We start from the raw sequence: 144,179 nt of genomic DNA on the forward strand, positions 1-144,179 counted from the left end.
TCTGAAGAGCCAAGTGCCATTACTACTTTTCACAAGGAATAACGGCCTAAACTATTTCACATTCTGCAGTGCATCAACAGTGTACTTCCTCCATTCAGTTAGCAATTCAGAAGAGTGATTGAACAGTAATGCATGACTATCATATTGCTCCACAATGGAGATCTAGTGCAGCATTTTATGCCTCTTTAAATCTTAGGGAATTCTTTTTGGGAGCTTTTTCATTTAGATATGCAATTTATCAGTTCTAAGGCCCTGGTTGTATTTGGGGTTTCAACAAGGTATTTCCATTAAAAATGCTACTTTTACTCATAAAACATATCAGATGTCTCTCTCAACACTACTGTTCATATGACATATAATCCTAACTGCACAGTTAATTGCATAGTCAGCCATAGACCAGAAGGACTAGTGATGGCCAAGTGCTGATAGGATTTTATTTCAGAAATATTTTCACATTGTTCACAAGCACTCCTTCTTCCTCTGTGTGCTTTATTTTCTAGAAGGTAGGTGGAGTGTCAAAGAAATACAACAAGGATGCAGACAGCGAAATGGTGAAGAATATAACTAAAACTATGAACTTAGAACCACAAACCAGGAAACCAAAAATCAGGAACAAGAAGAAATTTTGGCTAAGAGGCATAGTCAGGAGGAGAGGGGCTGAGAGTCAGAAGCAAGTGCAACCAACAATCTTGTAAGTTGAAGAGCAAAGTCAGAGCCCAGTCAAACTCCATATCCTACATTTAGAACTAGGAAGCAGCTAGTGCTTGAGCTAGAAAAGCTGCAGGCACTCAGTGTCCAGGGATGAGGGTTAAATAAACTGGAAAAAAACAAAGGAACAATGTTATAGCCAGGGATCACATTTTGCAACCACACATTGGGATAGCTACTTCAGCTTGATTGCTACAGCTGTCTCTACCCAGAATTATATGTGGGTCATTAGTCCCCTGGGAGACTGCCTGTGGTAGCCTGGTGGCTCCTTGCACTTTGATTGCTCAGGAGTTCTTGTCAAGAGGCTGTCAGAAAAATCACCAAAGTGCTTGAGCTCAGATGTCAGCGACTTTTGCTAAGACTGACCTTTGTGCCTTTGAAAATCTGCTCCTTGTTCACTGCAAAGTGGTGATTTCCCTGTGGTCTGTTTACAATTACATGTGTTTGGTGTTCCTATGACTTGTTTTCGCTCGTTACCACTACGCTTAATATCATGGCAGAAGAAAAGGTAATGATTCTTTGTTGGTTTTGTTTGGTTGGTTGGTTTTGTCTGTTTTGGTTTTGTTTGCTTGTTTGGTTGGTTGTTTGTTTGGTTTTTTTTCTTGCAATTGTAACTACAGTGCTACCATAGCAGAGAATATGTGTTGGCCAAGGTCTTTATTATGCAACTGTATGCAGATCTCTGTGAATTGCATCATTCATCTAGTTCAGTGATGCAGCACCAAGGTCACTGGGCTTTTTTAAGCTAATGATGGGACCATAAATCTAATAAATGTGCTTAGTAATCACAGCAAACATATTGTCATTGTCGCAGATATTATTCTTTCAAAATCACTTGGCAAACACAATTAAAACATGGCCCTTGTGTGTGCTCTGACCTCTCCTAAAAATGCACCATCAGGAACACTGAGGTGAGGCTCTTTAAGCAGACAAGTCATGGCCTCCAGCTACAAAATAGGTACTTCTAACAGTGCTGTTGCATTTTGCTTAGAATAAACATGCAAGAGGCTAAATGAACAGGGAATCAGCGAAGGGCAAATTTTGACAGAGAGCAGATTTTGAAAAGGAAAATATCCATTAGTAATGCCAACACAGGTAGAGATCAATGCCATATTACAATGACCTATGCAAGTTGACACTAATTATTCAGTTCATTTTTGTAGCCATTATGCTGCAGTAACCCACTACTTGGTGATCCAGTAGCCTTTTGTTGTCTGTCAGAAAACACATAAACTACCAAATGCATCATGTAACTGTGAGCTTTACCATTATGTGCACTGACTCTTCATAAGATTCATCAGATGTCACAATTGCTGATTTCTTTGAAACTATATATAGTATCTCCCAGCCTGGGTCACCAGATTGCTAATGTTTTGTCTTCAAAAAGTGGTGGTGTACTGCCCGGAACTTGTTGCAGCCCCAGTGTCTTGCAATCGATCATATGTATGTATATTTTTACTTTTACATATGTATATGTATATCATATATATGTATATCATATATACATATATTTTTGGCTACCAGGCATAAACAAATCCACAACAGCCTGACCACTAAATATGCTCTTGACAATAAGGGAGGAAAAAAGAAATTTTAAACAGACACAATTCATTGAATTTTTGCTTCACTTATGCCCATTATTGATACAAATAAAGGTCAGTAATTCAACATTACTGCAAAATTCACTAAAGATTGTTCATTGGACAGAAAATGACAACACCTGAAGTTGGCTGTTTAGCAAAGGGCTGAAATAAACATGGTGGCAAGAGAGGTCTAAGACAAGACAGAGCTGTCATGTCTTATTGTCAAATGGCATGAACAATGCAGTCTTGAAATCAGTTTCACTCCTTTTGTATATAAGCTTTCTGTGGATTCCGTGCTAAAACCCAGGAAAATATTACCCTTTGCTAACTGAGCTACAAGCACAACCTGTGTCCAATTCAATGTGTCAGCAGCTTTTAATCCTCAGCTCAGTTTATCAACAGTTAAACTATCCAAGGCCTGTATTATAACCTTTTCAATATGACATGTGACACGATGATTTTCGATGAATAGTAGAACCTGGGTAGTACAAATGTGGCCCCTGGCTTGCCAAGGAGAGCAGGTCTCTGGACGCAACCTGATGTTTTGCCAGCAGCTGCTGTTCAGATAACCATTTTATTGTCATTGCATACTCCAACTCATGCCACAGTTTCCTCTTGCTCAGAATATGTTCGCTTTCATAGTCTCCTGCATTTTATTGCAATAGAACAGCAAAATATTTAGACTAGAGCAGAATGCAGCAAGCTGGTTTCTGGGGGTGACCTTGAGTACATCTGGCACACAAGAAGTGCAGTGGAGGACAGGCAAGCACTTCATCTCCTTTATGTCTCCTATACTGCCTGTGTCCAACACTGGTATCACCATTCAAAATAATAGAAAGGAATTAAATAATTGCCCATTTTTGTATGTGAACGCACATTCAGAATTGAGCTTCCATGGGTGTGCTATAAAAATCAAGAAAACAAAGACTGATTAGAAATTGCACCCTCCAAGACCGTGGTCTTTTTCTCCCTTTTGCTTTGAAGCTTATGTTTAAGTCTCATGATTTTTTATTTTTTTTTAATAATCTTCAGGGTGAAAAGCATGAATTAAAAAGAGGTCTGCGACCCATTGCTATTTTATAATCCTCTCTTTGGCAAGTAGAATGTAACAGCTTGCCAAACTTGTATTTAAACTTTCATGGAATGATGCGACAGAGTGAAATACAATGGACCAGACAAGAGACTATACAGAAAAGCTAGATGGTGTTCAGAAGGCCTGTCCAGAGAGGCAGAACAAGAGCATATTACTGAATACACAAGTTTCAAACTGATCTTAGACCAAAATAGCATTTATTTTTGAGGAAGTAATTCCTTATAATAGTGACCATAGTATTTTTAGATTCAGGAAATACACAGAATAACAGGTCCAAAAGCATCACTACAGCTGTGCTGACCTTCAGAAAGGAGAGTTATGTAAAAATGAGGACTCTCTCTTAGAAGAAGATATAGAAGGATGGCTAAGAGATTTAAATCCTCACAGGTAGCATAGAGACCCCTGAAGGACACCATACTGGGAGCACAGCACCAGTGCATATCATATGTTGGAAATCCCTTGGGAACAGGTAAAAGGAAATCAAGCATGGCTAAACAGTAAAGCAAGGGAAATTATTGAAATTAAGTAGTTAGCATTCAAAACAATGACGATGTATCTCAGTGAAGAAAAGAAAGAAATTCTAAATTCTGAGAGAATAAATATAAAACTATAAGTAGACTAGCATTTGCTTTGTAAGTGTTGTGGCAAAAATTCAAGTTGTTCATTTTTCTCATAAGTAATTTCACTTGTCTATGACATCAAAAGACAAATTGATGGCTTGATTCACTGGTTCCCCTGCCATTTGTATTATGCAGATCAGGATGAAAATGAATACACAGTGCTGAAGAATAAAGCTATTTTATACTTGTGTTAGGTAGTATGAATGATAATAGAAAGTGTAGAACAAAAATGGATCTAAATGCTTCTAAACCATCTTTTCTGAACTTCGGAAGAAGTGCAACCATATGAAGCTTTCCCTATTCAGACACAAGAATGCTATTGTTACATGGTAAATTAAAATGCCTGATTTTCTAACTGGACCCCAGAGTCACTTGACATGTTTATCTGTGCCTCATTAGTGCAAAATTTACTCCCTGATACAGCAGGGCCAAACCTCTCACGCTTGCAAATGCTGATCTTCCAAATTCACACACTTCCCACTTAAATGCAACTGGATCCTGCCTAGTTACAGCCACAGTTTACTCTGGGGTCATGACTCCAACTTTGCCTCTCTGTGACTGTGTTCCCAGCCTTGCAACAAAGAAATGGATACATGCACCAAGTATTTTTCCATAAATGAGTTTGACTTTTTAAGGAATTGGCTAAGTACACACTACCTTTTTTTTACTTCTCATGACCCCTAGTCTGAAGGAGAGTTCAGTAAAATGAATTCCAGAACAGTTTGCACAGGAGTTCTTCAAAAACCAAATATGTCAGTAATGGGAAATATTTTTACCAAAGGCTCTTTCAATTCAGAAACAGAATCACTAGCTTGAGAACAACCCAATCATCTGATTTACCTCTGACTTGAAAAGGATTAGGAAGACAATTCATTTTATTTTTTCTTCAGCACATACACTATGCTAAGCTTCTACATAAGTGTTTGCAGTATCAGGACCCTCTCTCACAGAATCATTGGTCCTGTGTCTAGAGAGAGAAGTATTTTCTAGGCATTTCACTTAACGGTTCAAAGTAATGAATAAATTGGAAGATCATCAAGATCATTAAAACACTCATCAAGAAGGAAGACATCCTAAAACACCACTGAAATAATCTGCTGCCATTTATTTCCTTCACATTTCCCTGTATTTCATCTGTTTCTTTTCCCTAGCCCTTTCTATAGCTGCATTCATTTTTTCTACCGCTGCTTACTGGATTTTGCTCTTGTTATGACTGCACACACATCTCCATTTCCTCTTGATGGCTTGATGCTTCTAATATTATATTTTGAAACATCATCTTGTGCATTTTGTGCTTCATTGCTATTATAAAAATGTTAGGTTCCTGTAAAACTAAAAGCAGAGAATAGATTTTTTGGAGGACAGATAAAATTGTGGAGATTTGTATTTTGCTTGCTCAAACGCCGTTCTGCCTTTCAGGAAACATTTTTAGGAGTTGCCTTTGCTTTGTGTGGTGCTTTTCTGCAGTGACAGCAGGCAGTGGTTTAGTGGCTATTTTAAAATCTAATAGTACTGTACATTACAAAGAGTACAATAGTGTTTTGCACAGCAACACGTCTTAGAAAAAAATATGAAAAAAACACAAGCAAATAAATAAAACAACAACAAACAAACCCAAGATGACATTTCTAGTTTCTGCCCTTTGTTGCAGCAACCTCTTCTTGGACAATTCTTCAACATCACAACTCCGGGCCACTCACTCTTCTGTTAAAAAACCCACAAATACACACACATAAATTTTGGATATTAATTAGTAATCATATGAGATGGCAAAGTACTTTTTTTGAAACAAAATCATATTTATTTTCACTTGATTTACTAGATTTGTTATTTACAATATTGCTTTCCAGTTACTCTCTAGTACATGTATCATATATTAAACAATCAAAAAATATATTTCTATGATCATTTCTTTTTTTTTTCACTTTTGCTACCTTCTCAATACAAATGTTTTTCTTTAAGCTGTAAGACTTTCAAAACACCATTATTGCAGTCATCTACCTGTTAGCTTGATTTTTTATTGCATTATCAGCCATTAGGCAAATAAAAGGTAAGCCATATAATCTAATTTTGCTAATGGAACTTAATGTAATTCTAGGCAATCTAAAAATAAGTAAATAACCCCATGCCTGTCCAACAACCATAAACATGCTGTAATAGGTCTACCTGAAAATACATCTCAGAATACAGTTAGAAGTGCAAAAAGTCCATAAAGTAAAGCACATGGGTATGCGATAAGAAGCTGCTGTCCTTCCATAGCCAATGCAGAGGTAAAAATTTTGGAGGCTGACAAACTGCACCATCCAATAATAAACAGAGCTAACGAAGTTCCCAGGATCCCCCTAGGAGGAAGAAAAAAAAAAAAAAACACAACAGAGTCCACTTGTTAGTAAATGTAGCATCAAATCTTATCAAACTCAAGTTTATGTCTAGCAACTTGTTACTGATAAGGTAACCGTCACTGGAAGAACCAGGGACTGACTAACATAATGAAAGTCAAGCCTGCAAAACAAATTAAAATAGTAACAGGAAACAAAATGGTAATTTCTTCAGCATGGATAAAAGCAGCAGCTTCATTAGGAGTACTGTTAAAAGGACAAGTGCATTTCCAATTAAATCTGGGGTTCCAGCAGACGCAGCAGCTGAAGTTTAATTTTGAAGTCAGCAAAGGTCCTATTGCAGCCCAAATCATCTTGTAAAAATTGTTAGAATCTAAAATGATACTACAGATCTACTCTTCCATCAGGCAGCCTGATGGCCTGGAGGAAATGTGTTTTTGTAACACATGGTATGAGTTTTAAGTATGCCTTGGACTCTGAGGAGAGGCAATGAGACTCAAAGAATCCTATCTCAACTGACTATACAGGAAGATGTTGACTGCCTCCCAGGAGAAAGCTCAACAGGTCTTTTTTAAAAGAGTACACATTGAGTAGAAAGTAAGGGATGAGAGAAGAACTACTGAAGAAAAATATTTTGCTCATCCTTGCATCCTTCTCTGCACACCCAAAGGATGGTGGCTTTCCTCACTGCCCCTCATTGACAGCTGAGCCCTTCTGAAGTTCCATTCTGCCACCTCTCAGGCTCAGGGTGGCCTGGAGAGCTGATGATTATGGGACTATGGCCAAAAGCCCACTGAAATATTCCTGCAGATTACAGAGAGTCCACTATTAAACCCTGTAGCAGCAAAATCTTGCCAATAAATAACATTTCACGTATGTTTTATTTGCACTCTGTGTTTGCAGCCTGCTTCTGTAAAATGTATGAGATAAAGTGCATAATACACTGGTGATGTACATAATGAGATCGGCTGCACTATATAGTTTCACTGTGTCAGTCTCAAGGACTTTGAGAATGAATGAACCTCTGTCATTTGCTAAAGGACTTCCCGGTGTCCTGCTCTTCCAAACTACCAGCAAAACAGAACTGTGAGAAACAGACAACAAATACTTACTTAGGTCCAGTTATCAGAAATAAACTCTACTAATATTATTATTGCAATTAAATCAGGATCTCTCCTTATTTAATTGACTTAGTCTATCTAATGCAATCACAACACATAAAACAGTTCATTCCTCGGCAATCCAGTCTCCAGGCCAATTAAGGTACTTGGTGTTCTCAGGTCTTGGGACTTTGGGGAAGAAAGGAGAGAATTAATTTTAAGGTGCCTCAACACTGCATTGCAACTTCAACTGATTGGAAATTAAACATTAAGGACTGTGTGATTTAATGTCCTCAGTTTAAATGTTCCTTTAAACCTATACAGTAGCATTCAAGGAAATTACACAGGGCTCTGTGAATCAAGTTCTTGCTCCACGTGGAGATGCTAAGACACTCACTTCAACAGCTAGCCAAAAGTTCACAGCTGGTATAGGTGGCTCTTTGAGTAGGTACCCTTGCTGGCAGAGGGGTGGGACATAACAGGAACATACTGTGTGACGACAATTTTCAGCCTGTATAACGACTCTTTAAGGGGGCTCTTACAAGGTAGTACAATTTAGAGATGTGGCTGCTCTGCCTGGCATTGAAGTTCAATGGTCTCTCATGGTTTGTTTCAGGACTGGCAGTGAGCAGGATGGAAAGGTGACATTAAACATATCAGAGCCAAGAGAAATTTCTGTGCTTTTATAAATTCGGTCCTTGATCTAACAACATGTTACTGCCGAAAGGAATGGTCTGGCTTTAGCAGAGAGCTTGTGTCTGGCATGTCCATCAGGGCCAAATCCTCAAGTATGTGAGAAGGGCAAATGTCACATCATCTGCATCAGCTGGGTAAAGGAACTCCTTTATCCATTCTCACACTCTTTCCTTCATTGTTTGGTCAAGGATATGGCTTGACCACTCTGTTCTTTATAATTCGAAACGGACAGAAATAACATTTTTACAAATACTAGGAAAAAAAATGTTAATGTATTGCTGTCTTTGCCATTTTAAATAAGTCTTAAAATTAAATATATTGAAATGTATGCTGGATTTAAAAGTTGCCACTTAATTTTAATAGCATGTTTGTAATAGTTAACCAATGGTTTAAATTTGTAAAGGCTATCACAGTATAATATTTATAGATTTTCAAAAGATGTGTTTTCTGTAAATTCATAGCATTTTACAAATGTGCAGTGTGTGGTTGAGTATTCCTTGTAAAGCTAACAGTATTCTGCATCATTGTAACAGCTGGTTTGGAGTTTGCCCCATCTGTCCTACAATTACATATCTTCACCTTTTATTAGGGTGGATTATTAAACAGGTTAATCAAGAAAATATGGGAAGTGCAGGAGAACAGATGATAAACAGCTTCTTCAGCGTCTCTACTGTTCATCTCATCAAGGACAGCTCAGAAACACTTTAATACATGGAATATGATCAGACTAAACCATCATCACTCCACTGAAATGCGCAATAAGGGTTGTGCCAAAATCTTGATCCCACTATATAATTTCCTTAAAAAATAATAAACACATTCATAAAATTGCTGCTTTTCCAAAGGAAAAAAGCAGGGGCATTTTCTTATTCATCAGCTGCCAAGTCCTATACTTTACCGATTGGAGAGTTAAAAATGTGAACAAACAACAAAGATTGAGGAGGGGGATCATGATTAATAACGTGTTAATGGTGGATAAAAGTACTGCTCGAGGCCTTCAGGCAAGACCTGGAGCTTCCTTGTACTTTGCTGTATGTGAACAGGGAGGTAAACACAGTCTGTATCTCAAAAGGCTTATAGACTGAGGAGAAAGGAGAGGCTTACAAATTCCCTTTTCATAAGTGTATTACTGAACACCCACCCACCAACACACACACACAGATACATTCGCCACCACACATTTGGTTTTTCAAGATTTTCAAAGCTAATTTCAGGTTTGCAATTACATCATAACTATACCTCAGACTATACAAGTCTACTACATCTTAAACCCTTGTTCTAGTGCTCCAGGTCAAATAAGGGTTGACTGATTATTTCATTCTGTCACACAGAAGCTGGTCTACAGAAGGAAAGGAAATACAAGGATGGGAACCTGATACTGTGAACAAAAAGGGAACAGCAGAACCAGCTATATAAAACCAAAATCTGGGTGTTGCTTTTAAAATTGATATCTTAGTTTGACCACTGTTTGATCTGCAAAACAAAAGTCCCATTTGAGGCTGCTGTAAAAATCAAAGCCACTCTCAGTCCAAGTGGGAAACAAGGGAATTAAGAATTCATATTAAAATGAATATATATGACCCTTCTCACACACAGTTCAGTTTTGTCAGTTTCCACCCAAACACAACAAACAAAATGGTGTTTTTCTTCACAGTTTCCAATGCCACAATTCACTGCATAAGAATGTACTAAGTGTTTAGCATAACACCAGACTCCTGACTTAGTGTCCTCCATATGATACCTGTTGCCATACACTGGTACTTACTGTAGTGAGAAGATCACAGCAGAAGAGGACAGGATCACCATGGGCAGCAGGCAATAGCCCAAGACACTTGCAACACACCCATGTGAGACTCCTGGGACGCTCATCAGGTTCAGCAGGGCATGCATGGCAAGGCACCCAATGGCGCTCATGCCATACACATAGCCGAAATGAACTTTTCCTGCCTGGAATAAATAAAAGTAGCATGAAGTGTCAGAAGTGAGCAAGCGATCACAAAGCAGTGGGAGAAGAGAGAAGGTTTTGTTACTTTTTCTTGTTGACACTCTCCATTCCACCTACATCAGTTAGATTGTAAACCATGATTTTGGGGAGATTTTTGCATCAAAAATCTCCAGGGTACAATTATGAGAATGTGCTTGTTGCTAATTTAAATTTATAAGACTGATTCTCACTCTTAATGAAATTGGGTGCTGAACAGGATGGGAATTGGTTGGAGAGACTTGGGAAGGTCTAAGCTGTAACAACCTGAGAAGTTATGGAAAGCGCATTTGAGTGCCAGGAAACATCTTTCTAATAGGTTTATATGGGGCTGTGGAAAAGTGCCCTAAGTAAAATGATGTTTCACATTTTATTACAAACCTTCAGCTTTAAGCAGGCTTGCAAAAAACTAGTAAAACTTCACAGAAAGTATGTTGTTTTTCAGGGTGAATGTGCCCATTCTTTCTCTTGACTACCATGAGAAAGGCACATCTCTGTGCTTAGATCAATACAACATGTTCATTTCAAAATAAACCTGAGCAGTAACTGTCAGCTTGTGTTCTTTTTTCATTCCAATGAATGAAAAAACAAAAACCACTTTTTTTTTTTTTTTTCTTCCAAGTTTTATTCCTTTGTGTAAATTTAGTGCCTGTGAAAGGTACCAGCCTGACAGCCTGGAGCGTGATGTTTTCTAATTTACACACAAAGCTAGTACAACAGGCAACAGTAGCCACAGCACCACTGATTTCTTCACCTCCTGCCATCATTTTGAAGGATCACCTCCAGGCATGAGGGCATTGTTCACTCCCAAAAATGAACATTCACAAAAACCTGTTAAATATTTTTTTCTCTCTTCAAGCTTTAAACAAATGAAAAACTGAGTGTTTGCTACACAATACTGTCATTTTCACATTTGTACACCCAAAATAAACATTTGTACATCAGAAATAAACAGTGATTGGGATGAAGATGGTTTTATTTTTCCTTTTTCTTGGAACTCTGTATCTTAATGATAACATGCATTTATGAAGGAGAAAGCTCAAACCTGGGACTCAACCCTTAACTTAGGACCATAGAATAAACTTCTCAAATGAAGTGCCACAACACATCACCTTCCTAACACATAACGATACTTAAAACACAAGTGTGTTTGTGCATGAACACACATCTATATATTGCACACATTACATATTGCATATGATAAACCACATGAGAATTGAAACTAATAAAGGATCTCAGTTTCCTGAAAATTTTGTAGCTTGTGGTTGGATTCTCTTGAAATGGATAAAGTGAAAAAATTGTTGAAACTTTTTTTTATGGTTTGCAATATTCACAAGTATCTCTTTCATAATGGCTAAGGAAGATTGAGAAAACCTCCCACTTTACTTATCCATACATTTCACTAAAATGTCCAGTAAAAAAACTTTGAGAACTCTCCTCTGCCCCTTCTTCCTGCATCCATTTGGGTGGAAGCTGATGACTGAATGCCAGCGGTGTTTGAGCTGGACAGATATAAAGCAACACAGCAGAGAGAGCTTAATCCAGGGATGACAGAATGTTAAAGTCCTAATGTTGTGGGCTGGTGACAGCTCATCAGCTGGAGAGCAGTGCATGCTTGTGTTTGAAAGGCAGCCCCAGTTAATAAGCCCATAATCTACATCAGCACTGTCATCCTGTTTTCAGCTTGACCTGGCTCACTGCTGAGATCTTCTCTGGTTCCAGGCCTAAAAGTTAGATCAGGTACAGGCAGGTTACCTATGTCCTTGAAACATATCAAGTGTTGGCCTTTTCCCTGCCACCATGTTCCACCATAAAGGAATAATCTATTTCTGAACTAACAGCATCAGAAATCTTCCTGTTCCAGTACAGAGTCCTTTGCTGGCCTTTGCATACTACTGGTATAAAATAAACAGGAAAAATTGCTTCACCAAATACAATTAATGATAGCTAGAGATAGTGTGAAAGAGCAATACTAGCTCAGATTATTATCAATTACAATTTCACTTATTAAAGATTTGTAGTAAGTTTAACATCCACAATGGTTTGGGGCAAATGTTTAATCTCTTTGTTTCAGTGTACTTGATCATTCCACACAGCACTATTTAGCAGCTTAATTTAAGATTAGGAATTACTGAGACAGAGATGAAGGGAGCACCAGCCCTAGCAGCTAACTGAAATCTCTGCTTGGCGAAATGTTTGATTTGTGGTGCAGGGGAATGAGAGAAAAAAAGCAGCTGAACATGCTGGTTCCAATTCTGGTCTTTCTTAACATATGTAAGTATATTGACTCACACATGCAGAAATACACTCAATTCATAGTGATGCAAGCAAAATCAGAATCAGGCTTGATTAGTCTGGCAGGCTTGGGTGAATTGAAAAAGCTAAATTTGTCCTGCGGAAGGAACAAGGTTAGAAGAAAGTCAGACTTTGTGTGCTTGTTTGCATCTGCCTAGAGTGGGTTCTACTATCCTTAGCTTAAGTGGATGAGGAAGTCTGATTTTGTACGTATAACTGTAAAATGCAAAGCAGCTGAGGCTCAGGCTTCTGCTAACTTTCACACTGCTGTTGTTTTTCTGTCTGCAGCAAAGCTGCCCTCTTTATGCCAGTATGAGGAAGATCAAGTCCTGCTGCCAGGCTAACAACCCTTTCCTCTTTTTCTCTCTACTCTGAAAGAACTGCTATCATTTGAAGAATATCTTTGCATATTTTTCCACAGTTAAAAAGCTGCAACTTAATAAAATTTATAAATTATTTTTGGAAACAAGCTCTCAAGCAAATTATGTTCCTGGTGCTATTAGAAGATAATTACTCAAGTACAGAAGGATATCATAGCTTACACAGCTGAAGAGACACTTTAGTATTCAAATGTATCAGAGATAGAATGAGCAGCCTGAATTTATAAGGTGGCCCATGGAAATCCCATAAACATATTGCCATGAAGCTGTGACACAAAAAACGTTAGATTGTACCAGAGGAGTTCTGCTGGCCTGCAACTGGAGCATTGAAAAGAGTTGTTTTTCTAAGGACGTGTAACATGATTAATATCCCAGAACAAATATAATAATTAAAGTACTTTGTTTCAATATTAGTAGTTTAATATTCAGTGTAATTGTTGGCTATCCAGGGAGCAAAATCAACAGTAACTTTTTTTTTTTTTTTTTTAATTCTTTCTTTCTTTTACTCTGTCTTCCATTTTCTCAGTTACAGTCAGTTTTCCTTTTATTCTCCTCATACCTTTTTTTCTTTAGGTGGAAAATAGCCTGTCTTCTCTAGTTTCCCATGTGTTTTTCCTTTTATTCCCCTTCCTCCTGCCTTTTCCACCCTTTTAAAAGACTTTTATATTTATAGGGACATAAATAATAATCATATTTGCCGTTTCTATTGCAGTTTGCACATTCAAGGTATTGCACTGACAGTAAATTGCATAAGAACTTGCGAGAATCTTCTGATTCAGCACTATTTATCACAGAGGAAATGGAGAATTAGAGTCCCATTTCTCTCACCTCACTGCTAGAGGTGAAGCCCTTCCCAGAATGGTCCCACCTTATCCCTGCCTGATAAATTGCTGCCAACAATCAGAGCTGTACTTCAACAGCACTGTAGAGCCCCTGTTGTCAGTGATAAATAGACAAATTTGGAGTACTGCACAACCCCTGTTCACCTTTTCTCCTGTAGGAAAGCTATATTCATAAAGAGGAAAAAGGTTAAACACAGATGATGTAGAAAAATAATATAGATTAAGAAAGCACTAGTAAAATTTATAGGAAGGTACTGCAAATTTGAGCAGGAGGGATGAGGCTGTTTCCATTTTCTTTTTTGAATTATTATAGTTTTTTTGTTTTGTTTTGTTTTGTTTGTTTTTTAATAACTTTACAGTTTCCAGAGAAGATAATTTCAGAACAGCAACAAGAACTTTAGAAAAGCTTGGCTGGCCTGCTATGTGGTTTTCTTCCCTCCTTTAGAGCCTCCTTGTTAGGTCCTTACCTACTGCGCACTCCTGTGCTTTGGGTGTTCAGAGCCTACTCAGGATATACACTGCACAGATCTGTTCTTTGTTCATATCAAATCTCGCCCCCAAAAATTGTATGGTCTTTTATTTCCACTGGAAGTAATATATCAGCTGTATTACATCTACATTACATTTAAATTTTATGCAGGTACTTTCAAAGCAAGGAGACTTTTTAATGTATTACTTCAGAATGAATGGTAGCAATTGACTCATTCTATGCCCACACTACATTTTCTGCAGCTTCACATGCATTATCGCCCCGGTATTAACTTGTTTGAAAAGAAATCCCTTAAGATTTCTACCACAACCAACCAGCAGCAATGTTGCTCCAAGGGCCAAACAGAAGACCATAGGTCCGGTGAGGTCTGTCTCATTCATAATGCTGCCATCTGCAGGCTTCATTGGATTTAGAACTGTTAATGTTTTTTGCCATATATGCTCAAAATTGATCCCAAGTTCTGCAACGAGAAATTCCAGGGTAGTTAATTGCTCACAAGAAAACAACACTTTCACAGAAACCCATTTGATGCCACAAACCCCAAACCAGCAACCAAATTAATTGCTTTAATGAAGACGACATTGTAGGATGATACATTCTGTAGTAGGAATATGCTGTCCCCGCTATATATCCAATATATTTGAAAGTCAGCTCTGATTCTAAATTGAAATATTAATTTATTAAATCCAATTTTAGGCAGCTAACTAAAAAATGCCCTCAGCATTTTTGAGTTAATATTTGGTTTTCCTATATTTAAAACACATCTATCTAATGCCACACTAACTTAGATGTTGAAAAATATGCTAATTAACAGTAACTGCAGAATTCAAGATACTCTAGAACACCAGGGACAGAGATATATGCTTTAATTCTGGTAAATCTGACAAGAGATGTGTCTTAAGCCTGAACTGCCACAGGCACTTAAAAATGACATTCTTCCCTTCAAGGCAAGTTAATAATACTTTGTGCACTGCTTTATAAGTTTGGTGGGTTTTTTTTTGTTTTGTTTTGGTTCAGTTTGTTTTTTTTTTTTTTTTGCATTTAAAAAGCAGTTACTGAGGTCCCCTAGAAACAGAACAAAATTCTTCCTCGTTAAAGTCAATGGGAAATCTGCCATTAACTTTACTGGGACAAAGATTTCTCTTGCAACTTCTGCAGAAACACTTCATCTTGCAAGAGTAATCATCTTCCTGAGATGTTCCCATAAGGGAAAAGTTAGGTTCAGAACTGGCTGCCAGAACTACCAAGATGGACAATGTGTTAGATCTGTTTGTAAAGCCAAGTAGGTCTTTACCCTATTCCACAAATCCATTAGCTTGAGCTGAGTCAAAACATTGTATAAATAAAGTTATTCTGTATTAAATTGTGTGCCTTTGGTCAGATTTATGTGATACAGAGATAGGAACATCTCTGAAGCCCTGCAGATCAGAAGCAGTTTTATTTCAACATCCTTTTCACAGGCTGGACTGCCTGTGGAGTTAAATGCTTGGAAGATTGAGAGATAGAAATCTAGCAGTTATCTATCTCAAACAGAGTGTACTTGCTGGTTTTAAGGCAGTAGTAGTATCTTTTAAGTAATAAAAACCTCACTTACCTTCTAATATGCAAAAGCAGGCTGAATATGCTCTTTTTATATGTTGAAATAATAAAAAAATAAATTATCTGTTTTTTTTTTTAATGTAGCACAAGTATTTTGTAAACTATAAAATCAGCCACTAGCATATGAGATGGTTCAATCATCATAATGAATTCTATTGTTTGTGCAGTTGAATGATCAACTAATTGAAGCTGAAAGGAAATTTCTCAATTTCTTTCCCACTGAAACAAGCTATTTAGCATGTTCAAACTATCAAATTTATTACTAGTTATGCAAAATTATTATTGTAGTATTTATTAAGTATAGATTTTCCAATATGTATGCAGGATAAACACAGAGTGGTAAAAATATTTGGAAACTTTAACACAAAACTTATTGTTATGCTGTCATCTAGTGGTAGTGAAGTGTATGCTATGTATGCCGTAAGCCTAAATGAATCCACGGCAAATTCAAATAAGAAAATGCAGGTTTGGGGGCCAGGGACTGTCAGGTGAAGTTGTCACAGTCTACTGAAGTTTCTCTAGCAATTGCCACCAGCTAGCAAAGCAAAGCATAGGCACCCCCAGGAATCACGCACATCGTCCATGGGTTTATTTTACCTTCTAGCAAGGGAGGTTCCTCCTCAAATCCGTCAGCATAACTGAGGTAAGAGAGAGTGTCAGGACTGCATGTTGGCTGCAAAATCTGACCCGTGTAACTCTGAGAGGGCAGAAGCACTTCTGACGGGGCAAAAGCAGTGGTTGGAGGTTGCTCTCCTGTCTGGCTCCTAGAACAAGAAGAAAATCACAGCAAAACAAGTAACTACAATGAGCAACTTCACAACTGCTTAAAGCTGCTAGCCTGTGTGCCTTGGTATACATCTTCAACTATTTTCATTTTACGGAATTTGGAAAATTTTCTGGGCACAGTGATCACTGTGTGTAGTGAGCTGCTGAGAACAGCTTTCCTTCCCTTCACTGCAATCAACAGCAAAAGCAGACGGTGTTCCTGCTGGCCTTCCAGCACACTGCAGCCCATCACACCCACTTCTGTGTTTGTCCAGCAATGACAGAGGACAAGCCCCCAGGTTGGGGCTGAGGGGAAAGGGAATTCTGAGGACACCCACAAATTTAGGCATTCCTGACTTTGCCACCAAGCATCCTGGTGACATTCCTTGGGTATGTCTACACTGCTATTAAAAGAGTCGTATCTTCAGATAATTTATTTTTCTTGAATCTGATAAAGAGCTTAAGTAATTACTAGCACTATGTTCCCCAAATTCAACAGTTCTAACAGGAAGCTCTGCCGCTCCAATTAGGTAAACAACCTGTAATATCTGTGAATATAAAAGTGGCATGGAACCCAATCCTTTACAAAGAAAGGTATAATTATAAGTAATCCTGCCTTGGGGAAAGTGTAGATGATCTCTGGAAGATCTTTCCTACTGTGTTTTTTGTGATTCCCTAATTATTATTATATATTATTTTATTTCTTTATGACCAGAAGGCATAAACCAAGTCTGAACTCTCATTTGACTGAAATCAATATATGTATAACAGCCAGTGACATCCACAGATTTTTTGCCAGGAGGTGTAAATGCATGGCTGGGAGGAACACTGTTGGCCTGGGTTGGTCTCCCGCCCTTCATCCCCCAGTCCCCCACTGAAAGACCCAGGGCCAGCCAGATCTGCCAGCTGCTGAACAGGGAAGTTGCAGCAACACCCAGCCTCCCACCTTGTGTAGAAATCTCTTTAAGGGGAAACTCTTAGAACTTCTTTTCCTCTTTCAGGGGCAGAAGTCATCAATATGTTTAAAAAATATTTAAAAAAACAAAACAAAACTAAACAAAACTAAAAAGAAATAATAAGATTGTTTCTGTCTCACTACTGCTATGACTTGTATTCATCCACTAAAACTTCCACTGAATTCATTATGCAATCCTTTTTTGGCAATTGCATGATGGTTTCTGTCATTAATTTCTCTCTCTCCCTCTTTTTTTTTTCTTTTTTTTTTTTTTTTTTTTTTGCATACTTACTTTCTGCTTCCACAGAGGTTTTCATTAGATCCGTAACTGTTGTAAGATTCTTCCTGGTCATCTATGGTATAATTGGACTGGTAAAAGTCGATGTGAAACTGCTCAAAATTTGTCATTCTGGTTGGAAAAAAATGTTGTAAGTATTGATAAAATAGCCTTTGGAACAAGCCAGTATCTATGTTTTGAACTGTCCTACACTGAAATGAAAACAATAAACCTTAAAGCCACAAGCTCAAAAGAATCATTCCATAGAAACTCATGATAATTTGGATGTGACAAAAAAGGACTCTTTATTTTTATAACGAGAGAAATGAATCTTCTTTTATCATTAATTACTGTATATTAATTTATAAGTTGTATACAAGACTTCCTGTCTTGTTAGTTTTAGCAAAAATAACTTACATAATTTCGGAAGATATATATCAAGTAACTATTGTTTCAAACAGTTCATTTTCCTTCTTTAAGGAATAATTGTGGCCATGTCTGAATGCTTAGAATTTAATGTTTTTAAAAATATTTTGGATTTCAAAATAAATCACTATCTTCAGCTATTTGTGCTTTGCACCACTATATATGACCACCATAAAAAACTGGAAAAATACAAATATAGTCACAGAATTTGTGATTTGTGTTTAAGAACACAATAGCTGGTATATCAGGAGTACCAGATAAGCGTTCTCATTGGTTAGCTACACGATTTTGAAGAGGACAGCGTACTGTATGATCAATTGGATAGTAAAAAAAATACAGCAAGAATGAAGACACGTCTTTCAGTCTTGTTGACCTATGGTTCTGCTCCATAGGTACAGACTGATTAGATTGAAAAAGGAACAACTTTTCTGTCTTTCTTTCTACATTGCAACTAACCTAGTATGGGGTCACGCCTGCTTTTGTAATTATTTGAATTTTGCACGCCTGGGGCCCATTTCACATACTTTGCATGTAGACAGGACTGATTGTCTCAGTCAAAAATAAACAACATAAGAAATGAAGCACATTGTTTCTGTAAAGCATCAAATACCTTTTGGCATTATAGTGTAATTCAAATTGCAAAGATAATTTTATTGATTCTTAGATTTGGTCTAGGTGCTTCTTATATTATTAGCATGGCTGACTACAAATCCAGAAAACTGCTTCAAATTTGCCAGGTCTACCAAGACAAGCAATTCCATGGCTTGAGTAAGAGCAGCCACAAGATTAAGGGCTGACTCTGTTTCACTTCAGTGTTACCTTTATGCTGAGCCACCGGCATCAAAGACATTACACCTGCTCAGAGCAGCACGCGGGTTCAGGGAGTCCCCAGCCACCAATGGGTTGAGGCTGGAGGGGTCTCTGGGATCACCCGGTCCAACCCCCTGCCCAGAGCAGGGCCATTAAGCAGGATGCTCAGGGCTGTGTCCAACTGGGTTTTGAAAAACCTGGTTTTGTCATCTTTGCTCCCTCCCATCAGGTAGTTATATTTACTGAGGAGATACCCCTGAGCCCTCTCTCTTCACATCTAAAATTTCTCAGTGATTTAGGGAAAGGCCTGAGCAGGATTTGTCTGTAAATGCACAGACATATCCATGTGTTTCACCACTTGGCTGACATTTCTGTAGTTAAGCTCCTAAAACACACAGAGAAGTTATGTAACTTCTGACTGATAACCACAACCATATCCAATTTACTTAGATTATCATGTGAGATATTAATCTCTTCTAACACTTCCTGTTTTCTCCACTTTTGCCGTCTTTTCCAACTTTCCAAATGTCATTGGCAAAATACACTTTTCACCTCACAGTTACACTCAATTATCTCTGCGTTTATCAAGGACACACTGCTTATGGAAAATAACATTGTATGTCTCTTCACAAGCTAAAAATTATCAAGATTAGTACTTCATCAGGGACCTTGAAATGCTGCAATTTCTACAATGTATCCCATAAACAGACTAATCTGAGGGGACACAACTTCTTAATTTAGCTACAGCGTTCAAAGTAGAAGTTATATAATATTATTTTCTTAACTGCTGGCCAATCATGCAGGATTTCCAAATTTGGAAGAGAAATTGTTTTTACTCTATAAATATTAATTAATGCAAATTAGTTGTATTAAGCTATGTCCTGTGGTTTTATTTGGAATTGCATACCAGTTATGCACTTGTTCAATAAAGACTTTACATGGAATATTAAAAAAAAAAAAAAAGTGGGTACTTCTACCCCAATAGTTCATTTCCAGTAAGGCTTTAAGATTCTTTGCTGCCACTATCAGAAATGAAATAATTACTTAACCAGGTATGCTACAATCTGTGTAGTAGAAAGATACACTTATTTTCCAAAAGAATTTGGAGATAAGTTTACTTACTTTTTAAGATATTTTATGAAAACTCCAGTCTGTTGAGTTTACATGTTGGAGAACACCTAAAATATCCTCTTGCTTCAGCAGAGATGAGCTTAGTGCTATTTATAAGATTCTAAATTTGATCTTCGAACAGATGCATATGAAGGAAAAAAAACCCACAACCTGTCAATATCATGGCCAGCATTTAGCAAGAACTAACAACAATAAGCAGAAGAGGACAGGAATCTTCGAGGAAAGCAGGACAAAATGAACAAATACTGTTCTATAAATTTCAACTCAATAATCTAGATTATAGTTTAGAGCTTTTTTCTTAAGTAGGCATTTATAACAGTCCTGGTGGAGCCCTCATGAGCAGGGCTCATGTTAGGTATTTTCAAGTTTTTACCATAAGTAATACCTGTTAAATGAGCTGGGTAAATACATTTACTCGGGTATACTTTGCTAGCCAGATGTTTCCGTGGTGCAGACTATGGGACACATGGAGCTCTAGAGCTGCTCCTTGTGGCTGGCTCATTTCAACCTAATTTATTTTCTAACAAGATCCGTAGTTGGGAAAGGTAACCACTGATGACCTACATTTTTACAAAACATTTTATTTGATTTTGTTTCAATAAATATAGAACCATCACTGCTTAATGGGACAACCATTATACTGATATTAAGTAAGTGCCATCTAATGTCTTTCAAATGAAATTGTAAAGGAGATGAGGATTTCTACTGGTGTCTTGCAGGACAGAAGCTTTATAAACTTTGTCTAGAAGATACTTTGAAGCAAAATCTACCAACCAGGAACAATCACAGGGTGATTTTACCCAAATCTGTAGGGCAAAATAGATGACAAACAATAAAAAGATCCTTGAAGCTCTTAGTCAACAGTAAAATAAAACTCAGAACAAAAAAGGTTGAAAATTTCCACAGTGACAACAGTAGTTGACCAAAAGAGAAGTTTCCCAGCACTGCTAGCAAGTTTCCTGTGTTGGACATCTGATGATCAGATGAGATATTATATTTTAGTTCAGGTGGGCAATTAATTCAGTAGTGTTCCATGACACTTGTTTATCAAAGGCTACAAACTAGATAGCACAGGTTCTTTCTAGTCTTAAAGACTACAAATAGAAAATTAATTTTCTCAGGGGCAGGCTTGAAGACTAACCAAACCATCTGGAGGTGAAAAAAATTATATGGCTGAAAACAATCAGAGAGGGGCTAAGAAAAACATATGCCCATGGTCACAATAGATATGGCAAATATTAAATGCTGAAGTTTGGTGTGGAAAGAGCACGCAGTAGATATTTACTGGTACAAGTCAGGAGACTGAGCAAAGGTGTGCCTGAGCCTCAGGTATCTGTCCATCACTGACACACCACATTAGAGAAGGCTGTCAGGTATGAGAAAAAAAGGAAAAAAATTAATTGTTACACCTAATGGCTTTAGAACAGAATGTAACCTCACTTTACTTGACTGGCAGGTAGACAGGATGTTAATAACATGGAAAAATTGATTTCAATGAGGTCTAATAATCAAAAATGAAAATGAGACTTGAAGCCAATGAGTGTAAAAAAGATGAGCAGGGTTTATGAAAAATATGAAAATTTCTACAAAAAATAAAACCTTTTCTCTAAACTAAACTGCTAGGCTTGTTTTACTCACTTTTTCCATCTTTCCTGAAAAGGAAAGTAAACAAAGCAGGAAAAAATGAAATATCATCAGTTTTCATAAGCTTACATTTTCATTTTCAGTTTTTTTTACAAAATGTCATTAAAACACTTTTTTTTTTTTAAGAAAAAAAAAAAAAAAGAAAAAACAGGATACCACAAGATTAAATGGGATAAGACAGAAAAGACTATAGAATTCTGGCTACAGAATCAGTTATATAAGCCTGTATTTGTTACTCAACATTAACTGAAGACTATGATGAACCCATTAGAGAAAATCATAAATTATTCTATGGTTTTTTTCAAATGTAAAAATTAATCACATTTAGGATTGATTCAGTAAGCCTTAAGCTTAATCACTTACATTTAAAGGCCTCATTAATTATTTTATAAGTGGGACATTATTAAAATATGTTACTAAAGAAGATAATAAAATTCAATTGTAAAGAAATTTACCATTTACTACTTCTATGAAATATTTTTTCCAAATTGATTATTTACACTATATAAAGTGTCTGCTAAATTAATTTTATGCATATAAGCTTCAGACACATCTAGTGTAACACCCTAATCCTTTCCTATTACAAGTCTTCAGAGACTGTGTAAGAGGCCAAAAAAAAAAAAGTGAAATCCAAAGCTCTTACTGTTTTCCTTTTTTCTGCTGAACAATTTTGCTAGACTTGAACAAACAAGGGAGAAGTTATGGGTTCCTGTATGAATAGTTTTACTTCTTAATGCCCACTAGCAGTCCACAACACCATTCCACTGTTAGGAATTACTAGGAAAGGAAACAACAATAAAACAGAGATCATCATTATACCCCTGCATAAATCTGTGATTCACTGACAACTTGAATGTTGTGAGCAGTTCTAGCTCCCCTATCTCAGAAAGTGTTTAGCAGAATAGTGACACGCTGAGTGAAGGGTAGGGGAGTTGTGAAGAATGTCCAGGTCAGCAAGGAGTCCTCGGGCTGAGAGAACAACAGTTAGTAGTGGCTTACAAAATTATGAGTAGCATGGACTGGTGGGTAGGGATAAACTGTTGACTCTTTCTTCTGAAAGAAGAAGAAAACCCACAAAGCGTTGGTATTAGGTTCAAAGCAAAGTAACAAAAGGTTGATGGGTGACAGACCTGTGTAACTCCTCACCAAAGGCAGTTATACATGTTGAATATTTATATAGATCTGGAATAAGTCCATGAAAGATAAATCCACCAAGATTTATTAAATGCATAGGAACAGTATGCAGGTAAAGAAGTCCATGAAGTAGTAATAGTAGAAGATTAGGAAAATATTTGTCTGAAACATTAACATTCTTCCCTATGCATTCAATGCCTGTCATTGCTGAAGAGAAGTCTTTCTGTTTTGACTTATATGGCCATTCATGTTCTTTATGTTTGTGAAGGAGCAAAACAACCCAAAAGAACTTGTATGTATAGGAAACAAAGGTTTTTCTGTAATAAAAAGGACATTAATATCTTAATTTTAATTTATTTTTTTTTTTTTTCTCCCCATATCCTTTCTGTTGGGTCAGTCTAGTGGAGTTTCTTTCAAATCTTCTTGTGGAGAGATCAAAATATAAAGGCATATAAAGTCCAACACACACACTCCAGGAGACCTCAATTTGAAATAAAAATACATCATGATTAAGAAGGAAGAAAAGAAAAATAAAACTTTTTTTCTTGAAGTACACTCATCTGCAGTGTAGGTATCTAATTATATTGGCTTATCCTTGTATTAAATTAATAGAACATAATTTCCAGGAACAGTGAAACAAAAGTTAACATACATAAAATACAACATTTTTTTACTGTTTTGTAGAGCTTTTACTCAAAAGTTTGTGAAGTGTTTTATGCAGGAAGTTGGGATTGTTGTGGTTTTACAATTGAAAAGAGACTTCAGGCAACCTTTTTAAACTCACTGAGCCAGCAATATAGATCGGAATGAAATTTTAAAGTCCTCAGATCTAGGACAAATTTTTTTCTCCTTTCTTAGAAATGTTCTGTGGCAAGCCTTATATGACTATGGACAAGACTAAAAATAAAATGTAATCTTATTTGAATGAACACAATAAAGATATTAAATAGTTGAGAAGTGTGCTGCATAATACGTACTTTTCACAGGGCTCCTAGTGGAGTAAAAAAGACTACAACACCTCATCCTGTGTAATCATATCGTTCTTCCAAAACGGGGTGGGACAGGAGAGTTGGTAACATTTCAGCAATAAAACTTTTTCTGTGTGGAGGTCATAAAGCTCTTAAGGACAAACTGTAATTACTTCTTTAGAATAAGCACACACAGGCTCTGTGAACTATAAAGGTTTCAGAAGAGCAGCTTCAGCATTTTATGTGAATAACCTATGGATCACAAGCTGCCTAAAGGGAATGTTAACTACAGAAAGTAAGTTTTACTTTTTGTAAAAGCACATAGATGAATTTGGCATCCTTAGAGAGCTTCTCAGGAAAAATTTCAGCTCCCTTCCTATACCTAGAGCAATCATGTACAGAGAAGTGTAGCCAGGCTTGGAGCCAGATAAAGAGCAGAAAAAAGTTGCTGGTGATTTGTAAAACATACAGTATATCTCTGGAGATATTGTAGCTTTGCTCATGTAATTTTACATATATATGAGTTGCATAGGATAGAAATGTTAAACTAGGATAAAAGTATAAGGTAAAAGCCTTTACTGGTTGTCATTATTCTGCTTCCACAGGAGAGAAGGAAAGGGAAGAGAAAATAAATCTAAATCTTGGAAATAAACCTAAATCACCAGAGAAAGGCCTTACTAATAATTAATCTGGGCCTTCTAATGAATTTCTATTTAGCTGAGTACATCCTGACCTTGACAAAAGTCAGACAGATGCCACATGGATCCTGCAAATCACTACTAGGAAGAAAAGGGACAGCAGCACAGGTTCTAGTCCCTTGAGCAGCAAAATCTACCACTGCAAACAAGCCCTTTCTGGTCCCTGCCCAATTTGAATAGGAAAAAGATATATGAACCACATTCGTCTGAAAGCAAATTCCACAGACTGACACAATGTTGGATGGCAAAATGGAGTGACAGGGATCTGCAAATTCAGGATTCATCCCAGCTGAGGTCATCCAGGGTACAAGCTTGTCATGACACAGGGTGTACACTCAGTCGTAATCCAAGCAACAGATTAGTGCTGTAGCCTACACTGTAATTAAAGGCCTTAGATAAAGATCTTGTTGCTTACAAATTTGTAAAATCTTAAGTATTTGGGCTTAGACTCTCCATGCCTTTTATTTCCAAGTGAAGAAAATTCTGTGAAAAAAATGCTAGCTGTTTTCTGAGGATCATTTTAGGGGAAGAAAAAAAAAATATATATATATATTTATATATGGTTTACAAAATAAAGTATTTGATCAAGTAAGAAAATGAATTAACAGAATTAACTTGATAGTTGTAAAGAGAATCTCACTCCCAATGCTTTCAAACTTTTCAGACTTCACAGTTAACATTTGCTTAGCCCAGGTTTTATGTGTTGTTACGCTATATCACAGTAGGCATTATAAGAGATGGAGGTAGAAACAAGATAAAATTCATTGGCTAAAAGCCAACAGCTGAAGTTCAACAAACATGGGGTCGAGGAATTTTCTCCTCTTAACATAGAAAAGATCCATGGTAGAATAACTAAATAGCAAATAAATACTACAACTATAGGTGTACAAATATCAGAGCCCAAAATTCTAATGGGTGAATTGCTTTTGGAAGTTCTTACTAAAATGGTACTATTCCTTATTAACTTTACTTTAGCATTAAGTTAAGGAGAAAAATAAAAAAAAAAAAAATTAAAACAGTTTTGCTAGAATAACTAAGAAAAGAAAAAATGTAGAAGTTTTATGGCAAGGTTTACCAGAACACTTGCTGTGTATCAGTCAATTTCTTTAAAAAAAAAAATTCTTTCTGAAAGACAAAAAAGCCTGTCATGAATTGTATTGTTAAACAGTTCTTACTTAATGCTATAGATTGAAGGAGTACCCAGAAATATATAAAGTACTTTTCAAACAGAGACATTCATTTATCTGGCTGGAAAAGTCATGCAACATAGATATTGCTAGCTCATGAGAAACTTATATAGACTCAAAAGTTAAGCACAATGCTACAGAAGCCACGTATCCTTCAATTGCCATAGAAACTAAAAAGTAGGGATAAAACTGTAATTCACAAGATACCATGTTTTAAAACCCAAATCCTCAAAGTTGTCCTTCTGGAATACTTAAATACTTATGTATAATATAAGCAATCCTTTCTGCTCTGCTCAGAAACATTTTCTTTACTTGCAACTCTTCTTAGGTAATAACCATCAAAAAGATTTAATTGTCCTTTCTCCACAGCTGGATGGATCTAGCTTTATAATACAGACTTATTAATGAGAGAGAAAAGCAATTAAAATTTCGATTAATGACCTGATCTATGTCTGGAGGGAATTTAATCGAAATAGCAAGGAACATGGATTTTGTTTCTCCAGCTATAGTTCATATGCCCTGCTGAATTACTGTTTTCATCCTCAGAACTGTCCCATAGATTTGGACCTCATGTTTAAACACCTACAAAGTGCTAAATTACCTTTCTTGCTTCCAGCACATAAGAAGTCAAGAAGAGATCGTGAGACACTACAGTTAAAGAGGATGTAACAAATGGCAACAAAAACTATGAAAAGGACCGAGGCTGGGATTGTCCAAGCTGGAGAGAAGGCAAAGTGGGGCAGGACCAAGGGCAAGGGGAATACACTGCCAGTCCTGCATGCTCCCAGAAACGGCACCTTCTGCTACCGCTGCTGAAGGAAAAGTACTGGGCTGGGCAAACCATTCATCTCACCCAATGAAGTGTCATTTATATTCCTAATGCTTTCAGCTATTCTGGTAAGTTATCTTACAGCATACATCTAATCAATCAAAAGATAGAAGTGAGATATGTCTATTGAGTTACATAAGGTTTTATTCTATTAGATGTATGCAGAAATTAAAATAAGGTCACGTTTTGTGGATAATGCAATTAGCTATATTAACCAATACATACGTCCTCTTTGATTTTCTCAACTTCAAGAAATAATAGAGTCCCCATAAATCTCCAGCTTCCTGATACCGTTATATGCTATATTTACGAAATATGCACCACACTGCAAGGTTTCACAGATGCTTTTTTGAGAAAAAACCTAGCAGCCCCCTGTTCATTATAGTGTTGACGTATATCATATGGTTGCGAAAGTGTCTGAGATAGCAGCAAAGAAATATGAAACTTAAGATTTGTACTACAGAAGTCCATCAGATATGTTCTGCATGGGCAACCGCATTGCCAAGCACACAGGCCATGTAAACACAGGTTGGCTAGCCTTCCCTTTTCTAGAAGAACCTAAACTCATGCATCTTACACTTTGGTAAAGTCACTTTCTAAACCTCTTAGTATTACTGTTCCTGTCCTCTGGAGCTTCCACATTTGGTCAGAAACCTTTTGAAGCTGTGCTGCTCCAAGCAGAACATGAGTTCTGAGAAAATGTTATTTCTTTGCGAGGCCTGTCGTAGGAAAGTACTGAGTCCTTGAGACATCCACATTGAGGGAAGCAGAACGACTGCAGTATTGCATTTCTACAATACTCCTGGTTAATGCAATTGTGACTCTGACTGTTTTCGTGACTACCAAATATGAAGGAAGAGTTAACTTCAGAGAGCAGTTGGGCAGCAGAGTGGAATGGACCCAACTATATAAGACAAAAGACCTTGGAGTGGGGAGAAAAGGGGCGAAGAAAAAAATGGGCCTAGGATAGACCTCTGTAATCCAGAACACCAACAAACATCATGCTTGCTGTCCAAAGAGTCACCGGGCAGTCAATGAAGACAGAAGCCATGCTGGTTAAACAAACCATGAGTCATAGAAGGGAAGGTATAAGTAAAAAATAATCCAGAAATGAAAAAAAAAAAAAAATGCAAATACAGACACTTGCTAAGAGAGTTGTATAGCAGAGTTAAAGATGGTACATGCTGAATTTTTAATGTTTCTGGGGAATGAAATCCAGTCCTTAGGAGAAAAAGGCTACAATCATATCGATCCATTAGGTGATTACATTAAAAATAATATTTATTATACAGAACAGTTAATTTCTGTCAAAATATAAACCACAAATATTTATGTATGTATGTTACATGATAACAAGGTTGAGCTTTTTACATTCTAATAGCAATACCAGAAAATGCTGCAGAGTTTGATACTAAAAATAATTGTCCCCAGATAATTTGCATATAAAACTTTCAAGAGTGCTGCCCAAAAAGCTCTGTGCACCACTAGCACTGCTTTTCAGTAACTCTGGAAATACTCTGACAGTTCCAGAACAGTGATAGAGAGCAAATGTGTTTTAGTTTTTAAAGGGGGCAATTATAGACCTGTCAGCTGGATGTCAATCATTTGCAAAATAATAGAATGGATGCTACAGGATTATAATTAAGAATTAAGGAGGATAACATAATTAATGCAAATCAATCTGGATGTGTGAAAAAATATATCCCATCAAAGTAACTTCATTTCTTATTTAAAATGAGGTTACAAGTTAGGTTGACATGTGGTAGATAACACTCTCAATCTAAAATATTTAGATTTCTATATGGTATGTGACTTTGATATCAGACATACAATATTTGATGAAGAAGTTGCAAAAAAAACTTTTACACTGCACATCAAATGGATTAGTCTACTTGTTAAGTCTCAACCACATGGTGAAAGGAAATGACCATCAAGTACTTGTGTTTCTAGTAGAAGTCTGACAGAATTTTTCCTTGGCTGTATAAATTTTAAGAATTCTGCCTAGTACCTCTGGGAAACAAACTTATTTCTAATAGACTTAAAAATAAGGTAAAGACTGAGGATTTTTTCAGATAATGAAAAGGACAAGTCACTGATGCAAAGCCATCTGACTTGTATAATTTCATAAGGTGGGCATAACAAAACCAAGTATTTATGATGTAGCCAAAGTCAAGTCACATATTTTGGAACAAAGAAAGCAATCTCTTCTTACATGGCGGCAGCATCAGTTTCAGAAACCTTGCAGAAAAACAATTATTTTTGAGCACATAAATAGGTAAATAATGAGAAAGTGAAGGCTATGCTACTAGCATTTTCTCATTAAAAATCATTTATAGAGAATGACGAAAGCATCATAGGAAAATAAATTAATTGGGAAATAAAGAAAGAAAAACAATAAAAGAAATGTAATTCCATCTACCCAACCTCAGGGAATTTAGCTTGGCTTACAAAGAGATTAAGGGAGGTCTATGGATCAGGTAAGAACTTATGCAGGACAGAAACCTTCATGATGGTCTTTTCAGTCTCGGCAATAGGCAGCTGATAATAGAGTAATTCATATTAAATAGAGAAATAAATCCACTTTTTAAAAGATTTAAAACCAGGCAGCTCTTAAGAGTCATCGTCCCATGTGGAAAAAGATTCTGTATCACTGACAGCCTTCTAAATCAAGACTCTTTGCTTTTTATTAATAATAACATTCTAGTGCAAAGAAGAATTCAATCCAGAAACTCTTAGAAACTTTATTACATACACATGAATCATAAAGGGTATCTTCCATTTTTTGGTCTTTCTATCCAGATATATATGACACTTTTTCAGTGTTTTGAAATGTCTAGACTGAACTTTAGTTCAGGGTCATACCTCCTATAAGACAATTTATGTAATTAAATCTATGCTTTATAATAGATCACTTACAAAATATCCTTGAAAATTTGGAACATTCCTGTAAAACTAATTGGATAATACAAGTGTAAAATCATACTTTAAAATGCCATGTTTCTATTCAGAAGATATCTCATTAGAAATAAAACTCATCATTAATCTCTACTGTTCAAGCATTTTTCTTAATACGCAGTTTGTTAAAATGATGCAACCTGTTAAATATGTTTGAACTATTTTGTAAACACAAATCAACCTACATCCCTTTTCTGCTCTATTTTTAAGGCGAGAAATACATATGTGTCTTCTATTATGTCAGCTTGGCTACAACTGAAATGTCAGGCCATCATCACAACAAAGTGCCAAGAAATCAAAGTTTAAGCAGCATTTTCAAGCCCAATTGGAGAAGAGCTTGACATATTACAATAACGTGACCTGTGAAAGTTAAGGAAAGGCTCCAAAACAGAAACTCACCATCAGCCTGAAGCAAAATACTGACTGCAGCCACTGCTGTCCCTTTGTATCGTTCTGCCTTTATCGTAACTTTGGTTAAGAAAGGTCTAGAGCAGACACAATGACAATGTGGACATTGCATTTGGCATTTTTTTTGATTGTAGAAGAAAAAAAAAGGGGTGGGGAGAGGAAAAGAGGAGAAGGAAAAAATAAAATAAGGGGGGAAAAGGGGATAAAAAGGAAAAAGGATTTGCTAGTTTTTGTCCTCCCAAGAACAATAAGGGCTTATCAAACTCAGATAATCTGAGGAAAACCGGATGACTCATATCCTGGCTAAGAAACTGGCAGACTAGGTTAGTTAATAGGGCTGTGTGTGCAGGTACCTCACTCTGCCATTCAGACACATATTTAGAAGATGACTGTTGGAGACTTGTCCTATAATATGTTTAGTTTAGGAGATCCAAGGCTGAAATTAATTAACCTTGGGTTTGGTTTGTGGTGGTTTTTTTTTGGTTGTTTTTTTTTTTTTTTCAGGGTAAATATTGTCCTTTTAATTCAGTTCATTACTGTGCCATGTAAAATCTGTGAATTTTGCTTGGGACAATACATTTTACAGAAAAGGGAAAGTTCTGCTAATGTTATTTTAATGAAGTCGCTCCTTTTTAGCATCTGCTGGCAGCAGCATTTCCCTGTGACAGGAAGGGGTTTTGTCATGGATAAACCATTTCCACAGTAACTGCTTGCAGAGAATACAAATCTGTGATTTCATGTACCCATGCTTGTGTTACAGATATCCTCACAAATGAGATAAAGTAGACCACCCACTTTTTTTTTTTTTTTTTTTTTTTAATACCACCATGGAATCTTGTTCTATTTCTACATTTCCACAGTTTCACAGTGCTACCAAAGATTGCTTCCAAACGAGGTGCGTTGCTGATGGAACAGCAAATAGTACACTCTCTGTTGTGTTTTGCAGACAACATGATCACCGATCTGCTCAGCGTTGTGGGTGCATCTATCTATAGATTACACCAACAAACTTTAGCTGCATTTTATCAGTTCACATTTTACTATTGGGGAAATGCTTCTTTACCTTTTATATTATTCACAGCCTTATGGCATGCCATTCCATCCTGTGCAACTGTCACACTCAGCGAAGTTCAGCAGATGACTGCAGAATGCTCACTTGGACAGTTTTGTCAGTTTATGGGAACACTTACAGCATGTCAAGTAGGGAACACGTTCATTTTTATTGAACACAACTGCCAGGTAATAACACAGAACACTGACTGATTTGCAATTATGATAGAATTACATCGTCTGCAACTCAAATGATTATTGATAGGACATTAAATGCTGCGTCCAGGTGTAGCCATAAGAAGATACTTGGCAATCAGAAAAAAAATTCACACTCACATTTTGTTTTCACATTTTCAGTCATGAATCTGTAAGTATTTGAGTTTACCATTTTATGTGTTTTGCTTCCATGTTGCTAATGACAGGTACGTTTAATTTATCCTCATTGTAACTAATGGCTTTTGAAGTACATGAAACGTTAGTTGTGCACATACATCCATCACATTTTGACACGTAAATGGATCGTTTGAAAACCCATGTTTATGCTACTGATCTGCTGTCCCGTAAATACTTCAACACCCATCATCCTGCTCGAGGGCACAATCTCCCCCCAACCCCCCTCCTACACCCTCGCGGAGCTCTGACCACTTCCGGCCTTGCCTGGGAGCGCTTCCGGCGCATGAGGTGTTGCGTTTCGCGGGGAGGCTGCTTGCAGGCGCCTCGTGCCGTGGGAGTCCGCCGCCTCCCGCGCGTGCGGCGGGTTGCTAGGCGACCCTGTGGCGGGATCGCGGCAAGGGAAGGGCTGAGGGGAGGGGGCCGTAAGGGCCGCCCCGCGGTGAGAGCAGCGGCAGCCGGAGGCCATGGGGGTCGAGTCTGCCGAAGGCCCGTCCGCACAGTGAGCGTGTGACCCCAGCCCCGAGCACCATGGCTCTCGTGGGCAGGACGGCGATGTGGTGGGCCCGGCTGCGGGGCCGTTACCCCGCTGCTGCCCCGCTCTGCTTTCCCCCATGGCGGCCCGCGGGGCTGGCGGCGGACTGGCGGCTGTACAGCTCCCGCGGCAAGGTGAGTCCGCGGGGTGCGGGGAGTCGTTTCGCCTGCTCGCAGCTGGGCTGCCGGGAGTCCCCGGAGGCGGCGGTCAGGTGTGGAAGCTGGCCTTGCCGGACCGCCGGTGTCACCCTGGAGTGGCAGTGTCTCGCCACAGGGCTGTTTGTGTGCCGATGGCAGAACGAGGACGTGCAGTTCCAAACTGAGGCATTCTGCCAGGGACACTGCAGATAGTGCTGCCTAATGCTGTGTATTGATGCCAGCAAAGAACTCCGAGGTTGCTTTTCTGCCTGGCCCGGAGCTTGTGAAAGAGAGATGAGCTTTGTGTATCTCAGTATCGGTGACCAGAGTTTTTCAGTGTTGCTGATTGCTGTTAGAGGTCTCTGATGAGGTTCCTGATGCTGAAAGCTTTGAAGAGCAAAGAAGCTACTTCTTCAAAGTGTCATACTACGTGGAATGAGTAGTAACAACACAAAAAGTTTTTTACTGTTGGGCCTTGCGGTGTGTGAACCAAGGAAGCTGGGCTGCTCTTCTGCTTTTTTTTTTTTTTTTTAATTTAGCCAAGACACATGTTCCCTCTAGCTTCCTTTCTGAGAAAGTCTACTTGATCCTTATGATAAGGTCACTGTTACCTGAGCTCCCAGGTAATGTTGCTGTATTCTTGTCAAGCTTGTGAAGAATAATGTCCTTAACTGTCCCCTGAATCCAGTTTTCTTAATCCTTAAGTTCAGTAGTTTAACAAACTTGAAACTGTTTTAAGTTTTCCAACTCCCTATATTCATAAGAACACACTACCTTTCACAACACTTTCCAGCATACTTACTGATTATTCTGGGTAATAAATAAATACATGCATGTGTATGACTAAAATGAAATGCTAGCATTTTAAACACTGATAACAATTTAATTTTTTGTATCTCTAGTCACTATGTCTCCACTAGAGAAAAGGGTTAATTATTTTTTAAATTATTTTTAATCTATTATACATAGAGACTGTAACCATGGTTTATGAAGATAAATCTATGTTTTTCAGGAAAAAATAGATATGTCAATGTATCCTGTTGAAAGCATCAGAAATTTCAGTATTATAGCTCATGTAGATCATGGCAAAAGTACACTGGCAGACAGATTGTTGGAAATTACAGGTAAGTGTTCTAATTTTATACTACCTTCTCTTGACACATAAGATGAAGTGTAAGTTTCTGTAGCTTTGATTATTACTAAAATGTCTAATGCCTTTGCTCTTCTAGTAGCAGGTTGCTTATGCTTTTAGGCTGCCAGTTGTGTGGTGTTACATATGTGAATATGATGGACTTTTTGATTGAGATCTGCCTACAAGTAGGGATAAGGAAGTGTGAAATTCACTCAAGGAAGTATATATTTTAGAGAGTGTAGTGTAGGAGTGTACTTCCTTGGTCAAGATGGTACTCCTTTCATTCCTGACCAATCATCCATTAGATCGGTGCACAGCAAGTTCATGATGTTTACTGTTGATGTTTGGGATGGACAGAAGGGGACTGTCATGACCTAGGAGTTCGGGACAGGGTAGTTTTCAAAACTGTTATATAAACAGAGAGGAACTTCAGCTGCTTTTGCTTAGATGAAAGCAATGATAGGTCTGCTGTGAGCAAGCCATAACCAACTACCTTTCATGGTGGTGAGGCTCGCTGGTACAAAACTTGATATGATGCTGCATAGTAAGTTTTAGAAATGTACAGCCCTCTGGTGGTTTAGATTTAGTGTGTAGAATAATTTCTAGTAATTAAGTGTAAATTCCATGGATTATACTATATGGACTTGTTTTTTCCTTCACTCTAATATTGGTGAAGTTGGCTACTTTCATCTTCAGCAGTATTTATTTTGTCTTCACCGGAGTGCTTCTTGGACTTCAGTGTTTTTATTTCTGTGTTATTGTTGAGGCTCAGGAAAACTTTTCACCTTTAAAGTTAAAGCGAGAAACTGAAGTGCTAAAGGGTATTTGTAGTTATAAGTGACTCTGAAACTAGGGTTTCCTTGGAAGAGAGAGAGACAGGCGCTGCCTTAGAAGGTTCTCTAAGATGAGCTGTAAAGCGATTGTTCTATCTCCCAAGAGGAAACTAATTTCAGGGCAAATCTTAAATGGCTATTCAGAAATACTATTTTCTTACTTAAGGGGAGATGTGGTGAATGCACTCAACAGGTGAGCAAAACAGAACCTGGGAGAGAAGCTTTTGATCAAAGTTATTCTTTAGGGTTACCTCTTATGTGTCACTAGGAGCAATTTTACCTGATGCCTGTGCTAGAATGGAATTTTGAATTGGGGCCTGTCAAGCTCTGTGGTAATGCTCTTTTTGTACTTGAGTTTGGCACTGATTGGAGCCATGGGCTATAGAGCTCCTCTCCAGTGATAAGAGGTGAAGTTTCTTTAAAGATCAAAATTATTTAGCAGTGAATGGAGTCCTTACTACTTCTTTATTTCTGACTTACACTTACAAGATGTTTTGTATCCTGCTTATTCAGTAAAATATTTTATATAACTTCATATGTAAAAATTTCTTTAACATTGAGTTAAAGCTGCAAGTCCCATGTTCTCCTGGTTAATGGCATTTTCAAGAATTATTTATTTTGAGAGCTAATGTACTAAGTGAGGTAATAAAACTTTTTTTTGTCTTAGGAACAATTGCTAAGACTGACTGTAATAAACAAGTGCTGGATAAACTGCAAGTGGAACGTGAAAGAGGAATTACAGTTAAAGCACAATCTGCATCTCTCTTTTACAATCATGAAGGAGTTAACTTCCTCTTAAATCTTATTGACACGCCAGTAAGTTAAGTATAAACAGTGTTTAAATTACACAAAGCTAAATGTATTTATATTTGAAAGTAGGACATTTGTGGCTTCTTGTCTTTATTCAGTTTCTTTTTTTTTAAGGGTTATAAACATATACACAAATTAAAACATGATAGTATAGAAATCTTTGCAAAAGACACTAGAAGTAGCTGAAATAGTAAACATTTATTTTCTCCACAGGGCCATGTAGATTTCAGCTATGAAGTATCACGATCACTGTCTGCCTGTCAAGGTGTCGTACTTGTAGTGGATGCAAATGAGGTGGAGTTCTCAATTCTTGTTTTTGATTTAGAATTTCAGCAATTTCTTTAAGCAAGCTAGAGAGATGATTAAGTTTGGTTTGGTTTTTTTATTTTTTCCATCAGTGTTTTTGCCTCTCATCTATCCACACAAAAGTACTATATTATGTTGCAAAAGAAGAGTAATGGGAGTTTTTAAAAAATTCTAGAAACAAATACTTGTGTGTTCATAGATAGATAAACACTGCAGTTCCATGATACAGTAATAAAAGCATAGCATTAATAAGAATCAGATTCTACTTTTTTACAGTGTGTGAACTTTGCAAATAGTAGTCTGGAGAACTTTTGGCTATAGTGCAAATACCCAGTTGAGTACCTTCAGTTTCTTCTTGGAAAGCTTAATGATCAGTTCAGCCAACCACTTTGTTAGTTAGAACTAATTGCTTTTTTGTTTCTGATTGTCTGTAATACAAACAGATACTGGCCACATTAAAGCTGAAGGACACTATAAGCCAAACATGAATAAATTTATTCTGGAAACTTGAGAAGTTTCTATCTGCTAGATATAGCTACATCTACTAGATCAGGGGTGTCAAACTCATTTTTCACTGGGGCCCCATCAGCCTTGTGGTTGCCTTCAAAGGGCCGAATGTAATTTTAGGACTGCATAAACATAACTATTCCTACATTTCAAGGAAGTGCATGTAGAAACCTTAAACTTTGTTTTCTTTTCTGAATATAACTGTAAGGTGAGTTGAAGGTATGTTCCTGCCCTCTTGAGTAACTACAGTTTTATTACCATGATGAATATCCCTCTGTCTTACTCTGTTTGGGAATAGTTTGTTGTGGGCAAAGAATCTATGTTTAAAGGTACCTATTATGATCTTGGCTATTCAGAAATAAATAGCATATGCAAAAATACATACATGATACGTAGCATATGTGTAATACTGTGTTATATATAAATAATTCCATGTAAGTGATCACACATAGAACATTATTAGTTTACTTATATTCAGATTATGAGAAATGGTAATTAGGAATGCTGAGAAAGAAAACAACAATGTTTATAATTAATAACTTTGACTTCTTTTCCATCCCCCAAGTGAAGGAGTGGTTAGAATAGCAAAGTAATCTTATATTGTATACTATGCCTAGGAAAAAACCAAACCAAACCAAAAAGCAACAACACACCAAAACTCAAGAAGGTTCCATGTTAAATTTTTTTAATGCTTATTTTCCAGGGTATTCAGGCTCAGACAGTGGCAAACTTCTACCTTGCTTTTGAAGCACAGCTTACAATAATTCCCGTCATAAATAAGGTATTAAAGGCTTTAGAGTTTCATATTAAATAGTTGGGTTGCTTAAATGTATAGAAGATTTATAAGAGATGTATCCTAAAATACAAATATATAATGAAGAAATAGCTATAATATAATAAGAACTTTGTGTTCTACTTGTAAATACAGTAAGGATCCTTCACTTGTATATTTGGAAACAACAGTGCTGGATCGTACAGAAGATGTGATTACCTGTATATTTAGCAGTTTGTTGTTCTTCAGATTGACTTGAAGAATGCAGACCCTGAAAGAGTTGAAAAACAAATTGAGAAGCTGTTTGATATCTCTGCAGATGAATGCGTAAGGGTAAGATCACTTAAAGTTTTATAGCATGGCTGATGATATATCTATATCTACTTTGTAGCTAATGAAAGACTTGTCCACATAGTTCATCAACAGGGTGTCATCTGTCTGTCTCTCTTTGTCTGACATACATGAATTTCTTTAAAGATTGTCCTCTGGAAAACAGCAGTGAAGAACACCCTTATCAGTTAAAAATTCTAGTATGTCTTGATGAATGACAGATAGATTTTTAAATTATTTCTCATTGTGGGTCCATAAATTGTTTTTGTTTTTACCGTAACAGTAATTGCCATTCAGTAGAGGAAAAACTGTTACAGAATAATTTATAATCAAATCAGCATCGCAGAGTAATAGCATTCTAAAGTGTGCTTCAGAGTGCTTTTATGAGTAGTATTATTTGTGGCCACCAAAACTGCCTAAGTAAATGTGACACTTTATTAGATACTTTGTGAGTGTAAGACACATGTCTTATAAAATTGTCGTTGGATTTGTTTTAGATTTCTGCTAAACAAGGAACAAATGTTGAAAAAGTTCTTCAAAAGGTCGTTGAGAAGATTCCGCCGTAAGTCTGTATTTAACTATGAAACCTTGCAAGTTTAATTAGGAAACCATGAGTTGCATGTGTGCAGTATTGGCAGTAGTTTTGCATCATGTGATTTAAAGTCAATACTTTCTAAAGAGAGGTGAGATAAATCTAATGTCGAAGCTGGTTAAATCAATTTGAAATTGCAAATCAGAAAAAAATGACACCAGATTAGAGAGACCTTTTATAAAATGACTGTGTGAATATTAGCAGAGGAAACTTCTTTATTCTCAAGAAGTGGGAGAGGAAAATGAATTCAGTCTGAAATGAAAGAGGTGAACCACTGAAGGTGATATTTTTATGACAGTTAATATAGCTTCCATGAGACTCAGTGTTTGAGGATGTATGCTGTTACTCCCTTTGAACATTGCATTGTTAAAATGATAAAGGTAATTGATATCCACTGTGTTTAGAGTTTCATATCCTGAACCCAACCTTTAAAATAGACCTTTATGTAAGAACTTGTTGACAAAGCTGCTAAATTACAGTTGTTTCAATGAGCATATTGGTTTTCATTCTTTTTTCCTATTATTAGCTAATAATTGTAGTCCTCATATTAGTTAATAATTATAGTTTAAAAAACTGCAATGGAAATCTGAGATCAGGTTTCTATGAAAGATGGCAAAACCAGAATAACAGGGGATTTATATTTTTTAAATCAGCTGTTGGAATGTAACTTTTGAATTTTTCTTGTCCCACTTAATACAAAATTTTAAGCATCAGTGTTACCTTTTGTGAAATGGGTATGATGGATGTGCGTACTACCATTGCACATGGAGGAAATAAAATGTCAAGATTTTTTGTATAATACATAGTGAAACACTAAGTATGTCTGGTGTGTGTTTACTGAAAACTACTTGATTGTTTTATCTATATTTATATATATCCGCATTAATATTTTGCGATGGGAGTGCTTGCTCATTCAGTGTTCAATGAAATCACGCTGCTTAATTTATTGTTTTAAATTTTTTTGACAGACCTCAGTGTAATACAGCTGATCCATTGAAAGCCTTAGTATTTGACTCTACCTTTGACCACTACCGAGGTGTCATAGCTAACATTGCACTCTTTGGTGGGGAGATTCAGAAAGGGCATAAAATTGTGTCTGCATACACAAAGAAAAGATATGAAGTTAATGAAGTTGGAATTCTGACTCCAAGTGAACAGCCAACGCATAAGCTGTAAGTAAACATTTCTTATAGTGGAAAAAATCATAAATTGGTGTAAGATACAAAATCCTGAATTACTTTGCTTTTTGTTTTGGTTGGTAATGGCTGGGAGATGTTTTGGGTTTTTGTTCTTTTTCTTTGTTGGTGGGTTTTTTATGATTATTATTTGTAATTTAATGCTCAGTGTCAGTCTTTTTCATTTTGGGCATGCTGAGGCAGGAGCTTTTGGGGACTGCTTTTTGGGCACTGCTGGGGGAGGAGGCCATTCTATAGTACACGGAACATCTGGACAGCTAGTATTTTAACACTAGCATTTGATATTCTTATTCAGCTGTCCAATTTATTTCTAGAAACTACCTTATTTGAGAGTGGAAGGGAATGGGGCTTCATCTTAGTTACTGCTGCAGCATATTTTGAGGGTGGAAAACTTAAAATCCATGAATGCAACAACTTCCAGAAACTGGCTTCTCATGGCCGCAGTGGGAAGAAAATCAGGTACTTAGAATTAGGGGAAAAGCTTTATCAGTTTGCATCCAGGTATGTGTTAATAACTTTCTTGAGAGATTCTCAGTGAGACTACATTACTGTGTGTGGTGGGTTGGACCCAACCAGCAACTAAGCACCCAACCAGCCACTTGCTCACTCCCTCAACCCCAGTGGGACTGTGGAGACAGCTGGGAGAGAAAAAGTGAGGAAAGACTTGTGGGTTGAGATAAAAACAGTTTAATAAGTGAAGGAAAAAGAAAAGAAATAAAAACAAGTGATGCAAAGGCAATCAGTTGCTACCTCCCACAGGCAGGCTGATACCCTGCTAGTCTGAAAGTAACGGCCACCTTGAGAAGACTACACTCCTTGTTTTTTTACTGCCAAGCGTGATGTTATATGGCATGGAATATCCCTTTGGTCAGTTCAGGTCCTCTCTCTTGGCTTTGTCACCTCCCAGCCTCTTGCCTATCTCTAGCCTATTTGCTGGGGGAGCAGAGTGAGAAGCAGAGAAAGCATTCATGCTATGCAAGCACTATTCAGCAATAGCTGAAACATTGATATGTTATCAACATGATTTTAGGCACGAATCTGAAGTGCAGCACCATACAGGTCTGTTCTGGAGAAAGTTAACTCCATTCCAGCCAAAACCAATGCACTCCCATTTTTATCTGCTCTGGATTCCTCTTCTAACAGCATTATGTGATGATGGAATGCATTTGTCTTTTGTTGTTTCTGCCACAGTTAGCATATGAAATTTGCTGGCAGCTGGGAACTGTTTTGGTTCTGTCTTAGATGCCCGATAACTTCCCTCTAGCTCCAGCTTTCAAACTGAGAGTAGCACAGAATTCAAAATCAAGAACTATAAATTTACTGTTTAACAGAAATAGAGGTACTTGAGTCAACATATAGTTTGTCCTTGAGACAAAGCTCACAACTCAGAGGAGAAACAACTTAAATCTGGCTTACGGCTTTTAGGGAGGGTGCTCTATTTGAATTTCTGATTGAGCTAAGTGGGAAAAGTAGTGGAAATACTGATAATGCCAAGAAGCATGTCTATATAATGCCAATTTTATTTAGATATGCTGGACAGGTGGGCTACTTGATTGCTGGAATGAAAGAAGTAACAGAAGCCCAAATAGGAGACACACTGTTTTTTTATAAACAGCCAGTGGAGCCTTTGCCTGGTTTTAAGTCAGCGAAGCCAATGGTTTTTGCAGGTGAGGAGTAAACTCATATAAAGTGGAATTACTTCTTTCAGGTAATAAGAATGAGGGAGCTATTAAACTTTTAAAATAATGTTTGTATATGTTAAACAGTTGTGAGGATTAGAATTTTAGCAAAGTTAAGCTGAAGAAGAATGTAATTTATATAACTGTGTAATTTTCCCTGTGACTGGACAGGATTCATAATAGGTGCAGACTGGTTTTGTAGGAATACAAGACTAGCTTGTATTTTTAGCCATGTTTATGGCTCCTAATGACAGTAAACTCTTGCTGGCTGGAAAAGAAGGGTTGAGGCTTTAAAAAAGTGAGTTGATTTTTGACTATTCTTAATTTAGATAATCACATTTCCATAATTATTGTGATTCTTTTTTTCTTTTACAAATTAGTAGCTGTTTCTTTTTCGTTAAACACGGAAAAATGCTAAAGCTAATATTCAGAATGATTCTGTAAAATATTTGACTTTTTCACAGAATCACAGAATGTTAGGGATTGGAAGGGACCTCAAAAGATCATCTAGTCCAGTCCCCCTGCCGGAGCAGGAACACTTAGATGAGGTTACACAGGAAGGTGTCCAGGCGGGTTTTGAATGTCTCCAGAGTAGGAGACTCCACAACCTCCCTGGGCAGCCTGTTCCAGTGCTCTGTTACCCTCACTGAGAAGAAGTTTCTTCTCAAATTTAAGTGGAACCTCTTGGGTTCCAGTTTGAACCCATTACCCCTTGTCTTACCATTGGTTGTCACCAAGAAGAGCCTGGCTCCATCCTCATGACACTCACCCTTTATATATTTGTAAACATTAATGAGGTCACCCCTCAGTCTTCTCCAGGCTAAAGAGACCCAGCTCCCTCAGCCTTTCCTCATAAGGGAGATGCTCCACTCCCTTCATCATCTTTCTTGCCCTGCGCTGGACTCTCTCCAGCAGTTCCCTGTCCTTCTGGAACCGAGAGGCCCAGAACTGGACACAGTATTCCAGATGGGGTCTCACCAGGGCAGAGTAGAGGGGAAGGAGAACCTCTCTCAACCTACTAACCACCCCCCTTCTAATACACCCCAGGATGTCATTGGCCTTCCTGGCCACAAGGGCCCAGTGCTGGCTCATGGTCATCCTGCTGTCCACCAGGACCCCCAGGTCCCTTTCCCCTACACTGCTCTCTAATAGGTTGTTCCTCAACCTTTACTGGAACCTGGGGTTGTTCCTGCCCAGGTGTAAGACTCGACACTTGCCCTTGTTATATTTCATTAAATTTTTCCCCACCCAACTCTCCAGCCTGTCCAGGTCTCGCTGGATGGCAGCACAGCCTTCTGGCGTGTCAGCCACTCCTCCCAGCTTGGTGTCATCAGCAAACTATATAAGCAAACTTTAAGCTTGTATAGTTCTGTTGAGCTGTTTCCACCAGCTTCAGTTAACTACTACAAATACTATGGAAGATACTTTTAAAAGAAGGAAATTCTCGAAATCACTTTCTGCACTTGTGAGGGGATGTGTAAAACCTCACTCAAACTGTTTCATAGAGATTAGGTGGTCTGTCAGTGAACACAGGGAAGTGTAATCCTGTCAGTAATGCTTTTTTGGATGCACATGTGTTACTTCTTGCTGTAGAACAATTAACATTTTCTGAACACGTGACGACGTGAAAAATGATACAGTAGAAACTCTTTCAGGTAGTAATTATACAGGCTGCTGCTTGAATTAATTTCAAAAAATATAGAAACATTTGCAACTTTGTTAGATGTGGCACTTTTTTTTGCCAGTCACTCTTACCTTTGAAGGAACATCTCAGTGAAATTAGTCTGCTTGTCCAGTGATGCATAAGCTAAATGTTTACACTTCAGCCCTGCAAAAGAGTGGTTATAGTCAATTGTGCATCTTCCACAACTGTGAAGGATTGATGGGTAGTGTCCCTGCCATTAAGGGTTGAATGTTAATTCCTGGTTTTTATGAGGTAATCTAAAACTTTATTACATTCTAAATAAATTTTGGGGAGGAAAAAGAAAAAGAAAAAATCCTCATATTGTTTTTCCACATTTTAAAATTGGACCAGAAGGTAACCTGTTTCTGATTTTATTACTGTGTTCACAGTAGAAGTCATATTTGAGAGCTAAGTACACACTAGATAAAGCTCTCTTACCATGTCAATTTTATCTAATATGTTTTGACAGGAATGTATCCTGTAGATCAAACAGAATATAATAATCTCAAAAGTGCTTTGGAAAGGCTGACATTGAATGATTCCAGTGTAACTGTTCATCGTGACAGTAGCCTTGCCTTAGGAGCTGGATGGAGGTGAGGCTTTTATACTGCTTTTGTTTTTAGAATGGTTTGTAAATTGAGAATGCAAGTTTAAATAAGTCAGCTGAAGATTGAATTAAAAGGTATTAAATGTTTAGAGTTTTACTTCAAGTTAATGCCACTTAAAGGTCAAAAGCATGCGTTTTTCTTGCCTTCGGCATTTGTGCAGAGTATGCAATTTGTCATGATTGATAGTATTTGTTCACAAATACTCGCACTATTCACGTGCAGGATCCTTTGGAGATTATTTGCTGTGCCTGATGTTGTCAGACTAGCAGTGTAAGCATGCTGAAGGGGGAAAAAAAGAATTCCACTGTGAAATTCCAGGGGATATAAAAATACTTTTACCAACAGGATATTTTTTTACCAGGTTGGGTTTCCTTGGTCTTTTACACATGGAAGTTTTTAATCAACGTTTGGAGCAGGAGTATAACATGTCTGTTATTTTGACTGCACCTACAGTTCCATATAAAGCTGTTCTTTCCTCAGCGAAGTTGATAAAGGTACGTTATATTTATTACAGCTTTATGTAAATAGCAGCTTAAAAGCCTCCCATTAGAAACATACACACATGTTTATGTAGACTAGTACTTAGTTTTATGGTAAACATTAGAAGCACCAATATTTAACTTCAAACATTTTTAATGGATTTTTAAGATTGTTAACTTTCCTTACCCCTTCCACTTCAAGCACTCTCTTTTTATGTCTTAAACCTGTCAATGAAAATGAGAATAAAAGACATGTTTCTTGTTGTATTCTTTTCAGTGCATACTGACTGGGATGAGGTTAAAGCAAGTGAAATAACCTTCTATAAGGTTTTATCAGTCAAAAACCATTGTTTTTAGGAATAGCTTGTAATGCTACTGTAGACGGCAGGGGCTGCTGAAGATAAGTGAGTTTTTGATGACAGTGAAGTAGGCATGTGCAAACATTATTGAATTGGGTGCAAAAAAATTACTGTGTGTGAGAAAGAGAGAGAGAGGTGGATTTAGGAGCACCTGCTGAAAGGAGGCTGCAAATAGGCTGGTTTATTATTATCCAGCATGTACCTCTAAACACTACAGAAAATCTGTGAATTCCAAACAGCTTGTTTTAAGAAAGGTTGCTGTGCTTGCAAAGTCTAAGGCATAGACTCTTTTTCTCTCTTGTTGTTTTGGTTTCTTCCTTAGGTAGTGTAGCAGCTATGAATGAAGTAGTTGACAACTTTGTGGTGTAAGTGATTCTGGATTGCTGTGGGATACTTTTCAAGCAGTGCTGGAAGTTGGGTCATTGTTCGAGAACACTGCCTTGTCAGTGGAAGTGATAGCATCACTTGCTTTAGACCGTGGGGGAAGTTGTATCTACATGATAAGAAGCTTAACCTTCCTTTTGTTCTTACTTTGGAAGGACAATTCCAGCCTTTATCGAGGTGTTGGACTACAACAAATAGATTATTAAAGCACTTGTACAGGAATCAAAAGCTCTATTTCAAAGCCCACTTCAGCCTATAAGGGAGCCTGAACCCAAGATTCTACTCAGAGAAGAATGTCCCTGTCACCCAACTGCAGAGTACTTGAAGCAGGTCTTTTGGTGAAGCTGTGCTTTCCACCTGAAAGGGTTAGGATGGAGTAAGAAGGAAGATCCTTACTCTACAGTCAAAAGAGTGACGGAAGATGGACAGAAAAGCTTTTTTATTTCTATTGATAATCCTAGATTATAGTCCTAGTTCTAAGAAATTCTGTTTAAAATTCAGTGGATAAAATGCTTAAAAAAACCATTTTCCCAGTGAAAATAATTGCTATAATCTTTCTATATAATAATATTTAAAGATATGCTGATCAGGGACTTCTGTATTTGATGTAGAAGTCTCTCTTAAAATGATGTTTGGTATAAATTGGGCTTGCACAATTCACAAGTGTTTCCAAGCATTTAAAATGGTTTTCAGCATTTTTTTCAATGCTGTTTTTGCCTCCTTTGCTATTTAGTCTGCTTATTTGTAAAATCACAGTATCTGTTTTATTTGTTTGTTTTCAGGAGTATGGTAAAGAAGAGATTACTATTATCAACCCCGCTCAGTTTCCTGATAAACTTTCAGTATCTGAATATTTAGAGCCAACTGTTCTTGGTACTATTGTAACACCTCATGAATATATTGGGAAAATAATTGCTTTGTGTCAGGTTGGTATATAGTTTTAGTTCTGTCATTTGTATTTTTAAGCTTTTCATATCATACTTAAAGTGAAGATAGTAGATAGTAAGATATTAGTACTTAAATAGTATCTTTGACAATAGTTATTAAAATGTTTTTTTCTTTCAAGGCTATTTAAACTTTTATATGTAAAATTACTACTAAACTACAAAGTCCTTATAGTGAGAGTTTGTGATGAAGCAGTGACAAGGAACTACCTAGTCAAGCATCGTGCAGTAGACAAATTCATAGCTAGTTCTGTTTCCCTGAAAGAGTGAAACCAGCAGCAGGGAAATAAGACCTATTGTTTTTAGACATATAGTCATGGAAATACAATTTATGTCAGCACTTTACTTTTTATATGTGTTTTCAATACTTCACTGGAGTACATTTATTATAATGATGGCCAGTCATGTTTCCGCAGGTGAATTTGGAATACTCTTAACTAAAAATATTTCAACTGCCATGCATATTGTCTTTATCTAATTTCCTCACAAGATTTTTCTTAGCTTTTAACATTTCAAAATACATAATACAAACAAGTACAGTGCCTGTGTGTCAGTGCAGTGGAGTTTAAGATCTATTTAGAATAGCTCCTAAAATAACTTCAAGAACACCCTCCTGGCAGGGAAGAAGATGAGCCTGTGAGTCCTGCTGTGTAATACCCCAGTGTATGCAAAAAATCTAATTTCAGTGAGACTTTATGGACAAATAATTATACACTTAAAAGGCAGCAGTAAGCAGAAGCTCTTAAGGATTTCAGAAATTCAGCTTTTAGAGAGGATAGGTTTGAATAATTTTTCTAGTGAAGTTATAACCACTTCATTTATGATGGTGCTGCAATTTATTCTGGGATTTTAGCAAACTACCAATAGGATAGTTACTCTGGGGCTTGAAGTACAGGAGTTCTCTTGTGTAATTGGATAGTAGTTTATATTAGTTTGTTTTGTATTTATTTGTAGAAAATTTCTGTCAAGGGGAACTGAAACTATTTTTATCTGTCTAGGATCGCAGGGCAGTCCAGAAGGATATGTTGTACTTGGATGAACACAGGGTTATGCTAAAATACCTCTTTCCACTGAATGAAATAGTGGTGGATTTTTATGATGCTCTTAAGTCTCTGTCGTCAGGTTATGCAAGGTAAGTACCTCCTTTGTACCCCCTTGCCCTCCCCACCACCCTGAGGTAGCAAACAAAAAAAGATCAGAGGAGAAGGCACAAGTGAAGAATATTCTTTTATGGTGGTGCTGTGTATCAAGTCTTACTTCATCTTTAATGAATCAGATTCACTGTGAAAATTGATGGAAATACATCTGAAAAACATGAAAAGTGCATCAATACCTAATAATAATTTTCTTTGATGCATGTGTTTTTCAGCTGTGACATATAGAGCGGCACTCGCTTGTCTGAAGTGACAATGAACATTTCCTATCAAAGGAATAACTGAAAATTTACTTCTTACTCCATTATAGTGTCTTTGTGGAAAAGGCAAAACAACCAGATACTGATTCTTTAAAGCTAGTAAAAGCAATCAACAAACTATATATAAAACAAACAACACTTACTTGACTTACATGCTTTATTATGGGAATAAGGTAAATCATCTCTATTTTGAGACAAAATGTTCTGCTATGGGTGGATTCTTTAAATTCAGAGGCTAGAACAGTGCTCAGCTGCTTCTGAAGAGCCTTTGTGAGTTGAATGAAAGGGAAAATTTTGTGTGGCGGATGGGCTTATGCCACAGGAGACTTGATAGCTCTTACAAATCTGGTATGTAGACATGTTAGTTAGATACACTGCATTTTTAACAGAAACTATTATACCTATCAGGCTGGTGCAAAAGTAATTGCAGTTTTGGACTCTTAATTTTAAATCATAACTAGACTCAAACACATCTTTATTAATCCAAACAGGAACCATTACAATCAACACATTTTTGCCAACAAGAAATAAGTTTGTTTATTCCTGTAGCATAAAAATCCATACTTCAGGATTCAACGAACTCTTGGAAAGCATTTTCTGCATCCTGCTGGTTGTAGAAGTGTTTTCCCTGACAAACGTTCTCAAGACACTTGAAGAAGTGTTGGTTGGTTGGCAAGAGGTCAGGTGAATATGGCGAATGAGGCAAAACTTCATAGCCCAATTCGTTCAACATTTTTAGTGTTGGCTGCACGATGTGTGGTTGGGTGTTATCGTGGAGAAGAATTGGGCCCTTTCTATTGACCAGTGCTGGCTACAGGTGTTGCAGTTTTCAGTGCATCTCATTAGTTTGTTGAGGACCCTCCTCAGATGTCACGGATTCACTGGGATTCTGAAAGCTGTAGCGCATCAGACCAGCAGCAGACCACGAGACAGTGACTGTGACCATTTTTGGTGCAAGTTTGACTTTGGAAAGTGCTTCAGAGGTTCTTCTCAGTCCAACCACTCATCTGGTCATTGCTGATTGTTGTATAAAATCCACTCTTCATCATCTGTCAAATCTGATTGAGAAATGGACAACACTTCAAGGATTTTTTGAATTGTTGGTCAGCTCACGAGGCACCCACTGATCGAGCTTTTTCACCTTTCCAATTTCCTTCAAATGCTGAATGACTGTAGAATGGTCATTTGGCAGCTTCTCGTGTAGTTGTCAGAGGATCAGCTTCGATGGTTGCTCTCAGTTGGTCCTTGTCAACTTCCGATGGCCAGCCACTATGCTCCTCATCTTCAAGGCTCTCATCTCCTTTGTGAAACTTCTAGAACCATCACTGCACTGTACATTTGTTAGCAGTTCCTGAGCCAAATGTGGTGGTGTTGTGAGTTGTCTCCGCTGCTTTATGACCCATTTTGAACTCAAATAAGAAAATTGCTCGAATTTGCTTTTCATCTAACATAATTTCCATAGCCTAAAATAAATATAAAATAAACAGCAAGTAATAAGTCAGTAGCAAAAAAACATAAAGGAAGAAAAGTGTGTTAAAATGATGTATAACATAACCATATTTATTTAAGAACAAATTCCAATATCAAGTGGCACATTTCAACAATGAGAAAACAGCAGTTCTTTTTGCACCAACCTAATAATTACATTATTAATTTAATGAGCATAAAAATGAATTTCATTGAAGGAGTGAATTTGGTTTGAGTTTGTGTTTTCTTAAATATGCCTTATAAAGGTAAGATGAGATGTGTTTTGCCCAAGTTTTTCTATTTGAAGTAGAAGCATAACCAAAAGTGGGCAAGGACAGGTAACAGAAACAGAGGAATGGAGACTTTGAGATTATTTCTTGATTTTCGTTTCCTAATTGACTCCCTAATGTTGCTTGTGTATTTAATGCTCTCAATAATCATACTTCTGTTACGTTAATCTATTCATGTAACTATGATTTAAGCCAATTAAGATAGAAGTACTTTCAAATACTCTCAGAGGATTTTTCCCCGCTCTGTTTTGATATTTCAGATCTGACCAGTTTAGTGGTATTTGTATTCTCCATGCATATCTATCTTGTATGAATGTATAAATTACATACATATATCTCTGCATCTCCTCCATTTTAAGATTTGTTTTGAAAACTGACACACAGACAGCAAGGCCCATACTGACCAAAGGAGAAATATGCTTTGGAAATGAAGAGGAAAACTTTGTTGTCAGAGGGAATAATAGAGGTCATATAAAAAGTCCGTCAAATGAGAGGATGAAAAGAAAACAATCCAGTGTTAGTGTTTGATTTGTGTGACATCAAGGACGTTTGCTGTTCAAAAGCTGTGTTGAAGGGTTCTGTTTCTGGAGTTTTAAGGATCTTTCAGCTGATAGAAGTGTTTGAATAAACTCTTCAAGAGATTGCAGTAAGAATGTAGATGGTTTTTTTCTTTATTTATTCACCTGACTCAATAGCTGGAAGACAGGATGATGCCTTCTGCTGCCTTGGAGATGAGATTTATTTGCAGTAAATTTCTAGTCCATCCAAGGCTGGACTTGCATAACGGAAATGAACTGAGAGACCATTAAAAACTCTGCTCCTATTTTAATAAAAAGTCAGAGTGTTTTATTAAGAAATGTGTCTAAAACTTAAAATTTATGGAACAAAGAATGCAGAATGTAATTTTTACAAGATCATCACTAACTTTTAAACTGCTTTCATTTAGTTTTGATTATGAAGATGCAGGATACCAGACAGCAGACCTTATCAAAATGGATATTCTTCTAAATGGAAATCCAGTTGAAGAGCTGGCAACAATCGTACACAAGTAAGTTGACTGGATTCTCTGTTCCAAAGAAATAAGACTTGCTATTAATATACAATGCAAATATATTTGTCATATAATGCACATATATATATATGAAAACAATATTGAGGATTTCACTACATCGCCACTTTTGGAGATGATCTGAAAAAGAGGCACTTAAGTGCGAGGTAATCATCTTTGTTTTTTTTGTAATGTTGGACAAGGTAGGAGAAGGAAGTACAAAATGACAGTCTTTTAAGGGGCTGAAAAAAATTAAATTTTGACCAGTATAGGAGATGCCAGATGAATAATTTATGGCACTTATTATTTATTACTGAAAAACATGAAAAAAATGATTTGATGTTCCAAATAATTAATATTCTACAGAAGTTTGTTGTTATCTTGTCTCCAGCCAAAATACCAGGAGAAAGTAAATATTTATTGGATGTAATTACCTCATTTTTTTTCTAAGATGATTCAGTTTCTAGAAGTTTCTCAGGAATAACTGTTTTTCAGGTGAGAATAGTGCCTTCTGGTTTCCAGCCTCTGCCTGTGCTTTCTTCTCAGAAAGTCTTTATAAGGCTCCCTTCTGTAACTTCAGCATCCCTTTCTCGTAATTCTGAGATCAGCTTTTTCAGGTGTGGGAGATTTGAGGGATTTTCTTGAAGCAAATGGACATTATATGGAGCTGAACTGAATAGGCGTCTGAGGCCTATGTATCGAGCAAGAGTCAAGTAGCCTATGTGCCTTACGTGACTGTGAGCAGCCTTGAGCAAGAACAAAAGAAAGTGTGTCCAGTGAAGAAATTAAGCATCAGCAAGTCAGCAATTTTGTAGTGAGGTAATGCTGAATGCTAGAGCTTGAGCTAGGTGTAAAAGATCCAATCCCTTGTTAGTTTGCGGTGCATGGATGGTAATTGTTATCCAATCACATGCAGCCTGTAGATGCTTGGACAAAGCAAAAATATACTTAAGGAGAATTGTAACAAGCAATAAATGGCTTCAGCTGGATTCACACTGGATTGTGTGGAGTCCGTGTTGTTCACCCTCGCAAGTGGTGACCCCGACGTGATACTTGAGAATTTATGGCGAGGGGATGACTGCTGAAGGAGGGTTAAGCCTCGGCTGACCGGCACGGCTGGACTGTGACTGGGACAGTCTGTGGAAAATAGTCGGAGAGAATCCAACACTGTTGCACAATGGACACTCGAAGGTGAGGTGAACAGCTGGGGGAGAGATGGGGCAGAATGTATCTAATAAAGAAAAAGCAATTTTGCAGCTATTCTCGCATATCCTATCTAGGAGAGGAGTGAAATATGAGGAAAGTAACTTCAGAAGATTATTAATTTGGTGCCAGGACAATGGGTTTCCTACCGATCCGTCAGGAGCCTTTCAAACAGAGACTTGGGAAAAAGTGGGAAATGTGCTGTGGGAGATGATTAGCCATGGTGAAAAATAGGCTAATGGCCTTGCAACCGCCTGGTGCTTGATAATCATGACATTGCAACAGTTAAAAGCCTAAAAGACTACAAGGCCTGTTCCTGGCATTGAGTCCGCCATTGCAACAGTTAAAAGCTGAAAAGACTGTTTACGAAGCTCAGTGATTCGAAACAGGCATTTCCAGTTCAATTGCCAGTTAAATTGCAAGTGTTTTCCCCTGATCCAACAAAATATTCACTCCCAGAAGAAGAGCCATCAGAGGAACTGTCTGCACCTCTCCTGGAAGAAAAATCACCAGGAAGACAGAACCAGTTTAATGACAATATGGACACAGATCAAAATGTGCTGTCTGATCCTACGAAGAAGAAACCATTTTATCCTCCTTTGCCACCATCTACACCACCTACTCCTGATTTGCCTCTGATACATCCTGGGTTTCCGGATAAGCCCAGATGGGCCCAAGAGCTTATTCGGAAGCCGGAGGATTTAGAGAGACAACAAAAGATTCAACAAGCAGACCAAGAATGTAGAGAGGACACGATAATGCGTAGACTAGAACAGAACATCTCTGATAAACATTCCAGGGGGACAACGGGGAGTGCTGCAGGTAGCAATCCTATCATGAGGTGGCAGGGTGTCATAAAAAATGCATTACTTGAGGGAGAAGTATTACCCTCTGCATATCCAGTAATGCTGGGAGGTACTGGGAATGATGGGAGACAAAAGCCTCATTACTGGGCTCCTTTTCCATGGGAATTAGTCAAAGAGGCAAGGAAATGGGTAAAAGAACATGTGTTACCGTCACCTTTTACTCAGGCATTTTTTGACAATATTTTTACTACTAACCTTATGACTCCATCAGATTCGTGTGCATAGATGCAAATTATATTAACACCAATGCAGCAGTTACTTTGGCGGACATGCTGGTATGATCTGGTGGGACAACAGTAGTGCAAAATTTAGAAAGGGGGGATGGTGATACACTAAGGACAGCAACCGTTAATATGCTCACAGGACAGGGAGAGTTTGCTGATATGCAAAAGCAAGCCAGGTTAGTTGTGCCAATACTGCATCAATCAATGACCTTAGCCAAGGAAGCGATGAAAACACTGCCTGAGGATGGGAAAATTATACCACCTTGTATTACTGTTAAGCAAGGTCAAAATTAGTCTTACATGGCTGTTTTAGATCGCTTGCGCAATGTGTTGGAATGGTCACAGTTGACCGATCCAGTTTGCAAAGCACTGCTTATGTGTCTAGCAGTGGAGAATGCTAATCCTGCTTGTAAGTGCATTTTACAGGAGCTGCCAAAGAACGCATCCCTGGTTGGTATGCTGGTGGCGTGTTCGAGGGTTGGCATGTCAGAAGAACAAACCAGTTTTATGGCTAGCGTTTTTGCAGCAGCCATAAAGCCTTTGATTCAAAAAGGAAAATCAGGTCATAAAAAGACACAGTGCAGAGCTAGTAAGCCGGGACAACAGACAAATAGAAGACTTGCAGGAAATGTTGAAGAAATTCACCATTGTAGAAGATGGATTGAGTGGGTGGTTAGCAAGTCTGAGAATTACAGGATGGCTGAGGGATGTGCTTTTACGTGGATTAATAATGTTTGTGATTGTTGCTATATTGTTAGTTGTACCTTGTTTGATAAAATTGCTCGAACACATGGTATCCAAAGCCTTTGTGAATGTTTGGTTTGCGCAGAAACAAAAAGGGGGAATTGTGGGAGATTTGAGGGATTTTCTTGAAGCAAATGGACATTATATGGAACTGAAGTGAACAGGCCTCTGAGGCCTATGTGTTCAGCAAGAGAGCAAGAGTTGAGTAGCCTATGTGCCTTACGTGACTTCAAGCAGCCTTGAGCAAGAACAAAAGAAAGTGTGTCCAGTGAAGAAATTAAGAGTCAGCAATTTTGTAGTGAGGTAATGCTGAATGCTAGAGCTCGTGCTAACTGTAAAAGATCCAATCCCTTGTAGTTTGCGGCACGTGGACAGTAGTTGTTATCCAATTACATGCAGCCTCTAAGCATGTGGACAGTAGTTGTTATCCAATCACATGCAGCCTGTAGACGTGTGGACAAAGCAAAAAGATACTTAAGGAGAATTGTAACAAGCAATAAATGGCTTCAGCTGGATTGACTCTGGATTGTGTGGAGTCTGCATCGTTTACCCTCGCATTCAGGTTTTTCTTTTTGTGGTTTGTTTGTTTTTCCTTCTTAAAATACAAACTTGTAGTTGCTAAAAATGTGTATATTTTCGTATTTTTTACATAACTGTGATCCCAAAATCTTTGGAATTTCTTAACTTCAGAAGATTGATGTAGGAAAATGAAACCTTTAGTTTATCCAGAAAGATCCTGGGCCTGGAGTGAAATAACTCTTTCGTATACATTTGCAACTTAATGTGTTTTTCATAAATAAGCCGTGTTTAGCAATCTACCTGCATCTCTTTACTTTGAAACCATGGCAAATGGAGTGGGCCAACCTTGCAAAAATTACTTACTGCTTTAACATGTGTTCCTTGATCAATTTAGCTTGCACCCCAGAACTGCTTCACTCACTAAAACTAATGATAGCTTTTCTTTTACCTTTAAATTGCAAATAAATTTTTGAACTTGTAGACAGCATTCATTCTACTCCTGCTTCGGTTATCCTGAGTCCTCTCACTGTAAATAGAGTATGTATCTCTATAACAATAATTATGCTGAATTACATTCATAGCGAAAGAATTACTGAAATTACTGTAATATCAGTGGTAAGCTAACCATTATTATTTGTCCTAATTATACAAATATCTCTATCTTCTAAAACTAATGCTTAATGAACATTACTTAAGTACTTCAACCTTAAGCTGTTTGCTTTATACAGGTAACAGGGAGTCATGTTGTTGCTACATGAATACATGTAAAACTATTTTCAGCTGTTTTCAGCTGTTGCTAAAATATATTTGCTAAATGTGGATTTTTTCAATGGCTTATGAGAGTATCTGTTTAGTAGCTTCTTCAGCCCTTTTGTCATTTTTCTCTTTCAAAAATATGAAGCATATGCAGATGCTAAAATATAGCTGGATAATTTTTATTAGTAGATGGCAAGTACATTAAAATGTTTTTTGTTTTTTTTCCTGCTTTATAAAAACCAATGTTTTAAAAATATTTCTCTAATATGTAGATCTTCTGACCTTTTGAGCCTACAATCAATGAAAATCCTCCTTGACCACCTAGTTTAAAAATTCCATTTGAAGCTGTGACAGTTTTCAGAATGGCTTCAGTGTGATAGATAATCTGGGTACTTAGCATAAATATTTTACATTTATTTGAAGACCTTTTGTTAGTATGAAACGGGTGACATAGATCACTTAGATGCAAAATTATTTTCTGATCAGCTTATGTTTTGAGTTAAAAACTTTTACTAAAATCTTTCTATCAAACAGTTTGTTCTATGGATATATTTTTGGGGTTATATTAGTCTTCCTGAAAACGCTGTTAACTTTCTTTTTCAGTGACAAGGCGTATGCTACTGGTAAATTTATTTGTGAACGTTTAAAAGATGCTATTCCTAGACAATTGTTTGAAATAGCCATCCAGGCTGCTATTGGCAAGAAAATCATTGCAAGAGAAACGTAAGTGAAGCCCTTCTGTTTCCCTTTTATTTTTTTTTCCTTCCTTACTTTAAGGTACTTAAAATACATACTTGTAATGTCTTCCCCAGTAGTTTTATACATTACAATACCTGCAGTTTACTTTAAAGTCATATTTTTCTTGTGTATGCTACCGGACCTCTTGGGGAAACAAAACCAAAATATTTGAGCTGTGACTATGACTAAGGACTTTATATAAATTTAATTGAAAAAAATGTGTTTTTATTTTAAATAGCTTGTGGTCAGCATTGTGCTTAGTGTGTAGAATATAACTTGCAAAACCCATGTGTCCACTTCCTGTTTGGCACTGAAAAACTTCCTTACTGCTGAAAAAAAATAGCTAGTTATGGAATAGGTTAACCGCTGGGAGAATCAGCAAAAAAAAAAAAAAAGGAAAAAAAAAAAAAAATTGAACTGTGCTTTTCCAAAGGAAGTAGGTTGCAGGCTGTTCTTAGCAGCACATGCTTCTTTTAGAGCAAACTGTTTCCTTGATCTGTTTCTTGTTGCACTTTCGCTGCTTAAATAAAATTCAGATTGTGATAAAAGAATTAAAGGTAGGGATCCAAGCAGAGGTGCTGTAAGAATTTGTGTGTACATACCTATATAAACACTTAGGTAACACTGTGAATCATAGAAGAAATCCTAGATAAGAATGCAAGATTGGAATTTTTATGTACATATTGTACACCCTAAGGGATATTTCTAGAATTGAGAAATGTGAATTAAGTCTTCTGTTTAGAAGTTTGTTTTCTGTATACAAAATATAATGCGTAATTCCAATGAGTCTTACAAAACCAGAAGAAAAACAATGCCTAGTATTTTGACAACTTAGTATTTAGCATCATGTATAGGAGATGTTCTGATGTGTTGAAGTACATATTTTATTTTACAGGCTGAAAGCTTACAGAAAAAACGTTGTGGCAAAATGTGTAGGTATTTTTTTTCATTGTTTTGATGTTTCTGATGTGTGTAGTCTTGCTAATGTGACAGGCGTATCTTTTCCTAGAAACCCAGCAAAGACACGTTCTGCTTGTGCTCCAACATTTCACTGGGATATTAACAGATACTTTTATTTTTTTATTTTAAAATTCAACTCATATAATCTCTAGTTGCAGCAAGAGTGGATCAGAAAGAGTAATGGCTTTTTCAAAATTACACATCTAGAGTGAACTCAAGAGAGCTGTGGCTGTGCTCACTCCCATCTCACCATTCTCTCATAGTTTTAGACATATAGTAAGTGTATGTGTGTGTGTACACACACATCTGTGTAACTTCATGTTTCCTGATTTTTTTTTTTTTCCAGGTGTGATTTAAGAAACTATAAAAGTGCTTCTTTAGAGACTGACTGTGATTAGACTTTTACCTGAGTTTTCAGTAATACATCATGACAAGGCCTTAAATACGCAGTAGTTGACTATGAACAACACTGGACAAAACTGTAGGAAAAACGTGATGGCTCTTACTTGTCTTTAGCTCTCTGAAGCGAACACGTTGGAAAAAATTAAGCAAGTGTCCCTTTTTCACAACTATTATGGAATTTTTCTGCTAGGCACATATATCAGATGGTGTTTGCTCAACATAGAGAAGGGTTCAGTTATCTTACCTAGACGTAAACACCTAGTGCTAGTAAAGGTGCCCCAGTGTATCTGAGCTGGCATTCTGCTGCTGTTCCAAGATCTGGATAGCCTATAGGCTGTGTCTAATGTCAGCCATGCTTATGTAAATTTATATGTTTAGGTAACTCGGTTCAACTCTCAATGAATGTGTTCTTTTTAACTATTGGCCTTTTGGGATACGTGGAGTGGAGTAAATACGTGGAATAGAAAATAATCTTTTGTCACAATATAACTAGCATTTCTGACTATTTTTAAGCGTTTGAGTTTAGTGTTGCTGAAATTTACTGTAGTTGCATTTAAGCTTACTAAAACACTTTTTCATTTTCATAGTATGGTGGAGACATTACAAGAAGAATGAAGCTTTTAAAGAGGCAGGCAGAAGGGAAGAAGTTGATGAGAAAAATTGGCAATGTGGAAGTACCAAGAGATGCCTTTATACGTGTTTTAAAGAGACAAACTGACAAATAGAGATCAGTGACATGCAGGTGATTATTCTCTCAACTTTTTGTAGACACTAGCATGATGAGCTAATGTATAATTTATCACTGTGAGAGGGAACATATTTGACTTTAAATGGTGTAAATTAACAGCATGTGGGAACATAAATTGAAAGGACTGTGTACTTAAAATGTACAGATACTTGTAGATTATTATGAAATTAAAGTTATTTGACTTAACTGAATGTAAGTGTTCATTGTTTTCCATTGGGTTTCATTATTTTCATACTTCTAACGCTTAAAATTTAACATAAGTATGTTTTATTTTTGCCTTGCAAGTCTTTGCATAAGAGAACAGCAGCAACATGGCAAAGAGTTTCTAAAAATAATTGTTTGTCTATACATACCTTTCAATGAGAAAAAAAAAAAAATAGTTTGAACTGTTGCCACAAAAATATCAAACTACTTCCTGTTTTACTTTCTAAAGTTGCTGTTGTCAGGAAATCATGATGATGCCAGGAAAAACTAATCCTGTCTTTTTTCAATGTACCACATTATTTATTTTAAACTTGTTGAAGTGTGTCAGTTTACCATGAGGACAGCCTAGCTGTGCTAATCTCCGAAGAAATCATACGGTTTTTATATATGAAAATACAAGATACTTAACTTCTCCACCAATAAGACCAATTCTGGCCTTAAAGAATTCCTTTGGCATGAAGATTTGGTTAGAACTTGTCTTAGTGTACTTGCTGATATTTTACTTATATTGTTCACATACTAAAGTTTGTCAGTGAGTTCTCACTTGAAAGCTGTGGTTAAGTGTGCTTGATATAAGTTGTTGCTTTTGGAAGCGTAAACAAAACAATCATTAACCGAAGTCAATGACCATTCTAAATACTGTGGTCACAACTGCATGCCGACCTCCAAAAGCTTTGTAGTGGTTTAACCTGAGCTAGCAATACAACCATGATGGCCGTTCACTCACCCCCTCTCCCAGTAGGGGAGAGAATCAAAAGGGAAGGGAGAAACTTGGATTGAGATAAACACAGTTTAATAAAATAACAAAATACTAATACACTACTAGTAAATATATATATAATAGAAATAAAGATACACAAGGCAATTCCCCACGAACTCCATCCACACTAAGCAGCCAGTCCCACTAAGTGATACTCCAGTCCTGAACAGCTGATCAAACAGAAATTAAAAAAAAAAAAAAAAAAAAAAGAAAAAGGCAGAAAGGCTCAGCGGCCTGTGCAAACAGCAAAAGGCTGAACTGAAACTCCTGATCCAAACTCCCCTGGCTGCACCCCAGAGCGAGAAAGAGCAGAAGAACTACCTGAAAGGTCCTGACTCTCAAATACGAAGCATGATGCTAATGGGATGGAATACTCTTATTGATCAGTCTGGATGTCAGTCAAGCTCTGCCCTATCCACGCCCCCCATTGTTGAAGCCTCACACCTGTGGGCAGAGTGCTCAGAGTGTCCTTGGCTTTCAGACCAGAGCAATTAAAAACATTAGCTTCGTGCTGGGGTGTTACCTCTTGTTCTTAAACCAAGTCCAAATGAGTGTGCTAGCTATGGAAAAGAAAGGTTTCTAACTGCATGAAGAAAATTAACCCATTTTTAGTCAAACCAGCACAAATTTTTAAGCTAACTTTTTTAGATCTTCAGGGACTAATTTGTGTCTTCTCAGATCTTTACTTCTTGTTACTAAATATGTTTTAGAAAACAATTTCCTAGCAATACCTGCTGAAGTACTCAATCACCAGGAAAGCCTGCTCTTAAGTTTAGACTTGTAACTATAATTTGAGATTTATTAATCAGAAGCTAGTTCTTTTATTTCAACCTGAGTACAAGGATTAATTGGGAAAATTCTTGGAGGGGTTGAATTGAACTGGACACCCTCAGAGGTCTCTTTCAACCTACATTACTCTGAGGGTCTATAGAGAAAGGAGGGAGGGAATTTTGATACTTCAGTGGTTTGTTGTTGTTGCTGTGTTGTTTTTTTATTGTTTGAAGCTGCTCCGGCTGTACTGAAAAAACAGATCTGGATGTGAATAAGATATCCTGTAACTAATAAAGGTACAGAAGCTGCTGCTGCTACTACTGATCCTGAAGACAGGAAAGATGCTGTAGACAAAGACTCACTTTCATTAACATAATTAAGTTTGCAGTAATGCCATCTTAAAATATAGCACTTGAGAACATACAAAGATATCTTTAGAAAGTACAGATATATTAATATCTGCTAAAAGCAAAGGAACTAAAGCATTTTTTTTATATTTATTTCCCCCCCTTTAAATAGACATAAAAGAGAGAAAGTACTGGCTCTGTACTGAGGAATAAGGCAGAGGCTAAAGGTAAGCTAGAGATTATCCAAGTAGGAAATCTTTCATAAAGTAGCTGAGTATGACACATCAAATATATTTTACCTAATTAAAGGGAAGCTACATGCATGGATAAAGCTGCCTTGGGAATGAGACTAGAACTCAGTCTTTTTGCCTTATTAGATCCATCTGAAAAAGAAAAAATACAAATTTGTAATCCAATTCCAAGAGGACTTGTATATGCTGCCAGTTTTGAGAAGAAAGACTTCAAATTAACTCATTAGTACTGTTACTGTTAGAACAGTAAATGAAATATTAGTTTTTGATACAAAATGACCTATCTAGTCACATTTTCCCCTCCCCCCTCAACTTTGAGACATACTTGAAAATCCTACTGAGAAAAAGAAGAATAAAATACTAAAGTAGATGTGCTAGGCTAAGTTTGAATTTACTCATTTACCCAAGAGCCCATAACTTAAGACTTGCTGAACTTGGAAATGCTTGTGTTGCTGTTTACATATTAACAAGGAACTGCACAGTAACAGGTAAAGCTTAATATAACTTACAGGGTTGACTTATTTTTAGTAGTTGACAAGTTTGGAAGGTACTGCTATGGAAGAACTGGCATTTCTTAAGAAAGCAACTGGAAGTATCTCAGAGACTGAAATTATAGAAACACCGTAGCAGTATAAAAAAACTCAAGTCATTAATTTATAGCGTATGGAGTAGAACGCTACATCCATTAGAATTCATAAGTTAGAAAAAAGTTTAACAATAACAGAAAGTAATTGGAGAACAACTGAAGACTCTTCATTAAAAGAGCCCCACTCAGACAAGTATTGGTACTACTGTAACAATATTTAAATTGGCCTGTGTTTAGAGAAATTTCAATGGTTATGAGTGAGAAAAGACACTAATTCTTTGGTCTCACATGTCTTGAGAGGAAACACCTCAGTTAATGACCTTGGGAAGAGGCAGAAAACTGAAAGGTGATATGGAATAAAGAAAATAAGCTGCAAGAAGAAAAGCTTTTAGAAGTAGAGGTTATATAAAAGCTATGGATTTCCATTCATGCTTGAGCCTAAATTCTATTGTTTAACAGGATTCCCAATTTTCCCACAAGATAGGTCATGATCATTAATATAAAAGCATGCTTGAATTCCTTTAATAGTAACTGAAATTCAAGATTATTTTGGTCTGATGCTTTTTATAATACACGTTTATTTTATAAAGTGAAGTCTTCACTGAGCTGTAAAGACTAAGAATGGTAAGTGTAACAATGCACTTTGTGTGTCATATGCTACATATAAGTAAAAAAGTTGAGTCTAAAGCCTGAAAGCCTGTTTTATATCTGTGCTCCTTCAATCTGCTGTTAAGAACTGAAAAACTACACCTACCTACCCTGCTTGAGACAGCCTCTACCATTCTTTTGTAATTTCATAGAATCAGAGTCTAGGCTTGAAGGGACCCTTAAAAGACCATCTGGTCCAACCCTTTAGGTGACCCTAGATGAAACTACCTAGCACTGTGTCCAATGATGTCTTGAAAACCTCCAGCAGTGGGGACTCTACCACATTCCCAGGGAGATTGTTCTAGTGCTTCTTGCTTCTTCCATGAGAAAAGGAGTTCCCTATGAAGAAGAGCCTCCCTCCTCTTTGTAGTCACCCTTTAAATACCAGAATACTGTGATGAGGTGCTCCTAAGCCTTTTTTTCCTCTAGTGAGAACACTCCAGGTAGAGGAGACCTAACTGACTCCTTATGCAGCACATTCTCCAGCTCTTTGATCATCTTTGTGGCTTTCCCCTGGACCCTCTCCAGTCTGTCCCTGTCTTTCTTGAATTGTGGGGAATCACAACTGGACATGATAGTCCAGGTGCAGCCTGACTAACACCAAGTGGGATGATCACATCTCTCTCTTTGCCAGAAATGCCCCTGTGGATCAAATGCCCCTGTTGATCCCCCAGGGTCAAATTTGCCTTTGCTGCTGCAGCAACGCACCTGCTGCCTCACGTTCAGCTTGCTGTGCACCAGGTCCCAGCAAGGCTGCTCCCCAGGTGCACAGCTTGGGCTCTTTGCTTATTCCACTCAAGGGATTTAGACCAAATTCATGTTAGTGCAGCCCCTGGGCTTACTGGGCCAGTATTCTCAACTATAAAATAGGATTAGTGTGTAATGAAGACTATCCAGCTATCATCTACCTCTGTTAAAGGTTAAATTATTGGGGATTATGCTTTGTTGCACTTCTATTATTGGGTGTTACAGGTTGTTGCACTTTCTCCCAGTAAGTATGTTACACAAGGGCATGCTCCTCACCACACCCCCCAACAACAAAAAAACAACACAGCAAAAAAACCCATGACTACCACAGTCTATATCAAACTCTTAACTTCCTCCCTTAGGCGGAAGGAGGCACAAAATTCCTAACATCTGCATGAAACCCTTAAGTATTTGTTCATGTTAATTTATATTCAAAACAAAACAATTTTTAAGTGATAGATTTAAGTTTTACTTATATTCAAAGTAGGAAATAACATTCCTTGTAACAACCCAATGTTTATAATGATACAATGAGAGGTAACTATTACAAAGTGATTAACAGTTGACTTTACATGATCATGTATTAAACTTGCAGACATATTCCTGTAAATTAACATAATTTCAGGCATTTAATAGTAATATCAATGGTACAACTAAACAGGTACCTCCAGAACAGAACATTTAGATTTTTCCTTATGTATAAAGCTCAATTGCCAAAAATATAAAAATCCTAAAGTAATTTGAAATACATGAAAGGAAAAAGTGCTATGGCAGAAGTTTACTATTTTTATCTGTGGAATAATTTATAACTTTCAAGAATTTGGTGCATTTTTAGGCACTGTTTTTGTATTTTTATTTGCCTGAATTGTACAGCAGGACTTGAGATGCCCAAAAACTATTTAAGATAAATTTAAGGCAACCAAGTGCAAAAGCTCAGTGTACATTAGATATATGTAAACAGAACATTTCATAGTAAAAATTCTACAACTATTACAAGTCCATAGTATTGACAAAGGCCAAACCATTCTGCCTAGCAACACAAATGCAAAATGCAGTTACACTAATCAAGCCAAGAACTACACATTCCTGGAAATAAAATACCATTTTCTCTAACACAAAGCAGGTGCATTACATTGCTGTGCTACAAGTGCTCTGCTTTTCCCCCTTACATAACATGCAGCCTCTCACAGGTTTGTTTGTTTCATTTAGCTATGTACCAGCCAACAAGAGAGCTCCCAAAGTTAAAGCAAAATGCACAACACAGCAAAGATGGAATGTGAATGTACAGATATTGGACCTTTTTTAAAAAATACAGTACCTAGGATTCCTCATTTTAAACATTTTTCACCATATTGCATAGCAGTGAATTCATCTGCTACCTAAAACTGTTGTTGTTGACCCACATGGAGTTCCTCTTCGATTCTTCTTTCAGTTTTCTTTCATACTGTACAATGGGTCCACAAGCTTATTGTGCACATGCATTAAACCTTGGGGGGAAAGCAACAATGCCAGCTTTACATTAGTTATACTTCGGCAACATCTCTTTCTAGCCACATTTTTATTTGGAGTTTGCCTCAAAGTATACTTTCTAAATTGTTCACTGAAGAGACTAACAATAGCTATTTAAAGTAGTTTAAATATACTTGAATACTATCGACATGTTCAGTGCTAAGGCAGCAGGGAGGAGTTAACAGACCCATCAAAAAGCAGATCTGGAATACTTCAAAATAATTGAATACATGAGATCCACCGATCTTCCTTTGTATTAAAAACCGCATAACAGCAACATAAAGTTCCCTCATACCACAGTTTCTCATAAAAATCAGATGTACACAGCTTGAATTGCAATGTTCTAGTATTGTGGTATTACTGTCTTTGTAATTAATACTGTATGTGTGGTCCCAGGCAGGCAAAACCAGACTCAAAGTATCCAGACTGTTAATGCAGATTCAGAATTCCAGTAGCTGACCTGTTTTCTATTCAAGCTGGGCTTTTTTTGGTCATGTATAAAGTCATCTATAGCTGTGATTAGGGAAGTTGTTGGGTTTTTTTTCCTATTCAGATACATTAATTTTGGAAAGTGCTGAAGAGAAGAGCAGTTAAAAAAAAAAAAACACCACAGGCAGTACTTTCTGTACTTTGTTACAATTTAGTAATAACGTTATGTATATCTAGGCATGTATGACATTCAGTCACTGGTATGTTTTTAACCTCATTTCAGCTTAAGGACTAATAACAGTAACTGATTGGTGTTCACAGTCTGCAAAGTCCATTTTAGCACCAAACTAAAGATTAATTTCTAAAATTACACATTTAAGTAATACGCAACCTTAATAGTTCTTAAACCACAAAAGAAGTCTGACAGTAGTGCACATTTTAGTGATTATCTAAGGCAAAGAATATTAAAATACCTTTGCTATATGATGGATCTGGTGGCAAACCTAGTGTCACTGTAGTTATTCAAATTTCATGTTACTGCAATCTCAGGCCATTACTGTAGGTGACCATAACATAAGACATTTTATGCAGCATCTATTTCTAATCAGTGATTATTTAAATGCAGTTGTTACTATTTTCTTCTCCACTTGGTGTCACAGCCATACCACACTGCCAACACACCTATAACTGATTCAAGAATCCACCTCATTTCTGTCTCTAGAGGTAATGATGTCACTTCATATATTTTTGCAAAAAAACCCTCAAACCTTCAAAGGCAAAATAACTGAAGAAAAGAGTTTCTTCAGTTTCATGAAGGGTAACTATTGGGATGATGTACATAGAAAGGATCAAGTTAATACTTTTCAGGCATTTAACAGTAAGCATGAAAATATTAAGTGTACAGCTGCATACACTACTCAAACTAGAACCATGTTTTGAACTTTAAAGCATCCTATTTCCTACTAGTGTTCTTCTCTTCTAAATTAGGGAAATATAATCACCCCCTTCCTAGAGGCACAAAAAAATGCTTACAAAGTATTGCCTCTGCCATACATAATGAAGGATATTAAAGTACTGTTAGTGAAATTGTTTCAGGAAATAGAAACAAAAGCTTTTCTAAAGGTATGCAAAGTCCTTACTTGATAGATGCCAACAATTATTTCAAAAGGAAAGTCACTGTATGTGCTAGTATGCTTTGAATAAACAGATTTCTGCATACAGTTTTAAGAGCATGCATCAGTATGGAAAAACTATACTGAATTAACCAATTTGTAAGTTAAAAAGTATTTTTCCATTTCATTCTGCAAGAAAGTTACCTTTCCCTTTTCCAATAAGAATATTTACATACACTTGATAATTTTAGCTTCTGATAGTTTTTTCAGGAAGTTGGAAAAAAGTGAAGGTAAGTTATTCTAGTTACCAGACAGTGTGGTATTTGATCATCAAAAGTAGTTAAAGTTTCTTATAGTACCTTGAGATTTTTAAATGGTGAAAAAATATCACAGTAAATAGCTGCCATAATTAGCAGTCATTAAGAACTTCCTAGCTTACTAAGAAGTCTAACCTGAAGATCAAGAATCAGAAATAATTCCAAATCTGACCCACACTGATTTCTCCACCATCTTAAAAGCGGAAAATCTGACTGATTGAAGAATAGGTAAAATTAAGAAAGTTTAAGGTAAACAAACTTTTTAAGAATTCTATTGCTCTGTATTATAGGATAAATAAATACAGTGTGACACAACAGCACACATTCATATACTGTAGCCCTTGGTTTTTTAAAGCAACATTCAGTGTCATTCATACCTAGTAATTGTACATTAGGTTTATATATTTCCCAAGCAAAGCTTTTGTTTATATGAAATACAGGACTGAAGTTAAAAATTTATCCAAACCGTTAAAGAAGTTTGTCTTTGAAAACAACAATAAGTACTATCTAGCCGTGTGATACAAGTGAAGACTAAAACACCCTGCCCCCCCCAGTACATAGCAGAGAACAGCATGCTGAAAGAATCCAAATTTAACAAGTTGGCCACAAATTATATCAGGATAAAAATCACATTAATGCTAGAATTGCAATCTAATACATATATGGACACTGGTGATATAAAGGCCTAAATAACAACTTATGAAATTACAATCTTGATCTCAGATGCCTCAACTATCATAAGTATCCATGCTAGTGAGAAAGGAGATGGATTTACACTATTACATTTGCTGTGCCAATATAGTTAGGAGAAAACTACTTTTCTCAGCTTCTACAGTCTTAGTGAAACAGAAGTCACTACTGGGAACCCCCAAATAACTACCAAAAATCCCAGCTTACTTTAAGCTTGCCTCAATATACCTACTACAAATATGAAAAGCACAGTAAAAGGCTGCAATGTATTAAGTCAGTATAGATTGTTATGCCAATCACACTGTATGACAAATGTCCTCAGGTGGCTTCAAAGTCAGTATCACACATTTCAAGCTTACTAGACAGCACATTACAGCACATGGCAAAAGCAGCATGAAATTATATCAGGATTGATAAATGCATCAAGTTTTCTTTAAATGAAACTTTCCAGTGTTTTTAAGACAAGTATTCTGGAGCACCAGACTGCTTCTCTTTTATATATATAGATGAAGATTACTAAACTATCATTTCAAATTGGAAGTAAATGGAATATTTTTCTAAAGCGGATTTTTCAGGAATGTAAGAAACACAAGTTATGCCTCCTAGCACTTTTCCATTCACAAGAAATAAGTTAACAGTAAGTATTTTGAATATATAACATTATACATTATCTACTGTAAAGTGTTGGAAGGCTCCGACTTAAATGAATATAATTTAATTTTTTTATTTTTTAAATATGTTTAACCTCCGATTCAGTGCTCACCTTTAAAGTACTTCACAGTTTTAACTCTTAGTTCTAAAGTAGCATCTTCATCACACACGAAGATAGTACGAGGGTGTTGCTGGAAAGCAGAAACTGTCCACATGTGATTGACTCCTTCTTCGATTGCCTTGTACAGTGCAAAAGCCTTATGTGCACCTGTTATAAGAATCATCACCTGCAAAAAAAAAAAAAAAAAAAGAGACACTTTACTTTCAGTCCCAGTATCAGTACTAACTAGTATTGAAAACAGACACATGCAACTAGAACTAAATGAGTTCTTACTTCTCTAGCATCCATCACTGTACCCACACCAACTGTTAGCGCCATAGTTGGTACTTTAGATAAGTCTCCATCAAAGTATTTAGCATTTGCCAAAATTGTGTCCATTGCTAAAGTCTTTAATCTTGTTCTTGAAGACAAACTTGATCCGGGTTCATTGAATGCAATGTGGCCATCTGGACCAATGCCTTTTCAAAGTTAAAAACAGTAAATCATTCCAGACCTGTGAGTCAACAAATATCTTTAAACACTGTAAATGAATAAAGTAGTTTTAGGACTCATTCTTTTCTTTTGGTTCCCAGTTTTCAATAAAAAGCATTCAAAACTTACTTGAAATTAAGTTATTAGAAACTTGGACACCAACCATTCTCTTTTGGTATTCATACAGATTCTTTGTTAATCACAGAACTTTCTTAAACCGTAAGTGAAAAAAACAGTGAGTTAAACCAAGATATGAACACAGTGATTAAACAGTCAGTGTATTTGTTGTAATCACGACCAACCATAGAGCATTTCCTCATACCTCCAACAAACAGATCAATCCCCCCTGCTTCTTCAATTTTCTTTTCAAATGCATCACATTCTGCCTGTAAGTCTGGAGCATTCCCATCAAGGATATGAGCATTATTTGGATCTATGTCAATGTGCTTAAAGAAGTTATTCCACATATAGGAATGATAGCTCTCTGGATGATTTCTGGGAAGCCCTGAAATCATTTAGAGTGAAGTTAACATATTACAAGATTTAACCAAACAGGCTTAATTCTAGTCTATGCGTAACCAATGTAGGGCATACAAGACAAACTTAAGAAGTCAGATAAAGCAATACTTGAAATCACAGTGAGAAGAAAAAAATCCTCTTGGCATGCACAAGGTGAATGGTTTAACATTTACAAGTGTAAAGTCTTTAAAAGAAATGCAGTCACAACACTGTGACAAAATAATTTCTACAGAAATACTGTGAAATAATTCACAAGCACTGACTTTAACCCAGGATCCACCTGGACTAGTTTATTATTTGCATTTTTGCAGATAAAGGAATAGAGAGAAATGCTTAAGATGAACCCATGGACATCAGTCAAACTTAAAAGTACAAACATACTAGACTGATCTTGTGCTTTGTCGAGTATTTAACTGTTTTAATAACGGAAAAAAAATTAAGAATAGTGTATTCTCAAACAATTAGCACATCTTACCTACATATTCATCCATGTTGAAAGTCTTCACATATTTGAAAGAGAGATCTCCATTTCTGTGATATTCTATCAGCTTTTTGTAGCATCCCAAAGGTGTACTTCCTGTTAAATATAAGTTTTTCTACCATTCTATTTATCTGCATAACCTTTTCAGTGTATTTAAATCTCTTCATAGTCAGATTTGGCTACAATGCTTTTCAACATAAAAGTAATCTGTCATTTCTCAATTACTATTTCTGAGCTTCTCAAACTTTATCACAACTTTTTATGTAAATCAAATCCATATTTAAACAGAAATATGTTGGAGTATTACCAAAAATACATTTGACATCTTTTAAATACTGTATCTGTTAGCATGGATACAAACATAGTTCTAGGTTTAGTCATTTACATAGGCTTTAAGTAAGACTTGCCTGTTGGTAGACCAAGTGTGAAGTATCTTCCTTGACTTGGCTTGAATTGGATAATACGATTACAGATGTATTTTGCTGCCCATTCACTAGCCTGGTCATAATCTTCAAGAATTACTAGCCTCATTATAGCTGTGAGAAGCTTGTATGATAAAATAAACTCAAACCTGGAGAAAATGTCAGAGTTTTAAAAATAAGCACCCCACAAATAGTTGTAAAATGTTTAGATTAGAGAGGAGATAAAAAATGACCTTTTATATTGGTGAAGTATTGCACTAAGTAACATATTTTACTTGCATAAGCATATTGCACACTTGCACTCCTAGTTCAAGCTGGACTGTGGGACAACCAAAAGAAAAGCTACAGAATCCAAGTGATTACAATCAAAATATTTATTAAAATTCACAAACTAATTTAAAGTAACTTGTAGGAAAAAACTAAAACAAAGAAAGAACAAGCCATTTTGAATTTCAATCTTTTAATTAGTTACTATTGTTAGAAAAGAGGAAATACTGTGCCTTAAATAAAGGCAAACAAATAAGTAAACAAATACTGAAATTAACTCTGGCTTCTCATGAGCATCTGAATGCCTGAAATTTGAAAAACAAGCCTAGAATTACCCCATTATTCCATCTTCAAAATAGATAACTGAAAGTAAACAATTAAAACTCCTTTCACTCCTATTCTAGCCCCATAACAATGCTTCGGCAAGCTTATTAATCTGCAAAAATATGACAATGCATTTGAGATAATTTGAAATCTCTAAAAATCAAAGAAAAAAATACCTATGTGTTTTTTTTTTTTTTTTTTTAATTTTCAACATAAGTCAGCCGCTCTTTAAAGGCTCCAATTTTGACTGCAAGTATATCAACTATTAAGATGAATAATTAGAAAACAAGCTTGGCTGTTAAAAGTACATGAGCATCTCTTGCATTTACATAAAACTAATTTTTGCATGAGTTTTTGCTTAACAGAGTCAGGTAATTATCAGAAAGACTGAGGCTCTTTAGCCAGTTCACAGTGCATTACTCTTCTCTTCCCAGGTCTGAGCATTCTTGGCATTAGCCAGAAGACAACCTAACTGTCAGAAGCAAAGGCCAACTAAGTGCCAAACCACCACTAGCATGCACTACTCTTAGTTAACCCCAAATAAGATACCAGTTTTAGCAGAAATAAGAAACAAACTACAACAGTGTTTAACAGGATGACATCTGTACATCCTACCAAACAGGGAAGGACACAAACACCACGTTCTGCTGACTCTGCTGCCTCCTCTCCCGGACAGTGAACTCGTGACAAGCCAAACTTACCCTTGCGGAGGAAACACTATGGCACAAGTCCGGAAAAACTGAACACATTTCCCCGCGGCTTTAGGGCAGCACCATAAAGCTTTAACGATTTCACTCCCAGAACACGGTGACACCCTCCGAGAGCGACCCGCGAACGGGCACCGCAACGACCGCGAAGTTTTGGCTGAGGCTACTTTTCAGGGTGTGGTTGGCGAGTCTACACTGTTGGAGGGAGAGCCCTACTGCACAACCGCCTCCGCCCCCCGCCCGGGGCCTGCGGCACCGCCGCACCCGCAGGGCCGGCAGCAGGGCCCAGCCTCACCCCGCCAACCAGCGCGACGCTGTCCGGCCCCGCTCACCCCCAGGAAAGCTCACAGCTGTCACCAGCGGAACCAGGGCTGACAAGTCAGTGCGGAAGGAGGACGGGAGCAGGACAGGACCAGCACCCAGCGGAGCACCCACCAGCCCCGCTCCTCCGCCGCTAACAGCACCCGGAAGCACCTGCGAGGACCGGAAATAGCCTCGCGGGGCAGTGCCGCGCATGCGCGGGCCAGCGGCCTCCGAAGGGCGCGTTTTGGGGCAGCCGGGCGGGGCTGTGGGGGAGGGTTTCATGTTTGTTTCTCTCTCTCTGTCTCTCTCTTTCCCTGGGAGGAGGGTCTATGAAGCAGCTGATGGGGTGGGTAGGAGCTGCTGTGAAAGCATTTATCTGTTTTATACGGTGGATTAGTGTGTCTGCGTGAGGCCTTTCCTCAGCGCCCCACTATGGGGGAAGCACGTGACACAGGTTTTAATGAGAAAAGTTTGCATTTAACTTCAGTACTTACTTAAAACGGCTGCAAAAGAGGCTGTTTATAGTTATTGCAAAAAAATAATATGTAAAGCATTAATTTTTCTTTTTGCTTTAAAAGCAGTCAAATAATTTCATAGATGTAACTAAGTTGTAATCTAATACAGATATGGTATGATAGATCTTAATGATTAGGAAAGGGTTAGTAGTCCTAAAGGGTATTTCTTCAGAATGAGTGGTGGAAATGCAAAAGAGTGAGCTATGGAATTCTGAATATACGTGCATGAATATGCTGTAGGTGTCACTGAGGCCTTGCTGTGTTAAAGACCAGGGTAGATCTCTTTACTGGGAATCACTATGACTGATGAAAAACATTATAATTGAAGGCTGCTTGGGGAGGTGGTATATAAAAAAAATAGTTGTAAGGAACATTTAATGGAGAACTGTTGTCTTTACATAACTGAGGACTTGGTGCCTGACCCCAGCAGGGGGGAAGGACCGAGAGACATCAGACTATGAATTCTTAATGTAATACACAGTCTCTTCCCAGAATATGTACTGACACCTGTGTACATACTGATATATGTACTGATAAATTAATATAGGGAGAAGAGTAGCCAAAGTACCAGGAATCCATATCTTAAATAGATTGATAAGAGGAAGGGTATTGTGTGTGTCGGGATAGTCTTTAAACTCTGAAGTAACCAACCAATGGGGAACAGGGGAGGGAAATTGTGGCCAGGATTTTGGGGAGATGCAAGCAGGGGATTTTTGCCCTGTTAGGTGTGCCTACCTTTAGATAGAACACCCGGTCTTGCAAAATCATTATTAAAATATGCTTTGCCGTGAGATCCTGCCTGGGCCTGTTATATTTGCAAAATAATTGTTTCCTGCATCTGGAATCACACTCACATGAACATAATATGTTTTCTGGTAACCTGATTAGAACTACTGCAATGTAGTTTAGAAAGATTGAGTAATATTTTGCCAAAGGCATGAAGGGTGCTTTTACAACCTTGTGAGAAAAAATATTGGAGTCTTTGAGGCTTAGCAGGCAAGCAATAAAAATATAATTTTTTTCAAAATCTCATGTTTTGTTTGAATATAACTTTCAAATATCAGCCACTTGATTTAGCTCATGTCTGTTCTACATAGAAAGTCTTTGTCTCATAAGTTGTATTAGGTCCTAAAGGATATTGCTTTCTCTTGATTAACGTTCTGAGCCTCTACTGCTCTCATTGTTTCAGAGGATGCTGCAGTAGAGGTTGTGATTTTCAAATCTCATGTAGTGACTAAGCTTGGCCTCTGGAGTTTAATTCAGTTTTTCCTTACCTGTATGGACCACATGTAACACTTCAGTGGTAAACTAGTTTTGCGTATAGCAGACTACTTAACACATTTCTTTGGTGCCTACGTGCCTAGGTTAGCAGAGTTGTAGGTAAGATCCTTTTATTCTCGTGGTGTCCACTGTTCTCTGAAATGAAAGGTCAATGTAAGAGACTACTTACTAGTTTTCTCAGGGTCCAGTATCTATCTGTGCTTCTCTCTTCATCAGCTCCCTACTGTCCTGCTAATATTGTCTATTCACTTTCTTTGCATCATTAGTGTTGCCAGCTTGTAGCTGAAGGTAGCCGCAATGGGCTTCTGTACTCCCTAGAATCTTTACCAGCTACCCAGATCTAAAGAGGGTAAATTGTTTCTGAGGATTTTTGCTTTAGTGTACACTTGCTACCTGGTGCCTCGACAAGGTAAGAGTGGTGCATGCCCAAATGAGTGGTACAGCAGGAACAGGAGTTTGCATTACCCCCTTTTCTCTTGGCAGAACAGTGTCACTCAACTTTCAGGCTTCCCACCTCTGATCCAGTTCCCAGTTCTACCCTCTAGGTGTGGCCCTACTATATATTCCTTATCCTGCTGTAGTTCATTGGTTTTGTTCATCATTGCACACAAAGTTGTTATATCAAACCAGGATCTGTCACACAAGTTTTGTTGATTTCCACAACTTGAAAATCCACTTAATTCCTTACTAATGAAAAAAATCTTAAAATTCAGATAATAGGCTTTCCCATGTTGTGTATTCTCCAGGAGATCAGTGAATATGTGATGTATTGTTTTATACCCAGTGGAACTTTCTGCGCTTTTTCCTGATGCCTCTAAATTCTGAACAACCTTCTGTGTCTGTTGCCTTTTAGCAAACTTGGCAATACTATTAACTACTTATATTTTACTTACTCTTAGACAAACGCTCTGTCTTCTGTGAGCACATTCAATTCTACCTCTCCTTGTTACTTTGCATAGGGTATGATTTTTCCCATGTCATTCTTCAGATTTTTCTTTCTAACTAGTAGCATATGCGAAATGCTTCATATGCACTGAGTGTTGTTGCTAGCAATTAGGTGAAGTTTTAATTCCTTATTAGGTTTTATTGAGTAGCATGACTAGTTTTTTTTAAACCTCACAGTCATAGCATTTAGGATCCCTGTGTCTTTCTCTTGCTTCTGGGAGCAGTGTTTCTGTGATAATTTTTTTTTTTAATTGCCCCTTCTGTTAAGTATTAATTCATTTTTGCCCCTTCTGTTAAGTATTAATTCATTTACTCTAGTTATGGCAATCTGATTTTTATGAATCTGCTATGATCAGGTGGCTTTTGTGCTGCTTTTTCAAAACCTGTGTTTAAGCAACTAGTAATTTAAACTGGATGTACTTCAATAGTAACCAAGCTGCATTGAATTTTACCCAAGGAGGCCCACCTCAACTTGAATCAATTTTTTTAACAAGGTAGCTATTCCTTCAGATTCACTCCTTTTTAGTTTGAAGAGTGAAGGATCCTGCCCAAACTTGGGACCCATGAAGGAAAATTACTCAAATGGATGTTCACATGTAGAAAAGACCAAGAAGCAGCCAAAAAGGTTGAAATGAAGATATTTACCAAGGTATTAAATGTGGAGGCTGAGAAACAAATAATTGATGAAAAGACTTTAAAAAGGACTACCTTCTACCACGTTGCTGAGTTAAGCTCTGCTGTGTAACAGGTATGCAAATCAGGAATAAAGACACAATAAAACAGCAACTGAAACCTTTTAGAGGGTGATAACTGTATGGGGAGAAGGAGGAAAACTGCAGTGGAGAGAAGATTTTGTGGGTTTGGTTTTTGTTGTTTTTTTGGTGTTTTGTTTGCTTGTGGTTTGTTTTTGTTTGTTTGTTTTGTTTTTTAAATTTTCAGGGCTCTGAAAGAATGTGAAGACAGTGGTAATTAACCCTGCTGCTCCATTTTATGCCACAGGGTCAATAGCCTCCTGTTTTCCTGTGACTAAAGCATGCTGAATTTCTGGTAACTTCATTTGTCTTCTGGACGTAAGCCTGAAAGGACTGAATCCACTTGACAGCTTTGCTTACTGTTCCCAAAGACTGAAGATATTTTCACATACTCATGTATCCCTGTGCTTGTCAACAGCTCTCTTCAAAGCTTCCTTGGTTAGATCTCACCATGTGTCTCTAAGCTGGGGAGTACCTGGCATATGACATCTCATGGTTTTATGTTTTATGCAACAATCCCATTGGAACCATTTTCCAGTAAAATAGGAAACATCAGATTCTGTAATGCCAGGAGTATGCCAACAGAGACACAAACAAAGCATCTAGATAGTATTTAGCACCATCTTAATTTTCACAGGCTAGGCTTTGCGGCACATTGTGAAACTATGCACAGAAACAGAGAAGCACCCTACGCTTTCGTTTTCCATTTCTGTTCTTGCCATGTGCTTCCTACATAGATTCTGTTAGAAGCTGTGCTGAAACAGTTACTCCGTACCAGCTGTTTCTGAACATCAGAGTCAATCACTACAGAGTAAGCAATAAAGGTGATGAGGGGAGGGGCGCATGACAAACATTGTTCCATCACCCTATTACCTAATTGCTGGTAAACTCTTCGGTTTTTCAGGGTAGTGGCTCAGTGATGGAGTTTGTTACTCAGGATTGCTTCATTTTGCCATGTAGAGAGAGCTGACACAGGTAATTTCTGTGTGTGTCTCTGGAGTGGCAGAATATTTCTCCACAGGTGATTGTGCCTGAACCAAGAGGCAGAGTTGCCTCCTACATTCCCTCCAGATAAGATCTCTCCCTCATTGTGATGCAAGTGTCAGTTGCCCTGTAGATATGAGTGCATAAACCGATGGTTGGCTTTGCCCTTGTAGTGGGGAACATTCTTGATGTATACAGAGATGTTGTGGAGAGAGATTTCTGACAGTGCTCTAAGCTGCTGTTTAAGCCTGTTCCTTTCTGGGTGCACAGTTTAGGTGTTCACCTTACTTACCTGTCTCCCCTCTCCTAATTCACTCTTCCTCCATGCTGAGTGAGCCCTTTCAGTAATATGACTGGGCTGAAATGTGTACAACAGGTTGTTCAATTGACAACATGTTGCCTGCTGTATGTTCTGTGAACTGAAGATTTTTCTAAAGGTAGAAATAAAGGGCATCAATCACAGGGTCCTTCACAGGCTTAAGACAAAAACTGTGCCCCTATTTCAAGTGCTGTGTGATGGGGGACCACTTTCTTTTTTTTTTTTTTTTTCCAACAGATAATCTGTGGTCTAGTGCTCCATGGATTTTTTTATAAGTCAAGAAGACTGATTGAGGTGTTTTTGCAAGGGTTGCTGTGTTAGCTGTTAGGGAACAAGAGTGGATGATGACAAGGGATATGAGTATTTGCTCAGCGTGCTGACTCTTGTCTGCCCAGTTAGGCAGCCTGATGAAAGCGTGGGTGGGCTGATTCACAGTAGCTGCAGGACCATCGCCAGAATGTGGTCAGCCGACTGATGGGAGGGAGTAAGACATCTGTCTTGGGTGATTGAATTCTAGCTAATCTTAAACATCTCTTTTAGAAAAATGTGAATAGCCTGGATATGGCAGTTTGTAGAGAGTGAATGTATGAAAATGCAGTCAGCTGAATTACAGTTTCAAAATTTAGCTAGCATTGGTCGTTTCAGATTCTTACATGAATAGACTTACTATTTTAACTGCACATGTGTTGGGAAAATCAATTTTCTGATTATCTTTTCTCAGGAAACCACAATGCAGGCACACAGTATATCTGTAGTCCTATGTCACAATATCCTGTCAGGCAAATGGACAGCTGCTTGCTCTTCTCTGCCTCCTTTACCATCGTGCTTTGACAGGGTAGGTAGGCCATGCTGAAGAAGAACAAGAGGGCCTGACCCTGATGTTAATTGCTCCATCTAGAATGTCACATTGCCATGTGCTGCACAAAGCCAATGAGAAAGCAGCAGAAGTAGTAGGTGTTTCTGTAGAGATTAATGAGATTTGGCACAAAAATATGCTTGATATGTTTAATACTCTACCCTATTCCAGCTATGCACATGGAAATAGCTTCCCTGGTTTTACAACCAGCAAACGTTTTACTAGCTTTTCTGCAGGCCATCCTGTGCCAGTCAGCTCAGTGCTTGGAAATGTTTCTGGGTATATGTAATTTATAAGTATCAAGAAACTCCGTGAATCCCTAGTGCTCGTGAAAATTTTGTGTATCCCCACACAAAACTAATGCATAACAAAGAAAACCTTCATGTAATTACTAAAGCAATATTACAGCTTCTACAGCCACTAGGTAGACATCGTTTAGATTTCAATTCCACCATTACTTAAAACTTGAAATATAAAAGAAAATTAACTGGAAGAATTCCCACTTCAAAATTCCCTTTTAAATATTTTTCCCTGTAAAGGCTGTCATTTCTTAGAGCTCTCACTTCTGCAAATGTGTAAGAAAACACTAAACAGATACCTATGGACAATAAACTGGATGAAATTTCTCCGGTCTAGAAGGGTGGAAAAGGAATTAGAAAATGTCTCAATTCTTCTCAGTTTGTTTCAAAAACAGCTGACAAATTTTTATGTGGGAAATTAAACTTGTTAGTTGGCAGGCCATGATGTATTCAAATGTTCATGTCAATAACTCCTTTGACAGTGTTCATGCAAAACTAAACCAGGATTAAAAGTTTCATGCTAGGCTTTCAAAGATAATGAGAGATAACAAGAAAGATCATGCTCAGTGTCTTTTATTAGTACTTGTAGTGAGAAGAATTTTGCATCTCATTTAATATTGCTCCTTTTATTGAAATTGACTTTGCCTTTTCTTAGAAAAGCTTGGAAAGAGCAGAGTTGTAAAACAACTTCAAGAAATGTAGTTTGGCCTTATTATCTCCCTCCTTATTGAATAAACCTTTCAAGTGTCAGCCTTTGTTTTTGTTTGGTTGGTTGTTTTTAATTTTTGTTTTGTTTTTTTCCTTAACATGTCATTATTTCAGCAGACTGACTTGATGCGAAATGAACTGCCCAGTTCATCAGCCGTAGGGCTGGCGGCGCGGGGCGCTGCCGCGCCATGTCCGCCAGGTGGCAGCAGAGGGCCGCCGCCGGGCCGAGACGAGCCCAGCTGGACCTTGCCTAGCTGGGCCGAGTCGAGCCCCACGGAGCCCTACGGGACCGGGCAGGGCCAGGCGGAGGGGAACAGAGCTATTTTTATGCAGTATTCTCTCATTTCAGGTGGCTACCTTCCCTTACCGGCCATTTCAGCTTCTGTTGTGGTTTTGTCATCATCTTAACCTCTGAATTCAGTGTTGCGAATCATTAGTTTGTTAAATACTCCATGTTAAATACCTTATGTTCTTTGTAGTCTGTCATACTGCCTTGTTTCTTTAGTCCAACTGTTGGCATGAAATGAGAATCAACTTTATGCACCTTTCAAAAAACAAATAATATTTATATATATATATATATATATATATATATATATATAAAAGACTCCAGTAAAATTGAATTCATATATTATTTTTCCGAGGTAATTTCTTTCAATATACATAACTTTAGTTTTGGAAACTCTGATGGTGTCCTTTGCCATGTCAGCCATTTGGTCAGGCTAGACTGAAGCTTGTGTCCCACCTGGGTCATTATTTCCTGAAAGGGAAGACAGTAGTTCTGGCCCCACCTGCAGGTGTTACAAGTGGACTGAGAAGATAGAGAAGACTTAAGCAAATTCTTCCCCCTGGAGAATTCTTTATTAATCCCTAAAAACAGGAGCAGTTGCCTGTCCCCAGAGGGCAGGCTGTTCTCTACTCGCTGTACTTTTTGTGATTGTGTACCTACCTGCTTTGTCCAGTTCTGGAGACAAAACAGTGGATCTCCAGGTGGGACCCAATTACGAACCCTTTTTCTCTCTTAATGCATGGCTGACCTTTTTTTTTTTTTTTTTTTCATTTTTGTTCTCATGTGAGGACTCCACAGAAATAGCCCCATTGTTTTATTTGGTTCATTTGATTTCTGTTGCCACCTGTCAAGCTAAAAGGGTCGTCATCAGCAGGCAGAGGAGTTGAAAGACCTGAGGACAGAATTGTCCCTGACTCTGTAACACTACATCCTTTATTTCTTTAACAAAGTCCTGGTAGAGCCAGGATTTCCAAATACATTTTCTTTTTTTTTTTTTTTTTAAAGATCTAAAAATATATAGAATGCAACCCATTTACTTCAAAACCTATAAAATCTATTCAGATTCTACAGATGGGATAACACTGGCACAAAAGACAGAATATGAAAAAATGTGCATGTCTTAATTCACCTCAAGGTTAGTGCAGTTTGGGAAGGGAAACAAATTTGTGGTTGACATTACTTTAGATGTTGTTTTTAGCAGGCAGACCAGGAAGCTTGAAATTACGCCAGGATCTGGATTACGTAGGCAGAACAGGCAGAAAGGCAGGAGAGCATGAGCAAATGCTACAGTTTGCTGAGCTCTTGACACCTGGAGTCGCACCCACAGACAATCTAGCAAAAAGAGTAACCTCTGTCCCTGCAGACGTGGATGTAAGGGTGGCATAGGTATGACCAAACAACTCACAGAGGCAGGGAGTTACGGTCTGTCACCGGTCTTTGGTTAAGAGAGTTTGCACACAAGACTTTATAGAGGTGTGTCTCTCCACAGTCAGTGTGCCATCCTTAAAGGTCACACTCTTTCCACCTTCTTTTCATAGTCTTCCTCTGTTGACGCTTTGCCATGCTTGACATCCTCCTCTGGCAGGAAGGCTTGGGTCTCTCCTACTGTTGCTGTGAACTGTGAAGACATCTGCCAAGGACAGTTTTCAGCAATCCTTTGTCTAGCTCCATATAAAACTAATCTGAGGCTTCTGGAGCTGTCAGGCTGTAAGCATCAGGTTGTTTTCTTAGGCAATGTTTATGACAGTGTCCCAGGTCAGTTAATTTGCATGTTATCAGTTATATGAATGTTTTGCTTGTTAGTGGAAAACTTGTGCCTTTCAGAAGTTTGAGTTTAGTTGCTGCCTGTGTTTAGTGGGACAACAGCTACTATGTGGGAGCTGTTTTCTTCAGGCTGCTCTAGCACTGCCTCAGGATGTTTAGATAATGCAGAAAACAGGCTGCATCTTATTAATACCTCCTGTAGCTCTCTCTGAGGACCAGGTTTGTAAAGTACTTGAAGAATTTGTAGATCCCAGGCCTGAGTTGTGCTGCATATAAAACAGTGCTAAAACTCACTCTGCTTGTTCTCACTGTAGGGTTTTTACCTTGAAGGAATGAAACTGTGATTGTGGCTGTAAGATGGTGAATAGAAAATGAGGGGCAGACTCAGACCAGATCTGAACACAAGGTAGACCTGTCCATACTGATTACTTGAATTAGCATATTCAGCATTTTCAATTTTTTATTCCACTTTTCACCTATGCAGAAGAAGAGATGTTAATTAAAAAGGGTACACAGTTGTGAATGATGAAAACACAAAACTTGCAGAAAGATTTCTTGCCGTATGCTTTAAAATTCCATAGATTTAAAAAACCCAAAAACCTGCCAACACAATTCATCTCAAAATTTTATTAACCTTATTACTAGAATGACTGTCCTCCTCTAATAGGAATGAGCCTGTGTTTCTAACTGCTTGTTGTCACATCTCCACCTTCCTGCTTTACATAACTCTGGTAAGGTTCTAAAACTTGACTAGGAAAAGAAAACATAGAAGTTCTTACTGTGATATGTGTGTGATTCCACAAGGCAAATGAAGGTGGGGGGTGCTTTGTATGTAAATGATGGTTGCAAACTGTGATTTTTGGCTGTTGGTCTGATTTGTGGTCAGAGCTGTTGGAACTTACATGTGGCATATTTGGCTGCTTGCACAATGAAATTCAGTCTCATGCCTGTGTTGCTACAACTGACATCTGTTTTGGTAACCTGCAGCCAATGTTCCCTGTGAGTTTCTGTAATTGCTGTTGGCAACTGACACAGCCAGATTATGTCTAGGAGTAGATGTTCCTGCTGATTTCAATTTAGGCAAGGCATGAATCCACAAACAAGAAGCCACAAACGGTTGGAAGGAGTCAGCTCTTGACTGATTCACTGAGTAAGTGTACTGATAACAAATTGTATGGACTATTTGTGCATACAGATGACCACTCTTGTTTAATAAAGGCCTTCTCTGTCCATTCTGGGGATATGTCAAATGCTCTTTGACCAAGAGACCATTGCGTCCTTCCTTTCAGCTGTTTCCGATTCAAAAACAAATGGCACCCACAATGCTAAAATCCTTTTCGCATCATAAAACCTTCTGCTGGGCTAGATGGATCTTTTCTTTGACCTTGGTACAGTTGTTCTTGTATTCTTATTAAAAAAATAATAAAAATTTCTGTCTTGCAACCTTTTCTACAGAGGGGAAGCATTCCTGACTCAACAGAAGCCATGTGAGAAGAACATGCTGTTGAGTCAATGCTGTGGAAAAAAGTTTAAGCTGGAAATATAAAGAAAAGGTGAGAGACCCTAAGAGAAAAGTGAAGATTGGCTTGCAGGACATAATCAATGGAGGGAGGAGGTGATATGGAGAAGAAGAATGGTTGTGCTGCCTCCAGAGCAGTGAACCCACTATGTATGGGTTGGGTGTCTTCTCTGTGCACAGTAGTCCACAAAGAGGTTTGTGTCAGTGTATAAGTTACACGGTGGCCTCTTACAGGTTTTCAGTCATGCACATGTGTTTAATTTGCAAAGCCTTTATCTGAACAAGTTTTATGGTACTTCTTGTACTACCCCACCTCATTTTGTGAATTTCTCCAAGAGAGATTGCCTGACCTCCTCTCTTTCCAGTTCACCCTTCTGTTTCCTCATCAAAGCACAAATGTAGTGGTTTAATTTTCTTCCCCAGTTCTCTAGTTAAGTGCCTCCTAGCTCCACCTCTCCCCCAGTTCATAGGGCAGCTACTCTGCATGACCATATTGTTTTTTGCGTCAGTGGATGTACGCAAGAAGCTATGCATGTCCCTCACTTCAGTGAGAGGTAATGGGCTGGTCAAGAGACCACCTGAATGTGGTACTCCTCACTTGAGTCCCAGCTGCTGACAGCCTAGTAAAACAATGTATTTAGGGTAAGCAGCACCTTAACAGTTACATATTTTGCCACATAGTTCCCAAAGTTGTTCTGAAAGGCAGGGCACTTGCTTGAAGCGTACATCTTTCCTGCAAGTCTCCCAAGTTGGGAGACCCCAGACTTTTGGCTTGGAATTTCCTCTGATGGTCTTCCTGTGCAAAGGATCACAAAGAAATGTTATGCCATGGTATCTAGGTCTGAAAGCTTAATTTGGACAGTAATTGTAAAGTAAAATTCTGAATCAGAGGAAGGCTTGTCAAACCGTTTGTAATCCACATTTCCTAGCCTACGTGTTGTTCATATGGAAATGAGCAGAAAAAAAGTGGAACTGTTGATTCTTTTTAAAATTTATTTATTTATTTATTTATTTATTTCCACCCTTGGGCCTAAGTACTGTCATCTGGGAAAATATGCATTTTTCTTCTGTGAATAATTTGTAGAAATTGCCTGTGCATCTCATTTTTCTGATTTCCTAATTCTGGCAGTTGGTGACCTGAAGGATGCTCCAGAAAAGGACATTTTGTCTCTGGTGGCCTCTTACAGTCTTTGGCTACTGTTTCCTGGCAGTTGCATGGACAGAACTTTTTGACAATTTCTCCTCAAAATATGTCATTTTCTTTCTCTTCCACTTATACACTTTCCCCCTTCCTTTCTGTCTAACTCTTCAGTTAGTAAGGTGCTATGTCATGCAATATATATCATACCAAAGATGTTTTATTAACCATCTGAGGGTGCATGGTATTTTTTGCAAAAACTGAGCTACCTCCATGGTAGCTTTAGGAGTTTGAAGGCTTCACAGAGCACATGGCTTTGCATACATGAGGGAAATGTTCTTTGGCATCAGATGTGCAAAGTACTACTGTGTTGAGAACTAGGATTAAAGGGTTTGCCCTGCCATCTGTCAGGCTGTCATTTTCAATAAATGCTATGTTGTGGAGATGTTATTATGGCACAGACATTGGCTGAAAGGATTCATGCATCACTCTAGAAGGATATTTCTGAACTAAAAAAAAATTTAAAAAAAAGAAAAAAGAAGAAAACAATGTGGTATTTTAAAAAATAGAGAGGTTTGTTTTGTTTTTTTCACAGCTGTTAGAGAGAAAAATGGCTGGAACCTGAGAACTTCTGTGGAAACACATACTGGACAATGAGCAACTAAAACCCTCTTCTTGACCCAGTTGTATGTTATACACATGATAAGTGGCAGTCGTTTGAGACTATAGCTTATTGATGCAAGCTTTGGTCTTTTGTCTGTTGACATGTTCTCATAGCTTTGAAAGCCACAGCCCAGTGAAAACAGTCACATAATTGCACACCAGCATTCCTACTGCTTTGCAGGTAGAAGGGAAAAAGCTGAAGGGCTTTTTCTTATTTGTCTCAAGGCTACAGGTTTCTTGGCCACGTGTGTGTGGGGATCAGCAGAAATTCCAAGAGAAGCTCTGACCTTTAATTGATAAAAGTGTTATCCCTGGAAATGGCAAAATCACTGCAAAGGAAATTACAGAGCCTGCTGTGGGCAGTTGCTCTTGAACTCATGTGGAGATAATGTGCAAAGCAGTTCAGGGTTTTCACCAGGATTTGACCTGCTGTGCCCAAATCCCTCCATCTCCCTGTAATGTACAAGTTCTGGGGTGATGTCTCATTAATATCCTAGGCTCCTTTCTATAGTGGGGTAAAATTATACCAACTTTATCACAAATAATTACTTTGCGGTGTGTTTCAAAGGAGGTCAGTTGGGCTTTTTCTGTATGTGTTATGGCCAATCAAGGGTCCATCAGCAGTGCAAGCATACACACGGATGTGCATCCAGCAAACTGGACACTTAGAAGATCTAGCTTCCGAAGGCTGACTTTCTGGCTTGGAAACAACTCCAACCAGAAAACGAACACCAAGACATTAGAAAGCTGTACTCTGCGGTTCTCAGGAACCAAGGCAAGAATGGTGGAGATTTTCTGGGTTGTTCTTGTGAAAATGGGTGTCTGTGTTGTTTCTAAATGCTTTTTGTACCTACATATTTTTACATGAACTTTTTGTGCAAACTCAGTGTATGAAAGCTCTGCATGGTTCTTTCAGAGTGCTTTTTTAGCCCACTGTTTTTTGCTGCCAGTGCTAGCTTATGTAAGTTGCAGTGTGATAAGGATCCCTTCAGACAACAGCAACCCAACCATGAAATCAAGATATTCTGATTATGTTTCAAGGAAATGCTTGTTTTAATTCTTTTGCCATTGTGTTGTACTGCCCTTTCTCTTCTGGTGTCATTGCAGCTATGCAATCGTAGGTACAATTGCATAATATGTGAGATAAAACTCTCATATAATCATTAATAGAGTGGCTTAATTGTTGACTGCTTCTGTCTCTCTCACTTGCCTCATGTTCCATACCAGGAACAAATCTGGACCATTTAGGGCTAAATGAGACATTCTGGAAAATGCAGTGATAGGTCTTCATGACAGAAAATGTGTAGCACTCTGCAGGTGCCGCAGGTGAGCGACAAGAGGAAAGGTGCTTGCTGGTACCTCCTGGTGGAAAACACGAATCAAGGTTTCCTGCTTGTATTTTTGATCAAGAGGGAAAATTGCAGTACATAAATCTCTGTGGAATCACAAGGTCATTAAACAGTATTGGACTGTGAGGGACCTTAACACACCATTTAGTCCATTACTCAGCTTCAGGTGTAGCCATATCTTTCCAGACTGTTTCTTGTCTAGCCTGTTTTTTAAAGCATTCTCTGATGGGCATTTCATAGTCTCCTCCAATGGTCGATTATCCTTGCTATTGTAACGTCTGTTCTGATGTCTAACCTAAATTCCTACTTTGTGTGATTTGATACAATTACGTTTCCTCCTTACACAAAGGTCATGGCATCAAGGATTCCTTTTGTCACTGCAGAAGCCTTTCTTCTGTTTGAAGACCACTCTGATGTTTCCTCTCAGTTCTCCCATCCCCAGACAAAACAGCTTTCAGTCTTTCAGTCTTGGTGATAACATTTTTTTCTCCTTGCTTCTGTGTAAGAGAAGAAAAACAGCTTTTTTCCTGCATTTCTCTGGCTAGCTGCATGTTGAGAATATTAAGCACATTTCACCTTTTCTGTTCAATAACCATTTGGCATAACTTTCTGAGTGGGCCCAGGGCCCATCAAACAAGAATGGGATAGAGGCAGAAAGTGCTTCAAAGTCATAGTAAAAGAAAGTAGGACATACAAGCTTTCAATGTAGAGTTCAGTTTAATACCTAGGAAGGAGTTGTGTGAGAAGTGAAAAGTGCATGGGATGTCTCAGAGGGAGGTAGCTTCTGCCTCGGCGCTGAAATGGTTCTCTCTCCCATCCCTCTCCTGTCTTCTGTGGGGTTTTTTTAAGAACCGTTCGGGTTCTTGCAACATTTTTGCGAGTTACAGTTGAAATACAGAAAGTTACAGCCACAAAAAGTTACTTGCAAATCTGTTATAGAGAATAAGAGAAAAATACTGTTCTTGACCTTGTGATGAAAAACTGCAGTGGTTTTTCTTCCTCTCAAACTGCTGAAGAGTTAATAAAGATACGTCGGGAAGATGACAAAGCCAGAGCAGGAGGAAAGGAAGGAAATAAAACTTAGTGCCACTTCCTGCCAGAAAGAATTTTTCATGAGTGCCAAATAGAAAGCACAGTTATTTTTCTAACCTTTGTAACTCTAAGCATCGGTGCAAGTGTCTTTAAGTTTGATACTTCAAAGCATTTCAATTTCTCTAATTTTGGTGAAAGCACAGAATAGAAGGAAATGATCCAGGATAGCTACAAAGCTAAGGAAAGTAATGGGTGATGCTCAGATAAGATGAAATCAGTCATCTGCACCATCAGAAAAGCAGCAGAACTCATTTCCAGGTCTTTCCACTTCACCAGCAGTGAAGATGAAGATGATCAAGATTGAGTACTGAAAGGATGGGACGAATACTTTATTTCTCCAAGAATATATGAAAGAGTGACTTTTATCAACTGTGCTGCTCTGAAGGGGAGACAGCTGAGATTTCTGGTGGAAGCCTTTGCTACTTAGTTAAATCTTTTGCTAACAGAAACTGCACTGAAATGGGTTTGAGTTCTATTTAGAAATTAGCAAATTATATTTATTTCTAGCATGTCAATAGAAGTAAATCATCATCAAAAACTAAAAATGTGAGTAACCCAGAGGTACTAGAGAACTCACCAGGGAATTATTCTAGAATGCAAAATCATTAGACCACTGAAAATTGCAAAAAAATTATTTAATATATATTGGTTTATCCTACAAGAAGTCTACCAATCCTTTGCACTCGAGTTGACTATCTAAATAAACAAGTTGAAGAATAAATTATTCTATGCCCTAGAGATAATGGATGTGTGCAAGCGCACTGGATGAAACTTGTTTTCCTCCTGCTGTATGTAGTTCAGCTATTACATCTAGTGATGTCCTTTCTGTATAAAAGTAATCAACAAATCCAGCATTAAAAGTAAGAATAGTATTCTGACTGAACAGTGACAGTATATCACAGCAGGTGCCTATACATTAGGCAGTGAAGGGAGTGACCTGTCTTCAATTTCATGAGAACTGTTTTGATCCTAGAACTTTACATCCTCCTTACACATTTTCCAGCAGTGAAGTGCATGCCAGCAGCTGGACCTGGGCCACACCAGGTGTTTCCACCTAACAGGCAATGCAATCAGTCATCTGTGCCTCCCTCAGGGGCAGCCAGCTTCTGACTCATGTCTCTGAAGCCAAGGCTTTATTTTCTTTTGATCTGTTCTGCAGTCTGCTCAGTCCTCTGAGCATTAGGAAAACTCACCTTTGCTGTCTTTCCCTCTTTGATATTACCAAGTAGATAGACCTTTAATTGCCACGGTGTTCTCAGGACAGTGCTGTGGTTACAGAGATAGGCCTGATTTATCCTAATCCTCGAGACTCAGTATTCTGTTTTGAGAAGATTGGCAGTTTCCCATCAAATATTGTGTATGAGTATTATTCCTTAAGCAAACTTATGTCTCAGAACAAGGGCTCCACATGGTTTGAATACATGGCCATGTAGCTTGCTTTATCTCATGAGAACAGCAAAATCTGGGCCAGACCTGTGAGTCTGTGCAGTGCTTAGGGCAGAGGGTGGAGAGCACTAGCTCCAGAATTCAGAATGAGACATCAATACATGTTTTCATCATGATAGCCTGCATCATGGCAGAACCTGCATATCTACTTCCATGGTGCATAATGAAGCTATTCTGGAGAGTGACAGACTGTTGACAGCCATTTGATAGTGTCTTTTCATCATGATGCTGCACGGTGGAGCATGCACTTGTCAAGCTATCAGCAAGATGGAAGTACCTAAAGATCCTTGAGGTAGCACCACGGAAAGTGTGTTTTGGAGCCTCTTGTGTCCTCTACAAAGAAACTGGTGAAGCATTTTAACTAGGCTGAGGTACTACCATCTTCTGCAGGGGCTGTACATGCAGCCAACTGCTACAGCTTGGTCATGGTTCCCATTGGGGTCTAGCAGTATGTGATGTGACACAGGTTTTTCAGAAGAGGAAAGAAAGACTTCATACTTGTGCTACTTTTCTGTTGCTACAGAGTTGTCCCAAAGCTAAAACCAGATTCACTAACATGTTGAGGCCACCTTTCAATTAATCACATCCCTATTTTAGTTTAAAAGGTCAATGAGCTACTTACCTGATCATGACCTAGTATTACCTTCATCTTTCACTCTATTCAGACATTTTATCAGTCACTTTGCCATAAATCAAAGCCACCGAGTAAGTAACTGAAAAACATTAAAGCCTAATTCTATTATCTGAATTAGCAACCAGAAATATTTTTTTTCTTTTTTTTTTTCTTTTTGGTCACTATTTTTATTACATTTCTACCAGACAAAAAACTTAGCCCTGAAAGAAACAAACAAAACAATGTAAATCCAAAGCTCCTGAAGTCAGGGGAAGATTCAGCAGCTGTGTGTCATCACATCTAGTTATGGGGTTGCACTAATGATGTGTTGAACAGAGATTTCTTCAGGAATGGCTTTAGGATTGATCTGTCATGCTGTGGTAGTGATTCAGTGCCAGCCTCCATTCTGGCTGGAGGAAATGCAATCAGAGCACACCACTGCTGCACAGAAGCACACACCAGTGACTGCTGGTGTTGACAAAGTTGTGTGTGGAAAGAATCCCACTGCATTGTATGTCACTAATGCAGACGCCAACCAGGATAATCCAGGGTAAACCAGTATAGCTGAGTGACTTGACCTACCTTGAGTCCTGCTAGGTGAATACCTCTGATGCCTAGGTGCTTGATAATTTGCTCTTTTTAGCATTCTAATGCTAATTTTTGTTTTCAAAAGCTCAAATAAGAACCAAACAATGACAATGTATGCCCGCAGCTTTACTCTTAGTCTCTAATGAAATCCAGTTGTGATCTTACAATAGGAACTGAGAGCACTGCACTAAACCATCTTCTAGTTCAATATGCATCTGTCATGTCATTATGCTAATGAAGTTCCTGGAATGGTGCAAGAATGAAAAATATGTTACAAAGTGCTGCATGTACTGAAGTATTAACTATTTAGAACAAGCAGGATGAAGATATTCCATCAGGGAGAGAGCAAAACTGAAGAATGGAATGACACATAATGTGAAAGGTGGTTTGACAAAAGTGGGGAAGAGAAGAAACAAACAAGTGGGACTAGGGATGTAGGAAACAGTTTTGAAAGTCTGGCCCCAGTGCAGCACCTACCTAACAACAGCGTTTTAGAAGGATTGAAAGGGTAGCAAGTTAAGACCTTGTAAAATTTCAGAGAAGGAGAATGATGTGATCAAATCAGGAGATAAATCTGATTTTTTTTTTTTTTTTTTAATTATGGGGTCTGCAAATAAGTGGCATGCAAAGAAAAATGTTGTATAGCTGCTCTTATGCCTTCTCATGCTGCTTTTCAGCTATGTCTGTTTTTTAAATTATAGTTCAGTTAGCATTGAGAAGCACTGTACATAGTCACCCCCCTCTCCTTACAGTCATTCAAGTTAAATCTTGACTTCAGACCTTAATAACTAGTTCTCACCTGCTGGAGAGAGCATACCATAGATCCGATTGTGTATTACTTAGTAGTCTGAGGCTTCAGCACAAAATGATCCATATAATTACTGATTTTTCCTCTATAGACTTCACGGACTTTCTGGCACTTGCATGAAGTACATTTCTAAGACTTTTCAAAAACACTATCTTTCTGCTACATGAATACATACATTTGAATCTCAAAATAGCAAGTATTCAATGCTTGATTAGTTTAATGGTTTTAGTTGTTGCTTGTTGATTTTTTTTCAGTTTGTGCAGCCACAGCAAACTACCACATTATCTTTGTATGTAGAAGTGGGTAATATTACAGTTAAAAAGTAGTTATTTCTTTAGTAATATTTTTCTTGCTTGCTTCACCTAGTGCCCTCTGTAAGCTGTGCCACTAGCTCCCCTTAGAGATCCTGTTGGCATGCCCAACTGTATTTTGAAATGTAACTTACAGGGATCAGTGAGTGACTGACACACATCTACAGAGACATAATAAAACCTATGAATATAAATTACAGTTTTATCCATGATTTTTGTATGAGGCAGTTTCTTTCTATATTACAAAAGTGTGAATGAAACTGTACATCCATGTTATGAGTCTTGGTGACCAACCAAGTTTAAGTAGTTCCAAACCCTTCCTTATCATCACTACTGAGATGTTATCTGTCCACTTATTTGAGCTGATTCAACAGCTTGTGTGTGTGTACTCAGACTGTTAAATGACCGATTTAAAAAAGAAAAGGAAACAAACAAACAAAACCCACAAATGCAAACAACGACATACACATGCACAAATAGCCCACAAACAAAACAACAGAAAAACCCCAACAAACCCAAACCAAACAAAAAAAAAACCCAAAACAACCAAACAAAAAGTCTCCCACAAAATGCAACAAACAACTCTTTTTTCCTGGCTCTCCAACCTGTTGGGTTTTTTTTTTGCTGTTTGAGCTAATTTCATTAGCAGTACTGCCACAGAATCATTGCCATTAAAAATGCTAAATTTGCTACCAAAGTCAGAAATGAGTGATAAGGATGAAAGATTTTACCCTGGGTCTACTCTTGAGAAAATAGTAACATCGAGCTTGAGTTTTGGCATGGAAATTGTACTTACAAGGCAAGACTTTAGACATTTTTGTTTGGTCTTTGCTTCAGAAGACAATTCTGGTGCATTGCAGAGATGGGACTTGCATCAGTAAGACAGCAGACTTTCAATACTTGAAAACAGATAATCCCAAAAGGGTCATTGGAAATATAACTTCTTTTCAAGGAAAGACATGTTGATCACACTACATTTGAAGTCTTTAGAAGTGAGAGAAATATGAATTTGTTTGCAGGCAGTGGGACATCCTTTTCAGGAAAAACATTGTTTATGATTTGGATACATTTAGTAAGCAAATATTGTTGCACTAAACCACAGTGTAGTTGCACTATGGTTATGACTTCTTAAATAAATATCTTAAGCATCGAGATAAATCAGATCTAGAGAGAAACGATTGGTGTGGAAAGTTCCTGTTTCTTTTCCTGTTATCTGCGGTTATGAGAAATGCACCTTCTCTTACCAGAACTTTTACACTAACCCAACCATAAAAATAGTGGGAACATGTGCTTCCTACATAAACTGTACATCCAGAAAATTCACCTTGGATTTTCATACTGTCAAGAGCCTTGAGCTTGTTGCCATCCTCCACACTTTGAAGACAGACAGGATTTCGTCACATTGCTTTTCTGTCACCTACTGTCCCCATTTCTCTGCTCCATGTTCCCTGAATTAATCGCATCCCCCACTTCCCAGGTTTATTCAGAAGATCTACACTCACCTTCCCCACTTCCCAGCACTTTCTCTTCTGTTGGTACACCTGGAAACGCCACTAATGAAATAAGGTCTGTAAAATGGTCCCTTCATCTATTGCCCTTACCTCCCTTGGTATTGTAAACTGGCTCTCCAATGACAGTTGGTTGTGGTAGCACTTGGTCACCAAGACAGGACACAAAGACTGTAGAATAGACACAGACATAGATAGTTATTTTGATGCCCATTTATAGAAATATCAACTCAGTGTCATTAAGCTAACTGAAATTATATTTACAGCAGTATATTCAAAAAAAGAACAGAGAAGGACTTTGGCATATAAAGAGGGCACATCTGTTCTTTCTGAATTATTGAAAGATAGGGAAAAAAAAAAGACAAAACAGGTGTTAGTGTAGCCATTACTATCTATGGAAATATTGTGTTATGGTCAGCCTTCTCTCTTCTTTTTTCAAGGGTCCTGAATTACTAAACTCTGGTTTAACCTACAGTTTTCAATATAAACAATCATGCTTATTCTCAGTATCTATAGTTTAAAGAAAAGCCTGTGTTTCAAGTGTTAAGGCACACAAACAAGGTACTTAAAAGCAGACTAATCTATAGTAAACCTGCCATTGCTCTTATATTTTAACAAGTTATTTGAGTTAGTATAGCCAAGTTTCATTGTGAGTCAAATAAATTAAAAGCACTTGGCTGTGGCAGTTTCACCCCCCAACCCCGGGCACCAGGAGGGGTGGGACCCTTGGTCATTAGATGGGGTCCTCAGTAGAGGCATTGCCCAAGCATAAAGAGGCTGAGAAGTTTCTGGACCATGCTTATGAAGACCACAGCTCAGATGCAACTAGGGCGTAAATAGAGATTGCTGGACACTTCAATTGAGTTGGGCTTTCTTGTAGTTGGTCTGCAGTTCAAGACTCTCCTTCTTTGACTGGCTATCTAAGGAATATTCCTCAGGGTCTGAGACACCTTGCCGATCTTGTAGGTGATCTGGGTACCCTTGAGGGTCCTGACTTTGTAACTGAGTGGGAAGACGCACATTTTGAATCATCACTCTGGAGTTTTGGGGTCTGATCTCCTTGAGTTTGAGTTGGCTGTGTAGTAATTGAACTCCTAATGGGTATCCAAACCTGTGTTTTTTAATGTTGTCAGAGTGCTGAATAATTTTGGATAAACCCTGTTTATAGTTGGTTTTCTGCTAAACAGTTCTGATTAGAATAAAGTCTGTTTGGAGCTTGTTGCCTACCTAAATTGGCTTTTGGGGTGCCTCTGTGATACTGGCACTTGAAACTTATCAAGTAGGGGGAGCAGCTGCATGTGTAGTAACTGGCTGTGTGTAGTAGCTTGTGTGTGTTCCTCAGATGGTTGAGAAAGACTGAAGGAGGAAGATACACAGTGTGTGCTGCAAGTAAGAAGAAAAAGGTTGCATCTTTTGAAATAATTATGTTCTTGTGGGTGTTTGTTTCTGAGTACAGTCAAAGGGTATGAGACAGCAAATGCTCAAGATTATACTGCCTGAAGTAAATGTCTTAATTTTGTATTCATTTTTAATATTGAATATCAAATTTTCATTTTCTTTGCCTGGACTAGATTTTTAAGTAATTCTTGAGGTTAATAATCTTGAAGACACAAGATTAGAGTTTTAAAAGTGCGGTAGCTTTATGTATATACTATAGCAGAATATCAAAACCTGTACTATTAAAAAGTGATCTCTCAATCTAAATAAAAAGTAACCATGCTATGGGAGAGAGGCTTTTTAATGGTTTATTGACTCAGTATAGAAATCTGCCAGATTTTCCTCCTAAATAATGGTGTGTGCAAGCTCATAGGAAGAGACCAAGTACTGTGGAAAAAAAACAAAACCCAAACACACTCAAAACCAACCAAACAAAATCACAAATGACAGAACCCAAACAAATCTCTTTTCTTTTTATAGAAGAGGCTAAAGGCACTGTAATAATAGATTATTCTACCACCACAGCTATTGGGGATGAAGAGAAAATCTGCGTTGAGGAAATGCTAATGAAAAGTTTTAAATCTTTGCAAATTACGTAGGTTGATGGGAAGGAGCTCTAAGGAAAGGTAGGCGTGAAGTAGCTGGATTTTCTTCTAGCGTTCTGTGCTGTTTTGAAACTGGAGCCCTAAACAACATTGTCTGAGGCTAGGTTAAACCAGGCAGGACTAGAGCAGTTTGAAATGAGTCTGCAGAAATAGTGTATCCCAACAAATTGTGTTAAAGAAATACACAGGCACCTAAAGGCATAAACAGCACTCTGACCTACGAAGTGTCATAGAGGTTGCTTTATAATCCCCCCTGCAGGCACCTCTCGTGGGAGGCAGGACTGCTTTCCCATGGTGGGAAGACAGATTCTGATTCTACCCTGGTGCATAAGGAAGGTTTAAAAGCAGTTATATGCCTACTGCTAGGGCAAACCTGAGGGACCTATATACTGATACGTACTGTATAACATACTGAATATTGATTTTTCTTCCTATGCATGTCTTGGTGCAATGTAATTTGGAAATAATGTGTCTTTTTTTTCCGTTTAATAAATAAATAAATAAATAAATAAATAAATCCCTCTTTCTTTGTTTTTTTTGAAGGCTCCCATTTCCTATGGGAAATGCAGCATGCTCTCCTGCTCTGTTCAGTCTGATGATCTGTTTCACTTTCACCACTTTCAGAATGACAAGTTACTTAGTCTTGCTTCTGCTATTGTTCCCATGAGCACAACACCCTGAATCCTTGCAGTGGTAATTTTAGGAAGTAATTTCATGTTGTCAGTTTCTTGTACTTTGTGGGGAGGCCTTTAAAAAGAAGCACAGATTTGGAGGAAAATCATGATACTGTGAATAAAAATTGTCACATGTTTCTGAGCAAAGAGGAGTGCATGCATTTTGCTGAGCAAGTAACATCCTTCTGTACAAGCTGCTGCCACAGCTGGGGATGCAACGGAGAAAGATCCTTTTCTCCTGGTGTGGAAGGCTGGCACAGTAGGTCTGGTGACATCCTGATGTGGGTGCTGATATGTGGACGTAGATATGAGTCCAGGCCTGATGGGGAGCTTGGAGCAGTTGCAGTGGGGTGATCCTGACACTGTCCTCTCTACTGTCAAGCACTGAGAAAAGCAGGGCTGATGTGGAGCTCCCCCTGCCTTGTCTCTTGGGGCTGGGCTTAATTTGGGCAGCAGCTCTTTGCATATGATCCTTGCACCTCCTGCCTGCCTGTGAGAGGAGCAGCAGAGGAGGTTTGGCAGCAGTTATATCTGAGGGGTAGCAGCAGCTTGCACTGAGGATGGATACACAACCCAAAGGGTGGTTCATAGCTCAGGTCTAGTCTCCTCAGCTACCAGGTTCAGTTTATCTTAAAATATGTAGACACATACCCCCCAGTCACACAAAGAGAAGTTGCCTTTACAGAGCTTATAAAAACAGAAGAGGCTGTGAAGAAGGCAAGAGGAAGATGAATGAGAATAATGAAACAGAAAACAACAAATGTACAGACTAAGAGAGTACTCTTAAATTCATGGTTAAGGACAAATCAGTTTAGTTGTTTTTGGAGTATCTGCCTAGAAGTCCCATTGGAAGTGACAGATCAGGGTGTAATGACTACATAAAACAAAGAACCACAACCATTTAATTTGAAGCACTTCTATTTTAATTAGGAATTGTTCAAGGAGGAAGGTGTGTCTCACAGTCTAATAAATTTGTCATGCAGGTGTGTCACTCAGTTTCATAAATGTGTAAAGAAAAATCTCTGCCTTAGCAAAGACCAGCAAAGTCGTTATTGCCTGGTAGTTTACTCAGTGATGCAACCTTATTTTATAAACTCAAAACTGCAAAAGCATTTTGGCACCTGGAAGAGATTTCCTCGCCCCCGCCCCCAAGGTCAAAATAGCTACCAGTCAAGCAATCCACAGGATCTGGCTAATCCTAAATTTGTTAGGCCTCTTCATTTTAGGCCTAAAAATGCATTAGGTTGCCCTGAGTAACTAAGCTCCTAGCTACTGCTGAAACCCTAATGGTATTCACACATGGGGCTACAAATGCCCGCGAACAGCTCATTTGGGGAATATTATCAGAAATTATTAACAAAACTGGTGCACGCTGATTTAATTTTAACAACAGCCAGAGAGCCAGTGGTTGTAGAGATGGTGATATTCCTGTCTTCTATAGTGCCTTCTCCAGTATCTGCTCACTCATTTTTGGAACAGAAAACCTCAATTCACCACCTCCATAATATATGAGGCCCAAATCACACTCCTAAAGTTACTTCTTAGGGTTTTCCTCCCCCATATGGCTGCTGCATACATTCAGTGTAAATGGAAAGTTGAAATATCCCATATGCTATTTGAGTGAAATCCTAAAAATAGTACTGTTCCAATCACACATCTATGGCCCTAGTTTCTCTGTCACAAGTATCATGACACCTGAGGCTTTTCTTATTCACAGTATTGAAGGTTGGGGTTTTTTTTGGTTCTCTAGATTTCTAGAAATAGTGATACAGCTCAAGAATTTCCTCACTGGATGAAGTAAGAGGGGACTGATTTCTTCCCATGCAAGCTTATTTGTTTACTTTTTTTTTTTTTTTATAACATCAATGTTAAAAAAAAGTGAGGTAAGGCATCAAAAATTCACGGTAATTTTAAATGCTCTGTTAGAAAATAGAAAACTGTTGACTCCTGACCAATGCACAGTAGGAAAACATAGTTTTTGTGTCAGCTGAAACAGAAGATTCCAATTTGTGCTGTACCAGTTATGGGCTTGAGTGAGTCTTGTAACAGCACTCTGCTGTCCATTAAAACAGACAGCTCCAAGACAGACCCAGAAACTTGTATCTGAACTCCAGATGGGAAAATGAGATAGTTGAAATCCTTCTGGTTCTTTGCAATCCAAGACTGAAAAAAAATGCTATATGCAAGTACAAAGGGAGAATGGGGAGAATGTAACATCTAATTTATTCAGTAATGTAATCATTAGTATTGAGAAACCATCAACATAAACTTTCAAAGCCTGAGAATCTATGTCTTAATAAAGTTAGGAAGGGGTAATTTTAAGATGTTTATATATACTTGTGTGTGCAAAACAGACTTGTTTCTAATTGTAGCACTGTTATACTTTGATGCAACTGCTGAAACTGTAGATGGTTTTAAACCTGGTTTTGGTGTGTTTTTTTTTTTTTTTTTCTTCTTCTTCAATGGTACAATACATCTTAAACCTGAGCAGGCATACTGTTAAGGAGGGTCTGGACCCACTACAGGTTGACAGGGAAAGAGATCAGTTCACTTACAGAAATCATGCCAAATATATGAAGGCAGAAGCATCTAGCAAGTCATAAAATGAGGGTTAGCACCTTGACAAATGACGATGAACAGGCACTTCTGAGAACTTGGAGCTGATTTGAACAATGGGAATTCAGCCTGCACCATCGAGGCAGGAAAGCCACAGGAGGGAGCAGGAGCCTGCTGCCTTGCACTGTGTCATTTTCAAAATCCCTGGGAGTCGAGCATGGCTTTATGTGGTTGATCTTGGGCATCAATTAATGCTCTTTCAGATTAGTTTTAGAATGTACTTGACTGAGGAATCTGTAGCTGTATCTGTAGAGTGTCCTTAATGGTAGCAGATAGCCCTGGCTGCCTGGTAACTGCTCACTCAGATTTGCATGAGCTTTCTCTAGCTTTGGTGAGCCACCAAATACTCATTTTATTATTGATCACCACAAATAAATGCTGTAGCAAATGGATGCCCTTTAATGGCTTCTCATTTTTAACACAAAGCTGGTTTCTTTTTTTTTTCCTGAGTTTGTAACTGATCTACACCTCTGGACAGATCAGTTGTGTATGAACAAACCAGAATATGAGTTCAGTTGTTTAGAGGTGAAGTTCAGACTCTGTCTAGAAGAAGCCAGTATGTCTTTTCTCAGTCTTTCAGTGCCAATATTTTTACTGTTATTCAAAGTCCATCAATGTGTGCTTTTAATTTAGCTGATAAATCTGCTAAAGCCTGTGAAATAAGAAATGAGTGGGCCCATTGGAGGCTTTGAAAAATGAAGCATTTCATTTGGGGGCCATTAGGTTCACTTGCTGGATTTTCAGCTTAACAGATTTGATATACCGGGACAGAACTATGAAATATTGTTTTTTATGTTGATGACCTGAATAAATGATGTGGTGTGATTCACCTAGTAATGGCAACAGCTAAGCAAAGCTGATGCTGTCTCATATGTGGTGCTCGAAACAGATGCACATGGTGCCTGCTTGACTGTTGGCTAGACAAAAGGAGACAGTCAGTTGGCAGCACTTAGAAACTGTTTGACAGATAATGGATTGTAAGGACTTGGTCTCTGTAGAACAAGAGGGCTTGAAGGTTATGCCTGCTATCAAATTACTGCAGACTTTAAAAAAGCTTGCCACGGCAAATCACTTAGCCTTTCCAGACAACAAAAAAAAAAGATGGGTGGAGGAGTGGAAGGAGGTTTATTTGCACTGAATCTGATTGTATTAAGATATATTCAGATTGCTGAATTCTCAAGATATCTGTAAAGGACAAACCATTGCAAAAGTTGTAGTCTACTGCTTTTTCCTAGATCACAGATGAAAATAATGGACAACTTGGTGCCCAGTGTTCTGTGCTAAATTCCACTTGAGTGCATAAATAGAGATTCATTTGAATGACCTTGTTAATTTTATTTAAAAAGAAAAAACAACCAAGCAAATAAAACCCCAGGCCCCAAAGCTCACATTTTGACATGAATAATTACATAGTTTGGGTTAAATTTTTGGACAGTTTGCCCAAGACCATTAGTGTTAGAAGGCCCATATAGGAATTAAGTTGGGATGACATGCAGATGTACTAGTATTTATCTTTGTTTCATCTGTTGCTGGGCTTGTGTGTGAGCCTGACAATACTGGGCTTACTGGCCAATGTGCCAATGTAGGAGAACCAGCAGTCTGGAAAAAGGGAAAGATGAGCACTGTGTAATTCTGGAATCTCTCCTGGGGTTCTGGTCCTGATGCTTCCCTTCCCAGTCTCATTTGAGTACACTATATGCAAAAAAAAAACAACAGAAAATGTCCTTTGTCATTAAGGCTGTTTTTGTCATGCATTAATATTTTTAAACTAGTATTGCAGCTGAGCTTGTGAGTCTGATGCCTCAGCCTTGCAGGATGTCTGCTGGAGAACAGGAAACCTGTCAGCTCAGGTCATTCTAACCTCATTGTACTGCACCTGGTTGTGCTCTTAGTTGTGCCATCAAGGGCAGAACACTCACAGCCCTCTGAGTGCCACTCACTCTCTCTCACAGCCACATCCAACAGGGAAATTTGTTACGACCTCTCTTGAGTATGTGTCTGAATGGAGGTAATGTGGATGATTGGGAACTCTGCCATTGAAAAGACAGACTGCAGTTTGTTTTCAGAAGATTATTTAGACGTACAGAATCTTGCTATTGACTAGCTGGGACCAGCTTTCTGTATTGTAATTGCCTTCTAGCAAACAGGTTAAAAAACAAAAAGAAGGAACATAGCACATAGCAATGGCTCTATGAACTCCTGTCTAGAGCAAAGGTTAGAGAAAAACTGAGCAATGCCTGTTTAACCAGCTCTGAGGGTACCACAGAAGTGTGCAGGCAAAGTCATAGTTCAGATTGCAAAAGAGACAAGTCAGTGTGTGGAAGACAGAACAATCCTATTTGTTTAAGAATTTATAACATGCCTCAACTCTTGAACTTTTTTGCAGCCAAGGACAGTTCACAATGCTGACGCATGTCTTCTAGGACTGAGGAATTAACTGCAGTGTCATACTTGTTCTCAGAGATGGAAGATGTTCTGGAGGAGCTAAATGGACACTTGATAAAAATGTGGGTTTTCCTAAAAAGGAATGCCAACTTCAGTCGAAAGAACACCTTTGGTCTTACTGTTGCCTATGCTAACGAAAAGAAACAAAAATTCTGAAAACGCCGATGCTTTCAGGAAGATCAGCTAGATAGATGTTCTGATTCTCACTGTATGGCAAGAGATTGCACCATATGGAAATAAATTATCAGACAACAAGCTTAAAATGCCAATCTGCTGCTTTCTTCCTTCAGAAGGCATCAGTTCCAAATAATTAACAAAATGTTGCAGCAAACTGTGAAGTGTGAAGCTACCTGGATGCACCCACTCTTTGAGCTCTGGTACATAATCAATCTGATTACAATGTGGGGAAAAAATATTTTTACCATTTCCCATAACTAGGTTGCTGCATGGAGCTTGTTGATCGTTTTTGAAATATATGCTATCCATCACCATCTCTCCATGTGCCCTCAGACAGCTGTCTGTCAGGGAGGCTGATGTCAGCAAATTCAAGAAAGATGGTGTAATCACCACCTTCCAAACATAGCTGCAGTTTTAATTCATATAGTGCAGCTTTGAGGGTGTCATTACTGAGGAACTGGGCAAAAGGTCTTGCTCCACCTGATTCTGCGGTTGTGCCCTAAACACCAAAACTGATTTAATACTAATAAAGAAGAAGTAAACTATATATTTTGCAAACTTGCCTTAATCTTGTGTTCAATCCTATACTTTTCACAGCTCCATTAAAATCCCATGAAGAGTAAATTTAACAAGACCTTGTATACCCTGACTTTGTAAAGCTACAGAAGGAGGGTGTGACTAAAGAGAGTCAATGCTTTGGTGAAAAAAAAAAAAAAAATCACATTTTCTCATGTTTCTAATGTCATGGCATTAAAAAGCCATTTACAATGCTCATAGTGGCACTGTTATCATACTGTCTTCAGTGTAGTATTACTCAAGCATTCCTCACGCACTTAGGAGATGTTATAATTATGCAGTTGAGCAGAAACCCCATCTCAGTCTTGATAGTCCCTATGCTGCTAAGGAAGCCAAAAGAGGTCTAGCTGTGAAGAAGTGATGTTTCCAGTGCTTTTTTTCATTGTTTACCCAAACTCTTAGGCAACAACAAGGCTCTTAACTTTCAGCTGCTTCTACTACATAAATGCAGAAGATGAAAATCACATTTCACATGACAACTGTTATGGCATCTTGTTTACCTGCATGTAGAATCTGGAAGGCTCAGATCAGATTATGCTATGCTGTCGAAACATTTATTTTTCAGACAGAGAAGTCTTGGTAGCTTTAAGGGTTCCCTGATATCTTATCTTAAAGCATACCAACCCATAACTGGAAGAATACTTCGGATACAGATATTTCCAAACAAATCTATAGGACACTACAGTATGCTGTAAGACAAATCAGCTGGCAAAGGGGGAGGCAAACGGGAAAAAAAGAACTCAAAACTCAGTAATCCTCATGTAGCCATTAGAAATTTGTGCACTTGTATAACTTTTCTTGAACCAGAACTGGCTAAAGACATCCCAGATGTAAAACTGACACTGAACTCACTTTGAATCCTTTGTGGGCAGGGTGTCATTGTGCCTTCTCCTCCACCACAATCCCGCTTGCACACACTAGACAGATCCCTTATTCTCCTGTTGAGACTGAGGAACACATCCCCCTACCAGGACCCAGGCAGCAGCACTCAGAGCTGAGGAGCTACAAAACCATCACCACCACCTGGCACTGCTGCAGCTGGTCAAGCACCAAAGCCGTAGGGTGTTGCAGTGTTCTGTGTGGTGGCAGCCTGTGTCTCTCCTTACTGTATGCCAATCTCCTATCCCAACTCTGGTGTGAACTAAAAATGATGGGGAAGGGGAGAAGGAGTGGATGTAGAGGGTGGTCTTACTGATCTGCTGGTCAAGGCAACTGCCCAGCAAGCCCTGCTCACTTTTCAAAGCCACTCTCTTCTTGCATGATGAAGTGTGCTGCCAGCTGGAAGTAATTATTGACATTCCTCTGAAGAAATAACTTTTCAATGAGGTGCCAACTATATTTAAATAGGGAATGTCTGGATTATTTCCTCCAGTGAGACTGAAAGAAAAATTAATAACAAGGCAGGTGTTGAATATGTCATAGCCTGTTGGTGGCTGTTTCCAAAGTGGGAAGTTCAGAAGCTGCTCTTATACTAAACTTTGAAATGTCAGGAACAGCTGGGGAGTAACTACAATTTTAAGCAGATAACACCATTCTTTCTGATAGAGGCAACTTAATTAAAGGCATGTGGGTGAGTTGTTCATAGATTGATAGAATGGCCCAGGTTGGAAGTGACCTCAAAAGATCCTTTAGTCCAACCTCTCATGAAAAGGGGTGCCTAGATAAGATTATCTGACACCCTGTCCAGTCACATCTTGAAAACCTCCAGTGCTGAGGACTCTACCACATCCCTGGGGAGATTGTTCTCACTATAAAAAAAATTGTCCTGTATCATGATAAAACCTCTCCTGAGGCTGGGGGTAGATATATGAACAGTAATATGTAAGGCTGTATATAGCCATTGTGTGTAGCAGCAAGGTATGCTCAGTATTCTTGATTTTGGGGTCTGGAGTTTTTTTCACAGTTAACTTTGAGGCTACTGAGCTCTTCACAACGACACATCGGCAAGGTCAGGCCACTTATACTTCAAAAACTGTCTGTGCAGTTAAAATTGCTTCTTTCTCTGCACATCTCCATGAGCCTCTCCACGCTGGTCAATTGCTGGTATGTTATCAAATTGCCCATCTTCGTTAGTTTTTTCCAAAGTTTATTGCAATTCTCTGCTGCCTGGCTTTTATCACGTTGCTGTTTGGTCTCTCTTTCCACGATGTGAATAAACAAGTAATTCAGGTTTGAGATAGAATCTGCTCTTTTCAGGCCCATGCTGTTACTGTTTAGCAGTTGTCTGCTTTGTGCTTCCCTTATCCTTTGGTCTGTTTCTAAGCAGTACTGATGTTGAAGTGATAATGTTCTAGACTTGGCCCATCTTTATAACACATTGATACCACATTTACATTCTCAACTGTTTCTAATTAATTTTAAATAAGTATGTGCTAATAGTATCTTAGGTTCTTCTCCTTGACAGCACTACAAAAAAAAAAATAGCAGAGGTGTGACCTTGGTTCCTTGGGCTTTGTGAGAACTCACTGCGTGAGGTTGGGTAGATGAAAGTCATACAGTTCTGAGGGTGGGCATTCACTTTTGGCAGATACAGGCTTGTCAGAGCAAAACAACTAACATCCTTGGCCCATTCATTTTACAAGCATAGACATAAATTCTCCTCACCTCAGAACATAATGGCCACATTCAAGCTGAAAACTGGATGCTGACAAGGAGCCTGCCCAAGTCCTTTGTGCCTGCTCACTTAGTCCAGCATATGCTGTGCTCCTGAAATGCAACATGTTTTCTGCATTTCCTTTTTCTTAAAATGCAGACTCCCAAATAGACTACTTACTTGTATGTTACATCCTGCAACCTGGAGGGTGCCTATGGGCTTAGACTGGATTTTATGTTGTATATGCTCCAACCTCCAGTTATACTGCTGTGAGTCAGTAACTTGTATTCATAATGGAAAAGATGTGGAAGAAACTAGCAAACACTTTACAGTAAGTAAATTCACTACCAGCTGGCAAAATGATTGAAGGAAATTCCATGTGAAAGTGCAGCCTCATATATTTGATCTTGTATATTAGCAATCTTCTGAAAATATATCCTCAAACACATCAAACTCAACATAAGATGAAAATCACAGTTATCTTCAGAGTGACAAGTAAAGCAGATGACTTGTCTTGAAAACTTTAAACTCTGATCTGATTTGTTAAAAAAAAAAAAAATCTCCAGAAACTACTTAGCATCTCTGTTTCCCTCCTTAATAATTAGTGCATTGAACCAATATTGCACTTTACAGTGGTGATTATCTTTTATCTGAGAACTGAGCTGTCAGATTAAACATCCTCTTAATTCCATACTGACAGCATTTTCCTTTCTTCTAATTGCCACCATGAAAAATTAAGTATTTTCTTTTGCCTCACCTTAATTTTATATTTATAGCTTCATCACCTTCCTTCCCCTACAGCTTTCTTTCTCATTTATTTTCTGCATTTATTTATGCTTTGGCATTATTCCCCTCCTGTGTCATGCAGCTCCTTCATTCCAACTACTTTTTATCAAAACAGAGAGATGTCTGCTTGTAGAAAACTGCATTAGGCTGAAGAGTTTCTGTGGCTTTCTGATAACTCAGTTAAATATTTGAAAAAAATAATAATTGTATCTAACCCAGAACACTCTTTATCTGTTGTCTTCAGGCACAGTTAAGATGTCTCAGATAAAGATATTGCCCATAGATTAGAATTAGGGCTGTATTTTGGAAGTCTCCATTTAGTTATCTCTTTTGATACCTGGAAAAAAAAGTTCTATCAGTTGCATTTCCCTTTATGGGACATTTATTTATTTGTGAAATACGTTTATTTCCTCACAGATTTGACTGCTGACAGCAAGAACCAAGTTTACTTGATTTCAGTCTTTATCAGCTCTGGAATAAATGTATGACTACTGTTACCCCAGAGTCTTTCTGGGGTAGAGGAAAAAGGCAAGTGCCCATTTGAACTGATACTGTTCTGTAAGAGCCAGAAGATATTATTTAGAGAAGAGCACAGATTTCCTAATAGAAATGAAGTAATAACCCTCCCATTTTCTTAGTGATACTGGACTTAACAGTGTAGAGGAATATTAGTAAAATATTGAAAACTTGTTGTAGATTTCAACATACTTTGATTTTTTTTTTGACCAGAGCATATCGATATTTTTTAATAGCCTATTTAAGTAATAGTGTCAGATTTGTGTAACACATCCACACATGTGTACAGGCCTTTCTAGCCAGACAACAAATAAGCTATAGTAAACTTCAGTAGTATCAGAAATTTGTCTTTGTAGATGTACAGTGAACCAGCTATCTTTGAAATAAGTACCTATTAGATAAGGGTATTTTGTTTGGAGTACATGTCTTGTAAAAATGTTAGACCTAAAAAGAGAGTACAAAAAGCAAAATAAATGAGTCACAGTGAACCAAAATTGTGAGTGATCTTATTAGTTACTTTAAATTTCAAATACCTCAGGTGATTATCCTTTGTTTCACAATACATAATAAGATATCTAAAGGACTGTTCTGAAGACCATCTGTACAGCACAACTAGCAATTTTTAACATCTTTGCAAGAGTACTGTAATCCAGAAGTTGTGTCTTCTGAACAAACTCAAGTTGTTTCACCTTGGTGTGAAGATGAGTGAGTTGAAGGCTGCACTCAAGAAGAAAATGTCAGCTACAAAGTGCATGTCCCTGGTTCCTCTCAAAAGCATACACCTGGTTTGATCTATTGCTTACAACATTCCAGGTCTTGAAATTCAGGTGCAGGCAGCTAGACATCAAGCGATTTCTATATGTGCTGAATTTCAACTCTACAGTGTCAAAATTACAATTTTTACTTTGGCTGGTGTCCAAGCCTTTCCAATATGCCTTCTATTTCCTTTGCCACCTACCAGTTAGAGGGGCCATCTGTCTTCCCAGTGAAAGCTGAAGAGCTGATATATGAAAAGCACCAGCTCATTTTAAAATATCTTTCCCTACTGTTTTGTATTCATGTAATTTTATAGAGATAAGACTCTTTCTTGTTGCTTATCCTTAGTACAGACAAGTTTTCTTAGCTATTGAGAGTGTCACTGTTAAGTAAATGTTGTTTGGGGTTTTACGTTTGAGTGCAGCTCTCTGAGAAGGCATTGGTTGGAACAATCTGGTGTTCTTTCATGAAGGTTTTCCCTTCTGGTTTGAAAGTGACATACGTGTAGGATGAAAATTACGTGTTTCTTCAAGAGGGTGTGCTATTTTTTTACTATTTGAGATCTGTACATTCTGTTCATGTTCCATAAAAGAGGGATGTAAAAAACATTTTTCTTGTTTGAAGTTCTTGCAGAAAGTCTGTGCTATTCCCTCTGATATTACAGAAAGAAATTATGTCCCAGAGATGTATTAAAAAGTAACATGGAACAGATTCTGTTGTGCAAGAGAAATAATAGATACATCCCAGCTGGGGTCCTGGACTCTCTTAATTTTCATTTACTTTCAACCGATCAATTCTTTGCAGTTCTGCCTGGTAGCTGATATAGCACATCAGGGAAATTACAGTTGATTTCTAAAACCTATTTCAAGAAAAGCATTGAGTGAAATTGAAGACTCAGCACAGAAGTGACAGAAAGAGATATCTTTCCTCCTCCCTTAACTTTAAGGGCTGTAAAGCAAATCACTATAATGTTTCCTTCCTTAATTACTGAAAATGTTAGGGATACCAATTAAATAATGACACTAAAAGGCTGGGGAAAGAATTTTTATCAAGCTTTTAATGTAACTGAAGAAACCTTAAAAATTCACAAACATTAAAAAAATAGATGAAATATCTCTTACAGCTCTTATGTCAAATGTCGTGCCCAAAGGTACAATTTACTGTTCTGTAGATGTTGATTGTAATTAATTTTTCCCTTCATATACACATAGAAAGATCTTTTATAATGGGTTAGCTAATCTATATAGAGATGTGTGGTGCTAATCTCTATGCCAGTTGTACTATGATTAGTTAAAGGAAATCCATCTGAAAAATGCATCCTCATTCCATGGCTGACTTCTGAAGTGTAAGTTAATCTTTCCCCAGGTTTTATTTTTTTTGAAGACAAGAATGACTACTTCACTTCTAGCAAAACAGATGGCACTTCTTATGAAAAAGATGCAAAATACAGATGATCAGGCTATAAGATCCCCCTTCCATTTTTTTTCTATGTTTCACACTTCCTCCAATAAAATAAATCAAAGATTGGAAATAAGATTTCTCCAGTGACAGGTTCATGTGGGGGTTTTTGTGGCGTGGTGGTTTTTTTTTGGTGTTGTGTGGGGGTTTTTTGTGTGTGGTGATTGTTGTTGTTGTGTTAGTTTTCTTTTGTGTTTTTTGTTGTTGTTGTTTTTGTTGTTGTTCCTTATATCAGTAGGTATTAATATAGTAGACTTCAAGACTTGAGGAATTGCTTAGTAAGTTTGCTGATGACACAAAATTTGGGGGAGCTGTCGATACGCTCAAGGGCAGAAAGGCCCTGCAAAGGGATCTAGGCAAATTGGAGAACTGGGCAATCACCAACTGCATAAAGTTCAACAAGAGCAAGTGCTGGATTTTGCACCTGAGACAGGGCAACCCTGACTGTACATACAGATGGGGAAATGAGATGCTGGAGAGTAGCTCCACAGAGAGGGACCTGGGGGTTCTGGTGGACAGCAAGTTGAACATGAGCCAACACTGTGCCGTAGCAGCCAAGAGGACCAACAGTGTCCTGGGGTGCATCAAGCACAGCATTGCCAGCAGGGTGAGGGAGGTGATTGTCCCGCTCTGCTCTGCTGTGGCCTCACCTGGAGCACTGTGTGCAGTTCTGGGCAACACAGGATAAAAAACATATTAAGCTACTGGAGAGTGTCCAGAAGAGGGCTGCGAAATTGGTGAGGCGTTTGGAAAGGAAGCCGTATGAGTGGCTAAAGTCACTTGGTTTGTTCAGCCTGGAGGAGACGTCATCATGGTCTACAGCTTCCTCACAAGTCGAGGAGGAGGGTCATGCACTGAAATCTTCTCTTTAGTGACCAAAGACAGAACCCAAGGGAATGGCAAGCAAATGTGCCAGGGGAGGTTTAGGTTGGACATTAGGAAAAGGTTCTTCACCCAGAGGGTGGTGGAGCACTGAAACAGGCTCCCCAGAGAGAGAGTCACAGCCCCAAGCCAGGTAGTATTGAAGAAGCAATTGGACTACACCCTCAGACACATGGTGTGAACTGTGGGGTTGTCATATGCAGGAACAGGAGTTGGACTTGATGATCCTTGTGGGTCCCTTCCAACTCAGGACGTTCTATGATTCTACAGCTGAAGTCTTTAAATTTCCTATAGCTAAAAAACCAAAGACCAACCAAACAAAACCAAAACAAATTAACAAACAAAAACCCCAAAACCACAACTGTCACTAGGATCAAGTTATGTTATCCTGAAGATGTAAACATTTTAGACAATACAAGAAAATAAGGATTTTTCTAAAAAAAAAAAAACAAAACAAAACCAAAAACAAACAAACAAACAAAAAACACAAAAACCAACCAACCAACCAAAACCAAAACAGTATATCAATAAAATACCTTTAGAAGATTTGTTGAAATATGTGGAATGCATATCCTGAATATCCCTGAAAGATGTATCTTAATACAAAGAATAGAAACTGAGGACAGAAAGCATAAATCATGATTTTGCAGCCAGTACTTAGATTTTCTTCAGGAACTAAAATAATAGTTTTAGTGTGGTTTTTTTTTTTTTTTTTTTTTTAATCCCACTTATGCCTAATGGGTGAAGTGAACAAAATAAAATTGCTTTCCATGGAGAGCTACAGGACCTTCCTCAAATCTCAGAGAACAGCAGACTGTGGTTCTGCATCTCAGCACCATCTGTTCTTTGAGTTTGAAATGATTTATGGGAATTGAAGTGTTCATGTTTTCCTGTTCACAGTTCAACTTCAGCAATATGTTCTTGGGCAACCAAGAAAGTCTAAGCAAATATGTACTATCACCAAAGTTTATGCTTCTGAAAAAGTTATGCCATATATTGACTATTGAAACCTATATCGATAAAATGATATTCACCTCAGTATATAAATATATTGAAGAGAAACTACTAACCCTCCTTGCTTCCACCCCACCAGTCACTTTGTTAAGATACTAAAAGTATTCACTTAAGTGTTTTAAAAAACTCTGAAAACTTACATCAGCCTTTGTGGGAATAGGGTTGAGCCAGCACTGAATATTTCTAGTGTCTCTGGTCCCTCCCATCCTCCTTAAGCTTTTTTCTAGGGGGCAGGGAAAAAACAAACAAACAAACAAACAACAACAACAACAACAAAAGACCAAGCAAGCAACCAACCAAAACTACGATTGCCACACATCAGCCAAATTTACGGTGCTGGACTCTGCCATGCTATTTAAACCTGTTCTATATCTTGTTAGAAGATGCTTTTGCATTCAGAATGACTACTGTCTTCACACTTGGCTGTTATTTTCTTAGCTCAGGTGTTGACTTATGTGATATCATTTTCATGTTTATGGATATATGGCATATGGACAGGTCTCTCCTGAGAGGTAGGTAGCAACAGAGCTTTGTGGTAAAGTTACTTGGAGGTCCCTCAGGGAAGAAACTCTGATCAGCTGGAGCTGGCCAGAGGATGGCAATTCCATTTTGCACCCACTTCTGTAGCTTCAAAATTTGCACTTGTTTTGTGATAGAGCAAAAGGCTTGTGATTACTGTTGCAAAGCTCAACAGGCCTGTCCTTTGGTAATAAAACTGGAGCTTCTTGGGTCCTGACTCTCAAATCAACTTCTAGTAAGAGTTTGCTTTACCTTCAGCCTGATAGCCAAGGTGTTACTCTGTTGTGTTCAGAGCAATTTTCCATCTCAGTTCTCTCTGACTGAGGCAATGCAAAAATCTGAGCATGAGCTTCTTACGCTGCCAGCAGATTCCCAGTCACTTGACTAAAGAATTCAGAAGTTAGTTTTCCAGTTAACCCTGAGTTTCTGAAGATCTCTGCTGAAACTCCTGCGTTTCCTTGAAATGAAAATGGTCACAGTTCCAATTCTATTAACACGTTAATAAAAGCTTTTTTCTTTTTTTTTTTTTTGGTACTGAAACAAGGCAAATTTAACTCAAGTCATTTAAATCTTTCCTTAAGAAGCAAGAGTAAAGACTATAGCAAAAATGGTGATTTGTTATTCCATAGAAACTGTAGAAGACAGTCTCTCAAGGAAACTGGAAGAGAAAAGATTGTGTTTGTCTTTCAGGTACTTCAGTGAACCAGGAGGATACAACTAACCATGTGCTGGAAGCATGTCATAGTGCTTAGAAAGAGGTAGATCATTATCCACCAAATCAGTTTTTACATCCGAATTTGCCAAGATCTATTTACAGTTAAGGTCTTATTTTTTGTAGCAAATCCAACACGTGATCTGTGTGCACTTGTCTCTTAATTCAGTAACTTTCATGAAAGAACTATGCTCTGTTTAGCACTTTATTATTATCCCAGAGTTTTGTTGTCTTTCCCAGTGCCTCCATGAGCTGGATCAATGCCAGCCTCACCCATCACCATTGTAAAGATTTAAATTGTGCTTTATTTTGTCTCATCCTTCATCTACTGTTCATTGTTTCTCCAATTCTGAATCTCTAGTATCCTGTCTTTCCTTCTTGCAACCATTTAATAATTTTATCTTACTAAGGAATTTTGAAAAAAATACCCAGGAAAAAAAAGCTGTGAGAAAGTTGAACAAAATTAATAACATGCAATTTATCAAGCTATAATATAATATGTATATAAACAATGTTATACAAGCTATAATATAATATGTATATAAACAATGTTATACAATCTAAATATAATCAAAATAGCTAACTAAATGATGTAGTCATTTATGAGAGGAACAAAATAATTCGTAGAAAATTGTTTACCAGTTTCCTTCAATATTCAAAGCCTGTCCACTGCTATAAGACATCAAGTTTAGAACCGTCCTGTATTCTGTGCACAGAAAGACTGTAGAATCAAATTTCTTGTGAACACAATTGCAAAATACTTAGAAGATATAAAGTGCATTTGTAAGCACAGCTAATTTGCAAGGGGTAATTTGCTGGGATAGACCGGTGGGATTTTTTTTTGCCTGTATTGAAAGAAACCTATCCTTCAGTGACAATCACAGATTCAAATCCTGCTTATCTTCAATGGTAGAGATTATTTAACGTGTGTTCCTATTTGACTTTACTATTAACTTCCTGTCAACAAAAGATAATTTTTAATCGTTCTAGGTATCTTTCCTTACACTTCAAATCCTTTGTGTTTATTCAGAGCATACAGTCTGATGAAAGCACATCTTCTCATAACAGTTTTTTTATGCAGTGACAGATGATGTTCATGTTTCTGAAGCACCAAATGTAACAGCTTGGTTCTACTTAATCATCTGGCTTTTTTTTTTGTTGTTGTTTCATTTCACATTGAGTTGTAATTGCGCATTGAAAAAATTCTAATAATCTGATCAAATGTCTAAGTAAAAAACGAATATTTACTCAAGAAACACAGAATGGGGTATTTGATAGGTACAAAAATGCATGAATTATATGCGACATCATTTTTGTTGTTCAGTGGCTGCTTCATTGTCTATATTTCCATTTCACCAGGATCTGGCTTAGTAGCTTAAAAGTGGAGCAGTAAGATGTCTTTTCTTCCTCCCCAGTGTTTAGAAAAAAAAATGAATCTTCCATTACCTTCTACTGATCCTTTCTGGATGATTGCATTAATCATATTTCTTCTTTTCCTGTGGAAGATTATAATAAAAAGAACTTGTGTGGGATGCGATGACATAAATAGGAAAATATGAAACCCATTTCTCAGTGGGAGAAGTTTCTGGTGTAAGTAGGTATTGAAATATAACCTGTAACATCTTCAAATGCCCAGCACCAACTTTGTGCAAACTAAGAACACAAAAAGAAATCTAAGTAGCAATTCAATATAAAGTAAAGCTTCAAAAATAAATGAAAAGGGAAAAAAAAAAAGAATTTGCAAGTTTTGTTCCAAATCTGATTTTGAGCTGAGTTTAATGTGGTTCAATCCCTTAAATTTCTCAGCACGCTTCAGTTCAACATTCAGGAAACACCTGTAGCATCTGTGCTTCACTGTATTGCAGTCTAATTCAAATAGAAATCACATAAATTTAATACTCAAACACCTGCTACCTTAAGAACATATTCCTTTGAGACGCTTCTACACTAAGCTTTGTTACATCTTCAAAGGACTGTATAAATAAAGCCATGGGTCCTTCAAGAGCTTTAATATTACCTGAGATAAAGGTGAAAAATGCACAAATTTTACTTTGTGAGAACAGTATGACAAATGTCACAGTTTGCCACCAAAATCAGCTCTATTGAGGTGTGAAACTCAGTTGTGCATCCTCCAAAAAGACCAAATAATATTTTTGGAGATTTTGTTAGGTGATGTTGGACAAAACCAGACTTTGTGGTCTTAAAACTAACAAATCTTAACTTTATTGTCTTTCTTTCAGAAGTTCTGATGTCCAAAACTGTCCCAAATCCAGTGAAGTATTCACATTCCTGAGTCCTGCCTAGTTTTGCCCTATAGACAGAGAAGACAATCCCTGGTGATAGATATTTCAGTGGGGTTTGCTTGGTTGATTGGTTGGTTGTTTGGGTTTTTTTGGTGTTGTTTGTTTGTTTGTTTGGGTTTTTTGTTTGTTTGTTTTTGGTTTTTTTTAATTGTTGTTTTGATGTTGATATTTTCCTTCTCTCAGTGATAATGGGATAACTTTGTACAGGAGATACACCAGGGCATCTGTATCGTTAGTTTTCCATTTTACTGGACTCTGCTAATTGCGTCCGAGTCAAGGAAATAATTTTACAAGAGAAGAATTGCATCTCTTGGCACCATTAAGAGTGTTGGCTGAACAAGATGCAGGTGACCTTTTTCAGAAATTCAGGAAACACTGAACTATAGGAAAACGCTGTAGAAGAGATCCCCTAGATTCAAAGAACAGTAGAGAGCCAGGTAATGGGTGGAAGAATTGGGGTTCAGTGCCAGCAGTGGGAAGAAATCAGAACTTTGAGGTAGACGCAATGGAACTTTCATGCATTCTCCCCAGAGGGTATGGCTGGAACATCAGTTCCTGAGTGTGAGCTTCCTGAACACAAACAAGATCTGTGCACAACTGCCCAAAGGCTTGCCAGTGCTTCCTAGGGAAATGCTGTGCAGTCAGCAGCTCATTTACCAGGTCTGCATTTCAGCCTTCATATACACAATCGCTGTTGCACAATCCTAGTTTTTAAAAGCAAAAATGAAAGTGTTCCATTGATAATTAAAAAAAGGACAATAAATACATAGCAATGCTGCTTCTCTTTTGGAAAAATAAAATCCCACAAAAAACCAACAACCACCCGAACCCCAAATGTTTAATATTATTGGCTGGAATACTGGATAAACAAGGGTAAAATGTGGTACACAGTATGATAGAGAGCAGAACTCATTTTTGCATCCCACCCTTTTTGTCTGTGTAGTGAAATACTCTACAATAAATATAAAACTGCTTGGTTAAGAGCATGTCTGTCTGTAGACTGAGGCATATATTGAAATTAAATAATAATCAGTTAGGTTCTTGAATTAGTGAAAGGAGAATTAATTTATTGGGTGGCTTGACATCTACTCTTTCAATTCTTTAAATAACTTTTTGAGTAAATCTAATGCTTCTGATGATTTCTTTGGACTTGCCTTTTTTGACATGAATGAGTATTGACTGAACTCTGTGCACTTGCATATGTTACATACTATGCTAATCAGAGAAGAGTATTCATGTGATAGAAAACCATATATCATTCCATACTCACAGACTAATCATTTGGAAAATAACTGCTGCAGATTAATGTGAAACCACATGGCAGGGTAGGGCTTCTGTGTCTTCTGGCTCTTCGCTTGCCCATGCAGGTCCCCATGCCAACTGCCATCCTCCCTGCTCTTTCTCATTTCAGCTACTCACTGTCTTCAGTCTTCCCTCATCATTTCCAATGCCTGGAACTTGTTTGCTGAATGTTGCTTTTTGGAAATGTTTAATAAATTGCCATAGTTCGCATATGTTTTGCATACACTCTGTTGCATGTATTTTTTCCCTAAAAAATAAAGACTGTGCTTTGAAGTTGTACAACCTCTCTTGGTCAGGCTGTTGCCCACAGTGTCAGCCCAAAGACTGGACAGGAGACAGAGACACAGATATGTGTTCCACATGGTGTGTGTCTCTGAGACCCACATGTACACTTTCTAAGGCAAAAGGATCAGCCAAGAAGCACTTAGAAGTAGAGTTATGAAGAATTTTTGCACAAAATACATCTTCTTAGATATTTGCATAAAATAATTAGCTTTTTTTTCTTTTTTTCTAATTTTTGCTGTGAAAATATTGAAATCAGGCAACAAAATGTGCCATCAAGATTGGTTGTAAAAGTCTCTGTTAAATAGTGCAATAAAAATACTCCATGGCTAATTCTTTCTAGATATTCTTGGAGATTTTAATTCCTTTTTCAGTTTTATATCTGTATGGTTTAGGGTCCCAGTTGCTAATCTGTTGCATTTAAGTGTTTGCCTTAGCAAAGTGATATTGGCTATGATGGATGTGTAAAAGAAAAATAATGCTGTGTTAACGAACAGAAGAAAGGAAACTATTGGGTAGATATAATCACTGTCTTCTGTTAGGAGAAAAACACAGTCTGAGGCTATACAGCTCAACTTTGAGGCACTGAATAGAGTAAATCAATATCTTCATTAAGAAGGAGAAATAAGGTAGTAAAACTCAGTATTCTACCATCTCCTTTGGCTTCCGCTGCTCCTCAAAGTTCTGTAAGACACGTCTGCTTGCCTGGAGTCATAACAGAGATAAACAGTCGCACTGAAATTAGAAACCCAAAGTTCCGGTTTCTAGAATATATTTATTTGTTTTCTTAATATGTTGTGGAAAACTATTTTGTTCTGTCCACAAGACTTAAGGCTATGAGGAATCTGTAAATTCAGAGAAAAGGCGTGAGAGTAGGGAGTCAAAGTGGTGTCAATAACGCTGCCTTTTCACTGCTTTAGCTTCTTCAGTTTCCTGCAAAGTGGCACCTCTTACTAGAATTCACATGAAATACACTACCAGGGAAAACTCAGAGGCTCTCTATCCTCTGTGTCAGAGTAGCTGCCTTTGGAACCTGGAAAACTGAAACTATAAAAGTTTGAGGTTTAGTATGGTTCTTTCTAGTGTAGTTCCTCCTAGGATTGTGCCTTTTCTTAAATGTGATATGATTTTGGAATTCCTGACTTTTGTTTGAAAACACTTAATTCTGCACTACTGATTCTGCCTCTAACACCTGCTAACCTGTGCCAAATTATTAAACTAAGAGTATTTTCTTTATTAAAGGATAACACATGGGTAGTCTAAAGTTACCCCTTAAAATGTATTTTAAATGAACCAAATAAAATAGAATAATGAGAAGCAATAAATGTAACACTGGCCACTACTTCTAAAGAAACTGAGTAGGAGTAACTTTGCATAATCATGATTAATTTCTATAATAACAGAAGTATTGTTAGAATATTATTGCATCAACTCCACTAATGTCATAGATTCAGTACTGCTTTGAAAGCCATATGTCACATACTTGGAATCAGGAATCTAAGAGTATCTATTATTTATTTGTTTGCAGTCCTTTCATGGTGGTGGGTCAGCGAACGCTGCCTCTTACTCAGGTAATAGTCGAACTGCTGTCATAAAACATTGTTATTAATTTTTATTATGCATAGCCAGGTGAATTTTGCCCCTCTAAAATACCATTAATGTTATTCCTATAGGAAATTACTTATGGCTTTGAAAAAATGGAAATTTTAGAGTTTTTATATACCCTTCACAGTCTGTTGTTCCTGGCAATTTACATATTAAACCCCATGATTTATAAAGCAAATATATGCTGTTCTTATCTTCAGGGAGAACACAGTATAATTCTACTCTTTTTTTTTTTTTTTTTTTGTTTTTGCCTTGACAACTTAAGCCTTGATTGCTTAGTATAAATTCTAATTATTAGAGAAATATGACAGATTCAGAATAGAGAATAAAAGGAAGAGGCCAAAAGCAGAAGGCTATTCCCAGGATAAAGAAGCCATCAAAATGCTAATAAGCCCCATTCCAAAAGAATATTATTGTTTCTTTGTTCAGCTTTATTTATGAACACACACAGCTGAAGCCATGGTTGTATCTGCTCAGACAAAAAAGCCCTGCGTCCAAAATATCCACTGCTCCAAAATCTAGAGAGAATAAAAAGGCCTGCTCAGACAGCTTTCAAAAAAAAGCACTGGACTGGAAAAATTACAAAAGTCTCCAGAAATCTAAAGTTTGGCTTGAAAGCCCAAGTTATTCTGAATCAACTAGACAGGAGAGAACTGACCTCTCAAGGTGATCTCAGTCCAGTGGATGTTCCAGTGAAGGTAAGTAATAACCGAACACCAACCTTTATGTGCTCCCAGAAGAGAAGAAAACCATCTGATTATTTGATGGACAGGCTGGGTCATATTTTGGGAGAGGAACATGGAATCTATGCATGTTTTTGACATATCATCACAGAATGTCTTAAAAATTGTAAGGGAGGCAGGGAAAAGGAATGGACAGGGCAAAATGGGGTGTAGAGAAAACAAAACAAAACATCCACCACCACCAAAAAGAAAAAAAGAAAACAACCAGAAAAACACCCCCTCCAAAAAATCCCAACAACAACAATGAAAACAACCAACCATCCAAAGGAAAATTAGGAAATGATAACCCTCAAGTGAATACAGGAGAGTTGAAAGAGCACTTTGGATTCCTACCTCAAGGAAAGTTCCTTTAGCTTTGGTTGCAGAGCAAAAAAGCAAGGCAGCCATTCTCACTGTGTTACAGTGGCAAGCTCACAGCAGCAGCGGAACCAACAGTCTGAGTGTTATTTTTTGGTTATATTAAAAAAGAAGATGTAACTATCAATACAAATCTGTCAAAATCTGTTAATTTTTTTTTTTTTTTTTTTTTTTGTGAGATAGCATGTCCTTAAAAACACAGGAAAAATCCAATACCTTCTTTGGAACACATGTTTTCCTCAAATGGCTGTATGAAGTTGTTGTTTTTTGTTTGTTTTATTTTAATAATAATAATAATAATAATACTAATAAACAGAAAAATACAAATGACACTAGAGAATAAGGAGGGGTATGCTTTTTTACATGTATGTAATACTGCTCTTAGATAAGCATCCAAAAGAGGCTTTGTGTCTCTTTGGAAAGGGACAGAGACACTTAGGTGAAGTGAAACAAACATGCACTGGACATAATGTGCCCCAAAGAATAATTAACACAACGAGATGTATGGACAACCTGCTTGTTAGCCTTCCTGCCTCCTGTTTGAAGGAGTAAAACTGGCTGACAGGGAGGGATGAGAGATTTCCCTACCTAAAACAGCAGTCTAAGAACGCTTCAAGAAGCTGATGTTAGTTTAGACATATAAAATACCAAAAAAAAACCAAAACAAACAAACAAACAAACAAACAAAAAAACAAAACCACACAAAGAAAAAAATTAAAAACAGAATTTTCACTTTATGAAAATAGGCCTGTTGACAATGAGAAACAGCTTTTGCAATACAATGCTCTGTAATATGCTTGCTACATTGAAAAGAGAGTCGTATTTCCCTTCATGTTGTTAGCAGTAATAGAGTTGACTAAAATATGTCTACAGGGGTATAATTCCTTAAAAAAAACGAAACCAACGACAGCAAAACTACCAGCCATGCTTCAAAAATAAATTTCCTCTCTGATCAAGCTTTGCATATCTCTTTTAAAGAAACAATTATTTTTTTAATTTCATGTAGAATTTATTGATAAGTTAACAGGGTAATTATTGGTAATTACTGATATAAAATTATGTTTCAAAAACAAACAAATGACAATAAAAACCCAAAAAACAATTGACAAAAAACCCCAAAAGATTACTCTAAGTATTGTATATAACTACCTTGTTAGTCTATAATAATTTTCAGTGTTCAATATGAAATTATTTTTGGTGTAATCTGATTCATAAACAAGTTATCACTGTTTTATTTTTTTTCTCTTGGTCTACTTTTCATTTATATGCTATGTTGTTCTGCCCAGAAGAGATGGATTCTTGAGTCAGAACCTGCTTCTTTGTTTCTGTGGCTACCAAGCAGCATCATTCTTAACATTTCCCTCATATTTCTGTCTCTTCCTTTAATACAGTAAATACTGGATCCCAGTAAGTCTAGGCATGTGTAAACACATCTCTTTTAATTGCTCTTATAATCATCAGGTATTTGCTTTGCTGGACATTAAAACGAATACAGGTGAGCTTGATGCCTGGGCCATACTGGGTCAACAACATTTCAATAGTGAAAGGCTGACCACACAAAAATCCTGAAGAGATGTGATGAGAGGAACTGTAAACTCTGGTTAAAATAAGTTAGTGAATTCTAGTTAACTTCTGCTGACTTACGAAAAAGGGAGAAATTTCTTTGATGCACTTCCAGCTTTCAGGGATAACATTTTAAATGGAGATTTGTAATCTGTTACTTCTTCACATGTGTAGATGTGGCACATGTGGACATGGTTTAGATATAAACTTGGCAGTGCTAGGTTTACAGCTGGACTCGATGATCTTAAAGGTCTTTTCCAATCTAAATGATTCTATTATTATTTAGTGCATTGTGCCATTCTGATTGTGTTACTGTTATATATAGGTTGACATTTTAATTTCCCTGCTTCCTTGTATATTAATTCAGATGAGAGCAACTCTGGACTTTAAATACTGTTTTTAATCCAAACTTTTCTCTGGTGTTATGAAATAATTTGGTCTGCTTAATGGCTGAGTTGTCACAAGTGTAAGAAGTGAAATTTTCTACTCTGATATTTCTCAGCCCTTATATCAGCAACAATGCCCAATAAGAAAAGTGAGAGAATGACTTTTTCCTCTTGGTGAGTATTCCCGTGTTAAAAGACTAGTTTTCAAACAGTTTTCTTTATTGAAATCCAGTTTATGGTTCATTGTCTTTGCTTCAAGTGCTTCCTTTATTCTATGTATGACTATATTACACAACAAGTACATCTCTGATCAGTTTTCTTGGTAACTTGGATATTATTCCATTATTTCTTTTTCCAATATCTTTATTTTACTGGAAAGCTTGTTGATTTTGTGAGTTGTTCTGTAATCACGGTCCCTCACTGTTTTAGTAAGAGTTTAACTTCAGGTTTTGTAGGTTTGGACATTTTTATTGTCTCTTACAGTTTTGCTTGTGATAAAGATGTTGCAATGTCTGGTAGTAACTCCTCATGGTACTCTGGTATGGTTCTTATTTCTTGAAAATAATCTAACCATTGCTTTATTCTGTTACCTTGTTACTTATCTTCGAGAGACCCTCTGGCTGATACAAACTTGCTATCTACAATTCTGTTGACTTGTTTTGCTATCCCTTGCTCTTAACAGGAGCATCAGCTTTGGAGTTACCCATACATTTCCTCTTACTATCTTCTTTTGCCTCTGGATTTTTTGTTGCATATAGATGTGTGTGTATTTAGCTATTTATTCTGCTCTTTATGTTCCTGCAACATTCATGACTGCTCTTGCTCCCTGGTGACTGCATGCCATTTCAAACTGGGTCATACATTGAAGCAGAAGGGCTTTGACAACACAGGTTTTGGTTTGTTTTTACATGTGTCTTTCTTTTTGCTTTCAAAATATCAGCCAGTGACATTTTACATTTATTCATGTAAACGATGGGTTGCCAGAATAGGAATAAGATGATGGTATTAGTTTAAAGACTTGGACTCCTTGAATAAAGTGCAACTACCCTGCAATAAATAAAATAGTTCTGCTAGAAAGCAAAATGCACAGACAACATTCAGTTGATGTAGTTCATCTACAGAAGGCAACCTTACCTTGTGTCCTTCTGCCTTGGAATAAAGGAAGAAATATTTTAGTTTCTGTTGGACAGTCTTCAAGCTTCCCACATATGAAACTCCTATTTTTCACAGATTTTTAATCTCATATGTTAGAGTTGACTACTTCCTCAATTTTTAAAATGGATAAGTTATATTATAATCAGTCACCCAATAAACTGAGGATATAACTTGTAACTTACAACTTGTTACAGGCCTCATCAAAAGCACACCACGCTTTAATGATAGTCTCCAACTCTGTGCTGGTGAAATAGCACTAATATTTTTCAGGGTGATGTGTGATATGCTTGAGCCAAAGTTGTAAATGGAATTTTTAGTAGACAGAGAAAAATAATATGATTGTATTTGTCATGATACAAGATTAGTATTCTTATCGTGTGGTCCGAGTTTAGTTCCTTGGCCACAGGGCAGTAATTTCATTTGAATGTGGAACTGGGGATTAGGAATGTTTACATTTGGCAACCAGTCATCTTAAATATAGTTTGTTTTCAGAAGTGAAGAAGCATTATCACAGACCAAAGAGGAAGAAAAGCATAGGAGCAAAAGTATAAAATATCTTACTCTCTGTGCACTGATGAAGATTCAGTTATATTATTGGCATACAATCTTCTTCTGTTCTCTTACACCTTCTGTAACTTCTCCTCTCCATTTTATCACCTCTACAATTAGGGCAATATGTAGCTTTTCAAGCAGGGATCATGAGATAAAACTAAGGTGTATTGGCTATTTTCCATTGATTCCTGTATGCGGATTTAGGTGCATTCTGATTGGAGGCATACTGAAGCTCTTCATTTTAAAGTGTTTGTGTTTATTATTGGCCAGCAACAATATTAATTTATGTTTGGATTGAATTCTTGATTCACAGCCCAATTTTTAGAGAACAACATTCTTGTCCAGAGTCTCCTGTTACTTCAGACATTTTTGTGTGGATGTGTGTAGTTCTGGTGTCAACATAATAGGGTAGATGTAAGTCAAAAGAAATTGCCTTATAAATGGATATATTAGTGGATGCTAATGTTCACTCAATTTGAAGAGGTCAGAAAAATATTTTACCTTAAAAGACTGCTTCATTGTTTCAAATAAGATGTGTATTATATTGCATAAAATAAGGGCAATTAATCTTACTGCCTCAGGCAGAGAGTAAATAAATAATAAAATTAAGTAGAATTGTGACACCCTGACGTATCACAGCTGAATGTGTGCTAAAACATGCCACCAGAATAGCATTGGTTTCAGTGCAGATACACTTGACCTAATGCAGTTTAACACTTTAAAAGACAAAGTGCCAAATATTTCCAACAGATTTTAGAACAGAATCATTTCAGTTGGAAAAGATCCTCAGGATCATCGAGTCCAACCATAACCTAACCTAACTCTAGCACTAAACCATGTCCCTAAGAACCTCATCTAAATGCTTTTTAAACACCTCCAGAAATGGTGACTCTACCACACCCCTGGGCAGCCTGTTCCAATGCCTGACAACTCTTTCCATGAATAATTCTTTTCTAGTATCCTATCTGAACCTCCCCTGGTGCAACTTGAGACCACTTCCTCTTGTCCTATCACTTACTTAGAAGAAGAGACCAACCAACAACCTCCATGCTACAATCTCCTTTCAGGTAGTTGTAGACAGCAATAAGGTCTCCCCTCAGCCTCCTTTTCTCCAGGCTAGATAGCCCCAGTTCCCTTAACCACTCCCCATAAGACTTGTGCTCCAGGCCCCCCACCAACCTCGTCACCCTCCTCTGCACTCTCTCCAGTACCTCAATTTTGCATTCAAGAAATCAAAAGATAGGTCAAGGTTTTCTACCATTATAGATATGCTATTGCAAACATCAATGTTCTGTGGAATTTTAAAATACTGAAGTAAAATCAGTGTTTGTGCCAAGTGCTTTCTATGGGATTCTGAAGAATGTGGCTGTATAGTATAAGTATTGTGGCAATGACCAGCAGACTGGATCTAAAAACCTGTAAATAAGCCATCAATTTATTTTTGACCATGATTAGGTTCGTAGGGTCATGGGATAATTCAAGTTGGAAGGGACCACAGGAGGTCTGTAGTCCAACCTCCTGCTGACCTACTAGCATATGAAAGTCTCCCAGAGGAAAAGTAAGAGGAGGTGTCAACATCTTGTACAGTTGTACCTTCTGAATGTTCTATGCAGAGCCTGCATTTCTGATTTCAACTGCCACATAGTCCTCAAGCTATTGAACTAAATCTGAAGTGTTCAGAAAGGTAAACTCTCAGGATAGCTTGGATTCACCACTGTACCAGCTGAACCATGGGACTGTGTTGTGGAAAGAGGCTGTGGGTGTTGGGGAGATGTGCTAATAGGCTGAAAACAAAGACAGTGTTTACAGTGTCCCAGAGCCATCTGGTTTGGAAGCACGCAAGACCTATAACTTGTGTTTAACATAGCTAATTGACGACCTTGCATAGGACCTTTTCAAAAGTTTAACAACACCTTTTAAAACTGAAGAATAAAGTATATGTTATCTAGTCAAAATTAAAAAAAAAAAGGGGGAGGGTGGAGGAACACCTCTCTACAGATGTTAAGCTCTCAGAAGAGTTGTCAGCATTTCTTCTGAAGGAATTACTTAACACTTGGATGAATTATTTTCAGATGAAAACACCTGTGTTTTCTGTTCACTTTAGAAACTCCCAAGGCAAAGTGTGTTCCAGCCAGTCTGTCCATGGGAGCATGATGTTGTGAATCAACTGTGTCACTGTCATATCGCATTCTGATAAAGTGTATATACTTTGAAATGAAATGGTTGTTTTCTGCTTTGTTTTACTCATCCCTGCTTAACCAAGCATTACTGGAAGAGCTAACAAATAAACAAAGAGACTTTAAAACCCCCTTTTAAAGTCAAAACTGTTGCATGCAGCCTGCTTAGATTTTATATGGGGATTTTGGAAGCAGAAAAATTGGAGTTTTAAAGAAGTGTTGCAGGAAGAAGTTTATATCCTACTTAGGCTACAGAACTGTAGTGGAGCCATCACTATGGCTCCTACACCGTGCTTTGTGAGTTCATTACATCTCACGACATTTTTTTTTAGCACATGTCTATATTTTTGGCCATGTGTCTATATATTCAAGCTCTGTCTGTTGCATTCTGATCCTGGTTTGGGGAATGAAATGTCCTGTGTATCATTATTTCTGTCCTGTGACCAAATGTAATGTAGTTAAAGCAGCATGATTGTCAGATGCCTCATTTCTAGTCACTACACACATCTTACAAAGGAGACCACAGAAATTTTCCAGATAACTGTTCCATCTGAATGTACCACTGTCACTAAGTCTGTTTAAATAGTGACTTTGCTGCAATAGCCCTAAAGCACAAGGAGTAAAAAACAGCGCTGAGGCTCTTAGCTGGATATTGAGGCAATGCAGATCGATATGAGACAGTTGTCTGCTGCAGTTACTCCTGCTGAGCAGCCCCTTTTTCCCTGAGAGGCTCCAGAGAAATTGCAGAGATTGCCCAGTGACTGATGTTATTGTAGAAGTGAATTATTTACTAGAGAATATATGAAACTGATATTTTCAGTAGCTTGCCACTAATTATGGAGAGAAGGGGAGTGCTTTTCTTTCCTTTAAAAATAAGGACATTTCTGCAACAGCACTTGACTCTGCAACTTAAATAATATTGTATGCCAAATAGGATGATATAGCAGCAGACACACCTTTCAGGCCTGTCCCTTTCTTCCCAGTAAGGCTGCTATTAAAAAAACCTTTTTTTTGCAGGTGCTTCTATGGTCTTTGTAAAACACAATGGACCAGAGAAACATTTGCAAGGTTTGGCTTACTCAAAAGTGCTTTACAGTGTCTGTATTAAGAGTAGCTTCAAATATGATACAGAAGTGTTTGAGATCTAGTCTTCAAGTGTAGACTGTAGGTGCATCCGTCAGAATGTCAGTAAATAATGAAAACAATTTTCCTGTTGTGTTGTATTATTAATCTGAATCCAGATTAATCACACTCAGCTAGGAGCTCCTGTCCTATCAACTTAAGCATCTCATTCAAGCTTGTAGTGACTCGTGACTTTTCTTGTAAAAGTGCTCCAGACCAGTTTTGTTTTCTGTCACTCACTGAGTGTCTTCTTGTCAATGGATCACAATGAAACTTACTCTGATGGCTTTCAGGCATGGCTGGTATGTTGTCTAAGATAACCAAGACTCAGCTCAGTTTCCTGGCCCAAAGGTATCACAAATCAGTTTGCTTCTGTTGCTTGCTCTATAGGAATCATCCAGTTTTCTCTTTCCTTCTAGTCATCTAGTCATGCCAATCTGTTTCTCTAGTGGTTGCTCTCATTTTCCTTTTTTTTTTTTTTTGGTTAATTGTTGTTCTCACTGGATTTGTGGTGATACAAGCTGCCCATGAATGAACCTTCATCTGATTATTTACAGGAATGCTAGCTACATTTCTATATCAAAATTATTTGTTTGAACTAAGACTCTTTACTCCATGCATATAAAACTTTTTCTGTCTCTCAAGAAGAACACTTGTAGCTGTTCCTCCACTGACCATTATCTTCTTTGAAACACGTTTGCAAACATATGTGAAGAAAGAAAAGTATCCTTTATCTGATTTAGGAGAAAATTCGGGTTTTTCCACTACGCGTTTAATTGGCCAGCATCCTCATTTGGCAAGGAGAAGCCAGTAGTTCTTAAGATTTCGCCAACTTTTGATAGTCCTAAATGTCAAAGCATCAAAACAATGAGACTAAAACAAAAATGTGGGCAACTGTGACGATTTGCCACCCTTCTTTCTCTTGCAGCAGTGATAATGGATACAAATATGCCAAAGTATAGCAGAATCCCTTTCTACAAATGCAGGCTGGAGAAAAGCAGCCTTTACTGTTTTCCATTATCAAAGTTTTGAGCCCAGGTCTCTTATGGTGATTCAACTCCTTCAAATACCTTGATTTAACTGAACATGTACTTTTGCACTGTCCCTCCTTTAAAAGTGAAATAAAAGTTTTTCTATCTGAAGTTGAATAGCTGTTAAAAAAAAGTTATGCTTTTAGCAGCTAAAGATAACATTAATAATTTTCCATTATGAGTAGTCTCTTCTTCCCTGATATTTGCATTCCGCTAAATGAGTGCCAGGCACGTGCTTATGCAGAAGTGCCATAAAGGTCTGCTGTTTTGACTTGTCACTCAGGGTGGGACTGAGCTCTCTAAGTGACATTATCTAAATGTCAGGAGCCCAAAGGATTGTCAATAGTGTGATACACAGCCCAGTGCTGATTAATCCCATTCACTTTAGACATCCCTTTTTAAGATGGAAGAATTTGCCTTTGGAGTGGCCTTAGTTCATCCTTTTCCTCCCCATTATCTCAGAAGGGGAAATGGCACAACTGTTTTAATCCAAACACCTAGCTTTCACACAGAAAGGATGATTCTTTCCCTAGCTGGTCTGTCATTCTCCACCCTTCTGTGGTTTGTTTAAAGACATGTACTTTGAAAAACTGCAGAGTGTTAATTTACTGTCAGTATCTCTTGCCCTAAAACATGCTGCTTCACCCTATGATTGGCTGTTTTGTCTACCTTTTGCTAAACGTCCCAACTTTTCAGGTTCTTCAGCTTATTCATCAAAACATATTTAATATTAACAGTCTTTCGAATGAAACGACCACTGGATGGCGGCAGAGGATAAGGATAAATAATAGGAAAGGTCCAGTACAGTTCTGAAGTGGTGGTGTTTGAGAACTACTTAGGTATTAGAGTTCACTCGTATTTTTTCTTTTTGTAACGGTCTTATATTCTCGATTGATGCTTACAAATTATTTTAAACTTATGCTACCAAATTTATTTCTAATGTGAGCAGAAATAAATTTTCCCTGCCAACATATGTCTTGAAACCTTGATGTAGATTTTTATTCTTATTTTAAATCACCTAATATGCAGTTGTGTTTTTTTTTTCTCTACTGTGGTTGCTACTGACAGTGAGAGACACAAAACACAGTCCTACTAGAGGTGTGAAAATGGATACCAGAAAGGAGACAAGATTATCATGGTTGCACTGAAGTCTTTCAAACTTCTGATTCTGTATGTTATCTCCTCTTGCCTTTCCTAGAGGGACCAAGGCTTCAGGGTGCTTTTGTTTTTGTTTGTTTGTTTAGATAGAGTGTCGGTGTAAGAAATTCAGCCTGTCCTGTTCTTTGAGGACTGGTGCTTCAAACCCACTTTGTGAGAAGCAGCTTCCATGACCAGCAGCAGGGACAGGAGTATGCCAGGCTGCAGAGAGCTGCTGAGTGCAGAGCCCCCTCCTGTGTGCTGCATGCTGCACAGTGTCAGCAAGCAGCACTCCTTGGCCACTACCAAAAAACCAAGCCCGTGATTATCCGCAAGTCCCTTATTTTTTAGCTTTGCAGCACAGGGTACTCAGAAATCCTGGAGGCTTTGAGCAGTCACACGGTACTCCTGTCTGCTCCTTCCATGCAAATACTGGTACGTTCTGTGACTCCCTGCTGCAAACTACAGCTGCTTTGTCTGTATTTCGCCTCCAAAAGGGATGATGTGTTTACTGCTAAGTTAAAATGGATTAAATAAGCCACTAGTATTTTTCCATGTTGGTGGTTACAGTAGTTGCCATGGGAATGTCACATCATGTGAATGGGTGTAAAGGCAGCTCATGAAACAGTGTGGATTAGAGATGTGGTCCACAGTACTAAAAACGTGTAGAAACCATCTCTGTACATAACCACACCAATTTCTATCGCTAAGAGGCTTCAGGGAAGTAAATTGATACTTCTCTAGGCCTGTTTTATGAATGAGCATCTTACATAAATAAAGCATTTAACTGTGATGAGTAATCCCAGTTCTTTAATAAAGGATGGAGTTATGCTAATTGAACAGCGAAGTTGTTTGTCAGGGCTGACAGATATCTGCATACTTCATTTATTCCATTAATTCATTTTCTGCAGCATATAATTATGATCCCTTGCACAAGTGACAGAAGCACTGATAGAATTTCAGTGCAGGGCTATGTATCTATTTTGCTATGATCAGTGGAGTATAGCAGTTATATCATTTTTATCAGGAGCATGCTGAGATCAACCAAAGGAGAGTTCTAATGATGATGGACTTGTAAATCATGCATTTATTCATTAAGCAGCTCATGGACAGACATGAATTTATTTTGAATTAATGTATATTTTTTTGTTTTTGTTGGTTTTCAGGAATTAAAAGAGAGAGACTGGCACTAGGAACTGTTAAAGGCATTAAACTGAATAATCCTTAAGCAGGAAAAGAGAAAGAAATAATATAATTGTAAATAATATAATTATGTATAAGGGAATAACTGATATTTCAACTTAAGTTGTGGCAAAAATAAATAAATTAATTTTAATCCAGGTTGACTATCCCTTTTAGGTTGTTCTTTTTGTTTGTTTGTGGTTTTTTTTCCCCTCTCTCTTTAAATTTTTGTTATTTTGTACTAAAACTGTTCCCTTATGTATGAATCATCTAAACTAGAGCAGCTGGATGCATGTCCAGCCTCTCTGCTGAAATGCCCTAATCACCAAATGTTCTCTTTCTCCCATTCAGTAAATAAGCTCTGTCTTTCAATATTTTTCAAAATTTAATGTAAAATAGGACTTTGTTTCATATAAGACTGAATTTGTTCCTTACTGTAGCATCTGAACATTATCTCTAGGTTTCTTTCTACTAAATCTGGATGCAAGTGGTGGAAGAAATTAAAGAATGGGCCTTTTCTATCCCTTCACTGATCGCTAAAAGCAGGATATAATCTCCTTTACTTATGCATTTTGTTCTCAGTTTGAACATTCTGTGAATTTAGCCTCGATTTGTGTGTGGTGTTGATATAATCAGAACCTTATAGGCATTTTGAATGTAAAATTCATCATCTCAGAAACAAGCCTTTCTAATAATTAAAATCAGTTATTGTGTCCTGGTGAACTTAAAAATCTGATTTTTACCCAATAAGGATTTTTTAGAATTGCTCAACACAACAATTCAGTTCAGACCATAAAATCTGTTGACTTCCAAACGTAATCATAATTGGCACTGATTTTTACTAGATATCAAAAAATCTCGAGTCAAATTTAAGAGATACCTTCATGTAAAACTCTGCTTTTAAAGAAAGGGCTAAGTTTTCTTACAATACAAATCACAGTCAGTATCAGGACTGCCCAATCATATCCTGGATATGAGCTACTTGTAAATGTTAGAGAAAAATATGTACCATATTTCTATGTACCTTTGACTATTTGGAGTCTTATGTGGAGGTTATGACCACTGACTTTGTTTTTTGACCATGAGTAAATAACTTCTTTTCTTTGTGGTTTAGATTATTGAGCAATAAAAGGAATACATAAAACTGAGCTGTAGCATATTATGAAGGTTATGTAGCATATTATGAAGATTTACAATGATTCCAGAACTTTTTCAGCACATAATGATCCCCGGAAAATGTTATTGAGATAGGGCAGGTCTTTTCTCACTTTGTAATAAAGTAAATAAAGAAACCTCAATGTTTATCACAAAACATGCAATTATTAATTGATAAGAAATGAAGAATCATATCATATTGCAACTTGTGCTACCAGTCTTCTGCAAGGTCATTTTACTCTTTTAATCTGAGTGATTTCCAAGAGGCTGTTTTGAGTACTTTTCAGCAGAAGTAGTCTAATGATTTGCTGCCTTGCATGGTACACAGGTGTGAAGTAAATTCTCAGCAATAGCTTTCTGAATTGTATCTCAATGTGGGAAAGAACACCCTCTGAGGAAACCTTCACAGATCAATAACTTTACTGAACCTCCTACTTTCTTTGAAACAATGCAATTACATTTAGAAAATCCTCCTTGATAAACTACCAATTGAAAAAATATATGGCTTGGAGATTGCCCTTGCAGACTTAATTTAAATATTGTTTTGTGTATTAGTGCTATAAATAGCACATGTAAAGCTTTGCCAAGTGCATTATATTTAGGAAGACATTATGTACAGACTAAAAATGCAACAAATGACATCAATAAACATTTTGCACGATGCACAGATGTTCTTGCCATTACAGAAGTTGTGTTACTAATTGCATTTATCTTGGGTACCAATTCAATGAACTTTATTTTAGAATAAGAGTTCTCAATTGTATAGGCAAAATAACATTCATGCTTCAGTGGAACTGAAAGGCTGGGGAGAAATTTAAAATATACGCAGGATCAACTGCAAAAAATAATTTTACATAGTTAAATTGATTTTACTGCAATATGTTAGACTACTTTCTGGTGGCTAATATCAAAGGGAATAGATAACTGCGATGACAAGCGATGGGACCTTGGTTACTGCTTTTTTTCCTATTAGCGTGTGGCACAGAAGCCTTGAGGAGCACCAGTTGTTCATAAACATTGATATATTATATTATATTATATTATATTATATTATATTATATTATATTATATTATATTATATTATATTATATTATATTATATTATATTATATTATATTATATTATATTATATTATATTATATTATATTATATTATATTATATTATATTATATTATATTATATTATATTATATTATATTATATATTAATTTTATTTTATTTTTAATTACCAAAGAAATAGGAAGCTTCTGAAATTTGCAGATAATGAGTGAGACACATTCTTTTTAGTGACTCTCTGGATACATTTTGGGTAAGACTAAAAAGCAAAGTGCTTTTGAAATTTTAAGCATGTGTGCAGCTTCCTGTGTAGCGATATGATAATTCATAAAATTAGACGTGTGTTTAAATTCTCTAGTGACTTGGCCCTGCATGTTGCAATCTTCTCTGGTGAACAGCTTAAGGCTACAGAAAATCATCAAAGAAATTACAAAACGAGCAGAATTTTTATTACTTTGATCAAGGTATAACAGGAGAAACCAGGAAGAGAGATGTAGCATTTATTTAAAGTAGTGGGAAGACAACTGTAGATAATGTGTATTACATATTTATCATTAATGTTTTTTGCCAACTATATCTACTTGCATCCTCAGTTTACATGATTTTTTTTATTATTCATTTGAATGATAGGAGAAAAGATTTTTGTGACACAATATCTCCTCAGATTTAAATGCCACATGGTCTTTAAAGTTACCATTTCAACTGCATTTCTTAATTAAGCCTTTATATGTAACTCCATGTTATAGAAAACACTTTTGCTATGTCTTTGAAACTTTTTAGAACAGACAAATTCCTTGCTTGTATTTATTACAACTGGTGATTTATTAGTTTTAAATATTGATTAAATCTTAAATATTGATTAGAAAAAATGAGTCAGAAGGGAATGGGAGTGGATGGGACCCTTCAACAACATCCTCCACTCATGTTGACATAAATCAGTTTTTGAACTGCTTCCTCCCTTCACCCCTGCACAAGCACAGCCGGCCAGCTGATTGACAGAAGCTCACCAGATCTAGTGTAGGATGATGGCAGCTGTACAAGTGACATCTCTCTGCCCCCAGTGACATCTAGCCTCAGCCCATGGACAGGGTCAGGAATACACAGTGAAGCAGTGAATCTGATGCCAACTTACTCTTAAATCAGCTAAAGACAATTTGGAAGCAGCAGTGGTCTGTTATCACTATAGACAGTGTCCAAGCTCCCATCCAGCCGCTCACTCACTGGCCCCCTCCCAGGGAAGTGAGACAAAGAGGGGAGAAAATAGGAAGATCACAAGCAAGAAAACTCCTGTGAAACTCCACTCCTTCACTCCAGATTCCGCTCCTCCCCCCTCACTGTCACTGCAGGTCACACTAGGTTCCTTCAGTGAGGCCACAAGTCACAGGGGGATGGTGGTGGTGTGGGGGTTGCCATCAGGGGCTGGAGGTTCCTTTCTGCTGTTGCTTCCTCCTCATGCTTCTGCTCCAGCATGGGCTCTCCACCAACTGCAGCAAGGACCTGCCATGGTGCGTCTCCTCCTCCCAAAATGCCCCCATCACAGCTGAGGGGCTCAGCTGTGCCCTGCGGTGGGTGTGCTGGACCCAGCCTCTCCTCACAGAGGCAACCACTGCAGCCCATGTTCTGCTACTGCTCTCTTGAAATAAGCCTTAGATGTTATAGGTGCAAGCAGAACAGTCAGGATCTCCACAGCTTTTAATCTACAAAAATGGCTAAAATGCTTTACAAAGTAAATTCTTGATTCATTTGCTGACTCAAATCATGTGGGATTAATCGTATTACCCACCTCTCAAAACAGATTTGGTGTTGGGTATGTTGTAGATTGTACAGTGCATGTTGATAAGGTTTTCATGATTTCTTAACAGGGACTCATATCAGGAAGCTTTTTCCCCCCTTCTTCATGTGTCTTCGTCACACCGTGTGTCTGACTGGTGAGGCCTCTCTGCCTGTGCCCCTTGGCTCCCCTTGGACTTTGGCTGTCAGAGCAGTGAGGAATATGGGAGTCACAGCTGTGGAAGGTGTAGAAAAGGACGATTTACAACCACCACTGATATGATCCTTTCAGAGGGCTTGAATATATTCTGAGACACTATATAAATGTGATTTTTTGACATTAGAAGCATCAATAACTACTGAAAAATTTAGATGCATTAATAACTGGGCATGCTACCAGTTCTACCATCATTTATTAATGTGGTATATGATTATTCTATAATATGTAGTCTGGAAACGTGATCTCATAAAAATGGTGAATAGGAGATGTGGGAGAGATGGTGCCATTTCACAGATGCTTTTGATGGCAGTAAGTACTGTGCAATTTTTGTCACTTATGAGAGTGAATACTATGAGTGTAAATATATACACATGAAAAGACTAACACTGAAAAATGGAGGCTCATTTCAGTGCATTAGTAACTTGCTCCCTGTAAACTGATAGTGAGTTACTCACCAGGTTTTCAAGCATAGTTATTTAAACCATAAAGTACCTATACTGACTATTTTGAGCTGTTTGAACATTGACCCTGTAAACATCTTGCCTGAGCTGGGATATCTGCTGATCCCACTGGAGTTGCGAAGGGCACCAAAGTCTCCTTTGATAAAGGAGTTTCAAAGATTTGACTCTGGGAATTTTGGAGCAGCTGTTTAGTGCTACTGTAGGGAAAAGCTGGCTTCATAAACGTCAGAATGTGAGTAGTAAACCAACATATAGACTAATAGATGTCAAAGGCATGAGATGAACAGCTAATTTCATGCCCTATGTATTAGCATAATTAGGTATGATTTATTGCAGGAGTCAAGCCCTAAGCTGCCTCACTGTGCAGTAAAATAACATTCAGTGTCTAAAAGAGAATTTGCCTAAGGCACTGATGTTAAATTCCTACAGTAGCAGTAGGTGCTTTCTTCCTTGGCTGTGTAGTGTGGTTTGGTTTGTAACATTAGGCTTTCGCCTCAGTGTTTAGGATAATAGAAAAATAAGTATAAAGAGATGAAAGTGATAAAAGGTTTTAAGAATGTAAGAAAACCATAACTACCTAGGCTTTATCTTGGAATTGTTTAGGCTAAGGAAACAGAAAGAAACTACTAGTAAACAGAAAAACAAGAAGACACGAAAGTGAGAAACACCGAAAGGGAAAAATGAACTGTGACTTCCAAGAGGCACACCTGGGAAAGCGAGTTTGACTGAAGGTAGCAGAATAAGCCTTTCTCTTTCAGAATTACAGGTTTCTATCAACCCATAAGGTACTAAATCAATAGTTCTTCTCTGAGGTGGGATCCTTTTCTTTTTCTGAACTAGTGTGTGTCTAGAGGTTCCTATTTGCAGATGCTCTGAAATCTTGACTGCCTCTGGAAAAGGTAACTAAGGATTAATTTCTTCCCTGGTGGGCTGACCATCTGTTAGTGAATTTTAATGTAGAATTAACTTGCAAATACTTATCTTCAGGTATGAACAAAATATGTATTTGTTCCATAAAGAAATACTTTATGCATTATTTGTAACACATCATTCTTTATTACTTCATTGTGTCAACCATTTACAATTTTACGTGAAGCACTTTTTGGTCTGCAACTGTAAAGCCTGTTTTCTCTGAAACTCTCCTTGAAATCTCTTGGTTCTGAGCTCATGTCTGGATATCACCAATGAACAGTCAGTTTTTGGCAATCCTAGATGATGCCTTGTCTGAACCACTCAATGACCACTTACGTAGGTGACCTGGTAGTCAGAATGACTAAATTGAGCATCAAGCTGTGGGTGTTGCCAGTGTGGCTCAAAATAGCTGTTGATATCTGTGTGTAGTTCAGGCAGCTTATTGTGTTTTAATCTTAAATTATTTACATACTTCATCTGCAGCAAGACTCAGAAATGTGTGCAACTCACAAACAATCTTAAACTCCCCAACAGAAAGACTTGTGGCTGTTTTAATTTCTAGATTTTCAGGAAAATGTGTATGGAATCAGAACTAACCTGATGTAAGTTCTTTTTTTTAGGGAAGCACATGTCGTTTTTTATAAATTTCTAGAGGCAAAATGCCAAGAAATGTACTCAAAACCTTGTCACAATCTAAATGACGTTTCCAGAGACAACTGTTACTTGAAATTCAGGGGCAAGATGGTAAGTCTGCTGTCAACTGTTTACTATTGAGAAGTTTGTACAAAGGATATCTTTCTTGATGGAATGAAAGCAGCAAGGTTAAGAGTGAAGAAAAAGCACAGATGATATGTGTGTACTAGTATTTTTCAGTAAAAAGGATTTACCTGCTTTGTTGTTCAAAAAGTCGTTTGGTTTATGTTAGGAAGATTGTTTCCTGCTGTAGGCGAGCCCAATCTTCACAACACGGAAAGCCTCTTGGATTGCCCATAATCCATATTCTGGCATTCTTCATGTTTTTCACCACATCCTCAGACATGCACAGGGCATGTGAGATGACCACTGCTCTGAAAATCATTAAGTACTACCTAGCAAATCTATTGAAGAAAACACAGAAGTAGCCATTGCCTACCTTCCTGAACTTGACTGTATGCACATGTGGAGCATTGGCAGTCTGTACATATGCAGTTAATCCACTGCCAAGAGTCTAACATAGATATCACAACTACTTCTTCCCAAAGACTGTATAAGCCAGAACCTGGGAGACTGGAGAGTAGCTGGTCCAAATCAGGCAAGCTGCCTTCAACTTAATTGCTGTAATGGTCGTAACGTCTAACTTATCCATAATAGACCACCCATTCAAAGAGTGTTGTCTGCCTCTGTAAGCAGTGGGAATGTTTTAGTCAAAATACAGCTCAGTATAAAAGCATCAATTCCTTCAGCAGCAGCTTGCGTTGCAAACTTGTTAAATGTGTGCAAGTTCTTGTAACAGCTCACCTGCTACCATGCAGCATTTGTGGTTAGCTCATGATTTAGCTCTGAGTTGTTTTTTGAGCACTGCTTTACTTGGACTAGTCACTGAAATAACTGGGTGAATAATTCAATGTGTCATGCATTTAGCGAGGAGTCTTCTGTTTTCCTGCTTGTCGATTTTTCTAAGCTGGCAATTTTTCTAAGTTTTGCACATAACTCCTACAAACGATGCCTAGTTCAATATGTCTTTGTTAAGTTATTTATGCATTTTTTGTGTTCCAAATTCATGCACTGTACTTGACGATGCACTGCATGCTAAACCAGAGGAGCATAACTAGTAGAATAGAGTTTTGCATACCTCAGTCTCAGATCTGGAAGCATTCCTGACAACAAGCTCATTACCTAGCACAAGCATAGGGAGCAAACATAATGAGAAAAAGTATTTAAAATTATTTATTCTTTTAAGTGTTGAGTATTAGTAGAAAATGTTTTTCAGAAGAAAACGTTTTTCAGAAGAAAACTTCCAGTGCACCACTCCACTTTTTTCATTTTCATTTTTCATTTTCATTTTTCATTTTCATTCATTTTTCATTTTCATTCCAGCCCCTCTCTAAGGCTTTGTTTCTCTCTAAACTCTAACACTGAATCTAACCATATGCATCAAGTGAGCATTATTTGTGGCCCACCAACATGGATGAGATACTTCTCAGAGGCGAATCTTTTTTTCAGATGACATTTCCTTTCAGCAGTGTCTTTCAAACTCTGCTGATGTTTAAATTTCAGGCTTTGTTTTTCTGAGCCCTAGCCCTCAACCAAATCCTGAGCTTTAACCTGAGACATTGTCTCAGCCCACCCACATGAAAATGTTATCAGGGAGAAAACATTTTGCAGCTCCCTTCCTCCTTTGGCAGCTCCTCTCCAGCCCTACTCCAGCTCTAGGTTTTGGCTCCCTCCCAACTTTATCCCTAATCGTAACCCTAGGCCTTAGCTGAGAACTCCAGCTTTGGTGCAGGTGACAAAGTTGTCAGTGGAGAAACCTCTATCCAGCCCACCGCTTCATTTGACAGACCATACTCCATGCAGCCCTAGGTCTTGTGTCTCTCTGAACCCTAACTGTAAAACTAGGCCCAGGACTCTTGTCCAGATGACAAAATCGTTGAAGAAAAGTTTTTACAGCTCACCTCTTCCTTTGGCATCCTCTTTTCAGACTCACTTCAGCTTCAGCTCTATCCTTTCTGTCTCTCCTAACCCTATATCTAATCTTAACCTTATCCCTATCCTTAAGCTTAAGATGATTTCTCACCCAACAACTCCAATGATGGTCTAGTTAAAAAATTTCTCAGCATTCACCTGGGCTGATACAGCTGCTTTGTTTGTATGGTGGTAGGTCTAACCATCTGTGCTTCAACAAGCACCTCTGAGACACTGTCAATCTTCTAGAGAAATTGTATAGTGATATCAGGTAACTCATAGCCCATTTGAAGCATAGATAAATGAGCAATTTTTAATTAATCTGATCAAAACTTTGGTAATTGGGGAAGGCTGAGAAAGACCAAGAGGAGCTGGAGGACTTGAAAAAGTCGAGCATTCAGGATGTATTAACACCTTACTTTGAACATAAACTAACTGATCAGTCATGAATAAAACCCACTAAGAGCTAAAATATTACAATCTAAACAAAAATAAGCGAAAGTGGAGGAGGTAATGTTATCTTTCACTATAACATCTGTAAACCTTTCTTGTACTAACTGGACTTGGACTATAGGCACATAACAAATATACCAACATTTTATAAAGCTCTGGATTTTCTGTTATTTTATTCAAGTTTTGTTTTCTTCCCAAGGATAACTGAAGCAGAAAGGGGAACTTGTTTACTTGAGGCATGACAATGCTTGAGGCAGAACCCCTGTGGCTCCTGAATGATCAGGGAAAGATTTTAATTGCTGATGCTCTTTTTAGGCATATAAAGAATGTCTCTTCTTGCTAACAGAGCACTCCTTACTCAGAGAGCTCCCCTTTTTCTTTTTTAGTCCAGAAACAAGCTGTGAAAAATTACTTTGGAAATTAACAATAGGTATTAATATTCAAGGACAAGATGAATTTCCTTTTGCTGGTGCCCATATACTAGTCTACTAATGTATCTTACAAAAATATGGAGTCCTGCAGTGACTGTCAAAAGCTCTTAGATATACCTAGTCACATGCAAGACAGAGACAAAAACATTTCTCTAATAATGGTTCATGCATATATCAGCTGATACATTGTTGGGATCTGCAGTGGATAGAGGGGGTATTCTGTGTTATCTCACTGCTTCTGTCTTTGCTTGCTGAAAGTTGAAAGCCTGCATGGAAGATTTTGACCCTCCTTTATGAAATTAATCAAGTAGCATTCGGTAATAACATATTTCTAAACACCAGGTCTGTTCCTCAGACTTACATATTGCCTTTTGTTGCCAGAGCAGCTATATATCTATTCATTTAAAAATATATACTTTTAAAGTATAGAGGAGGAGTTTAATTCACTATTTATAAGTACATATTCAAATGTAATTAGAAGAAAATAGGGAAAAATAGACAATGTGTGATCCTAATTTGCAATTCAGTTTATCTCTTCTAATGGCCTACAGAAGAAGTTTTGACTCTAAAATAGGTCAATTGAAAATATTTTCAAGGAAACCCTTCATTTTTTCAATTACTGTTTTTTTCAAGAAAGGTTTTGATGATTATGCCCTCAATGACTTATGCAGCCACTTTGCTAGTTATTATGATACTTATCTATCTCAAAGATACATCTCAACATATTTTTTGTCTTAAGTTACAAAACCAATCAAATTAATATTTCCCACTACAGCTCGATTAGCGTGTGTCATTTTTGTGTTTCCAAACATTAATATAAGCACTGAGGAAGCATCTATGACATTTTAAGTTTAAGACTGCATTAGAGACCTGATGGCAACCTGCTTGAAATAATGTTGCTGTGTCATTGAAAAAAAAAAAGGTATAACATAAATTAATATCTTCACATGTAAGGTTCTTATCATTAAAATATTAACCTCAATTAGACAGCTAAGTTCCCTAAAGTTTTTTTTTTCTTCTTTTGTACTACACAATTTTACTGAGCCTTTATTATTTTTTTTAAGATTTTGACAGTAATGTCACATATCAACATGTATGTCTAATGCCAGGTGATTAGTTAGGTGACTGAATTTTAGTCTTGAGGCCTTACAATCAAGAAGATCCCGTCTCCAGTCCTACGATGCTTCGTGTGAGGCACCTAATGCCTTTATTATCCTCATCTACAGTAAAAAAACTGCAAAACTGCAAGATTAGAAAATACAGTAAATTTCTTGAAAAGTTCCGAAGACTGTAAGGAAGTCAGTCTTACTGCTGGATCTTGCCTTGCCTGTGTATTAGTAACTGACCATAGTATACTCTTATTACTGCACATTGGTACCACTCAGTGTTGCAAAGCTTGCAGTTTAGTAGTACATGAACTACAAGGATAAAATCTTCAATTTATAGCCTGAAGGTCTCCTGATATCTAGCAGCCTCAGAGAACAATATTTGCTGGTATCCATCTGAAGCTGGTGCTGTTTATTTCCTATCTACTGTAGTTCTGAGCATGATTCCTTATATTCTGCATTCTAATTTTCAGTGTTTCAACCTATTTCTCATGGGGAATTGGGGTATATGTTTAAGAGATGAGTTATGTGAACAACAAATAAGCGTATATTTTTGGCAGACATAATGTGGATGAATATACTGCCAAACTTTGTTAGAGTAGACCAGCCACAGTAGAATAACAGTTTCTTCACAAAGTACTGAATTCCACAGAAAAGTATTCAATGGGAAGAAAAAAAAGTGATTTTTAGCATTCAAAGAAATTATGCACCGTAGGTGGAATCTTTGCCCATATCCTTCAATGGTACTTTCTTTAATAAAATGGATAAGCTCTTTATATTTAGTCAAGAACTGTGGCAGTTCTTGGCACATTCCAGTTCCTGCCCAGAGAGCATTATATTCTGCTTTTAAATGCCACAGGACTCCAGCATTTGTAAAACTAGTCACTTGTCCTCTTGGACAACAGTTACAAATCAATACCCTGATAACAGATTGAGTTTATGAACTATGGAAAATCCTCAAGGAAAAGGTTGACACCGAACAGAATACTAAGGTGAGTTTTGGAGTGAAAAGATGCATGTATATTCAAAACACAATCACTTTTGATGTAAAAAAGTGCCAATAATTGGGGTTTTGCCTGAAGACCAGCTGCCAGTTTCTGAGAGTGGTGTGCGTCTGTTTCAGTGCCTTTGGACTGCTGGAAACACAGATAACCACATAGAATAAATAGAACTGAATATATCAGTGCTGTTTTATTTCCAAATACCTTCCTCTAAATCTAAAACCAAGTGTTACTAGTAATTAGCATATGATTTCCTTTCACCTTAACAGTAGTTTAGTGTTAAGGATGATGCAAATACCTAGCAAATGAAATACATCCCTGTTAGCATGGCAATTCTTAACAGAGATTCAAAGATTCCAAGACATATTGTTTATCTACAAATGGTAGGCAAATGGATGGTCACATAGGATGCCAGTTGGGAAAAGATATCTTCTAGCATCTTCTGTTAGTGAGAATTAATAATTCTGGCTAATTTGAGTATGCTTGGGAACATATGATTTTGAGTAGGCTTGTAAGAGATATTGTTTTTAATGTGATTTTCCTGATTTTCTTCAATTTAATCAGTTAACTGAAAAAACAACTGTATAGGAATGAGAATAGGCAGTTCTAATTAAGTGCAAAGATAATAAGTCTGGTTTCACCTACAGAAATGCTGCTTTACAGGGGACTTAAAAAATCCCTTAGATATATTTGGAATTGGATAAAAGTTATCCTCATTGTAAATGAAAATAACATTCATCTTTGCATTATAATTTATTTTAGTTCCATTTATAAACTCTCAAAAAATGCCCCATTGAAAACTGATATTGCTCCTTCTGGCGATTCACAGCTATTTAAATTACCTTTCTTTCTAGCTTCCCACTAATATGCTAATAGTAAATCTCAACCATCTGCCATGTAAACAGAAAAGTGGTTAATATGAGAAACCTTGACAGCATAGTCTCTCATTTAAGCAATTTACATAAGTTATTATTCATATAAATATAAATGTCCTTGAGTTTCTTAGAAATTTTGTGGTCATTACGTTTTTTTCCCCAGTCATCTGCTAATTGAAATAAGGAGACAAATCTGCAGTAGAACAGAGTGTGTTTGTTATGAATAGCAGAATGATATTTAGAATTTCAGTAGAATCAGTAAATAGGTTAGTTGCATGAATGCTGGGGATGTTAGTTTCTCAGGATATGTAATATAGAATCATAGAATGTCCTGAGTTGGAAGGGACCCACAAGGATCATCCAATCCAACTACTGTCCCTGCATTTGACAATCCCCAAATTTACACCATGTTTCTGACGGTGTTGTCCAATTGCTTCGTGAACACTGCCAGGCTTGGGGCTGTGACTGCCTCCCTGGGGAACCTGTTCCAATGCTCCAGCACCCTCTGGGGGAAGAACCGTTTCCTAACGTCCAACCTAAACCTTCCCCGGCACATCTTCCTGCCATTCCCTTGTGTTCTGTCATTGGTCACTAAAGAGAAGATTTCAGTGCCTGCCCCTCCTCCTCCCCTTCTGGGGAAGCTGTAGACCATGATGATATCTCCTCTTCTCCACACTGAACAAACCAAGTGACTTTAGCCGCTCCTCATACAGCTTCCTCTCCAAACCCTTCACCAACTACGCAGCCCTCTTCTGGAAACTGTCCAACAGCTTAATATCTTTTTTATCCTCTGGCACCCAGGACTGCACACACTGCTCCAGGTGAGGCCGCAGCAGTGCAGAGCAGAGCAGGACAATCACCTCCCTTGCCCAGCTGGCAATGCTGTGCTTCATGCACCCCAGGACACAGTTGGCCCTCTTGGCTGCTGGGGCACACTGTTGGCTCATGTTCAACTTGCCAGAACCTCCAAATCCCTCTTCGTGGAGCTGCTTTCCAGCATCTCATTCCCCAGTCTGTATATACAGCCTGGGTTGCCCTGTCTCAGGCACAAAATCCAGCACTTACTCTTGTTGAAATTCATGCAGTTGGTGATTGCCCAGCTCTCCAATTTGTCCAGATCCCTTTGCAGGGCCTCTCTACCCTTGAGAGTGTCGACAGCTCTCCCCAATTTTGTGTCATCAGCATACTTACTAAGTGATCCCTCAAGTCCTGAGTCTAAGTCATTTATAAAGACATTGAAAGTACTGGCCCTGAGACAGATCCCTGTGGAACCCCGCTAGTGACTGGTTGCCAGCTCGACATAACCCCATTTACTAGAACCCTTTGATCACGGCCCGCCACCCAGTTGCTCACCCACTGCCTAGTGTGCATATGTACATATGTCTAGCCTGTAACTTCTGCTTATTTATCTGGACTACTGTGTTTTTTTCTGTATCAGTCACTGACCGATTGATGGGCAGCCACTAAGCAACAGACCTTCTGGGCTCATACAAAACCTGTGCGCCTTTAAGTGAACAACCTCACTGCTACCTTTAGAGCAGGAAACAAAATATTTGTAAAATGCAGAAAGATTAATTTACTTGCAAACAAAATTTACTTTCAGTCTTGAAATGAATTGCAATAAAAATAAAACCATAATTTCTGTACAGATTTATTACATACTTATTATTCTTGGATAATATGAAGCTTGCTGTGTTTCAGATTTGCTCGATAGGTATATTTATGGGAACAAAACCTTGCAACATCATGACTTTTGATCTGTAATAGTGGCATTAAGATGGGTCAAATCTCTCCAAAATGAAGGAAAAATGATTAAGATTGATTTTAAAAGGAAAGAGAACTCCCTGTGCGAATATAAGAGAAGCAATACAGTGTAACTGATTATTTTGATTTAACCAATGGTGTTTGAGTGTCTTCAGGGACCTCTTCTTGTCAGTTTTTATACTGACAGCTGAAATCCATTGCATTCTTAAAATATTGACTATGTATTATGCGCTGTTAGTCTCTTTTCAGTAACAAGAGTGAAAATGAGTGCCTACAATATTTTGAATGGAAGTAAGGATTAGTCCTTCCAAAGGAAAAAAAATGAAAAAATACTGAACCACAATATTTTACAGCAATATTGGAGATGAGAAAAAGACAATAATGCCATTTTCAATGAGATTAATGGCTTTGTAAAATATAGTCTATTTGAAGCCAATTGATTTACATAATGCTATTTCTTAAAATGAAAGTGAGGTTATATACTAGGGAGTCCAGAGAACAGCTTTTCAAGCCACGCTTTCGTTTCACATCTTACTCACATCCCTGTCATATTTTTCAGCTTATATACATATCTGTCTCTCAGAGTCCTTTATTTCTGTACACCAGCTCCATAGTAGACTGGTAATTAAATTTCTAACCTTTTGCTACTCAATAGTCTTACAAATGTATCCTTTACAGGATCAGGTAAACTGAGGCAGGTGCTGCAGATCTGAGGTCTCCAATTGGAATAGAATTGATTGTTAATTACACTTAACTGATCAAAGTACCTTAGTTATATACCCTTGTAAAGGGAATATAGTTATAAACCCTTGCAAAAAGAAGTACGTTAGGACAGAATTTCCACATGTGCTTGGTACTGACTCAGATATGTGTGGTGAAGGCTGCAAGTGGAGGATGCTCAGTGAGGATGTTGAGCTGTGTAGAGGTGATCTACTGCAGTCCTGTGATCACAGGATGTGATGTGGAGCAGCTTCAAGGCCAGCTACTACCCTGTTTCCCTGAAAATAAGACCTATCACTAAAATAAACCCTAGCATGATTTTTAAGGATTTTTAAGGATGCTCCAAAAACGAGCCCTCATTCCAGTTCATTAAAAAGGTCCATTTAAATAGTGTTCAGGCAGCTATACACGTAAAAAAGTAATACATTTTGGAGCACAAATTAGTATAAGACCCTGTCTTATTTTTGGGGAAACAGGGTACCAACACAAAAGAGTGGATAAAATACCACTTTTTCTCTAATAGCTAGGGATTTACTTATTCACTCAAATAATTGCAACCATTATTCTGAACAATTTTCATTTTAAAACACGGAAGTGTCCACTTTTATGAAGCATTTGTTTTGTATTTTTGCTGTAATGGAGAAACGTGATTTACAATTAATAATTTCATAGAACTTATGTCAAAGTTTCTTGCAAGGCGACAATAAACTATGGCAGATCCTCTTTGTTAATCCCCTATTTCCCCACTTTCTCCACATAGGAAAAAAGTGATAAGAAGGATAAGGAAGAGAGTCTTCAAGTTGGAAAGGTTTTAAAGGTTTTACTAATGCTACTAATAAATAGAGAAAATATACAAAATATACAAAACCAATCTTGAATATCCCAGTGTAGTGCACGGTTGCTCGATGTGGAGTTGGCACGCCTCCAGTGGCTGCAGGGCAGGCACCCAGAAGTCCTGGGCAGGACTTCACAGCAAACCGGAACTGGATTCAGGGATGCAGGGTCTGGATCAAGGCCTAGGATCGCAGGGGTGACAGGCAGGGTCCTCTTCAGATGCCGGCTATGATCAAAAAGAGTGACACCCTCGTGATCTCCCACTTTTATAGTGTGTATGACGTGTATGGGATGGAATTCTCAGTTGGTCAGTTTTAGTCATCTGTTCTGTCTGCCCCTCCTTGCAAATATGCCTCTCTCACAATGGAACGTGTGAAATTTTATCAGAATTCTTGGTTGTTATAGAAATAAATCTAAACATTAGCTTCTTCTGCATTCTATTGGTCACTTTTATCAGTCTGGAGCATAGTGTCTGAAAAACTTAGAAGGTACTTAGAAGAACTTACCTGAAAGTTAAAAAACACTACAAGAGAACTGGTCTTGTTTTTAACAAAACCAGGGCAGCTTAGAACAGAATGCTGTGAAATATCTTGATTTCTTCAAGTTCAGAAAGTGAGTGGATTGTCAACTTGTTTCAATCTGGTAAACACACAGTAATTAGAATGTAAGATATTTTCAAGTATCATTAGAAGTAGATGGACATGCTGTAAGTTTGATTGCCCTATTGTGCTGACTCTATATTCGTCACCTCTTTGTGTTTACAGTGGGGTAAGTAAAGATTTCTTCATCATGTTTCTCAACCTTTAGAACAACACTTCAGACCTTCTATTACAGCTATTTTGCTTGTATATAGCTTTGTTAAACATTAAAACATAGTTGTTGACAGTCATAGATGAAAGGATGTGGAATCTCTGTGAAAAAAACTTAGTGAAAATGTGAAGTGATTGCCAGGAGAGTGCTTTTACTGTGATTTCCTCCCCTCCCCTCCCTTCCCCTCTTTAATTTTCTGTTTCTAATTGTTTTGTAAATTGTCGATTAAACTACCAAAATAAGTTACAGTATATGTCCTCCTGCTGGTGAGCACAAAACCAATACACTGTGCCACAGCTAATCATATTTGATTGCATATAAATCCATTTAATCAGTCCATTAAAAACCAGGGGTTTTGGTCCTCCTCTGCCAGATGTAAATACTTATAATTCATACAGGACTGGGATCCAGAAACGTGTTGCTCAGCACAAAATATGAAGTACTAACCTCAGTGTTGGAGCTGAAACTAACAGATGCATTCATTAGTCTGCTGAAATACGTTACTAAGTTTGATTTTTTTGTTTTTTTTTTCCTCTATGCAGTACAAGAAAGAAACATTCCCCAGGGTGCGTATCTGAGATTTGAATAAAACTCCAACACAGTCAGGATGCCTTGCCTAATATTGAATACTTCTAGCTGAGATCACTAGCTGCATAATTGGCTACCACCCATTACTCTTCCTGACAAAGACAGAGAGTCGGAACACTGGCCCACCCCTGCTGTGTGTATTCCTACTATCCCATTCATAAAATGGTCAAAGACTTTGTTGAAAAAAAAAACCAAAAAAACGGGAGAATTGTAGGAATATGCACAGCTGGGCTGGGCTAGAAGACTGACTTTGTAAGTCTCTGAATCAAATGTTCAAAGAAGAACATAATTCTGAAAAAATGTGAGTACCATTGAGACTTTCTGTTATTTCTAGCAGTCATGGAGCAGCTGCTAGACGTTACCCTGAGTTTATGTTCTCCCTGAAATTATTACCAGAATGTAGCCTTTTTTTCTCTGTAACTCTAGAAACTCTTGTCCTCTGTGAGTTAATGATTTACATTTACTTCATTCATTATTCTTTAAAATTTATCCTACTTTTCCTTTCTTTCTGATCGGTTGTTGAGACAAAGGTATAGTAGTAGTTCAGTTTCTGGTTTTCTTCTGCCAATGCCATAGTGCAGCTTTCAATGGTCTCTAGCAATCTGTCATTAGGAGCAGTGTCTTGTCATCCAGCAGCACCTTTTCCTACCCATGTATCTTCACAGTCACATCAACTGCCCAGTAAGTGCAAATATTTATAACACTCTTATGATATTTTGAAAATAATTTTGTCAGCAGCACATTCCACCTTGTTCTCTTGGCAGATCAGTTATTAAAGACCATTCAGAAGTGATTTCAGTTCAATGCTGTGCTGCTGAGATTCAATTTCACAGAATGAGCAGCACAGCATCACTAGTCCGGGCAGTGTGAGGAGGACTAGGAGCGAGCTCCTGCTCACTTAATCAGAAGAATTCTCAAAGGCAAGGTAATTGTAAGAAAAAAGGAAATGTTGGCAGCACCACACTCAGTTGTGAGTCAATAAAATTATATTCTGGGACCTTTAGAAGAGAAGGTCACTGATTAAACACGTAGTAAAATAGGCAGGTGTGCTTTTCATTTGATGTGTCATTAAATTAGGTGGAAGGAAGTTCAAGACAAACAAAAGGAGGCTACTTTTGATATAGTATATAAATAAATTGTGGAGCTTCTTGCTGCAGGATGTATAAATTAAAAGTGACTACAAGTTCATAGAGAAAATCTATTAAAAATGTGTGCAATTATACAATCTTGAGAGTCCCTGAGCCATTTAATAGTGGAAACAGGAACAGAGTTTAAGAAAGTTTCAGCATGTCCTTCTACACTTGTGCTATTCTGTGGGGATGTGCTACTTGACATGCTTTGGAGGCACATACTGGATGACAGATCTTTGGTCTGACCTAATACAGCTGTTTTTTCAGTCTTAAGATCTTAGAAGACCTGAAAGTATGGTTGCTTAAATCAAGATAAGACATTAATGCATTAATTTAGATAAACATAATTACATCATTGGCAGTAAAGTTTTACTGTTACAGAGTTTCTCTCTAAGAATAAATACAAAAGTTATAAAAAAATTGGCAAAAAATTCTTATTCAGGAATTTGAAGATTAATTAAACTTTTTGCACTTACTAGAAATAGTATCTCCAAGTCAAATTAAGTTGTCCTTAATTTGCAGGTATATTTTTGTGTAGAGATTTGCATACAATTCAGATTCTGAATAAAAATCTAATTGTTTGCAATTTCAGTGGAATGTGTCCAAGACAACTCTCTTTTTGTGCATGTTCAATCTCATTTTCTGAGAAACAGTTGCCACTCAGTAACATGTAAGAAATACATATGAAAGAAAAATCACAGTGAAATTATTCAGTAAAACAAAGGGATTTTTTTTCCTTAGAATGATCTTAAGTAATTCAAAAAAGGTTAAATGAAGGAATGCCAGATCTTTTATCATCAACTAAGCAGATAAAAAGTGAAACTGGAAACTGCCAGGTGTAGTAAACCAACATGATCATGCTTTTCCTGTGCACTGTGTCTCCATGAAGCTGTTTCAAGACTTGTTTCATCTTGTCTCATAGACAACCTTATATTCCCTTTTACTGTGGACTTAAAGAACTGAATGTTTCTTTCCACTGCTGCTCAGTATCCTAGTGGCTCATACATGAAATATTTGTGTCCTTTCCCTGTTGGCAAACTGTAGAGCCTTTGTTAAGGTGAAAAGATCAGTTTGGAGTACAATAGCATATATTGAATGTTACATTTTGTGCAGGTGGAGGAAGTGAGCTGGTGAAACCCTGATTTCCCAGCATATTGGTTAGTATAGAAAACCTGAGGATGTGAAAGTAACCTGCCTTTCTCTCTCACTCTTGGGTTTTGAATACACCATAGCTATTCAGATCTGTGGAAGGCCACAGCAAAATACACTGGAGTTTAGGCAGATATTGTCACTAGGGTAGTAACTGTTCATTGCAGACAAGCACCCTAACTTTAACCATATTCTGGAATCTTTCTTTATTCACATCAGCCATACCTCTCCCAGAAGAAACTTGTTTCAGTTTTGCATCAAAATGACATGAAGCTCAGGGAGGGTGTTTTCAGTTAACAAAGTTGAAGAGTCATAGCACTTTAGAAAAAAGCAGTGTTTGGAAGCCAAAACCCAATGTGAACTCCTTACCAGTCTGTAAATTAAATTTTTATGTCGCACAGACAGAGTCATATATTAGTTATGTGTCTTATGTGTACTTATATGCAAACTAAAATGAATGTGCTGGAACTGTTCTGTCACACATCTGGATGTTCTACGTGGTGTTACTTAGGGATATTTCATTCTGCATATGGGTAGGTAAAGCTTCTCTTGCCAGCTGAAAAGGAATGTTTGTTTGGTTTTGCCTTGTGGACATCTAAGTGCCTTTTGGCAGCACAGTCAAGGCGGTTACCCATTAAAATGTTTTCAGATACAATAATTGAGACTTTTCCTTTAAACTGACTTTGGAGAGGTTTAGTTTTAATATGAATAAGACTCACCTCATTTGTCTATGCAGCATAGGACACCTGAAAAAGGAGCTAATTGTGATCTTCTTACCTATTCATTCAAAGTAGTTTCTGGCTTGCCTAATTCTTTAGGGTTTATTTAGATAGCAGGTTGTATGAACCTTATACTGTGGTTTCTTTTGTGCTGGGTTGCTTCCCCACTGATCTAAACACCTCGCATCTGTCTGTCAGTGCCATCAAATGCCTGTTGCAAATGAAAGAATTGCCCAGGAGCCAGTGAATTTTCAGACCTGTAAAGGAACAGTAGGAGCTTGGTTTAGCATCCAATGGGAATGCAATAGGAAAGGAAAATTACTCCTTTAGAGAGAGCACTGCAGTTCCCAGAATAGAACAAAAGCATTATTAGCTGCTACCCAGTCAGACATCACAGCTTCACAGAGAGCAGACTGTCTAGGAGGTACATATGCATATCCAGAACTGATCCGTTCCTTCATTTCTGCCTGCTAAATTTTAAAGGCTGCATCTGCAACTGTGAAGTAGTTTCACTGGTGTTTCTGAAATAAATGCAATCTGAAACACCACAAAATGTAAAAGTTAAAAACAGTAACTGTCTTCAAACAGTATGACAAATACAGATGTATGCTATATTGGCATCCTTTCCTGAGGCAAAACAAAGTCCTAAAGCATTTGATTTTTTTCTCCATCTTTTCTCAAGCAGGAGTCACTGTAATTTAATCTTGCTTGGGGCACTGACTTAGCTGTGTCCTTCCCAGATGTTGACTATCAATAAAAATACTTTCTCCAGAGCTACTATGCTACCTTTCAGCCATGGCAATGTATTTGCTACGTCTTCTCAAGCTCTGATGATTTCTACTGATGTCTTTCTTTGGTAGTGTTTTAGGGCAAGTTCATGAGGAATAGGCCTAAGGTTTCTGACAGACCTGAGTGTCGTACCTTAGGAGTTGAGAGACTGTGCTCAGGGCCTCGGAGCTGTGTACAAATGGGTCAGGATGTACCTTGTGCCCTCATACCATGGTGAAGAAACAGAAACAACTACAAAACCTAGCAATAACAAAACAACAGAAAAACAGACAGCTGGACTGAGAAAGCCATTCTCTGCACATCTCACACTCACTATTGCTCACTGGTAAGGGAAAAGAATAGAACTGAGAAAAAAGGCTTGAGACTGTATCACAGATATTTAATTCTATATCTATATGTCACAAGTTGTTAAATTCCTTTCTTTAAATAACACTAGTGAAAGGCACAGTGGTAAGTGTACTTACCTTTACAGATATCTGCACGCATGACAAAACTACATTTAGCAATT

At 37.7% G+C, this 144,179-nt stretch overlaps 3 protein-coding genes across 16 annotated transcripts; 1 reads left to right on the top strand and 2 right to left on the bottom strand.

The window, feature by feature from the left end:
- Positions 1-2,924: 2,924 nt before the first annotated feature.
- YIPF7 (Yip1 domain family member 7) lies at positions 2,925-29,995 on the bottom strand. Of its 3 annotated transcripts, XM_065837216.2 has the most exons (7): positions 20,082-20,171; positions 17,739-17,855; positions 16,324-16,490; positions 14,442-14,587; positions 9,905-10,086; positions 6,171-6,346; positions 2,925-5,708 (listed from the first exon to the last, which is right to left on the bottom strand). In XM_065837216.2, exons 2-6 carry the CDS (start codon positions 17,852-17,854, stop codon positions 6,184-6,186), a joined length of 774 nt encoding a protein of 257 aa, XP_065693288.1. In that variant the 5' UTR covers position 17,855; positions 20,082-20,171; the 3' UTR covers positions 2,925-5,708; positions 6,171-6,183. The 3 variants fall into 3 exon arrangements, with proteins under 3 accessions (XP_065693288.1, XP_071663536.1, XP_065693287.1); XM_071807435.1 differs by lacking the exons at positions 2,925-5,708; positions 20,082-20,171 and adding an exon at positions 29,905-29,995 and having other exon boundaries at positions 5,820-6,346; XM_065837215.2 differs by lacking the exon at positions 2,925-5,708 and having other exon boundaries at positions 5,820-6,346.
- Positions 29,996-31,626: 1,631 nt separating this feature from the next.
- GUF1 (GTP binding elongation factor GUF1) lies at positions 31,627-56,210 on the top strand. Of its 6 annotated transcripts, XM_065836991.2 has the most exons (17): positions 31,627-32,022; positions 33,038-33,149; positions 34,658-34,806; positions 35,014-35,094; positions 36,317-36,394; positions 36,635-36,718; positions 37,213-37,277; positions 38,276-38,479; positions 40,031-40,170; positions 42,336-42,459; positions 42,836-42,968; positions 44,479-44,622; positions 45,639-45,772; positions 48,758-48,859; positions 53,775-53,894; positions 54,805-54,841; positions 55,859-56,210. In XM_065836991.2, the coding sequence occupies exons 1-17, from the start codon at positions 31,885-31,887 to the stop codon at positions 55,994-55,996; spliced, it is 1,983 nt and encodes a 660-aa protein (XP_065693063.1). In that variant the 5' UTR covers positions 31,627-31,884; the 3' UTR covers positions 55,997-56,210. The 6 variants fall into 6 exon arrangements, with proteins under 6 accessions (XP_065693063.1, XP_065693064.1, XP_071663537.1 ...); XM_065836992.2 differs by lacking the exon at positions 54,805-54,841; XM_071807436.1 differs by lacking the exon at positions 35,014-35,094.
- On the bottom strand, positions 46,198-68,843 carry GNPDA2 (glucosamine-6-phosphate deaminase 2). 7 transcript variants are annotated; one of them, XM_071807443.1, is made up of 7 exons: positions 68,649-68,843; positions 67,041-67,204; positions 66,628-66,729; positions 65,956-66,138; positions 65,436-65,620; positions 65,154-65,328; positions 46,198-47,517 (listed from the first exon to the last, which is right to left on the bottom strand). In XM_071807443.1, exons 2-7 carry the CDS (start codon positions 67,162-67,164, stop codon positions 47,495-47,497), a joined length of 792 nt encoding a protein of 263 aa, XP_071663544.1. In that variant the 5' UTR covers positions 67,165-67,204; positions 68,649-68,843; the 3' UTR covers positions 46,198-47,494. The 7 variants fall into 7 exon arrangements, with proteins under 7 accessions (XP_071663544.1, XP_071663543.1, XP_071663541.1 ...); XM_071807442.1 differs by lacking the exon at positions 46,198-47,517 and adding an exon at positions 60,779-61,820 and having other exon boundaries at positions 66,628-66,725; positions 67,037-67,204; XM_071807440.1 differs by lacking the exon at positions 46,198-47,517 and adding an exon at positions 60,779-61,820 and having other exon boundaries at positions 68,649-68,842.
- Positions 68,844-144,179: the final 75,336 nt, after the last annotated feature.

Source organism: Patagioenas fasciata, chromosome 4 (genome assembly GCF_037038585.1).
Source record: "Patagioenas fasciata isolate bPatFas1 chromosome 4, bPatFas1.hap1, whole genome shotgun sequence".
Classification (NCBI taxonomy): domain Eukaryota; kingdom Metazoa; phylum Chordata; class Aves; order Columbiformes; family Columbidae; genus Patagioenas; species Patagioenas fasciata.

Bases quoted from the DNA above. Each gene is read 5' to 3' on its own strand.
- GNPDA2 (XM_071807442.1), bottom strand. From the start codon at position 67,164: ATGAGGCTAGTAATTCTTGAAGATTATGACCAGGCTAGTGAATGGGCA. The intron at 65,329-65,435 runs GTAAGAACTCAT...TTTTTTTTGCAG, and splicing joins CAGTGATGGATGCTAGAGAA to GTGATGATTCTTATAACAGG. The intron at 61,821-65,153 runs GTGAGCACTGAA...TTTCCCCCCAAG, and splicing joins AACTGTGAAGTACTTTAAAG to GTTTAATGCATGTGCACAAT.
- GUF1 (XM_065836991.2), top strand. From the start codon at position 31,885: ATGGCTCTCGTGGGCAGGACGGCGATGTGGTGGGCCCGGCTGCGGGGC. The intron at 37,278-38,275 runs GTAAGTCTGTAT...TTTTTTTGACAG, and splicing joins GTCGTTGAGAAGATTCCGCC to ACCTCAGTGTAATACAGCTG. The intron at 40,171-42,335 runs GTGAGGAGTAAA...ATGTTTTGACAG, and splicing joins GAAGCCAATGGTTTTTGCAG to GAATGTATCCTGTAGATCAA.
- YIPF7 (XM_065837216.2), bottom strand. From the start codon at position 17,854: ATGACAAATTTTGAGCAGTTTCACATCGACTTTTACCAGTCCAATTAT. The intron at 16,491-17,738 runs GTAAGTATGCAA...TTCTTGTTCTAG, and splicing joins AACCTCTGTGGAAGCAGAAA to GAGCCAGACAGGAGAGCAAC. The intron at 6,347-9,904 runs GTAAGTACCAGT...TCTTCCTCCTAG, and splicing joins GCTGTGATCTTCTCACTACA to GGGGATCCTGGGAACTTCGT.